This window comes from Juglans microcarpa x Juglans regia, chromosome 1D (genome assembly GCF_004785595.1).
Source record: "Juglans microcarpa x Juglans regia isolate MS1-56 chromosome 1D, Jm3101_v1.0, whole genome shotgun sequence".
Classification (NCBI taxonomy): Eukaryota; Viridiplantae; Streptophyta; class Magnoliopsida; order Fagales; family Juglandaceae; genus Juglans; species Juglans microcarpa x Juglans regia.
Genome location: NC_054594.1, coordinates 43,761,557 through 43,868,711, shown reverse-complemented (window position 1 = coordinate 43,868,711; position 107,155 = coordinate 43,761,557). Strand labels below are relative to the sequence as shown.

Sequence of the window (107,155 nt, the reverse complement as noted above, 5' to 3'; positions counted from 1 at the left end):
GGGGAGTTCAGTACGTACCATAATTTGCTTGAAAAATAATTTATATACAATATTTTTTTATAATTATATTTTAAATGAAGATTATTTTTATAAAATATTTTATAAAAGTGACATCATTTTATAAAAATATCTTCATTTTATAATATTATTATGCAATGTATTGTATAATATGTTGTGTGTAAATCATTACTCTTCCCACTTATCCCAACAGTGAAGACCAAACAAGGATAAGGTTCTGATTAGTGGGTCATGACTTACTACTTACTTCTTAATTTCTTCTTTAAGGTACCGTTTGGATTCAAAAAATGTTTAATTACATTTCATTTCATTTCATCTCATCATTATAATTTTTTCAAATTTTCACACAAAATATAATAAACAATTCAACTTAGTTTTTCAAATTCCAATTCAACTTTTTTCAAATCCCAAAATAATAATAATATTAAAAAATAATATTCTAACAATATTTGTTTTAACTTTTATTTAAAACCATATCATCTTATCTCTAAATCCAAACTAGTCTAAGTCAACCAATAGTACCATTCATGTATCAGAAATAGTTTAATGAAATATCAATACTGTTATGTAGGTAATGTGGGTCCTAATATTAAATGCAATAGGGTCTACATGTTGTATCTATTTCTCTTCAAATTATAGAAGGTATTTAGGTATTTATAAGATTTTAAAAAATCTTGATCCCAAAAAAATGAATGAACTTGAAGATCAGAAAATGACACGTCATTATACATCGATACAAGGTCATGAATATTGTCCATAGTTATTACAATAATGCTAGCTATAACACATTGATCAAATATCAGTTAGTATTTCATGTCCAAAAATGAACATTGTCTACCACTCTAATTTATCCCAATTGCATAGTATAACCTGGAGAAAAAATAACGATGAGTGAGGTCTATGTTATCTAAAACTCGTATAAAAATAATATTAAATGCAGTAGGGTTTCCATGATTTGTCCCTATATATCATACCTTCAATTATTTCCCAGACATGTAATGATGTATACTGGGAGAAGTTTAGATAGTGAGTGAGATGAAAATTAAAAGTTGAATATAATATTATTAAAAGATTATTTTTATTTTTAAATTTAAAAAAATTGTAATAATTAAATGATATGAAATTAATTAAGATCAGAACCCAAACAAGACCTAACTCTTTTACAATACTTTTCTTTCTTCTTTATTTTTTTCCTATATATTTTTTTTTTGGGCAAGTCCGTTAAAAAACTTAAAATGTCAAATTAAGATTCTTACCGGAAGATAGCTTTTAAACGAAAATATATATTTACAATTGTAAATTGTACAATCGTCACATAATCGCTTTGACAAAAGCGAATAAAATATGAAACTCACATAAAAAAAATTAATTTTTTAATAATAAATCTTACTCTCTTTTAAAACGATTACATAATGTTTACACATTTCATCACAATTATACGTAAAATTACTCGTTTTAAATACTCGCCATCCATATAGTCACTGCTTGATTAAGATCTTTAAGTGCCTAAAGATAAATTAAATAAGAGTGCACGCGCATGATTAATTTACGGTGTTCGTGAGCCAATTAATATTAAATTATTGCATGCCGAGTGAATTAAGGAAGTAAAAAACGACAATTGTTGAGTTAGATTGAAGTGACCCAAAATCGATCAGGTTGTTGAGGGGTTTGTGTCAGTTGGTACAATACAGGACCAAAATTATTGGCACTTTGCTAAATTGAACTCAAGCAAGAAAACTATTCCCAACGGAATATTTCGAGGTTGAGCTCTATAACAGCGTTAGTAGAGATCGGCAAATCAAGAGTACGTATATATCACTTGAGAAGAAATCATAATTAAAAAGAAAAAAAGGAACAAAAATTAGATGAATATATAATTAAAAAAATTATCGTCGAAAAGTGATGCACGTATGTCGGAAAAAGGACTGAGATTAGAGTATAAAATAGTGTATATGAAATATATTGTCATCCCATTCAAATTAAAATATAAAGAGCTGCTAGAACCATCAATGGTTTCTACTAATTGTGTAAAACTTTTTTTTAAGCATTCTTAAATGTATATTTTTTTAAAAACATAAAATATTAAAATATAAACAAAAACAATTAGAATCGGGACACTTTTTACCAAAAATGTCTAGATAGAATGCTTCGTTTGTTTTCGTAAATAAAATGAAATGAATTTAGATGAAAGTTAAAAGTTAAATAAAATATTATTAGAATATAATTTTTTAATATTATTTTTGTTTTGAGATTTGAAAAAGTTAAATTGTTTATTATATTTTATATAGAAATTTAAAAAAACTGTAATTATTAAATGAATTAAAACACTTATCTCACATTATTAATTCTGAAAATTTGGTAAGGTGATGCAACAGATCAATCTCGTAACTAGGTTGTGTGGTCATGAGCCCCACTATATACCTTCGGTACTTACGGCCTTTTTGTTGGTTGAACTTTGAAGCTGCTTTGGATTTGGGCCAATGGATGGTGGGTTGCACAAGACGACTGGCCTATCAAGTAACTGCAATATATCATCAGCCTTGGAATTAATATTATTGGATCCCCCGCAATATATTTTATATATATATATATATATATAATTGGAAACTCGCGTCCAGCTAGGGCATTTTCACAAGCGATCGATCCACGAGGATTTCCATTTTATTTGAATTATTTCTTTGTTTATTTTCCTGAGAATAAGAAAAAGTTACGTACGTACTTGGTCATAACAACTGTAGTAATTAATTATATGTACTGCACGTCGTTTGATTAAGAAAAGGATCCGACTACAGCTATGCGTGAATGATCATTTAGCGCTCATGAAAAGAATCTGATGATCCGCTTTTAGTGGAGTCATTCCATTTGTATTATAAGTCAGTATGGAGGAAATTAAATGAAGGTATATAAAAAAAAAACAGAGAGAATAATTAAATATAGGAAAATACTTTAGCTTCAAAGCTGTGATTATTAATATACAAAAGTAAAATCACAAATTGATATGGTTTGATGTGGTATTATGTCAGATTGTAAAATTACTTTTATTATAACATAAATTTAACGAATTTCATGAAACTACATCAGTTTGTGAATTTATTTTGTGTAATATCTTTATATATGTAGCAATTCTTATAAATATACTATCCCGGTCATGCAGATTCACTTGTAATTTGGTTTGTTTTAATTTCCGAAGAAATTATATCTATCCTAAATTGTGAAGCAATATATAATATCATGGCCACGGATGCTCGATGATCTATGACGTGATATATATGATCTCCATGCGCTCATGACCACAATATGTATAAGTTGATCATGGTTGAGGTTGGGGATCAATTATATTATATCCTTAATTACTTGGGTGATCAGTTTTTTTTTTTTTTACTTTATTTACATTATAAAGAAATATTATTATATATGTAGGTGTGTGGGGCATGCTTTTTTGGATATATAGAAGGGAAATACTTTTTGCCACAAAGGCAAATCATAACGTGGCTAGTTGATGTGATGGTAGGTTAGATTATAAAATTATTTTTATTATAAATTATATCTAATAAATCTTATAACATCACGTCAATCTATATATAAATTTATTTTTATATAATTATTTATGTCTATAGCCATTATCTGAACTTTATCACTTTTTAGTCGGCTTTTGGCCCAGCTGGCTATCATGCACTGGCCTCCAAAACATCAATATTAATGCATGAAACTACAGGATCAGGCTTTTTAGGGTACGTACTACGTACATCACTGCAATATTCTACACACGTAAACTAATTGATATGCAAAAATCAGAGTATATATTCGCGGGAAATAAAAAAGGCCATGCATGCATGCATGTAGGTTAACAAACGTGTCAGAAAAACATAATATTCATATATGCAACTGATGATCAACACGACTAGTACAAGTCAATAATTATATATATAGCTTGATCAGCCAGTGACGACAGTACTTCAGGGTTCCAGTACACGAACGGCCACTTTCCCTTGCGTATATATATATCAGCAAATATCCGGCCCCACGTACTTCAGATATGACTATAGCAATGAAGTAGTACTAGCATGTCCAGGGCTAGAGACAAAATTTTGAAATTTTGATGATGGCGTACCTCAACGAGAATAATATATCAATGATGCAGATGATAACGATGATAACGATGGTGTTATGATATATGGAATGGCTGGAACTTGTGAATAAACGAGGAAATTAAAGACCCAAGTGGAGAACATGTATGGAGGGTGATCATATATCTAGCTGCAGGCCAGCGGGTGTAATATTAATAATATTCCTGGCGAAGGATCGAGCTGGTGCGCATGCTAGCTACCAGCATTAATTAATTAATTAATACTACCGTTAACGATCTCAAAGAGTTCCGGCATTTCGTGGCATTCCAATCTTGCATTAGTCTCGTAATTTGGAGGTTCTGGGATACTTGGATTGTTGATAAAGCCACTACCCTGCGGAGTTGCTCCTTTGCAGAAATTTTCAAACCCCAGTGACCAAGTTTTAAAAGAAGAGTCTGATAATGCTGATACTGTAAGTGGGAAATGAACCGCAGTTGGACAACAATTTTTCTGTCCTAATCTATAATCACCATTATCTAAAGCTTGTGCCATTGTGATTTGAGGGGCGAGATGTAGGCGGTCATGTTGAGAGTTTAGGAACAAATTAGGGTTCGCATTTAAACCAGTATCCTCCGAACCGCTAGGATAATCAGTAGCAGGAAATCTTGCTAAATAAGGAACGGCATCAGGGGTAAGGAGATTCAGATGGTCTTGTTGATTGGGATCAAGTTGATAATTGGGTTGACCGTTATACCCTAGAGACCAAGTTTCACATGAAGAAGATGAATCTGATTGTGGAGGGATTGGAGGTTGAAAATGAAACCAAGCTGTGGGACTATAATTGCTTTGTCCTGACCTTTGATCGCCATGATCCAGGACTTGCAGCACTGTGATTGGAGGGGGAAGCTGAAGTAGCTGGTCTGGTTGAGATCTTTGGATCAAATTAGGGATTTCATTTTCCTCTAAACCACAAGGAATATAGTCAATAAGAGGAAAGGTTGGAAAAGCAGGAACAGCATCATGGTAAAGGAGCTTCTTACTTATTGTTGAATTCCAAAAATTCTTCACCTCATTATCTGTTCTTCCAGGTAGGTGCTTGGCTATCCGAGACCACCTGTACAAATATATATATATATATAACTTCCAGCTTATCAGAAGAACTGATCAAAATTACATTGGCGAGGGTGATGGTGATGCATGGGCGAAAAAATATTATCAGAAGAAGTTTAGGGGAAGAAGTTATATATAAGAATATGAAGGAGAAGAAAACCTACCTGTTACCAAGAATGCTATGGAGTTCAATGACTAGAGCTTCTTCTCGGGGAGAGAACCTCCCACGTTTCAAGTCTGGTCGGAGATAATTTAGCCATCTGAGTCTGCAGCTCTTTCCACATCTCTCTAGGCCTGCATCATGAAAAACAGAAAGAAAGGAAAAGTACAAATCTATTTATAATTTTTTTTATGCACTTAACACTGCAATGAAGTGAATTTCATAATAATAAATAAGTATTATAATGGTTTTTATAATTATATGAATTCCATTACAAGTGTTGCGGTAACATACTGCAAGTTTAAAGATTGCACAAGTCAAAAAAGAAAGATTCCGGTTTAATGACTGCACTTTACATCAATTAAGGACCCGTTTATGAAACTCATCTCATCTCATCTAATTTTAATTAATAATCTCACAACTATTCATAAATCATCTCATCTCACTGTTTATCTTCTTAAATGTAATACGGTGTTAGACTTACCCACACGCAAGAGATAGACTTAGAATATATATTTAAACACTAAATCTATAAGCTTTTGCCATTAACGAATATATAAGGGTTGCAGGCAAATGCAGCTCCAAAGGAAAAAAAAAAAAAAAAAATTCTAGAAATATATTTTCCCAAATTCTGTTACGTACTTACCAGTAAAAGAAGAAAAGGTCTAAACAAGGCAAAATACATGGAACCTGAGAAGTGGTGCAGGTTAGATTATCATCATCAAAGAAAAGTTACCGGCAAGTCTAGGAACTGAGCTCCAACTACCATGGCCATTGGTCGAAATGTACTTGATGAGTTTCTCATCCTCCTCTGGTGACCATAGCCCTTTCTTCACTTTTTGCTTGTTGCAACATGCAGGGCGATGTGCCATCCCCCCTTCTCTAAATGAGTAATGCAGACAGTGGCGGAACAATCTCAAAACTGGGTATTACATAGCCAGAACAGCGAGAGCAAAGAAATAGAAATGCAGATTAAAAGAAAGCCCTGGGGTACAAAGCGTGACAACTGTGAAAAGTACTAGATATATAGCAGAGAACCCGATTATTAATGTATTGTGTTGAGGAATAATTTTACATTGTTTGTAGATAATGTCTTAGACATATTTATAAAGAATGAACAATCATCTCTTATTAAACCGATTCTCTTATTAAATCGACTCCATGAGCTGAGTTAGAATGGATTCTGAGCTGAGGGATAGGGGTGCGGCAGCTAAGCGTCTCACACGTGCAGGGAGGTGGGCACATGTTCATGCAAGTGTGCCGTTGATAGGTCTCAATTTGAACAACTACCGTATTGTATATTTAAAATGCATCATTAACCTACGAAATTTATGACCAATCCAAATCATAGTTCAGTTCTCTTCACCAATAACTAATTACGTAAGGATGGAAAGGAAAAATAAAATAAAATAAAACGCAAGCAAACAAACTTAAAAATGGACAATCGATTACGGGGAAGCTACGTACACATGTCTTGTTCCTCACGTGACGGGGAAGGCATGCACCACTTTTATATATATACAAAGAAATAAAGAGATTATATAAAATAAACTTATAAATTAATAAAATTTTATATAATCTGTTAAATTTATTATATAATAAAAATAATTTTATAATCTGACATAATACTTCAAACGGCATCTGCAGGTTTACTTTTGTGTAAGCGGGTTAAAGTATTTTCCATATATATAGTGTACGGGCTGATCTTTAATATGAATCCATGCATGCATGCAATATAACATGGATAGCTTTATACCTGGATATATAGATTGTACGTTCGAATGGGAATCTTGATCATGACAAGTACTTGTGGGGTCAATGACTCAATACATTGCTAACTTAAATGAATAATGCGATGTAGTGCATGGATAACACCACTGACGTTGAAAACATGTTTCACAAAGATGTATCGACAGCAATAATCAACTAAAAGGTGAGCCCGCGGACAAGGAGAGCTAGAAGAATCTCGAAATAAACTTTTTGTATGCCCTCGGACTGCATGCATTTTGGATAGATGAATTAATGCAATTACCCAGGATAACTAATTAACCTCTTCTTTTTATTCAAATTATCACCACCAGTAAAAGGAGGCCTAGCTAGCTCTCTCGATCGAAGAGTAAATTCTTTGATTGCAGTCACTTTTAGTGAGTATCCAGAACTACGTACGGATTTTTTCTTTCTTTTTTGTTTTAGGTTCATAATAAAGAGATTGGCTAGCTCCCTCAAAGTAGTCATAGAGGTACCTCAAAGGTAGATCATAATTGAATTAGATGATATATTGAAAAGTTTAGAGCACATTCCAAAATCACATTATTGTGAAGGGAAGAGAAAAGTTTTGGAACATTTCGAGAAATATTCTAACTTTTTCATACTCTAAAGAGCCTTTTTCATGTCATACGACTGGAAGTGATGGAACCATTCATATATAACTAGCATGTGGAGAAGAGGATCGATCGGTGCCTCGATCGCAAAGGAAGATCAGAAGCGTGCCAATTATCAAAGTCGTCTACATTGAAGTGCGAGAGTTCTGCATCAAAAAGTGCTAGTACTGATATAGGAATAAGATTAGTAATTAATTAAGCCATTCCAATGTATAGATGATCAAAAGAAACAGTACTTCACAGACACTTCTGCGAATGCTCTGTAGTCTGCAATGGAGATCAAGAAAAGAAAAGAAGAAACATGTAATATAGATAGATGGATGTCAGCACTAAAGAAAAACCTAGTCAACAACTATACTATATTCCAAAAGGAAATAAGTAGTCAACATTACTATTAGAGTTTCGTGAAAAATGGACTCGTAACCACATATTAAGACTTTATTTATTCTAGTACGTACGTACAAAACCAATTTCAGACTTAGCATCATTGCAACATCTTCATAATCAAGTTAGGTTGCGTGTACGAGTATGAAGTATCAGATGGATTTTCTTTATTTTCTCAGTCCCGACATGGAAATAATGTTAACGAGGTAGAACTTAATTTTTCTTATATTAGCTATTACAGAAACTCCATTTTAAAGTTGCGTGTCCCAAAAGGGCCCAATCTGATTATTATATATCTTATCAGTGAAAGAGCCTTTCTCGTGATGGACAGGAAAACTGATATTTGACGCACGGCGCTGCAGCCACAACCAAACGCATGTATATATGCTCTTGTCATCAAATATGGAGTGTACTTATTCCGGCCACAACCAAACGCATGTATGCTCTTGTTATCAAATATGGACTGTACTTATTCCGGCCAATACTCAAATGGTCTGGTTCAATAGATAGCTAGCATAACCAGTTTAGTAAACTCTAGACCGAGTACTTGAGTTTATCTAATGGGAAAAGAATGGAAATAGTGGTTTATAGGCATGGGTGTAATCTAATTAATGCCACAATATTATCAAACACGAAAGTACTGCAATCAGGTTTAAATAAAGAAGCTCGATCTCTCTCTCTCTCTCTCTCTCTCTCTCTCTCTATATATATATATATATATATATATATATATATATATTTTCAAACTTGGGAAATCAAGACAGGGATAAAGATGAAAATGATTTGTGCTTGCTTAACTCAGATTAGACAAAGCGATAGCTATAATCATGAGAAGACAAGAAGAGCTCTTTTTTTCTCTTTATTTTCTTTTTCCGGGCTAAGCTATGATCAGTCTCCTCGATCGTGTTACTTCGACATGATTTGATATAGTTTAGAATCGTCCTTTAAAGCCACATACGACAGGTTAATTTAGTACGACAAGTGGAGTACATTGTTCAAAATAAGACACTATGGAGATCAGACTGGGAGTCATATGATTACCAGAACAGAAAGTAGTTATTGATCTCTGATCTGTTGTACCAAAAGAATTCGATACTTGTTCAAAAAAAAAAAAAAGAATTCGATACTTTTTGCTCAATGGTAAATTCGAGAACCCCATCAAAAAATAAGAGAGAGAGGGGGCAAATTAAACTTAAAGGAACAAACCAGATAACAGGACAAAGTAAGCTCAGCAGCAAGATATGTTTTTGAGTCGCCCATGCATGCAGCTTTCAATTCAATTTGCGGTCCTGATGCTATTATATATGGCCGGGCTCCATATATACGTGTTTGTGTGTGTTTTTTGTTTCTTTCAAAAAGATAGTACAGATCATTTTAAGCAATACAGCTTGCATGCTAGCTACAACCCGACGAAAACGTACTAAGAATCGTTTTTCTTTACCTTCCGTATATACGATGCATGCCTCCACCATGCATGCATGGAGGATTTTCTTTTATAGTAGATTACAACAACGAGACACTGCATGCATGGGAGCGTCATCATGACAATTTTATGTATCCATTGCTTGATTTGATCGGGGCAGCTGAAAGAAAACTTATTGCATGGAGATCTGTCAGTACCCATCAATTCAATGTTTTGTTTTAAAGACTCAAATAAAAATACTTTTATTGTGTGCTCTTACGTAATAAATATTGCCTGCCCTGTCAGAAATTTTTGGTGTTAAGCCTTGTACTAAATATTTTTATCGATTTGTCATATTTATTCTTAAAATAATTTAATTATGTGTGTTTAAATAAAAATATAAAAATAACAAATGAAATTGTTTAGTATAAAATTTTCTTGTAGCATTTCTCTTCCTTTAAAGCACACAATACATCAGATTTGGTACGGCAAGGCCAGTACATTGGTTCCATGATAGAAGCCAATAGGGGAAAGCTGGTCTGGGAGACATGATTGCCCGAACAGATCCAAGCTATTTTTGTCCCAAAATAATTCAGAACTATTTTCTAAAAGGAAAATGAGACAAGCTAGCACATTGAAAAACATAATGTTACAAAAATAAATACGAGACAAAACAAGGGACCAAAACAGAAAACCCGACAAAGTTGGGCTGAAATGCATGATAAGTTTGAGTAGCTAGTCCTTTCATCGATTGATCAATGGCGCGCGGTCCGGATGCTAGCAGCTGCATGCATGCATGGCCTGAACTCCATGCATTTTTTTTGTTTCCTTTTGTTTAAAATAGATAATAATTAAAGAATTACCAAGCTACAACTCGACGAAAATGTAGGAATCATGTTTTTTTCCTCTTTATCTTCCGTACGAAGATGCCTCCGACATCGAGAATTTTCTTTTCTAGGTAGATTACAACGAGAACGTTCAAAAATAAGATGGAGCTAGCCTCCTTATGACACTCCATCGATCAATTGCTCGATTTGATTGAAGCTGCCAAGACCAATCGAATCAATCCTTTTTTTTTTTTCTTTTTTTATTTAAGACCAATCGAATCAATGTTTATTTTTTTGTAAGAGCAAAAACATTGATTGATTTCTTGTGCCCTCGTATTAGTGCATTCATAATAAATTCTTTTTTTTATTCTTAAAAATATATTATTAAAATTCATTTTTTCTATTTTATATATTAAATTTTACAATAAACTATATATTAATTTTTCTATTTTTTATTTATATTATTTAAATATTATTATTTTTTAATTTCAAATATCTCCTCTAACTATCAATAATATCCTCATATATTTTGATATTCACAATATCTCTCAATATATCATGTCATATAATTATGTCCTAGCTTAGATTAATCTAAATTTATAAATCAAACTAAAATTGACGTTGATTCAAAATATAAAAAAATAATAATAGTGAGGAAAAATTATGCCCTATTTTAAATTACTTATAAAAAAAAGAAAAAAAAATTGAGAAACCCAGTTCCATTTTTCAATACACTTTGGTGGATCGATCTCTAGGAAAAAAAAGGCAAATAGATAAGCAAATATGACCGTGCCCAATGCCACTCAGGGGCTAAAATGAAATTAGGATAAAGGAAAAAAAAAAAAGAATTTAGAGGAAAAAGAAATAATTAAAAATGTTTTACATGTATGAACAATAGTCTCTAGATGTAGCAGGATTACTGTACCTACTTGAAAAATAAAGATGATATACAACATCCATTGGATCTTTATTTTGATCAATATTCTTCATATTTTAAAGAAAATTGCAGTTTACAGCATCCATTGGGAATGCTCTAATTAATATATCACTACAATAAATTAGATCTTTTGGAAAGAAAATTTTCTTTCCAAAAGACTGGTATTTCGTCCTAAAATAATTTTTGGGATAAAAAAAACCGTCCCAAGTTTGTTCGTATAAAACTGTCCCAAAAGGTATTTTGAGACGAAAATGAAAAAATCGTCCCAAAAAATATCTTTTGGAACAAAATTAAGCTGGATCTTTTGATCGCGTTCGAACGGAATTTATTTCCTGGAACGATTTAAATTCGTCTTGAAAATTTGTTCGAACGCCTTAAATAACATTCAAACCATGAGTAATTGTTCGAACGGGTATTTCATGGCCGGTCGATCGATACAAATCCGTTCGACCAAATACACATGAATAAACGTTCAAACAAAAAAATTATCGATCGAACGTAAATAGTGAATTTTCTGTTCGAACGGCTCAAAATTTTTTATCGTTCGAACTCTAACTTTTAATGTTCGAACGGTTGTGTCCATTTTTATATGTTCGAACGTTTGATGAGAGTTCGAACGGTTATTATTTTCTTGGACAATAATACGAATTTAAAACCAAATAGATATTTATATTTCAAAAATACATTATAAATTGTTCAATATAAATAAAACTAATCTAATAATTTAGAACTAAATAAATAAAATACTAATAATACTAATAAAATTATCAATACATTATACATAATTGTTCAATATGCAAAAACACTTATAATGAAATTCAATTGTTTGGAGGCATGAATTGTTGCATAAGCATCTGCATTTGAAGCTGCATCTGTCTTTGTTGTTCTTGCATTTGGAGTTGCATATTTCTTTGTTGATCTTCTTGCTGTTTTATGCACATCTCCATGTCTGCTTGTTTCGTTAATTGAGCCTCTAACTCCTGCTGTTTTGCCATCAATTTTTCGATCCTAGAATTTGCATTCTCTAACGCAATGGTAGTAGTGCTTGATGTTGATGAAGAGCCTGAAGGCTTTACACAGCGACCCAAACCCCTCGAGTAGCCAAAATGTTGACCCAGAACTTGTGTAAAAATTTCAACATCACTTGTTGATGAATTATGATCTGATGTAGCTTCAGCACGAATGGCAACCATTTTATCCTACACACAACATATAAAATTACTATTGACACAATAATTTAAATATGATTAATTAAAAGAAATTATAATACTTACATAATTCTCAGGAGCATCGGGATGAGTCCACTCTCTATTACTATTAGTATGTGATACAGCATATAATTTTGTCAAATCATAATTGGTGTCTGACTCTTGCTACAAGAGACATTGTTAAGATATAAAGTCTATATTAAAAACAAACTATATAGAATAAAAAATAATAATAAAAAAAAGTATATTACCAATTTCTGAGATAGTCGATGGAAAGATCTTGAGCCTGCATGATGATGAATCTTTAACTTTAATCTATTCATTTTGTTTATAGAACTTCGCTCCTGCATAGAAGTTGTAAAAGTTAGTAAGTGAAAATTACAAATATGATACAAAAAGAATTCATTTAATTTACCTTATATGATGGATACTCAAACATATCGTAAAGTTTTCCCCATTCTTCAGCTCGAACATCCTGAAAATGATGCTGGCGTGCATCTTCCTTGTTCTCGTACTTCGAATGTACCGAGATTAATATTATAGCTTCGAATGTATAAATATGGTGCTTGAATATGTTCTAACTAAATATATTCCGTTCGAACGGTTTAGAAACTTTCCCGCCAGTATTTGCCACCAAATATTTTCCGTTTGAACGCAACAAATAATCGTTCGAACGTTTGTAAACTTTCTCCGCCATAATAAATTAATTCTCCGCCAAATTTTACTGTTTGAACGTATTTTTTGATGTTCGAACGGAAAAAAGTTTTTGAGATGATTTAATTCATCACAGAAAATTCTGTTCGAACGGTTATTGTAACGTTCGAACGATTTTGTAAAGTCATCAATTTTTTGAGATGAAATTTAAATTTTATCCCAAAATCTCAAATTTGTTGTAGTGTATAGAAGTGATCATTTCATTTGGATCCATGAACAAATTAAAAATCACAAAATATATATATATATATAAAAAATCGAGAAGTTCATATATAATTGTGTGGTTATAATAATAAGAATGACGACGACACTTATAAATTATTAATTAGATACTAAATATAGTTTGAGTCCTAGGATTAGAGAGTTACTAGATTAATAATTATCAACACGACTTCAACTTATGAGCAGTGCAACATCTGAGAGGTATAGCCTGAAAGTCCACCCAACAGGTAAAAAGTATTTTTTTATTTTTTATTTTTTTTTATTTTATGTATTTTTTTAATCATCATAAATTTTTAAAAAAAATAAAAAATTTATAATATCATTTAAAAATACTTATTTAATCATTAAGTAAAAAAAAAAAATCAGACACATCTTCGAGACATTTACTCGTTTGTTTTCAAGAAACATTTCATCTCATCTCACTTCATCATTATAACTTTCTCAAATTTCCATACAAAATAAAATAAACAATTTAACTTTTTCAAATCTCAAAATAAAAATATTATTAAAAAATATATTTTAATAATATTTTTTTTAATTTTTTAACTTTAATTTCATTTCATCTCATCTAGAAAACAAACTAACCCTTCGCATTTCTGTCAACTTATTAATTTCATGGAATCATGCATGTATATCAATCAAACTTCCAGTCAAAGTCAAGTTAATTGGCGTAGGAATAATTATACACAAATATCTAAATCCTTTTTACGTACGTACGTACGTACGTACGTAGTGTGCGGTAATTAATGTGCAGTAGTAAATATTATTGACGCAGTACTCTCGATCTGGTGTTTGGTTCATGGATCCCTGCAGCTCTCTGATCATCATGCCAATGACACCTTTTCCAAAACACATACTGCATAAATTTTAGAAAACGCAGAGTTTTATAGTTGGTTTAAGAATTTACGTGGATATCTTTTTATCTTGATCAAATCTATCCGTAGCAATGATCTTTCATTGACTCTGGCATTGCCGTACGTAGTGTGCGTGTGGGATCGAGCGAGTTTACTACTTAAATTGGATTTGGAGTACCTAATCATCTTCTTCTTGTAATCTAAATTCTATGGTCGTGATTGAGAGAGAGGGAAAATAGTACTTTAAGTTGATTCCACCACACCAATTACTAAACATTTAAAGTGGAGAGAAAAATAATATTCGTAATTCGGACAGTTTATACAAATAATTAATGTTATGAGACCTACTATATTCATATATAGGTCTATATATAATTTCTAAGTTTTGTATAAGTTAGCTCTGAAAAGTCTAAATCCACCCAATTTGTACATGTATAATTTTCATTTCCTTCATTTCTTTACAAAAAAAAAAAAAAACAACATAAATAATACAAAAAAACATTAATGGTTTTGTTGCCTTCCCACATGGAAACCGGCAATTTTCATTATTATTTTTCTTTATTCGGAACAATTAATGAGATCAGGACCCTTCCCTAACATGAGATCAACTAGATCTAGATCTAGATCTAGAGGACCACACAGTGCCTGATACGGTACTCAGTTATTGATATGGCCGATCGTGACTACTCACTATATATAATTAATGTTGAAAAAGACCATATATATATATATATATATATATATGTGTGTGTGTGCATTCATATGGCTTTTACATATCATTAATTAGTCATGAACAACCACCTCATGTTCTCCAAAATTAGTAAAGTAGATTAACAAAGAGACCGACCATTAATTTGGGAAAATTAATTAGACACGGCCTCCTCGATGATCTTGAGGGATTCCTGAAGACCAACTCAATACATCATGAGTTGTCGTACTGCACGAGTCGGAGCACTGCCACAGTAAGTCGCAAGAGTAAAGGAATTAGTAGCTCCATGCGGCCTGGACCATGAAATATGCAGGGCCCAGCCATTTGGATAAGAAGTCCATGCCCATTTATTAGATTGAAGACAGGTGCATGAGAAACAATTCCGAACTTCAGGCCTCATTGGGAAATTAAGCAAGGCCGAAGCAAGCTATTGACATGATAAAAATAGGTCAAAAAAGCTTTTTTACTCTTTATATTGGAAAAAATGATAATACAACCAAAGTATGATGAAGGATACGAGCTATACTTTGTAAAATATTTATAATCAAGACCACGCAATTAATTAAACTGGCCCATATTCTGAACAGAGGACATTGTTGGCCGCACAGCCTCGAAGTGCTTTTGAATATTTCATTAAGCTAGTGAAGACATCTCTATCACTCCTAAAATTATTTTTATGAAAAATGATACTTGGCTCCCTCTAAATTTCAAATATTTTAATTCTTTTTTCTTTAATTGTTAATTATGTTAAAAAAATATTTAAAAAAAAAAAAACCAAATGCAATAGTAACACATCCGGCCGGACATGTTGGGCGACTCTAGTATATTATCCTATTTTTATCTAGTAAAAGAAAAGCCTCGGATTGCTTTGAAATTGAAGGTAAGCCCAACCAGAAGGATGATCTTGGAAATGGCCTTAATTTCTCTCTTCCCACCAAACAATCAGGGATAGTCTCTCTTCTATTTTAGAGTCACTATCATCTTCGTATAGAGAGAGAGAGAGAGAGAGGGGAAAATAGGAGAAACAAATAAAGAAAGGATTAATAGTTATTTTTTTATTATATAATAATAAAATAATATAAAATAAATTTAACTTTAGATATTCACATCAAATTTTTACATTTAATTATCTATTTATTCATTATATAGTAATGAGTAATTAATAATTAAAAAATATTTAATTTTTTTAATTATTAATTTATTTTATTTGATTATATTTTACTAATCTCTATCATTTCCATCCAACTATATTTTTTTTTTTATCAAATTGGACAGAATATCCATGAACCCGTGTACTTGAAGAGAGCATTCATTCAACAAACATTTCTAAAACTAGATATGTTAGTTTGCTAGAGAGAAAAATAATTCATAAAATAAGAATTTGACCTATAAAAGGAACATTCAAATTTGAAAATTATTTTGAATGTAATTGCAGCTAAATTTTAATTATTTAGAATTTAGCTAATCTATTGTGATCTTTTTGTTTTTTAATGGCTAAATACTCAATTGATTTAACTTTTAGCTAATTCATTAAATATGCTCTTAGGATGGTATGGGCATAACTTATCTTATATAATTATTATAATTTATTAATATTTTATAAAAATTATAATAAATAATTTAATTTTTTTTAATATTTTTAATTTTAAAATTTTTTTAAAAAATTATATTATAATAATATTTTATACAAATTTTAAAAAATATCTCATTTTTATCTCTTTCTAAGAGCATTAGCATTGAATTATGTAAATGCAAATATAAAATTTACATAATATGATATGATTTTGCATGTAGCTATTCTACTTAAAACTTATTCCCACATTGAATTATCCATATATTAGTTAAAATAATAATAAAATATTATAAATTTAATAATATTTTTTTTCAATTTATTTTTTGTTCTATTAATTTATTTTTTCATAGATTAAGAACTATATAGAAATATTAATATTATACAATGACACCGGAAAGCAATGATATTTTTTTGTTTAATTTCACCGTAACTATGCTGGAAATTATCTAAAAAGCATCATAACATAGCTGGAATAATGCTAAACCTGCAGAAAATGCTCTGAACCGGAAAGCACATGCATGTATCGGTCATATAATTACTTGAGCTGGAAAAAGAAAGAAAGAACTAACGGAGTTGAAAGAAAAAGAAAGAAGAGAGAAAATCGAGAAAGCGAGAATCGTATATTCAAGCAAAAGAAATAGTTTTTTAATACTTTTGATTGAAGTATAGTGATTGTCAAATATGACCATAGGAGATAGTTTACTGTAGCTGAAAGTTATCTTGTTTATATTTAGATAATTCAATACAGGTCAGTTTCATCATCTGTTAATCAAATCATTCATTTTATTTACATTTGCATGATTAATGCCAATGCTCTAAGTTGCGTAAACAAACGTAATATTAGGCCCCTCCAAGGAAAAGAGAATAAAAAATGAATCCACCAACTCCGGCGACTCTCACCCACTAACCCACCCACCCCCACTGGGCCCTACGCAACCTACAACATGGTTGGTGAACCCCATCTCTCTCTCTCTCTCTCTCTCCAAAACTGCGTCCATTAAAATAACAGAGCTTCCGATTACCTTCTTAAGTTCTTACAAACTTCACATACCGTTTCGCTGCAATTTTCCCAACTAAAAATATACCGAAATTTTCATTGCCATGCCGTCGGAACATGCGGCCTCCGAGACGCCCCCGAATTTCTGGGGCCACATGCCCGAGGAAGAGTATTACAGCTCCCAGGGCGTGCGCAACACCAAATCCCACTTCGACACCCCCAACGGAAAGATCTTCACCCAGAGCTTCCTTCCCTTGGATACCCAAGACGTTAAAGCCTCCGTCTTCATGAGCCACGGCTATGGCTCCGACACCGGCTGGCTCTTCCAGAAGATCTGTATCAGCTTCGCCAACTGGGGTTACGCTGTTTTCGCCGCCGATCTCCTCGGCCACGGAAGATCCGAAGGCCTTCGCTGCTACCTCGGTGACATGGAAAAGGTCGCCGCTACGTCCCTCTCCTTCTTCCTACATACCCGCCGCAGCGAACCCTACAAAAACCTCCCCGCCTTTCTCTTCGGCGAGTCCATGGGTGGAGCCGCGACCATGCTAATGTACTTCCAATCGGAACCCGACACGTGGACGGGCTTGATCTTCTCAGCCCCACTATTCGTCATGCCGGAGAACATGAAGCCCAGCAAGGTCCGGTTATTCGTGTACGGTATGCTTTTCGGGATTGCCGACACGTGGGCGGCGATGCCGGACAACAAAATGGTCGGAAAAGCGATCAAGGACCCGGAAAAATTAAAGATTATAGCGTCGAATCCTAGGAGGTACACGGGAAAGCCAAGAGTGGGAACTATGAGGGAGCTGGCTCGTGTGTGCCAGTACATACAGGATAACTTCGGGAAGGTAACGGCGCCATTTTTAACGGTGCACGGGACATCAGATGGGGTGACGTGCCCGACCTCGTCGAAGATGCTCTACGAGAAGGCAGCGAGCGAGGATAAAAGCTTAAAGCTTTACGACGGAATGTACCACTCGTTGGTACAGGGGGAGCCAGATGAGAATGCTAATCTTGTATTGAAGGAAATGAGGGAGTGGATCGACGAGAGAGTTGAGAGGTACGGATCCAAAAATCCCCTTCCTTAAAATGCCACGTGTGTGTTTTTCTTTCTTTTGAAAAAAAAAAAAAAAACAGAGAAGACAGAGAGTTGAGAAAAAACAAATGTAATAAAGTGATGAATTACTGCTACTAAACTTTAATGTTGTATTCCATGTATGAATTGAATTAGCTTGTCTTTTGTGTATGTTTTTTTTTTCGAATGCATTTAAATACTAATTATTATGTGTGTTTTTTCCTTTTTGTTAGAACAATCATACTTTTATAGCTATCGTATGATTCATTTTTTCATATATTTAACTTTGGTAACACATTTGACATGTAAACATTGTAGCAATTATGTTTGATTCCATCTTGTTACGCACTAAGCCGGCTTGAATGTATTTTTTTTTTTTTAATTTTGTAAAGATTTTAATAATCCTGATAGATTTTAGTTAAATATAAATCTAGATCCGACCCTGACTATTTTCTTCTGGCTACATGCTTGGTGCTAGATGAGAAAATGCCAACTAGCAAAGACTCTAATAAATGTCCATCATTGTCTTTGCATAGCATTACTTCAAGGCCTTCAAACATGAAGATAAATGCTTTAATTATAAGGAAATTTTATAAAAATAAATTTATAAATTGATACAACTTAATCTGATATTAATGTATCATATAAATTCATATCAAATTGTAAATTTATTTTTGTGAAATCTTTTTGTGAATATAGTATTTGTTTGATACGTGCACAGCTAAATGTCCCTACCCAAACAAAAAAATCGACAGTTTAGAAATTCAATTGACGCCTGATGTCAATTAAAGAACCTTGACGGAATAAAATCAAAATGCTTTTAAAGGATCTCACGTCCATGGTCCGGCAATCATATACACGAACAAAGCGAATGTCGGTGTCAGGCTATCCTATGTAACACGGGCATGGACGTCGAGGAGGGAAAATAAGGAGTGGTGAATCGTGATACGAACACCTAAAATTGGGTGAAGCTGGCTCCGAAGTGTTTTCTTCCGTGTTTTCCCGATCTGATCTGGTGGGCTAAGCTTAGCCGGCCGTTTGAAATTTCTTAAGTCCAACCAGCGAGGCAGTTGTTCTTGGGCTTTAGAATAATATATTCCGGTTTATTTCTCTCTTTTGGATGCATTCTTTTGTGTAGCTCTATTGAATCCCTCGTAAATTTCTTGGATTCTTTAGATTCTCGTAAATTTGACCTAATCCTATTAAGGACTGCCCATTATTGCCCGTGGTATGTGAAGAGTTTTAGACAACTCAAAAGGTAAATCGTTTTTTCGAGTAATACTAGATATAATCGTAAAATGTATATATACTATACAATCTGTTTAAAAAAGAGTGAGATTCGCTATTAAATTTTTTTTTATATATATTTCGTATTTATTCACTTTTTTTAAAGAGATTGTGATATTTGCACACTCAACTTCAAATATCATTTCTCTTTTTGAAAACTTGAACTATTATTCTGGATGTGAGAACATTAGCTCTCGAAGCAAATTCATTTTTCAACGATTATTTTTTACCCATTAATATGAAAATATTAAGATGAATACTGTGTATTAACTATTATTCACTCTCACAACTCACATGTATTATCTTTTTTTTTTTTATAAGGTGTGAGGATATTTTTTATAAAATGTGGGGTGTGTGGTAGTGAATAGTAATTGATGAGAATAATTTTTCAAATATTAATGTGTATGAAAATTGTTCCCTTAGGATAATGATATCCTACATTTGGGAGAGGAGATTTTCGAACTCTAGACCTCATTTACTCTTGGTTTACTACTTAATTTTTTTTTTTCATTTTACTATTTGAATCTGGATTAAAAATTTCAGAACATGATCTTCTTGTATAATTTAGAAGAAAATAAATTCAATCAATCAATGTAATCATGTAATTTAATTAAAAATAAATTTAATTTTATAAAAATTGAAGATAGATTTTTGCTCAAATAGTAAAATGAAAAAAAATAATTGAATAATAAAATAATAATAAATGAAGTGTAAGAGTATTATTAACCGTACTTTTATATGATATCCCAAAATGAATTTCGTCAAAACTTTTATAAACATAAAAAATGGGAAAATAATCCTCATAGCAGATAAAATAGTGGTTGTGACAAAAAAAAAAAAAAAGAGTAATGATACTCGAACATCATATTTCACAATATATTTTATAATATATATATTAAAATGAAAATATTTTTATAAAATAAGAGTATTTTATAAGAATATCATTTATTTTAAAATATAATTAGGTAATGTATTATGAAAAGTGACATGTATTTATAACTTAGGGAAAAGTTTCTTTATCCACTAGTCTGATTGCTCTAATTGACTGTTGATTTTTTTTTTTTTTATTTAGTGATAAAGAAAGTAATTTTAAGGTTGCGTTTGAATGTTGAGATGAGTTGAAGTGAGTTGAATTTTTTATGAATAGTAGTGAGTTGAGATTGTTGAATGAGTTTGATGGGGTCCACTTAAAATGAGTTTAAAATATGTTTGAATGTTAAGATAAATTTAGATATATTTATGGGAAGTTAAAAAAAATAAATAAATCCTATCATTATTTTATACTGTTCATATCACAGTAAAAACGGAAATCATTTCCGTAACTGGCGCCAAATGCAGCAGGAAAAATATCAAATAAATTGTCACTGTAGCTTATACGGCAACGAGAACATGCAAGCAGGAAATAACTTGGAATATGCCATCAGGTTTTTTGTTGTTTTGATAATAGTATTCACTATTTACAGACGGGAAGTACTCTTTGAAGTTATTATTTTTTATATTACTTTTTCATTAATATTTTTTTATCTATTTCCTTTTATATCATTTTTCATATTACCATTTCACTATTTTCATCACTTTTATTTCATTATTTTTATTATTTCTTATTTAAGATATGACACGAAATTAGTAATACCAAATACCATTATATATCTTCCCTAAAGTTTTTATTTGATTGTATAAAAAAGTTCTTAATTTTGTTATTTTTAATTTTTTAAAAACAACAAAATTAATAAAGAACATCACTTTATTATTTAAATGAGTCAAAGCATGCAAAAAATAGAATTTCCACTACATTTTGTATGTAAATTCCTTCTTGAAATGTAAAATATATATATTGAGTTAGTGGGGAAAAATTCTACCAGGAGCATAATACATTTTATTCAATAATTTATTTACATATTAAACATCGATTTATGTAAATAAAGGGTCTCAAATTGACAATCTATTGTTTCACACTGACATAACAAAAAGAAATTGCAACACCATACTAGCAATTAGGTGTTGCCTTGTTGACCATAACTATGCTCCCACATAGGTAATGCAATAGCATCTCTTCTTGCGGCCATCGCTTGTGCTGATGCAGTCGACATGTTAGGTACATGAGTCTCTTCACTGGTGTTCTGATTCGCATCCATTCCTGGATAATCATCTGGATTGCTATATATTAGAAAATCCCGATCATTAGGTGTAACCATGCGGATAAAGTTATGGATCGTACAACATGCAATAATAAGATATCGTTGCCGAGTTGGAAGGTATGGGGGCATTAAATTTAAAATTCGAAAACGCTTCTTCAACACGCCGAATGTTCGTTCAATGACATTCCGAAGGGATGAATGCCGATAATTAAACAGATATTTATATCCTTGGAAGGTACGAGAGCCTCTTCGTTCAAATCTATGATACCTTACCCTCGGATACGGTGGCATAAATCCTTCAGTACATGGAAATGCCGAATCTACTAGATAATAATAACCTAAAAATTTATAATACAAAATTAATCATTTATAATGTTTGAAGAATCCAAATTCTTGCAAACTTTCAACGTACAAATAAAATAATGTGTAAAAATTACCCTCTTCAGGCCATGGAAAATGGTTCCCCAGACGCCTCAACGCATCAATTAAAACACGAGCATCATGGGCTGTACCCTCCCACCCTGCGTATACGAATGTGAATTTCATTTCGAAATCACAGACACACATGACATTCTGAGTAATCCTGTGATACCGATTTAAGTATGCATTTGCTACGGAAGCCGGTGCAGCTGCCTTGATCATGACCCCATCCATTGCACCATGACATTTCTGCAGATTTCGTTTTAAATTCTCGTAAATTCCAAAATATCGTAGTGCAAACAGTTTTTGACATATGTAGAATTTTAAAAGAGAAAGTAGATCATGTAATGGCGAATATTTACCTCGAACCATGGATAATGTCTTGGATTTCCTTCAATATAAGGCATCACCCCAGTTGTCTGGCTCGGTTTAATCACACTGCGCGATAGACGACATAATGCACGCATTACGTGGTACACATGTCGATTTATTGTTTCAACCGAATGTTGAAACAAGTTAGCTGCATTCCGTTGAACGACACCATGCCCGACAGTGTAGCAAAACATTCCTAAGGCTTCCTCAACCGTGACTTCTCGTGACGAATCACGCAATCTTGCATCTGTACGTAAACGATCACATAAGGCCCAGAATACATCTACCTCCATTCGGAACATCTCATAACAGGTGTCAGGATGTCCATTTAGTACTGCGATGATGTACTGGTTACCACGCAAGCCAATGTTATGTTGTGGCCTGGGCATACGACGTGGGGCATGGGATTGCTGCTCCTCCATCAACATGCTCAAAAGAACTGCTTCTTCCGTACCATCGTTACGTCTAGACCATGCGTACCATTCCGCCCATGTATCAAAATCAAATGTACTTGACGCGTTACTACTAGAGCTCTCTTCACTCGTGTCATTCTCCTCGATATTGTCGTCATCATTCCACGCATCGCTATCATTGTCCATTTTTCCTCTGAAAAAAGGAGTTCACACAAACATTAAAAATTTCATATTGCATATGAATTTGTCATCCAAACAAAAAAAGAATTCATAAAGAGCAGAAACTTAGCAAAGCAAATTTTTTTAAAACCAAATACCAAGTTTGAACTTAAATTAGACAACACGAAATAAGATTGTTAGAAATCTTAAACAGATCTAATAAAGTTAAACATAAAAATAAAGTCTCATCTAGGAAGTACGAAAAACATAGCAAGGCTGGAGTGGGTATGGTCAGCCTAGTGACCAAACCCAACTATTCTCATCGATGGGGTCATGTTCTGGAAAACAGTTAGGACATTAGGATCCATAAACGCTTTTACTGCACGAAGATGGACGTCCGGCGGTAGGGGAGGGGTGATATCCTCCAAAAATTTCATACATTGTGCTACACTGCTAAAGCCTGCATCCGACCCAATATTCTAACCCTCGCCTCTACTGCGCTTGGAGCTGCAAAGTTCAAACATCTTTGCATCCAAATCTGCCCGTTGTTTAGAAGTGGCGGCAAGTGTCTGTATAGCAACACTAAGCTCTGGTGAGAATGATGGTCCGGCTGCATCCCGACGTCGCCTACGAGGAGGCATTCGCTGTGAAACCCCTCCTTGCGTCGATGGAGTCATGGAAATGTCATCCAAATCAATGGTGGAGTCTAATCCAACGCCACTACCCAACACGGGACCTCGGGCCCTCAATTCCTCCTCCAGTTGCTGCTCCTCCTCTCTAGTAGGGGGTTCCTGCGTCGAAGCATAATGCAAGACCCCTGTTGCGACGGCCTGACCAAAAATCGTCCAAAGGATGTCGTAGTTGGCACATCCATTGGTCTTGTATTTTTTCCACTGGTTTCGAACCTAATAAATGGTAAAAATAATTACACAAGTTGAAACTAATTGATAAAAGCATGTAATCATATAATTGGCCAAAAATTATTGAGAATAAAATGCAAGAAAATTTCAAATTACCCGGATCGGGTTTGCCCAATGTTCTTCCGTAGCAATAACAGTTTTTGTTATCGGGTTCCAACCCATACCCGTTTGGCCCATTAAATTTGTAAACTCGCGTTGTGTCTTCTTAAGACGGGCAATTTTCCCCTTCACTTGTAAGGGATCTACTGGCCTAATACCAAGTTGATTGAGGCGTGTGGCAAGTCGGACTGTGTCACGGTTTGTAATTCTGGACCCCACCAATTTACCCTCCAATGTTTCTTGGTACAAAATATCAACCAACATCTCCTCCAACCCACCAGACCAAATTTCACGATCACGTACAACCTCTACGTCATCCATGGTATACTGCGAATGGCGAATAATGACAATACAAAAAATAATGACAATGCAAACAATAGACAATGCACTTAAATCCATATTATTACGTATTGCTATGCATCATAAACATGGTACATGCATCAAATCCAAAACTAGTAAATTTCACTATATTAAATGCAATGCAATGTTATTTTTGTTTTATAAGTCAAATGCATGTAATATATCAATACAAGGAATCGAGGCCTATATACGAGTAAGATAAATATCAAAATAATATATACTGAAAAAGTTTTAATACCTTGTACGAGGAGCTGCGAGATGAGCGCAGAAAGTAGGGCTGCAAGTCATACATAGCAATTAGAATGAAGGTGTAAAACCCACAAATGAAACAAATACTACCCAGTTTAAAATAATATATATATATATATATATATATAAAATGAAGGTGTAAAACTATTTATTTTTAATAATTTGAGGGTATAATGTGTCGGTTTTAATATGTCATGGTGGCTATAGCATCACTGCAGAAGAGGCCACTAATCTTAGTTTCTAACACCAAAATTGGGAGGAGAATTGAAAGGGTGTATCTAAGATATTGAAAGCCAAGAAACTACGAAGACCATGAGCTTGTGATCTGTGTCTAATAACAAAGAAACTTCCTTTGGACGGACCACACACGACGAATGACAACAAATTCGGTACTTTCTAGACTAAAGAAGGGAGGGTAACAGGAAACTCAATCACCTTGAGGATTGATGCTTCAGAAATGGTAGGATGGGTACTTTTCTTTAGCATCATCAAATGCAGATCAATATGATGAAAGCTGAAAGGCTGTATGAGTCTCAAGGTGGTCCAATTATTCTATCCCAGGTTCGCATGGCTCCCCGGCTCCACATTCTATACTTTCCTATGACCCAATGAAATGCAACGTTTTTTTCTAATTGAATCCAAGTCAGACTTTCCAACTCTGCAAATGTTTGTTGAATATGGACCTATGGAGCCATTTGTTTCTAATCTCTCTCTCATTCAGTAGTGCCAATTACAATCCAATAGTTATTTAAAATTGCAGCCCAGACGTTTGAGTAAATACTTATGACATGCATATACTCCAAATGCTTAAAATAAAGTTCAGATAGTTGCTTACCCGGTAAGAGCGCGTCTTCGGAGCCGTGATTACTAATCTCTTGATGGCTCGCCTTCGATTGCGAAGCTTCACCGTGGAGGCGCTTTGCTTCCGTAGTGAAATTGTGGTGGGTTTAGTTGAGCTCGGTACAGGCATTATATAGGAATACAACACAGAGCAGGGCACGGGTTTACAGTAGCAGGTATCAGTTGATTGGATTGCTGCTTGAGAGTAGAGATCAGTTTGTAAGAAGGAATCAAGTCGTACTCAGATGCGTTATGTTTATTACCACGCCGAAAGGATGTTCGCTAGGGGGCTGCAGTGAGCTCAGACGGGAAGGACAAGCCCAAAGGTCCTTCGCCACTGTTGGAGCACGAGGGCTGGAAAGGATGGTGGATTTGACGAGGGGAACCTCTTCCGTTCAAACAGGGGCTGCACACATCTAACATCCAACCCCTCGACTATGGGGGACGATGGTGGGATTCGATTGCTGCTACTTCCGTGATCAGCCTTCTTGCAATTCCAACTAGGCTTCACAATGGCGCCCGATCAAGATGTTGGCTATGGAGGAATCCACTTGGTTTTGAATGAAATGGGAGTTTTGGAAATGTTGGGGATGAAGGACGGGAAAGAGAGAGAGAAAGACAGTCATTATAACAGATTGAGTTGAAAATAAAAGCATTCAGAAATCTCTGCTGAAAGTAGAGATGTGTCGCGTCTACAACAGTGTAAAAATGAGTTTATGGATTAAAGTAATTTCAAACTCGGCTTCACGTGTGTTTGGGTAACAGAGCTCAGTTTAAATTTGAACTGAGTTGAGATGCTTTCAGCATCCAAACGAAGCCTAAGTATATGGATGTATTTTTTTATTTTTTTAAAATATTTTAAAATATTTAAATAAAAATGAAAAAAAATAAAAATAACTTGATCGGGCTGCCCGCGACTCGTTTACGTAAGGGATAGAATGACGTGTTGAAAGTGGGCACGTAGAAAGACGGTTTTGTCCGGTGCGTGGGGCTGCGTGAGTTAAAATCTCGAGGTAACCTTATCCTTCACCTTGTTTCGAAACGTGTACAATCGTCCACCGGACCACCACGATGCCCAGCACCAGTCCCTCCACTGAGTCCACTCCATTCTGAGCGAGCGAGAGCATATGTGATGCATGTGCCGTCGCCAGAGATATTTATGTGGTTGATAACTTCGTACTTGTTTCTTTTTATCAATTTATTTTTTAAAAAACTTATTTGGCCCACATTTTTTATATTTTTAAATATATTTATTATTTGATGTACATAAGATTATAAAATATTTTTTTTTTATAAATAAATTTAATTTAATTCATTACTTCTTTAATTTTGTTTAGTTTGTTAATAATACATTTTTAGTAAATTCGTTAAACCTCGCCAATATTGTCTTCTTGGTATTTTATTATTTTTATAAGATTAATTATATAATAGCATATTTTGTCCTTGCTAACACTTTACTTGAACATTGCTAATTTAAAAATAAGTGTACTCTTTTATCATATTTTTATTATTTTTAATTATATCAATTAATATAATATATTTAAATTAATGGTATATGTTTACAATTTTAACAAAAGAGTCATCTAAAATATGTCTTCTATGGAGATTATAATAAAATAAAGAATGAAATATAAAACTTCTAAATTATGAAGGCAAAACCGTAGAAGGTTAGAAGATTCGAAAATTTCAAAATTGAGGTTTCTTTTTTTTTTTAAAAAAAAAAATTAAAGTGATTGGTATTTGAACATGAGTAATATTAAATACAATTTTAACATGTGCAAATCTTACGCACTCATTTTAAAATAAAGTGGGGTTTGTAAAATTTTCAAGTGATTTAGCTACATTTTTAAAATAAATACACGAGACTTACATATTTAAAAACTGTATATAATATTACTTATGCCTAAATACCAATTACCTCAACTTTAATTTTAAAAAAATTATACATATATAATTACTTTTTTTATACCGTTTAAAGTAGGACGAAATGCCGATTTGTTGTCCTCTAGAGCCCGACTACCACCACGCACCCCAACGCAAGGTTTTCAAAGTGCCGATCCTTCAAATGGGTGAAGATTCTCTTCCAACGGAGCGGCGGGTGAGCCACACGTGCCGTCCAAAATGTGCACGTGAAATCCACGTGCCACCGCAAGTGGAGCTCTATTGCCGCTACGCGCGACATTTCTGGAACTAGGACTATCGGTTTCTTTAAACTTGACTATCCGCTATACTTCTAGGGTGGCGCATGTCCCTCACGATCCACTACAGTCTCTGTATTTGCTTTTTTGATTTCCTCTAAGGTTGAAAATACAGATTTACAGCTTTCTAATATGTATTTTGCTATTTTTCTATATATCATTTACGTTTTATGATATTTTCTCTGTTTTAGATTAATAATAATAAAAAAAGTCTCTTTGACATTTTGTGAGTGAAAGTCTTCTCATCTTCTGGAGTATGGGGTTTGAATTCTTTACTTTAGGTAGAGTGTAGTCTCTCAGACAGTTTATATGTAGAGAATTCTATAAGTTAAGATTATACCAATCATAAAGAAATTTGTGTACTAGTAGAGCTTAAATGTAAATAGTTGTTTGTAATCTGTATTTTTTTCCAATATGTATCAGCCACAACTCTAACTTTACTTTTATGAATGAATGTAGTCTATCTTCCATAATATATATATATATATATATATATTATATCAATATATTTTTTTCCATTTGTTTTTAAAAATACGATTCTATAACCTAGAAAGGAAACTTGAATAGGTTACGACGAAAAAGGAATGTCGTGTAACAAGCGTGCCCTACACTCAAAAGGGCCTATAAACGACAAATCAATGATCAAAGAAAACAGTCATAGCACCCGTTTGTGAAATTTAAGCAACAACCCGAATAGGACAGGGTATAACAAAACAGAAACAAAATCATCTCCACTTGCATTGACACAACTAGAAAGCAACGAAATGTCGTATTTGAATTCCAACAGACAGGAGACTGTTGAGAGATACATATATTTCAAGCTACAATTTTCTTATTGGATTAATAGTTTTGAATTAATTTAAGAACTTAAACGAAGATAAAAGAACTACACTACTATAAATATTATGAGAAAATATATTTATAATCATTACTTGTACAACCACCGTGTAATTATTTTAAAAAAGTGAATAAAATATGTGATTTACATAAAAAAAATTAATTTTTTAATAATAAACTCTATTTTTTGTAAAGTAATTATATGACGTTTAAGCATTTTACAATTATATATAAAATTATTCTAATTAATGACAATTTTATTATGTCCAAAACAAAATAATAATAATAATAATAATAATGTATTTTTTTTTGTAGCGTATTTGTAACCTGGAAGAAGGGGAGCACAGAGCCGTGCAAGGCGCAATACGGTATTGTTTTGGAATTGGCCTCCACAAAAATGAGGAGTAAAGAATGCAAACGTTGGTAGATGCAAACGTGGAGAACTCGTACTTTGCCACCAACCAAGTCACTCCATATTTCATAGGGAAAAAGTCCATTCAGTAGTAAATTGAATTGTATTGGTATAAAAAAACAGGCGGGTCTCGTACAATGTCTTACATGAATATGATGTGGACACAACCTTATAGTGCATGTTCCTCGTGGCATAGCTAGAAGAGAAGACCAATGCAGACTGGCCCTCTATTTTAAAGCACATTCTTCTTGATTCCTAAACGTTCTTTCGCCATGTCAAGTCCTCTAATCTATGCTCTCTCTCTCTCTCTGCCATAAAATCTTTTACCGAGTTCTACAACAAGGATCCAAGTTAAGATTATTGAAATTAAAGTTAAAAATTAAATAAAATATTATTTTTTAATAATAATAATATTTTAGTATTCGAAAAAATTTAATTTTTTAATATATTTTATATAAAAATTTAAAAAATTATAATGATAAGATGAGATGAAATATTTCATCTTAATTAAATATTTGATCACATTTGTAGTTTTATGATTTATCTCAAACCATAATTCTTACCGCTTAAAAATAGCAACTCTTATTGTTATGAAATAGAAAATTTTTAATTATTATCTCTACAAATTATACAATATATGTTTTTTCTTATAAAATATATAATATATAAATGATGGTAAGAAGAATTTAATTAATATGAGAGAACAAAAATATTATATAATGTATGAGAGTAATGAATAATAGGGGTGCACCCTTCGGCGGAAAAAATAAAAATAAAATTCCTTCTTTATTTTTGCCTTAATTCTCGGGTTTTTGTTACTGTTGTCCTTTTCTTCCTTCCTCATTTCCTCGAGGGATTTGGTGGGTTTGGCTTCTTCACTGGTATAAAATGATATTTGTATCTACCCCAACGCCACGACTCTTGAGAAAAAAAAAAAAAAAAACCACATTTCTCCTAGCTTCCTTATTTCTCTTTCCCCATTCTCGCATCCGTGTTCCTCTTCATGTTCTGCTCTTGAAATACCAAGTTTTGGGTTTTTCTCGAGGGAATTAAGAGAGACATGGAGGCTGTTTTAAAGGCCAAAGGGCTCCTCTCTCTACCCCCAAGCCCCAGAGCCAGGGGTTTAACCCCATCACAGGGCTTAAGGCATAGATTTTTCACCCCAAAGGCTAAAACCACTGGTGGGTTTTCTCTATCCTCGAATGGGTTCGAAAAATTCAATGGGTTTGTCTCAAAAACTCATGGGTTTTGTCAAAAAGAGAGAAACTTGTTTATCTGCCGGGCTGAGGCTGCAGCAGCAGCTGATGGGCAGCCACCCTCTGGTGAATTAGAAATTGAGAAGCCAAATATTTTGGGTATTGAAATTACGACGTTGAAGAAGATTATACCTCTTGGGTTGATGTTCTTTTGTATCCTTTTCAACTATACAATACTCAGAGACACGAAGGATGTATTGGTCGTGACAGCCAAAGGGAGCAGTGCAGAAATTATTCCATTTCTGAAAACTTGGGTGAACTTGCCAATGGCTGTTGGGTTCATGTTATTGTACACCAAACTGGCTAATGTGTTGTCTAAGCAGGCTCTCTTCTATTCGGTTATTCTCCCATTCATAGGCTTTTTTGGGGCATTTGGATTTTTCCTGTATCCTCTCAGCAATTATATACACCCAGAGGCGTTTGCTGATAAGCTTCTCAACATACTTGGCCCCAGGTTCCTTGGTCCCCTTGCTATTATGAGGATCTGGAGCTTCTGTTTGTTCTATGTCATGGCTGAACTTTGGGGTAGTGTGGTGATTTCAGTATTGTTTTGGGGGTTTGCAAATCAGGTAATTAACTTATCTCGTGAAGTAGACTTGTACAGATAATCTGTATACTTGGTTGGTATACTATATACTTGCCTTACATACGATGAAGGTTTCTTGTGTTACAATTTCGTAATTATTTTTTTCCTATATGTTGCTCAAACACTAGAGCATATCTGCTTATATAGTTTGCTGTGTAATTTCATATCTGTTCCATGTTTGATTTTGTCTCATTTTCTTTTTCCGTATACCTGTTTTATGGGCCTGAGAATATCACTATCTTTACACGGGTCGTTACTGGTGGATAATTTTCGCTGTAGAATACTCTATATTTTCTTCATGAGTCGGCTGCCCATATTCAATAATACCCTGTTATTCATTTGGTTTTTAAATTATTTTTTTCCCTTTTTTCTTTTTTTTGGTAGTTTTATTTCTAGGCCCTCGATGTCTAATTTTTGCTACTTTAGAGATGTCTAGTTTCTTTGGATATATGGGATTCTTCGAGGCTAGGACGATATAATAGGTTGCATGAACTAGGATATCTTCTGTTGCATGAATCTGAAGCTTTTCCAAATGAGACTATAGTGTCTGGTTCTGCCTTTGAGTTAGACTTCGTATAAAAATGCCTTATTTGCTTATGTGGCGATTCTCTGATACATATTGTATAGTTTGTATCTGAACTGGACATGAAATAACTTTGGAGCTCAAGGTGTTGGCTTCCAAGTTATGCCTTGTAATCTGCATCAGCATCAAAGTGTGATTTTGCATTTTTTCAAGAAACAAGAATTATTTTGGTGCACAAGGGATGGAAATTCCCCTCCACAGTGTGATGTAATTAATGCTTGTGAACCATAGTTAATAGATATTTAGGTGAAGTTACTATCGCCTGATATTTTCTTTCAGGTATTATGAATTCTAGTTTTTATACTTGCATTATTTTAAGGTTTTGTTTTTGAAGATAATCATATCTAATGTTGATCCCTTGATGGATGTATCATGGCTATGCTCTCTTTTGCAATTCTCGTGTTTATTGATTTCCTTCTTATTTAAATGGATTAGGGTGACAATATCTATACATTCTGTACATCTTATATTGGCAAAATGTAGAGAGAAGGAAAGAATGGCTCCCTGATAGTGAACAGAATTGCGAGTCTATTTATGGGAGGACCTGCTACTTCATTCTGCAAATGACAAGCATTTCTTTCGTGCTGTAAATACCTCTTCCTGATTTTTTTTTTTCTTAGGTATACAAATCAGAAGCATTTGTGATGGAGTGATAAATGCCTTTTCCACCATGTATTCTTTTCCTTTCATTATTCAACAGTGGTTTGAAATATAAGATTCTAGCAGTTTTCAATACAAAAATAGCTGCATTCATTTTACATAACATAGGCATGACCTAAATATTACTCATGTAGCTTATTCTGTCTCATAAGTTGTGAAACAAAGACTGTGGCTGAGTTTGGAACTGGAAAGTCTCACTGAAGTTTGAGTTTGAATATAATTGCTAATCTCTCTCTCTCTCAGAAGCATGAAATCCTGCAAAAGGCTGAAACAGGAGGAAACTTTCAATCTTACAAATACATCCCAGTCCAATTAAATCTTCTTGTTTCATTCTATGTTGTAGCTATTATAGAGTGTGGTTTTGATTTCTTCTGGTATGTTTGGTCTTTGACTTCATGTGAATTGCAAAACATTGCATGTATTTTTCTATGATTATACCTAACATTCTGTCTTTAGCCATCCTCTAATCTGCTGTTGTTTTTTTTGTGCAGATAACTACTGTTGAGGAAGCAAAAAGATTTTATCCCCTATTTGGTCTTGGGGCAAATGTTGCTCTTATATTTTCAGGTCGAACAGTGAAGTATTTTTCAAATTTGAGGAAACATTTAGGTCCTGGTGTTGATGGTTGGGCCATTTCCCTTAAAGCAATGATGAGCATTGTGGTGTTGATGGGGTTTACAATCTGTCTTCTATACTGGTGGGTGAATAATTATGTTCCTCTTCCAACCCGTAGTAAGAAGAAGAAGGTAATCCTCAGCAATGAAACTCCTGCTGTTCATTAAGGTTCATTGGTTCGGTTGCATGTTGATATTAGACATTTATATTGGCAAGATTTGCCATTTATTTCTTTACTTTTGCTCAACATGGCACTCTTTCTTACGTGCGGAACTGGTCGGAAAGCTACCTTGATATGATGTATCACTATCTCGTTTGTTATTAGCTGGGTTGCTCTGCTAACTTCTAATTAGGTGTTCTCTTTATCATGTGTACCGGGGTCTACGCTACTTAAATCAATAAAATAAAATTTTTACCTATAAAAAATAATTGTAAGGGGTTTTTGTGTTTGCAATTTACACCATAGTTTGCTCATGTTGCTCATATTTTAATTAAGACGGATACATGATTTTTGTTTCATTTGTATCGATCATAAATCTTAGGTATGATTTGAAAGTCTTATAAGATCCACCAGCACAGTTTTTGTTCGGTTGCGTCAAAATAGATCCCCCATGGTTGAAGCAGCTATGAAAGATACGCTGATATGTATTTTTCCATTGTTGCAGGAGAAGCCGAAAATGGGGACAATGGAGAGTTTGAAATTCTTGGTTTCTTCAAGATACATTAGGGATCTTGCCACTTTGGTGGTTGCATATGGTATTAGCATCAACCTTGTTGAAGTTACATGGAAATCTAAGCTCAAAGCTCAGGTAAACTAATGATGGATTGTTCCAATTTTATATCTGAATTGGCTTGATACTTAAAGGGTCTCTGACTCAAAATTGTGCAGTTTCCAAGCCCAAATGAGTATTCTTCCTTTATGGGCGACTTCTCAACTGCCACTGGAATAGCGACTTTTACGATGATGCTGCTAAGCCAGTTCATATTTGAAAAATATGGATGGGGAGTTGCTGCCAAAATCACGCCCACAGTCCTGCTTCTGACAGGAGTCGGTTTCTTCTCTCTGATATTATTTGGGGATCCACTTGGACCTTCTCTTTTGAAGTTTGGGATCACACCTCTTCTTGCAGCTGTATATGTGGGTGCCATGCAAAACATATTCAGCAAGAGTGCCAAGTATAGCTTGTTCGACCCTTGCAAAGAGATGGCCTATATTCCGTTGGATGAGGAAACCAAGGTTAAAACACTTTTCCTGCTATTCAGGGTTCTTATTATTGACCTAAACTGGTTTCAGCGATGCTAAAAAAATTAATCTGGAAGTTAAATTTGTCCTAATAACTTACATCTGTGAATAAGAAAGGGGAAAAACTCCAGGAATCTTTATGGCCTAAAATTGAAGAGATTCAAACTTCAGAAATTTCCTTACAAAACTCTGATAATGCATACGTATATATCCTTTTATTTTCAATATTTGATTACTCACCATATCACTTTATTTCAACATCAATTTTTCTGAGGTTCATCTCTGAGCCCCCTGTCACTCTGTCTATTTATTTATTGCTTTAGGTTAAAGGAAAGGCAGCCATTGATGTCGTCTGCAATCCATTGGGGAAGTCTGGCGGTGCTCTAATTCAGCAGTTTATGATCTTAACCTTCGGGTCACTTGCCAATTCGACTCCTTACCTCGGGGGTATACTTTTGGTAATTGTTCTTGCATGGTTAGCAGCAGCCAAGTCACTGGATACGCAGTTTACTGCATTGCGGAGGGAGGAAGAGCTTGAGAAGGAGATGGAAAGAGCAGCTGTCAAGATTCCAGTTGTGGCAGAAAACGCAACTGGGAATGGTTCTCTTGCAAGTGGGTCAGCACTGAATCCAAAAGCCGGTGACCCCACGGGCAGCTCATCTGAAACCTCAACCCCTTAAAACACTTAATAATGGTTCTCCTGCCAAGTTGATTAACAGGAGGAATTAGTGGAGCAGATGAGAAGCAGTATTTGGTGAAATATTGATTGTAGAATTTGATCTACGTATGAAATAAGTATGCTACTGATTGTCCTTGGAGTCCAGTTTTCCATATGTAATGAGCTTAAAATCCAACCCCAAGGGTTGGCCCGAGTGTTGAAGGCTTTGGTCCTAGGGTATCACTCATTTTAAGGTTTAAGGTTCAATACTTTATAGGTGTAAACAATCCTTTGAGGCTACAGTAAAAAGTAAAAAATATAACCAGTTTCTTGTAAGAAAATTTTCGACGGTTTGATATACGGGACCGGGATTTCTTTTGCAAGTAAGGCCCTGCCTTGGCCTCGACATAATAATAAAAAGAATATCAAAAAATATCCGTTACGTTTAAAGTTTGTGTACTTCAAGAAATTCTTTGGAACTATATGGAGGGTTCCTTTCTTTTATTTTGGTCTTCGTGCAAAAATTTCTTGCTGCAAACGTTGGATGATACCTTGCACCGAGGTTACTTTCATTTCATGCCCACGATTCGATATGGACTACCGCTTGAGTTTATATGATAACTATCTTCACACCTTTGGACTCCGTATTCTCAACCCATTTATATTTCGTTTGGGGTTTAACATAAGATCCCCCCTATCCCATGACTTGAAAGGAGTGAAAACCCTGTAAACCCCCTACACCACTACGAAGTTCAGGAAACCCGATCCTTTGGAGAAACTCCAAAACCAGCGCAATTTGTGCAGCTTCAGAGCTAGTAATAGTTCCTGTCTCCTTCCGATGTACCACAAAATCCAATGAGTTGAGGGTAAAAATTCTTCCGAGAAGGCTAATTGCTTTTTTGTATTTTTATATTTTTTCATACATTTCTTTTTTATCTTTAAATATTAAAAAAAAATCACAATATTATTAAAAAATACTTAATCACTAAGTAAATGTATATGTATATATATATATATATATATATATATATAAATTGGTAGACACTCGACCCAATCTAAATAGCCCAAGCATTTCTCAAATCCAATCATGCAATCCAACAAAAAAATTGGAAATATGCTTCCGGCTGGCATCGATGGGCCAAGTTCCAGCTCACGATTTTAGACACTCATCCCCGTGTTTACCATATGCATAAAAGTCCCTATATGTACTATATATATGCACAAGTTTCTAGCTTCGTGAGATGCCTGTGTTATGTTCCTTGCGCTAGCTATGCTCAACATTCCCTGTCATTGAATCGGGAGGAGTAGGTTTCAGGACCGTTTAGGCTGCATGGAGAAAAGTGGCGGGGGGTCCATCTCCGCTCACAGACGCAATTGTTTGCTACAAAACCAACAAAAATCTGAAGTTCACGTGTTAGTCGAAGCATGCAGGACGCACAAACTTTTGTCATATTCAGGCGGCATCCCATCTCCTTCTCACCCATTCATACATTTTCTGCAAGAAATGATAATTAGTCTCGAGTGCCATTAAATATATAGTATCATAGCGATATGGCTATATATAATGACCTGTATATATATAACTGACTCGTGAATGAATTTCAATACATGCATTTTGAGCATCACAGATTCGCAGGGAAAGTGAATTTGCCATTTTCTGGGGAAAAAGAAAAAAGGAATCCGGATAATGGCTCTGCACACACTGCGGATCATCCATAACAGTATTTATCGAGCTTCCTCGTAATTCCTCAATGTTTGGGTTAGAGAGAGAGAGAGAGAGTGAGAGAGGACAAAGACTATTAAATGCAAATATTCCATCCCCTGACATGTACAAAACCAATTAATTATAGCACCACCCAAGACAGAAAGGGACTCAACAAGTTAGAAGCTCAAGAAGTGGAAGCTCCCTCTTATCCCTCTCGAGCTCCAACCATCCAACCGGTAAGAAAAATCTTTATATCCCTAAATAACCCATTCTGAATTTTGCCGTTCATCACTCAAATGTACAAGAATCTCAGGGGCGACTTAGTCAATTAAACAAAAGAGCCGGTATCCGTCCTTTAATTTTACTGATCTCGTATATATTCTTACCCTCTATATGTTCTGGTCCTGCAAGCCGTCTATATTCAACATGAACTCCCTCGGAAAGCCACCCACAAATATAGTACATTAGTTAAGGATATCCTTCTCAGTTTGCTCCTCCTCCAACTTATGCACCAAAAATGAAGAAGATATCGTTACCGGAATCTGTCACTTTCCTGGCGAAACCATCCCAATTCGCGGCCGAATGCTGGTTCGACGATGCGTGTATCCTCGACATGGACTACTTTATCAAAACCCTCTCCGGCATTAAGGCCAAGGGTGTCCGGCACGACCTGATCGGTTCGATAATCACTCACTACGCCTCCAAATGGCTGCCGGACCTATCCGGTGGGGACGTGATGGAAAAGAGCCCAGCAAATTACTTTGAAGAATCTCCGGAAAGCGTCACGGCTTCATGGATGAAGAAAAGGTTCTTTGTGGAAACCATAGTGGGAGTTCTCCCTCCCGAAAAGGATTCCATCCCATGTAACTTCCTTCTCCGCCTCCTCCGCACCGCCAACATGGTCGGGGTCGAGCCCACATATCGGGCCGAGCTTGAGAAACGTATATCATGGCAACTCGACCACGCTTCATTGAAAGAGCTAATGATACCATCCTTTAGTCACACTTGTGGGACTTTGCTAGATGTCGACCTCGTTATTCGGCTGGTGAAGAGGTTTGTGAATTTGGATGAGGCTGCTAAGACTGGCTCTGCATTGATTAAGGTGGCAAAACTTGTGGATTGTTATCTCGCCGAGGCAGCCATGGATTCAAATATGAGCATGTCGGAGCTTGTTGCGCTTGCCGGAGCTCTCCCTGGCCATTCTCGTGCCACGGATGATGGGTTATACCGAGCCATTGATACTTATCTCAAAGTAGGTTGCATTATATATATATATGATTTATTCTGATTTTAATTTAGCCTAGCTAGATTACTAATTATTAGGAGTCAGAAACTTGGGGGGTTTTAATTATATATGGTCCGCTTCATATTGTCATTAATTTATATTCGTGGTTAAACCCCTCTATAATATATCTTCTTCCTGCTAATTACAGTGTATATATATAAGTTATTTACAAATAATATTTTTGGATCGATCAAAAAGAAATTAACAATATAGCTAGCTAGGCTTGTCGGACCTTATTTATAAGATTGTTAATTCATCCGTTATGATTTCCTTTTGCCTATTACCCCAGACTGCTTCCATATATATTGGTAATCACTAGTGACAATCAATTTAACCCGGCCGTGCTGATTGATCATGATCATGATCTGGGTGGCCGTAGAGGGATGATCTGCCTGCAATATAAGATCTTCATCTGAATGGTTATGTGGCCGGTTTCTTGCGGGGCAGAAGTAAAGTGACATCAATGCATGCCCGGCCATTATATGTTGATTGCAATAGTACTCTAGATTAATTTACGAAATTTGGCTTTTGCGCTGTCCTCTATTATGATCATGTGAATATGTACTATTTACCACCTAAGGCTAACTGACTACCATGCAATTGTTTGGGATATTTTATATATATATATATATATATATATATATATATATATATATGCTTTACAACACATCACTATATATTCCCAGCATTCTGCATGATGATATCTTCATGTTATGAACATGTCCCTGATTAATTTCATGTCTACTGGCCGCAGGCACATCCTGACACAACAAAGGAAGAAAGAAAAAGTCTCTGCACACTGATTGACAGCCGAAAACTCTCATCGGAAGCATCCCTTCACGCTGCACAAAACGAACGCTTACCCGTCCGAGCTGTTATCCAGGTGCTCTTCTCCGAGCAAAATAAGCTTAGTCGCCATGTAGATTGGAGTGGCTCCTTCAACGGCAACCGGAGCCCGAACCCAGGAATTGACCACCCAGCTCGATGCTTCTCGAAGCGTGAAATGACAACTCAACAGATGGAGATAAGGAGGTTGAAGGAAGATGTTATTAGGCTTCAAAACCAGTGCAACACCATGCAAGCGCAAATAGAGAGGCTTGTGGAGAAGAAGAGAGGGTTTTTCAATTGGAAGAAGCTCGGAATGCCTTCATTCAAGAGTGTTAGTGTGGTTGATAAGCTGATCGAAGAGGTTGAAGAACCGGTGGAGTACGGACGAGAAACGCCTTTGGACATGAAAACTAAGTTGGTGAGAGGTCGGAACAATCCTCCCAAGTGGAGGAAATCCATGTCTTGAAAGTGAAGACGGGTTGGAGATCAGCTACGATGCTTTCATGTGGTTGTATTATATTTACTGTTTACTTGATTATTATGGTGAAGGAATAATGGTCAGGTTATTACTCTATTATTATCCATTTATTATCTTTGTTGTATTTGATTTTTTTTAATTTTTAATTTTATTTAATGATTAAGGAAGTGAGTATTAATAAAATTATATATTTTTTAAAATTTTTCTCAATGATCATTGAAAATATTAAAAAAATATTTTAAAAAAATGAAAAAAAAAACTTTGAAATATGATGGATAGTAATAGGTTAGGATCACTAATTGAAATGATATGTTGTGCAATGTCAGATCAACTGGGTACAGCTTGTTACTGGCTTATATATGTAATATGTATTCTACATATAAATAAAGGGAGATGCTTTTCCAGTGGGCCACCGAAATTATTTTTATTTTATTTTATTTAATGATTAAGTAAATATTTTTTAAATAAATATGTATTTTTTTATTTTTAAAAAATATCTAAATAGTTTAAAAAAATGGTGAAAATAAAAGTTAAAAAAAAAATTGAAGCGTTCGGTAGAGAATTTATATAAAAAATTCTCTGTAAACGTAGCAACGTCCATAAATAAATACATATAATTACCAATCCAAAAAAAGTATATATATATTGTTACGGCTATAAAACAAAATTAAAACTAAATTTATAAATTAAATCACGTATGATTAGTTAAATTTATTTTATAATAGAATTAATTTTATAATTTGATATACTATATCAAAATATTTTAATTTGAAATATATTTAAATTTACATTTGTTAAGTATTTTATGTATATGAATGACGAAGATTTTCAAAGTAATATCAGATATAAGCAGTGAAAAATTGAAACTTTGAAATTAAGATAGCTTAGCGAAACCTTTCTCTGAACTCCAAAGTCTTGTATTAAGTCCGGTTTAGGTAGTAAAAGTGTTTTATCTAAAATTTTGAATGAAAAATTCTATTTGCACCCTCCATTTAGGGATTGCATGTGCAAGGATTTAATTAAACAGAAATTCTAGAGACAACCGAGATGCGTCCCCGTTGCGGCACCTGCTGACTGCCACGTCAGTCCAATAATATTAAAAAAAAAGAATAAAAAAACAAAAATGATAGATACAACCGCTTGATGCAACCGGCGTGCAACCGGCGCGTCCACGTCACTTGTTTTATTTTTTCCTTCCTCTCCCTTTCCATTTCGTTCCCCCTCTCTCCCGCTCGAAATTTCATTTCTCCCTCCCTCCATCTCCATCTCCATCTCCATCTCCGTCGGATCACTCCCTCTCCCTTGAAGACACCTAGTGCCCCATGCATGTCTTTTTCCTTCAAGAAACCAAATAGGTATGGCCCCATTTCTGAGGAAAGAAACCACGAGTACCGCAAACCTTCAAGCTTTAGTAAGGTACCTCCAACTTGTAGCAGCCGTCACTACACGTGAATCCCTTCAAGCAAGGCAACTCCAACCATCTCGCAAGGCACTACTTCACGTCGGAGACTCCATGAAAACAGCCCAGCCAACCTCTCCGTTGCCATTACTCCTCTGTTTTAAAGCGCCAAAACAGAGCAATTTTGTGCTCTAAGCCCAGATACCTCCCACGCACAACCACCCACTTAAAATCGCCGCCAACTGCACCCAAGCCACCGTAAGCCTCTACTTCACGTTGGCTTCAAAATGTACATTTTTTTTTTCTTGATTTGGCCTTAAAGCAATGTTTTTTGTGGTCGTCTTCAAATGAAGTTACCATCTTTCTCAAAAGGACTAGATGGGATCCGCGTACCAAACTGTGGTTTTAGAATCAATCCGAGATGGGATTTGAGAGTGAGAGAGGGAGAGAGAGAAGCCAAACCCAAGATTGCGGAAGGAGTGTGGAGCGTTGGGCTTGTAAGATAAATATAAGAGATATGTTTTGGCTTGGCTAACATGCCTCAGCTGTGTAGTGTTTCATTATATTTATAATTGTACAATTGAACTGTCAAGAGTATAATAAGGAAACAAACATGAGAAAAATAGGGAAACAATCAAGTACAAGTCTGTTGAAGATTATTTTGAATTTGAACTAGTAACAGAATGGATGGAGTTGATTAGTGCACGTGCTCCTGGATTTTCTGCTGAAGATGCTGATAGTCTAACAGGGCTTAGAAGGTCGCTGCCAAATGACGATGACGACACTCTCTCTCTCTCAAACGCTATGCTACCTTTCGTTTGCTTTTATTTTCATGTTTTTTTATTTTTTTGAAATCTCAAAATCGGCACAACCCATGCATTTTCAAGTTTTAAACCTCAAGAGAAGTCTTGAACAAAATAAAGTCAGATTTTCAATATAAACTAGGGGTGTGCAAAATTCCGAGAATTCCGACTCCGTCCGACCTCCGCTCCGATACCGACTCCGACGGAGTCGGAGTTGTCGGAATTCGGAGTCGGAATTCGGAACTACTCCGACTCGTGATTCGGAAGCGGAGTCGGAGTCGGAGCTCCATGTAGCTCCGACTCCGACTCCGAAAATTATTTTTTAAACCCAGCTGTAAAACGACGTCGTTTTACAGCTGGGTTTAAAAAAAAAATTTGGAACGACACCGTTCCACTTAATATGGAACGGTGTCGTTTCATATGGCTTCCTAAGGAAGCCTTCTCCCCTTCTTCTTCCTTCTCCAGTTCTTCTTCTTCTTCCTTCTCCCTTCTCTCTCGCGTCTCCTGTCCCAAACTCCCAGTGACTGAACCATCCATTCTCTCTCGCGTCTTCCGTCCTAGTGCCAGCGTGCCGCCGTTCGTCGTTGCTCCTCCGTGCCGCTGTTTCTCGTTGCTCCTCTACTCAGCTTCCAAGTTCCACCTACGGTGAGCCCTAAATTTATGAGCACTAAATTTAATTCAACCACGTCTCTTATGAATTGGAGCCTGCAGTTGTGATTCTTGTGAATTGGTTGTATTGAATATTCAATATAGTCCCAACACGGCGCTCAAAACCCTGAATTTTACATTGTATTGCAGACTTGCGCTCGAGCGAGGTGTCGAGCGCAAGTCGAGCGCACGTTGTATTGAACATTGGCTCGAGCGCCATGTCGAGCGCGCGTCGAGCGAACCTCTCTGGATGGATTTTGCTCGAGCGTTACGTCGAGCGCACGTCGAGCGAACCTCTCTGTATGGGTTTTGCTCGAGCGCTATGTCGAGCGCACGTCAAGCGAACCTCTCTGGATGGGTTTTGCTCGAGCGTTACGTCGAGCGCCCGTCGAGCGAACCTCTCTGGATGGGTTTTGCTCGAGCGCTATGTCAAGCGCACGTCGAGCGAACTTCTCTGGATGGATTCTGCTCGAGCGCCACGTCGAGCGCATTTCGAGCGAACCTCTCTGTATGGGTTCCGCTCGAGCTCACGTCGAGCGCACGTCGAGCGAACCTCTCTGGATGGTTTTCGCTCGAGCGCACGTCGAGCGCACGTCGAGCGAATATCTCTGGATGGGTTCCGCTGAGTCGAGCGCAAGTCAACCGAACCTCGATATAATAATACATCGATACAATAATATATTATGATACAATAATACATGTCCTATTGTATAATACAATAGCCTAGTTTATTTGCACATCTAATTTTTTGCTTCTAATTTAATTTTTTCAGCTTCATTGATTGTGATATGGATCCTAGACATAGTGGAGATGATCGTCCACAAAGGAATGTGGCGGATGCCAATGCTACAACTCCTACACCGGTGGGTACTTCCACCCCTAGAGCCACATCTAGGGCAGCTACATCTAGAGCAGCTACATCTAGAGCAGCTACATCTTGTGCGAGTAGTCGACTCCCACTCCCAGTTGATATAGAGGATGAGGATATGTTCAACGAAGAGGAGGATATGCCCATTGAGCAAGATCAACCACCACGACCTTCTAAAAAGAGGTCGTGGACATGGGAGCATTTCACCAAAATTCCTGGTGAAATTGCGAACCCAGTAGCAAGATGCCATTACTGTGGATCACTTTGTGGATGCCATTCGAAGAAGCAAGGTACCAGTGTGTTAATAGCACATCTAAATGGTTGTCAACGATATAAGATAGCGAAGGGATTGCAAGCCACTGATCAGACCAACCTCAGTTACCAAACTTCTACAGCCACTGATGGTACACAGACTAAGAAATTGGTCATCCCTCAATACAGTGAGAAGATGTTGAGGGACATGCTTGCAGAGATGATAATTACTGATGAGATGCCATTTACCACAGTCGAGAAAAGAGGCTTTCGAAAGTTTCTAAATTTTGTTGAGCCACGATTTCCCATTCCATCACGGTATACAGTGATGCGAGATTGTATGAAGAGGCATGCGAAGGACAAGGAGGAGATGAGGAAGATGTTTATTACCACTGGCCAGAGAGTGTCTTTTACGACTGACACATGGACTTCCATACAGAACGTCTGCTACATGTGTATCACAGCACACTACATTGACAGTGAGTGGATTTTGCATAAAAAAATTATTGGTTTTAAAGAAATTGTGGATCATAAAGGTGCATCCATTGGGGCGAAGATGGATGATTGTTTAAAGGACTGGGGAATTCGAAAAGTGCTGTGTATTACAGTTGACAATGCCAGTGCGAATGAAACAGCAATTGATTGGTTTAAGCGGAACACGACGGTGAGAGATGATGTCATTCGGGCCCACGAGTTTATTCACGTTCGATGTTGTGCTCATATCATTAACCTCATAGTTGTTGAGGGATTAAAAGAGGTTCATGATTCCATAACCCGAGTCCGCAACATTGTACGATATGTGAGGGGTTCCCCTCAAAGGCTTGCCAAGTTTAAGGCAATAGCAGAAGATCTGAAGATTGAATGTTCTAGTATGTTGTGCTTGGACGTTCCGACTCGATGGAATTCTACATACATGATGTTGGATGTGGCACAGAAGTACCAAAAAGCATTCGAGCGGATGGAGGTCGAGGATGGGGGTCTGAGGTATGCTTTGTTGGAGCCAGCAGGACAGGGGCTCGGTGCGCCGGATGCACATGATTGGACCAGTGTGAGTTATTTTGTTGAATTTTTAAGAACTTTTTATGAGATAACCATGCGGCTATCTGGATCCAAATATACGACTGCGAACTCATTTTTCAACGAGCTCTCGGAGCTTCACTTCCAGTTGGAAAATAGTTGTACTGACTCTGCTGGATTGTTATTTGCTATGGCTACGAGGATGAAGATCAAATATGATAAATATTGGGGGAATATTGAGAAGATAAATAGATTGCTATTTGTGGCTGTGATCCTTGACCCCCGAGTTAAGTTGGCCGTTCTAGAATTTTGGGTAAATTCCGTCCTCGGGGCAGTGAAGGCTGCAGAGTTTATTAAATTGCTAAAAAGTGATGTTGATGACTTATATCATCACTACAGTACTAGTGCTCAGCCTTCATCCGCAGTTGGTAGCTCCTCACATTCGAGGCCGACAGGATTGACAGTTTCCTCAGGTGATACTGACCCATCTGTAGGGGTTAGAGGCAATCGTATTATACAGCAGTATCATCAACTCATGTCAACAAGGAATATTATGCATTGTATATCTGAGGTTGAACGATATTTTATGGAAGCTGTCGAGGCACCTAGTGATGTATTTCAGTTATTAACTTGGTGGAAAGTTAATTCCACCAAGTATCCAGTCCTTTCTCGTGTGGCCCGAGATGTGCTAGTCATTCCTGTCACTACAGTTGCCTCAGAGTCGGCATTTAGCACTGGAGGTCGCGTGTTGGATGCTTATCGGAGTTCATTGTCACCGTCAACCGTGGAGGCCCTCGTTTGCACACAGAATTGGATAAGTGAAACGCCTATTGGACTAGATACCGTTGGCGTTGATGCCGAGAGCTATAGGCTTGAATCGGGTAAGTTTATATGCTTTTAAATGATGATTTAATTATTTTTAATGTTTCTAACTTCTAATTTTTATGATTTTATAGATCTAATTGTGAACCCTAACATAATTACCGATGATTGAGAGTCTGGAACGGACGCTACTTGAGAGTTGGGATGGAGTTGGGAGAACCTCCTTTCTTGGTAAGAATAAAATTATTCTTTTACCGTATTCAATTTTTTATTATCAATTTTTTTTCATCTATTGATTGTTACTTTCTATCTTCATTTCAGGCATGACCAATGGAACAAAAAGTATTTGACTGAAATCCGTGTTTAATCGAATTGTAGTTATATTTCAAATTATAGTTATATTGTTATTACGTTATAAATGAGACTGTTATAACTTATGGCTACATCATACATGTTATTTACTTTTTAAACTATTTATATAGTTATATTTATGTAGTTATATCCCGAGCAAAGACGTGAGATAAGTACTCTTTATTCTATAATTTCTATTAATACTTATTCATCCTCTCTCAAACGTTTAGAATTTATTATCCAACTGAAATTAATCGAATTATAGAAATTCGTACCATCATTCTTTTTTATAAAATTTTAAATTTATATAATTTTCAACTCATGAGTCATGAGCACTTTTAATGCTAAATTTCAGGCGGACATAAAACAAATTAAAGATATAATCAAAATTCAGTAACAAAATCAGAACGAATATTTAAATTATTGAGAACTCTTGAATAAACCAAATATTTGTAGATCGTTTCACTTTTAAAAAAAATATATATGTTGCTCACTATCTGAAACGAAATTGAACAATAAAATTTAAATAATAATAAAAAAAAAAACAAAATTTTGTTCGGAGTTCGGAAATTTTATTCGGATGTCGGAGCTCCGAACTCCGATCGGAGTTCCGATCGGAGTTCGGGGCTCCGACTTCCGTTCGGAGTTCGGGGCTCCGACCTCCGTTCGGAGTTCCGATCGGAGTTCGGAGCTCCGACCTCCGATCGGAATCGGACTCCGACTACGTTCGGAGTCGGAGTCGGAGGGAAAATTCGACTCCGACTTTTGTCGGAGTCGGAGGTCGGAAGTGCCAACTCCGACTCCGTCGGAGTCGGAGCCCACCCCTAAATTATAAACTACTAAACTGAAATGTAGTTTAGCTACAAACAAAATATAAGAGTGCGAAACTGGTGCTTCATGATCAACCACTGCCTCCATAACCGAACTTCTCATACAACAAGCTGCTTACTTCTCTGAAGAATTGGGTCCACGCTTCTTCCCAAATCCAACTACATCGGTGACGAACAGCCATTGTACTGCATACGCTTGTGGGCGCAGCCTCACAACTTCTTCTTCTTGTCCTGCTTGGCCACCTTCGAAGTCTGACCCCTCACCTTTCCGGCACATGCTAGCAATCCGTGAACCTTATCCATGAATTAGTTTGCTTCTTGTTGTGATGGAACCGCCGACAAACACTTGACAAGCAAGAGGGATCAGACCCTGAGAGGCTGTAGCTTTGTTCTCGTGTTTTCTTTCTGGGTTTGCTTTATTTTTTTAAAAATAATATATATATATATATATATATATCGGTTGACGTCATGATTTCCCAACGGTTCCCCAACCCCGGTTGGCTGTAGCAGAATTGATAAAAAAAATGCAGAAATGAGGGAAAACCAAAAAGGAAATTTGCGGTTGGGTTTGATGCGAAACCAAACTTTTCTTCTTTGTCCAGACTTCTCTCTCTCTCTCTCTCTCTCTCTCATTGCATAACTTGCTGCTAGTCCAACAAAACTCTCTCTCTCAATTTATTTCTTCTCTGATTTATTGGCAGTTGAACGATGCTTTTTTTTTTTTAGAAAAACTTTAGTCCAACAAAACTCTCTCTCAATTTCTCTCTCTCTCTCATTTTTATTGCTTTCAATATCTTGGGAAAAACTTTAGTTTGGAAGAAGAATTAGACTTTTGAGGGTAGTTTGGTTCGATATGGGTTCGGATTCCATAATGTTGAAAGCTCGAGAAGTAAAATTAGAAGACGATGTTGAAATAGCCAAAAATGGGAAAAGAAAGTTCAAACCATAGATAATGCGCATGCCATACCAGAAAAACTCATCAAAAGGATTATATTATCTTTGACCAAGCCATCTTCTGTTCTAGGACTTGGCCCAACGACTGGCTCGAAGATTGTGAGATAGGAAAATCGCATCAGGTTATTCTATCTATTGCACAAGCTCAGCAAGAATTCGTGGGTGGATCTGTGACTTTCTCGAAGACGAAGGGTAATAGTGACAGAAGGGAGAAGAAGACGAAAATAGAAAGACAAAATGTGGGACGAAATGGGGGAGACGAGAGGCCCTTCTGTCTGTTACAAAACGATGTCGTTTTTATTTTGCCACGTGGGATGCGATGCTGCGATGGTTGTATATAGAGTTTTTCTTCATTAAATGAGAAATTAACTAGGCTTGCAATGCAGTCTCCATTTGTAGATTGTACATAGCATTGCTCATTTTGAATATTGTGTCGTACTGGCTGGTACGGTTGATATTTACCTTGCCAGACTAATAAATGGCATGGAGAGATAAGTGTTTTGTATCAGATAAAATACCGGCTATTTCGGTGCGTTTTAGTCAATACTGATTGGTTTTCGATGTACATATTTTTGTATTTTTAGTATATTTTCATAATTTTTACTCAAATTCTTACACCTGAAGACTATTTTCTTAATTTTTTCTAATCCATTTTTTCTCTAGAATTGAAAATCAAATCCCTACTCCCATTTCGTGATGGAGATGAGTGATTATTTTTTTAATAATTAGATTGAAAACATAGAAGTATTATTGAGTTTTATAAATATGTTTTTTGATTTTTTGAGACTTGTGTTGATGTTATTTTGAAATATAATTTATACATATATAATTAATTTTTCTATATATAGACTATCCTGAAACGGTATCAGTATCGAAATATTTCGTTTCAGTGCCTTAACCGAAATGATATTTAAAATTTTAATTTTATCTCATCTCATCATTATAATTTTTCTAAATTTTCATATAAAATATAATAAAAATTTTAACTTTTCAAATCTCAAAATAATAATAATATTAAAAAATAATATTTTATTTAATTTTTAATTTTTAATTTCAGCTGATTTCGATTCACTTACCCCAAGGCACCTAAATTTAAACAATTTTTAGAATTCCACTGGGCCTTTTCTCGGGAGTCCTCAGTCCCAACACGTTTCATTCCTAGATGCATGTGTTTTTTTCTACTGAAAATTCTTTTATTCCTTAGCAAGGCAACAGGGCATGATCGAAAGTACAGACTATCATCGTGTTTCCGCAAATATTTAAAAGAAAAAAAAAATCTATTCATTTCAATTACCAACTACATGAGTTCAGAGTAATGTTCTTATTTTGCGACATTTGTAAGTACTTCATGGATGAAGTTGTCTATAATATGAACAGTGATATCTAGGCAATATATTTTATATATAAAATTCTATACATCACATCGTCATTTTATTTTTATCTTATTATACAAGATCTCACATTTATTACTATTAAAAAAATAATTTAGTAGTAATAAATATGTCACATTTTACATAATAAGATAAAAATAAAATAATGATATAGCGCATAACATTACTCATTTCATAATATATGTTTTATAGTGAAGATATTTTTATAAAATGATTTTATTTTTATAAATTATTTATATAAATATTTTTAATTTTGAAATATAATTATATAAAAAATTATGAGAATTGAGGAGTGACGTATATTTATATTTTTTATATAATACTATTCAGCCATTTATTCCCTCAAAAAAGTTGTCTTTATAAACTTTAAGAATTTTTTAAAGGTTTTATAGGAATTCTAAAATTTAAAATAATAAAAAAAATACATATAAAATGAATCCAAGACCCTCGTGTGGATAAGATGGCAATTATTGGGGTTTGAACGCAAGGGATGGATGAAATGAGAGAATGCGCAACGATACCGTTTGACTCTATTTGTCGACTTCAAGATGCCCCGACTGTTAAACCTCAGCCAAAACCTCTGAGAAACCATGCTCTGCTTCTGCACCTGCAAAAATGGCTGCTTTTGCCAAAACCTCTCCAATCCCTCTCCACCCAGAACACCTCAACCATCAATCTGTCAAAAGCCACAATTCCAAAGTCCTCAGTTTCTCTCACAGTCCCCAAAACCACCACCTCTCCTTCAAACGAACCCAAGAAGTACCAGTCCTCAACACCTCCCCATCATCCTCCTCTATTACCACCAACAATCCTAACTCAGATATATATCAACTATGCCTTTCTGGGAACTTGGAACAAGCTCTTAAGCACTTAGACTCAATGCAAGAGCTTCAGCTTTTCGTAGAAGAAGATGCTTATATTGCTTTACTAAGGCTTAGTGAGTGGAAAAGGGCATATGAGGAGGGGGCTAGAGTGTACTCTTACGTGTCGAATTCGATAACTCGATTGAGTGTTAGACTTGGCAATGCTTTGTTGAGTATGTTTGTGAGGTTTGGTGATTTGGGTAATGCTTGGTATGTTTTTGGGAGGATGGAGGAGAGGAATGTGTTTTCTTGGAACGTGTTGGTGGGTGGGTATGCAAAGGCGGGGTTTTTCGATGAAGTATTGGATTTATATCATAGGATGTTGTGGGTCGGTGTGCATCCTGATGTCTATACTTTTCCTTGCGTTCTGAGGACTTGTGGGGGAATCCCGGACTTGGCAAGGGGGAGGGAGGTGCATGTTCACGTCTTAAGATATGGATTTGAGTCAGATGTCGATGTGATTAATGCTTTGATCACAATGTATGTGAAATGTGGCAATATTATAAATGCACGGTTGGTGTTTGATAGAATGCCGAGAAAGGATAGGATTTCCTGGAATGCAATGATTTCGGGCTATTTTGAGAATGGGGAGTGTTTGGAAGGATTAAGGCTGTTTTTTCTAATGCGTGAACTTTCTGTCGATCCAGACCTGATGACAATGACTAGTGTGATCTCTGCTTGTGGGAGTCTCGGTGATGAGAGATTAGGAAGGCAGGTCCATGGTTTTGTGATGAGAACAGATTTTGGAGCCTGTGTTTCAGTGTGTAATTCTTTAATTCAGATGTACTCAAGTGTTGGGCAATGGAAGGATGCTGAAAAAGTTTTTTCTAGAATGGAGTGTAAGGACGTGGTGTCATGGACAGCGATGATTTCAGGTTATGAGAACAACATGCTACCTGCTAAAGCTGTGAGAACATACCAATTGATGGACCTAGAGGGAATTGTGGCTGATGAGATCACTATAGCAAGTGTTTTATCTGCTTGCACTTGTTTAGGTGATTTGGATATGGGCATTAAACTTCATGAGCTTGCTAACAGGAAAGGGCTCATCTCATGTGTTTTAGTTGCTAACACGCTCATTGATATGTATTCCAAGTGTAAATGCATTGACAAAGCTTTAGATGTTTTCCATTCTATTCCTGACAAGAACGTGATATCTTGGACTTCAATCATCCTTGGCCTTCGTGTCAACAATCGGAGCTTTGAAGCTTTGATTTTCTTCCGGCAAATGAAACTCAGTTTAAAACCAAATTCTGTTACCTTAGTTTCTATTCTATCTGCATGTTCTAGGATAGGAGCTTTGATGTGTGGAAAAGAGATTCATGCCCATGCATTAAGGACTGGAGTTGGGTTTGAAGGTTTTATTCCAAATGCACTTTTGGACATGTATGTAAGGTGCGGAAGAATTGGACCCGCAATGAACCAATTTAACTCACTCAGAAAAGATGTAGCAGCGTGGAATATTCTGCTGACAGGGTATGCTGAGCGGGGGCAAGGAGCACAGGCGGTGGAGCTATTCCAGAGTATGTTGGAGGCGCTGGTAAATCCAGATGATATAACTTTTATTTTGCTATTGTGTGCTTGTAGTAGATCTGGTATGGTGACAGAAGGTTTGGAATATTTCCATAGAATGCAACATCAATACTGTATCACCCCTAATCTGAAGCATTATGCGTGCATTGTTGATTTGCTTGGTCGTGCTGGGAAATTGGAGGATGCACATGACTTCATACAGAAAATGCCTATAGAACCTGATCCAGCAATATGGGGAGCCTTGTTAAATGGATGTAGGATCCACAGCCAAGTTGAGCTTGGGGAGCTTGCAGCACATCATATCTTTGAAAAGGATACAACTAGTGTTGGGTATTATATTCTCCTATGTAATCTCTATGCTGACAGTGGTAAATGGGATGAAGTCGCAAAAGTAAGAAGGGCAATGAGACAGAATGGGCTAACTGTAGATCCTGGGTGCAGTTGGGTGGAAGTAAAGGGGACAGTTCATGCTTTCCTTAGTGGTGATGAATTCCATCCTCAAATAAATGAATTAAAAGCAGTTTTGGATGGATTTTATGAGAAAATGAAGGCAGTCGGTTTCAGTGAGCCTGAAAAGAGTTCTACGGATGAAGTTGAAGCTTCAAAGGCCGAGATTTTTTGTGGGCACAGTGAGAGACTGGCCATTGCATTTGGGCTCATTAATACTGCCCCTGGGATGCCTATTTTGGTGACCAAGAATCTGTACATGTGCCCGAGCTGTCACAAAACTTTCAAATTTATCTCCAAGGTTGTTCGCAGGGAGATATCTGTAAGGGATACTGAACAGTTCCACCATTTCAAGGATGGCATCTGTACTTGTGGGGATAATGGTTATTGCGGAAAGCCTGGTACGGTGGAAGAATTATCGATGTTGTATTAACTTGTGATAAAACGAAGCAGTCACAACTTCAGGGTGGTTGCACTCAACGGTGTTTAATGGGTCTATGGATCTTGGAGTGGCCCTTTATATCCAAAATGTTACCCTTGGGAGGAAAAATAGAATAGACCATAAGAAACAGCTTGAACGTCACACATGTATGTTTTCTAGTGTGATGGTAGAGTGAAGAGGGAAGAAACTGCTCTTCAGATCAGGAAATGACATTGAAATTTTGAGGGAAACTCCCAATCGAACGTTTTTTTAATCTTCCTCAAGAATTGCCATTTTGATGTCCATTTCTCTGGATTTGATATATGTACTTCCCTGTTAGGTGTTCCAACAAAAAAAAGGGGGGCTGGCCGTTGAATGTAGCGTAAGTTTTTGTAAGTCATTGATGCGGTATAACATCAAAATACTTCTTCCTCCCAAATTTGTCCTCTCGCAGTGTCTTTAACACTCAGCTACTACGCCTTGTGATCGGGGCTGGTGGCCATCATTTTGTATGCTTCCTTATCTTAGGACGCGGGAGAGAAGAATATCCACATTCTAGCATTACTGGATTCTCTTTTAGCTGATGAAACCGTCTTAACAACAGGTATTTTCTTGAATGTGAGTCGAGGGAGATACCTTCGATTATTGTCATATAATGCTCTCCGAGGTATTCATAAGGACAACAAAAATTCAAAAGCTTGGGGAGTGAAATGAACAAAAATACATTTTCACTAAACTGAAAATGGATCTTTGTAGGGGTGGAAACCGAATTTATTCACACATCTAACGAAAACCATTCTTATAGACAAATTAAAAAACAATAGAATACCTAAGTTTCACACAATTATTCAGCTTTAAGAGCAATTGCTAGCACTCCCAAAAAAATATAAAAGAAATAAAATGAAAGATAAAGCAAGATAGATACATGCATAAGCCACAAAGTTGAGTTTCATATTTTGACAGCCTTCTTGATCGACCTTATGGATGACTTGATGAAACTGTTGTTCCCTGCAGCACGATCTCCATCACTATCCTCATCGCCATTTACGATCGGCTTCTTGCCCATGCAGTCCACTCCCTTTCTCATACCACCCAAGATCAGAGCTGGAGAAGATGGGATTCGCCGAAAGCCCCTCGCACTCTCAGACCTCACTAGTTTTCTTTCCTTTCCATTATTACTATGGTCTCTTCTTTCCCTCCCCCCTTCAAAGCTACTACTTCCAACTCTCTCACCCATACGACCCACTTCACCCGCTCTTCTCTCTTCTGTCCGAATATTTCTGGCTTCCATCTCGGTGATTTCTTCTATCTCTTTCCCACCATTATTCTCTTCAATAATCTGCCGTTTCTCTTTTTGCGAGTACTTTGGATTCTGTTTTCTCATTATTCCGTCAATGCTGCGCTTTTCGCCTTCATTCGAATGTTCAGTCTCCAATTCTTCTTGAGTATTCTCTAACAGCATTTGAAGCCATTTCTCTACGTTTCCTTTTCCGCGCTGCTTTCTGCTCTCTTCATCTTCCTCTGTTTCTGGTTCTCGAGGAAGTAACTGAATGTTGTTGAGTTTCTTCCCTCCTATTTCAAGTTTCTGAAGCTGATCCTCAAGTGGGTTTTCATCCTCCAAGGTAACAATGGGTCTGTTATGTTCCTCGGGCTTTTCTATAGTAATTATCGTTGCAGGTACTTTCACTTCCTTCTCAATTTCTTCTTTCTGCTTTCGTTCTTCGTTAAACGATGAACCAGCTTCAGATGCCCTTTGTTCCTCCTCTAGGAATACTCTTAATTCTTTGTGTACAGGCGTCCTTGGCTTGATCCTCGGTAAATGTAGAACAGTTCTACTGTCCCTCTCTTCAAGTAAGGCATCATCCATTCTTGATCTCTTCCTAGCTTGCTCCCAGTCTGGCCTAATCTGCTTCTGAATCTCATCCCTTTGTTTATATTTCCTGTGAAGTTCATTCTCTGAGGCATCGCTAATGGCTTTCTGTGCTTCAAGTCTTGCCATGAGTGCGTTAGTTGCAGCCTGATTCAATCTCACCTGTTCTTTATATATGACACTCCTACAAGGAACAATTTAAAAATTATCTGTCATAATTAAATTCTAAGAGAATTTGATAGCAACATCCTCTTTTTCAAGAGGAGTTTTATCGATCTTACTGGTGCATTGCATCTCGGATCATCTTCTCTATCATGGTCCTATATGAATGTTGTGCCTCTGCCAGTCGCCTGCTCTTCTCTGCCCTTCTCCTGCGTTTTATCAGCACCAATTCTAGTTCTTGGATTGTGAGCCTTTCCTCCTCATTCTTTTGCTTCAATTCATTTACTTCGTCATTTAGTTTCTGTATTTCTGTCTGCATCTTTAAAGCTTCCTCTCTTTGTTTCAAGGAATCTCTAGCCATGACAATTGCTTGGTACGGGTTCGTAACAAGATCCGGGTTTTCATTTTCTTTCAGGACATTAGGATTTGCTTTTCTTGCAACTGTATACAATCGAAGGAAATGCATTTTTAGGTATGGAAATGCTCACCGCATTACAAATAAAAAAGGTCACCCTGTTGGATATTCTTCTACTTACCAATAGCAGGGGACTGTGGCCTTAGCTGCCTATTGTGATCCAGGGATTTCAAAGCTAACGTTGTGTCGTACGGTTCCCTTCGAGATACAACAATCGCGGCGGGAGCAAGGCCCATTTTCTCTTTGGATTCAATGAAATGTTGAGGAAAAGAATGCGAATCTACTCTCTGTGAAGCATTCAATTCTTCATTTTCACCTTCAGAAAACAAAAATGAAAATGCTCTGTGCCTGCCATGTATGAAACCAGAAAATAATTATCCACCCTTGTTGTTATATCTTAAAACGCATGCAAGTGAGGATAATGAAACATGCCCACCTGAAATCTGAGTTTTTGGAGGCAAAAAGGGACAAGAACCGGTTTACTGAGACTCCCAGCTGATATTCCCACCATGGAACTAAAAACTCCAGCTTATTATGTTTTTTCTTGCAGACTTCCCACTGTAATATTCTCAGATTGCTTGGAACCGTTAACCCTCCCCCTGCATTTTCAGCCAAAAAGACCAATAAATATGGGAGAAAGAGAAAAAACAGAGAGATATTATTAGTCAAGTTATATACTTGAGCAAGGAAACCAATGGTCAATATCCCAAGCGAGAGGAGAAGCCGAATCAGCGTGATAGTAGAGAACATTTCCATATGGGTCGACTCGAATCACTGCGGGGTCAAAGCCGGCATTCCTAAATTGGAGAAAAGAACCAAAATCAGAAACTCAGAATTGAGTCTTTGTCATGGTTTATGGTAGAAAATTTCAAGTAGTTACCCAAGGTGGTTGAGCTGCTTCCACAACAGACTGACAAAGATCTTGGGCTTTGTAGATGGTTTAGCTTTTGGGTCGATGATTGGGAACATCCGATCCAATTCCCTTGCTCTCAACGCCTGAAAAACCAGACGATACAACAAAGACCAACTTAAACTAGGATATTTTGGGAGGACGCCAGAATTTCATTAGAACCCAAAGTTCAGTCAATATACTAGACCCAAAATTCTGATCCAAAAACCCGCAATTCATGTGAAATCCATAATTCACTGAACATAACAGACGAAAAAAGTTTGAATTTCCAGCGAAACTTGGGAATTATAAAGATGTTATACGCAGATCTAAAAACTGAGTGTTTCTATTTGCTTGTTTCTGTTGAGAGTTACCATTTTCTAATAACCAAGCGACCGACATTATAAAATCTCAGCATTCTGTTTCACTTTTTATTTTCATGCGTTTTCTAGGCGACCAATCAAAGGATCAAAGAGGGTCATTTTCTTACCTCATCTTGCTCCAGACCGTAAGGTATGTAAGTGAAAGGAGGGCCATGGTTGTAGGGACAGACACGGCGGTCGCGGCAGAGCCTAGCGTAGGCTTTTGGGTACCCGAAGCTCTCGTTGACGGCTATTTCTTCTTCGGGGAACGCATACTCAAAAGCCATTGTTTCCTACTCGTTCCTTGGAGGTAGATGTGGATGCAGAGAGCTTTTTGTGACGATGAGGAAGAAAGCTAACGGTCTAATCTTGCATTTAAATGCTCGTACCTTTCAAATTGTGTGCCACGAGGGCGAACGGTGGGAGTGGGTGCAACGGCTAGATAGCGTAGAACATCTCTAATTTGTCTCATTCCTTGTGTCTTCTATTTTCCTCTCTTCTTTTACAAAATTATCTGTAGCCTTTTGATTTAAAAAGCAATAATATATTACTCTTTGTCACGATTTTTCAACTTTTTTTGAAAATCAACTCATATTCTTATGCTCATTTATTTCCTTTCCATGTTTGTTTATATATTGGAATTGTCCTTCAAATTATTGATAAATTATACAAATACTTATTATAGATCTCCGCAATATGTGAGACTCATTTAATATATTTATTAAAATCAATACACATAATTATTTAAATGATTTAAAGATACATAAAATATTTTACGTATTTTTATGAAACTAAAGTTGCATGATTATGAAATTGATATAAAAATATAGGTTATCTTACTGTTATCCCAACTTTTCCATAGCAAATTAGAGAATACATCTTGAATTGACATGGAGGCAATGAGACTATAATTGGGACATGGACAATGAGAATCTGTGGCATTGATAAAGGTATGAAGATGACCCACCTAGCTAGGGTTATTAACATCAATTTTGTACTTTGATATCTCTATGACCCCAATTAAAGAGTACATCAAGATTTGTACTGAGATGCTGCAGTAGACAAACAAAAATGCATAATTAGTTTTGAAACAATTATTAGAGATTGGGAAGGGAAGAACATAGCCACAATGAGAATGAACAGATCTCTATTTCCTAATCCACATCTTGCATAGGAGTATGCAACTCTGCAGTCTGTCTTACTTGATTCAGATATTCATATAAGCAAGATAATTCTTGAGGGAGATGTATTTAATGTTGTCAATGAGATCAATGAGAATGAAGAACATTCGAATCAAGCTAGTTTGATAATATCATATGTGAAGAAGAACCTTGGCAAATTCGAGTACTGGACAGTGAATCACACTAAGAGGGCTACCAATTAGGTGGCTCATTGTCAAGCTAAGAAGGCTCTTGATATAGATGATGTACTTATTAAGTTTGAGGAAATCCCAATTTGTATTACTACTCTAGTATAGTTTTTCATAGCAATAAAATTAAAGCTTCCTTTAAAAAAAATAAAATAAAATAAAGGGTACATAGCAATTGTAAATAGAACTCAAGAGTACAATAAAGAGAGATCAGGTCAAAGTTGTCTCTACTGTGGGTGCATGAGACCTTTTCCCAATTTGAAATCCGAATAAGCAATGATATCTATAATCATTATAGTTTGAACAAGGAATTAACCTACACATAAAAGCAACCAGAAAGTCCCTTTTACCGACCTCCGACAATTCTTTATTTTGGGTCCTCCAAGTGCTCTGTCACAAGTTTTGCCAAGGGTTTCAATTGGGTTTGGTGGCATATAATAGTTTCATGAGTTTATCTCTTAATTTGATATATTTTTTTTATTATATATTTTATCATATTTATACTTAGTTTGGGTACTGAGAATACCTCTTTATTATTTATTATTATTTTTCACTATTATTTAATATTCTATCATTTCTTTTTTATTATTTTTTTACTACTATTCACAGAATAATTGAGAATTACTCACTATCCAAATACAACCTTAGTCGCATATATTAATGAGGCACTTTTAAAAATCGATTTATAAACTTATCACTTAAATGAACGAGAATAACAAATATATTATATCAATAGTATAATTGAATATGACCAATTTTAAAATGGCAACTATTAAAAGAGGAAAAAAATAACAAAAATACCTAAATGTTCCGTTTGAAATGGAACCTAGGTCTTCAAAATTGGGTCCCAACATATGGACCCCAATGGCATCAATTTTTCCAGACTTACTCTTGTTTGGATCCAATGTGTCCCATAAATGTCAATTGGTTTAACTGGAAAAGATTCTTATCATGGAATAAGAGATTTTAGGATTGAATACTACATATACTACTAGGATAAGGAGGGATTTAAAGGGAAGAAGTTCACAATCTCTTGTTGTGTAATGTATAATCTCTTAAAACTCTTGCCCATCGAGTATTTCCATGTTAATTTTTACCGCATTCTTATTGATGTTTTTCTAGATTACTTTATGGAATTCAGGTATATACTCTAGATGATACGTGTTTAATGTCATGATTAGAATTTTGTAGAGTCGTCTGAATATATGAGTCATTTTACTTATCAAATAATATAGATGATACACTCTGTATATCATATGATAGAATAATTCTATTTGAATGTCTTCACATTTATACCACACACCATCCACGTGACATAATTTAAAAGCAATATTACACAACCTCCCTAACCTCCACACACTATATTATTTTAAAATTTTAAAATTTTTTAATATTTTTTTTAGTATATTCTTTTTAAATTAATTCAATTCTTCTATTTATTATTCATATATTAAATATTTGATAAAATAAAAAAATAATAAAAATTAAAAAAAATGTAGTGTGTGGAGGTTGTGTGAATAGTAAGAAGTTGTGTAGATTTTTTCATAACTTAGTTTAGGAGATAAATTTTAAAATTTAAATATTACAAATCAAATCATACCATGTAGATAGTGTGTGATGTAAAGACTTTAAAATAGCTTTACTCTCCATGATATGATTTGATCTACAAAATAAGTGTATCCTAATAATTTATTTAGCATTTGCTTATATTTTAAGAATTCAAATATGCATTAATAAAGGTTATAGTATTCATTTGCGTATTTATTTCTATTTTTTCATGGTTAAAAAGTTGATCCCACGTGGCATGCTACCTACCTTCGGCTGTCCATTCGTTTTATGGGATTAATTGATCATTTTGGCTTAAGATGGAAATTTTTTTTCATCGCGAGGTACTACTGGTCTCATTGAAGACCATGGCTCCATCCCAAATGAGTTTAATCAGTAATATAGTTTTAAGATAATTATAATTTGAGTTCGATCCAATGAGTATTTATTCATTAAAAAAAAAAAAAAAAATTCCTGCATAAAATTTTTGAAAAAAAAATTGGTACTTCTATGAGAAAATAATTTTTTAATAATAAAATTTATTTATTTTTAAATAAGTTGCTCTGAACTTATATATATATATATATATATATATATATAATATTAGTTCTATGTTTATTATCTTATTACTTGCAAATTTTATAAATGAGTTATAAGTTAGTAGCCTTTTGCAATAAAATCTTGCATGTACACATCAAATATTCTTGAACCACCTTTTGGTGTCTTTTTGTTTTTTTGATACTTGCTGAATTGGGGCCCGACCCTCCCAACTTTTTTGGCTACGTTCAAACTCTGGCAAGTGTGTCACTTTAACAAGATATAAAAAATTAATAAATCAAATCACAAATTAAAATGGCGTAAAAGAATGAAAGTTATGGTATCTTACGCAAAGGAATATTCATATATATTGGGACCATCATTATAAAAAGGAAAACTCTAGAATAAGTCGATTTTGCACACCCTTGCGCACGAAATTAACGTGGTAGGTAGATTTTTAATAAAACGGTGCGGATTGGCAAGAGAATGTTTGGGTATGGGCGGGAGACAAAAATAAGAAAAATGTGCAGGAAAATTGAAATTAGACATGAGACGGTATGTTTTGGAGTAAACCAAAAATGAAACGATGCGTTCATTATTCTCTCAAAACCCCTGCATGTCACCACCCCCCGCCCTCCCCCCACCCCTTGGTAGTGTTTGGATTCATAACCCTGACCCCTCACTTCTCATTCATGTCCTAACCTTAAGCCACTCTGCAAGTCCCAACTTAGAACAGTATCCAATCTCCTCTTCGGGATACATTCTCGTCAACACTGTATTGTTTCCTTGTTCTCACTATCGGTATATCTCTTCCCCTTTGTGATTTTTGTTTTGATTTTGATTGTTTATATTGTAGATATGTTTTGATTTTTATTGTTTGTATCTAGGATGCAATATGTTAGGTTGTAAAAATTAGTTTTTTAATTTGTATTTGTTAGATGCATTTTTTAATTTGGGTACAGAGGATGTTTTTGGATTAAAAACGACATAAACAAAGAAACGATATTATGGGTGTTTTTCTTCTATTTTTGTATTTTAATTTCTACGAGATTACGTGCAAATCAAAACATACTTTCGTCAATATAGCGTAAATATTTATATTTAATAATTTGCTTCAAATTAATAGAGTTAGATGACATTTTATTTTAATTAAAACATTGAAAAAGTTAACAAACTTTATTATTTATTACTCATTAGATGAAGTTGATTAAAACTTGACAGGACGTAAATCTAACACTAGATTATTGCAGTGATTATGATGGCTTAACTAAATCTAACACTATCTTATTGCAGTGATTTGGCTTTTTTTTTTTTTTTTTTTTTTAAGAGCCGGTAGCCCCTCACATATTGTAGTGTTAAACCAAATCACTGCAATAAGATAGTGTTAATCCATCATATGGGATTGAAAATCTCGACCTAAAAAGATGCTGAATAGGGATGAACTTGCAGAAAAATGATCACTTAACAATCAATCGTTTGTTTGTTGGTCATTAGGAATTACCATATTGCAAATATTTGTGAAGATAGAGAAACAAAAACATGTGAAGAGAGGAACTAAATTGTCAAGGAATGAGGAAGAGTTTTGGAAAAAAAGAGATTGTGAAGAGAGAATTGGGAGTTCACAACAAACAAGTCGATATTCAAAGGCAAGAAGTAGACATCCATTGTATTTTTGGGAACTTTGTACAACATATTTTGAAACTTTATTATGTATACTCTCGACCAACTAGTTGCTCACTTTATTATAAGGGAGTTAGGGACTTAGTCTTTGTGTTTAGTGCTAGATACAATGACTACTATGTTTTGGTAGTAAAAAATTAGTTATGACAATATGTTTTTAGTTTGGTTACTGAGAATACTAAGTATTTTCATAATACTTCACTACTATTCTTATTTTATTATTAATTTTCACTATTATTTATTACTATTTAATATTCTATCATTACTTTTTTTATTACTATTCACATAATACATGAGATTACCTCACTATCCAAACGCTCTTACATGACGTTGTGTTGTCTACTAATGGAAATTGTTAAAATTACTTTTTGTTTTGAGGCTAAACTCGTGGTTATTACATGCTTATGTTGAATATTGCTAGTGCAGAATAGATTTTCTAATCCTTGAACTAGTATAGAAATTTCCCATTTGATAATTGGATGGGTGTACATACCGCATTGCCAATGTAATTTGACAAATAATGCAATAATCTATATTGCTCCATTATTCGTTTCCTTGTTATTGGGTAAGGATTTATTTGTGAACGAGCTTTAAACTCTCCAGCAAGGCTGGATATATCATCCTTCCTGTAATATGGAATCAACTGGTTTCATAATATTCAATCAATATATAAAAATCTGAATAGAAAACAAACTCCATTGACTATGGGAAATAAGTTAGAAGATGTTCAACAAATTTACTACAGTATAAGTTATAAACATCAATACACAATAACAGTCTGTCAACATGTTACATGTTGTTTACAACACAATAAACCGAAACTGCATAGCCTTCTTTCGACACTAAGTTATTTGTGGCCTTAAACTACAGGATACAGAGAAATAACTCCTCATTGTGATCTACATCTCCATATCATCAGTATTTTGGAATCAAAGAAAAAAAATACTTGTAACTTCAGTATCACCTAAAATAAAAAAACAACTTCGAATATTTTGAATCCAAATAATCAACAGTCATGTCCTAAGAATACCTTTAGTCCAAATAACAACTCTTTCTGCTCAATATCATTGGAATTGAAAACCAAAATCTCCATCTACAGCTTCACATAGATCCGATTGTGTCCTATCCCCAGTATTTGGCTGTGTTTCATTCACCCCAAGTTGAATATGTGAACATAATCTAACAGTTAAAAACAAGTAAATATATTAGATTTATACTAGCAAACAACCATATGCTACTATAAGATGGGCTAACATGGTTTATTTTGGAAACATACTCTAGGTATGTGATTGGCAGATAAATTGAGAAATTAAAAAATAAAAAATAAATAAATAAAAAATTGTTAAAACTGGGTATTAACTCAATTAACTATCCAAAATAACTAGTCTTGAATTAACTCACCTAAAACAAGCATTTTTAGTGACAAATTGTTCATTCATTCAAGAATAGTATTTTTAGTGGCAAATTACAAATTGTTCATTCATTCAAGACAAGCATTGTTAGTGGCAAATTGTTTATTCATTCAAGAAAATTGTTGAGCTGCTGACAAAGCACATTCATTCAAGACAAGCACATTAATTCATTCACAGATCTGTCAGATATTCACAATGTCAACAAACGACACATGCAACCAGAACCAAACAACGTACAAAACTCAGAATCATCCTAATATTATGATACTTTTTTCATGTAGCATCAAAATCATGAAAGTTATTATATTAACTCTTCAAAACAATGACGACATAACAATAGGCATTTTAAACATATATATATATACCATTTTTGTCTAATTTAATAATGACAATAAATGAAAATTTTTAACGTGAGAAGAAGCGGAAGTTTAATGATATAAAATATCAAGATTACACATTCTACGATTATAAATATTATTTTTAATACTTCCTATATTGTTACACCTAAATCAGATTTATCAAATCGAGATTATATAACTGTATGCATACAAATAAATGCGTCAATCTTTGTCAGTCCGACTAGCATTTCCATTTATAACGCGTGCGTGTGGGATTCTATCTTGTGTGGTGGTGATGCAGTGGATTGGCTTCTTTCCCATTATAATGCAGCCATACCACTCATTTATAATTTTTCTACTATTTTTTAATAAAATAATATTTTTTAAAAATTTTAAACATACCAAATCAAAATCAAAACTAAAATAAATATTTAAAAAAATATTATTTTATTAGAAAGTTGTAGACAAATTGTACTGGAGTAGTAAGGATATTATTTCTCAATGCATATTATAATTGCTCCTTGTAACTCTACCCGATGGAATCGATGCAATAAGAATGTCGATTCAACAATGTTAACATTTATTTTTCATTACACCATGATATATTTTAATTGTTAAATGGTTTTATATGTGACATTAATCAGACTAACCAAAGAAGATAAAATATCAGATAGATAATGGCAGTTATTTATTTGATTTATTAATTAAAAGAAACCCCACCATATCATTAATTACGGGGAAGACCGTAGACTTTTGACACAACAGTCTCTTGTTTATTTCTAGATCCTATTGTTTTGAAAAATTATATTCATCATCTTCATATACTACATGTTATATTTTTTTTTTCTTTATAAAATATGTGATATATAGATGATGAGTAGAAAAATTTAATTAATTTAAGAAGAATAAAAAAAATATAATATATATAGATGATGAGTAACAAAACTCGTTTATTTAAAAGACTTAATAAGCGACTTTTAAGTATGCTCATTGAAGAACCAAATATAGGCAGGGGCATAAAAAAAATAAGAAATTGGTTGAATTAATCAAATCAGTAAGTTCGGTCTAGTCTGATACCGATTCAATATCAATGTTCATATTTTAAAATTCAGTTTGAACCGAATTGGATTGGTATATATATATTATATGATAAACTTTTAATTAATATAATATGTAATTTTATTTTATTATTCATATCTATTAATCTTATAACATAAAATAAATCTTATAAAATCTTAATATAATATAAAATTAATATAACTTGAAATCTTAATTTTAAACATAAACATTAATATTAAGTTATTAAGATAAAATTACTTTTTATATATTAAAGGATAAATATATATTTTTGCATAATAAATTATACTATAAATTCCTGATTCTACTAATGAGGAAGCAGTGAAGTTTAGAGTTTGTTTGGAAATAGATATTATTCAAGAATTTTTATATCATTTCATTTCATTATCAAATATAATTTAAATACAAATATTTTCAAATTAATCATTACAATTTTTTTAAACTAATAATTAGGAGTGCTAAACGGTCTGGTCGAACTGAATGGACAGACCGGACTGGACTGAGACTAAGACCGATCGGTCTCGGTCCACGTTTTAGAGGACCGAAAAGTTTCAGTCTTGTCCACGGTCTAGGGTTTTTCTAGGCCGGACCGGACCGAATGAAAAATAAAAAAAATATTTTTTATATATTATTTATATAATAATTGTGCAATTAACAATATAAAATTGTAAATATGTTATTAATACTTGTTAATATTCTATAAATTAACAATATTTTATATATATCTTTATCTAACCTAACACTATTAACAATATAAAATTTTAAATACGTTATTAACACTTGTTAATATTCTATGAATTAACTAATATATAATATCAATTAGTTAATTATATAGTAATTATATAAATTAATAATATAATTTTCATCTATTTTATTATCATTGACCATAAAAAATATTTTTTTATTGAGTTTGTTACATAATCCACATTAATAAGTTACTTAGTTTAATTTAGTACTTTAAATAATTTTTTTATTAATTGATTTATAAAAAGAAAAAAAATAGGCTGGACCGAATGAATCGACCGGATCGGACCAATAGCTGCAGGTCTGGTCCGGTCCCTATGGGTGTTCGGTCCGGTCCGATTCGGAAAAATAATGGACCAAAAATATCCGGTCCATCGCCGGACCGAACCGACCAATTTGCACCCTTGTTGAATAATAATTACAATTTTTCCAAAATGTCAAACAAAATAGTTTGTAGATAATATTATTGGAATGGTAGTGAGATAGTTTGAGTTTACTATTTTTTGAGCTTTAGGAAATGAGAGAAAAAAATTAAAAAAAATATTATAAAGTTTAAATATTATTAAAATATAGTTTTATAATATTATTTTGATTTGAAAAAGTTGAATTGTTTTTTATTTCTTGTTTGAAAGTTTAAAAAAATTGTAATAATTAGTTTGAAAAAATTGTAATGATTAGTTTGAAAATATTTGTATTTAAATTATATTTGAGAAAAAAATGAAATAAAATGAAATGAGATTATATGATATGAGAATTTTAGAATAAGATCTATTATCAAACAAGCCTAGAGAATAAGAAGAGAAGTTCCTTTGTGGAAAACAAGTACTAGAAGAACTGGATCTCAAATCTAATTTATGTAGCATGTGTAAGCGGTAAATTAAAAAAATTAGACGAACAGAACTGAAAATGAAAAAAATCAAAAGTTTCAATTTTAGTGATAATCAGTCAAGATCAAATCTAAATTCTTAAATTTCAAAAATCAATTTATATGTCAAAATTTATCCAAAACTGGACTAAACGACACCAATTACACCCCATATATCACTGTCGTACCGGAGAGGATACCCTCCCGTTGAAGGGGATGGGAAGACCATTATATGCCAGTATTTTCATTATTAATTATCCGAATCTTAAGATATTCTCCAACTTTTTTTTTCCCCCTTTATCTAACCCCAAAGAATAAAGGGTAAGAGTAAGAGGAATATACATCCACTAGAAAATTATATAAAAATAATAATTTTATATAATTTGTTAGATTTATTTTATAATAAAATAATTTTATAATTTGATAGTTATATCAAATCATATTAATTTATAAAATTATTTTTATTTAATTATTTTATAATTAGAATATTTATCTAAGAATGAGATACATATAGTTATAAAATGGGTAAACAACTGTAATGTTTTAAAAAAAGTGTAGAATTTATATGTGAACTTATTTTTTTAAAAAAAATTACGACACTTGCATTCTGTTGCAAATATCGTTATTATTATTTGCTTATCCGCAAATCCAATAATTGCAACATCCATGTCCTTTCCTTTCACTGCCTCAATGGACCAAAGCACCACCACCACTCCTCTCCTTTCAACCCCATGGCACCGCCGCTTCCGCCTGAAGACCACTCTCTCCTCAGAGCTCTCCGGCGCAGTGGGAGATCTGGGAACCTACATCCCCATCGTCCTCACCCTCACCCTCGTCTCCCACCTTGATCTCGGCACCACTCTTGTCTTCACTGCCCTCTACAACGTCGCCACAGGCCTCCTATTCGACATCCCCATGCCCGTCCAGCCCATGAAGTCCATCGCCGCCGTTGCCGTCTCCGAGTCCCCCCACCTCTCCGTCCCCCAGCTAGCTGCCGCCGGCCTCTCCACAGCTGCCGTTCTTCTCATCCTCGGCTCCACTGGCCTCATGTCCCTCCTCTACCGCTTCCTTCCCCTCCCCGTCGTACACGGCGTCCAGCTCTCTCAGGGCCTCTCTTTCGCCTTCTCCGCCATCAAATACATCCGCTATGACCAAGACTTAGCCACTTCCAAATCAGGAGCTCCTCGTTCCTGGCTCGGCCTCGACGGTGTCCTTGTTGCTCTCTTTGCTCTCCTATTTCTTGTGCTTACCACTGGCGCTGGTGACAATCCTACTGTAAATGAAGAATCTGAAAACGAAAGCTTTCGACGTCGTCGAGTGTCTGAAAGGTTATGGCTTCTCTCTTCTATTCCTTCTGCCCTCATTGTGTTCTTGATCGGGATGTTTCTTTGTTTTCTTCGCGACCCTTCGGCCTTCAAGCGTCTTGAATTTGGTCCGTCGAAGATAAGTTTGGTAAGGATTACGTGGGAGGACTGGAAAATCGGGTTTTTTCGCGCAGCGATACCACAGATTCCGTTATCTATATTGAATTCAGTGATCGCGGTGTGTAAGTTGTCCGGGGACTTGTTCCCTGACCGTGAGGCCTCGGTGATGAAGGTTTCGGTTAGTGTTGGGATTATGAACTTTGTAGGGTGCTGGTTTGGGGCAATGCCAGTGTGCCATGGCGCTGGTGGGCTTGCAGGGCAGTACAGGTTCGGGGGTAGGAGTGGCCTGTCTGTGGTGTTCTTGGGGATAGGGAAGCTGCTTCTTGGATTGGTGTTTGGGAATTCGTTTGGGAGGATTTTGGGTCATTTTCCGATTGGGATTCTTGGGGTGCTATTGCTTTTTGCTGGGATTGAGTTGGCTATGGCTTGTAGGGATATGAACACAAAGGAAGAGTCTTTTGTGATGTTGGTCTGTGCTGCGGTTTCTTTGACCGGCTCCAGTGCTGCTCTGGGGTTTGGGTGTGGGATTTTGCTCTTCCTGCTATTAAAACTGAGGCACATGGAGTGTTCTGGTAATTCTGGTTTTCCCAAATCTTCAGATGATGATGAGACTACGGGCATAATTCCTTAGGAACTTGTGTTTGTTTAGGCTGCGCAATCTTACGATTTCTCCTCCAAGGGACGACATTGATAGAGCCAGGTCGATTCCCACATAATGTAACTTAGTTTGTGGGACATTCTCATTTTCTGTAACTTTCCCATTTTGGTTTCCCAGGCGTTTTATGATTGGCATTTTTCACCTGAAATAGCTTGTAAGTAGGCATGCTATTAATCCAAGCCATGGTTTATGTTATGGGGTATTTCCTTGGACAGTGGTTTGGTGCAAACCAGTGGAGAAGAATCTGGAGCCGAACACTGGCCAGTACCTTCCTGTGGTGTATTCTGCAGCTAGAAATGTTGAATCAGTCTCCGGTTAGTTTGCTTGGATTGAATTGGCTTTTCCTGCAGAGACACCAGATGTGCCGAGAAAAAGACAGACACTAGGAGTCGAGTTTTCTACATAATAATGATAATAATGATAGGATTGCTACTGTTGAGGAATAATCTCATATTATTTGTGGACAAGGTCTTGGACATGCTTATAAGCAATGAGCAATCCTCTCTTGTAGAATCGATTTTATGAGATGAGTTAGGTTCATAAATTTCTTCATGGTATCAAAGCCAAGTTCAGAACGAATGGGAGCCCACACTACTTATCCGTGATAAGGACCAGAAAAAATACTGACCTACACTTGAGGGATGATGTTGAGGAATAATTCCACATTGTCTGTGGACAAGGTCTTGGGCATGCTTATAAGCAATGAACAATCTTCTCTTGTAGAACCGGTTTTATGAGATGAGTTAGGCCCATAAATTTCTTCATCAACCTATATGCTAGATTTGATTTTTTTTTTTAAATTTTTTTTTACTACCCTATCACTACCCTTTCTACATATGATGAAACTGGATTCATTGCTTAGAGCATTGGCAATTGACTAGTCAAATATCAATGCAAGTCTAAACTTTAGTTAGATATGAGAAAAAGCCTCCACATTAGACTAGCCAATAGTCCAAAGCTTAAGACTTGATGAATAGTAAATCTTAAGTTCTTTCTAAACATGGCTATCTACTATTCACAATAGAAATCAATATTTAATTATTTCATCACTTCCCTCTCTCTTTGAATGGTAAAACATGTATGGTATGTACATTATTTTTACTAATTGATAGAGTAGACATATTATTTCTATAAAGCATGAAGATCTAAGAAATATATAAATTGTATTTATAAAAAAAAAAAGAAAAGAATATATATATAATATTATATTATTATTTTAACTTTATAATGGCTAGTCCAATGTGGACTCTCCTAATCAAAAATTGATATTATAGCTAAAAATTAAAATTCTAATTAAATTTTAGACTTGACAATAATTAGACCATTGCCAATACACTTAGAAAAGGGTTTGATTAGGTTAACGTGCCACATGTCAGGAACCAATATAACTCGCCATAAATTGCAGTTGGTAAGAGAATCTGGAGCCCGTCAAAAACAACAAAAACTGCAGCACCAAGATTGCAAGACGTAAGTATGCTAGCACATTTATGTGTTGTACCCTTCACAAAAGGATATGGCTCACTCTTCAGAAAGCACTGGAATTTAAGCCAGAAATATAAACTTGCCTAGTTTGTTTTAACAAAATTTTTCAACTCTTTTTATCTCATCTCATCTCATTTAATCATTATAATTTTTTAAAATCTTCATACAAAATAAAATAAATAATTCAACTTTTTCAAATTCTAAAATAAAAATAATATTAAAAAAATATATTCTAATAATATTTTATTCAATTTTTAATCTCAACTCAACTCAACTCAACTCAACTCATTTTATCTATAAAAACAAAGGAGGCCTAAAAGGATGATGCTATATGCATGGAGGATCGGTACCAGGAAGGGTACAATTAGTGTTATGTTTTTTTTTTAAAAAGCATTCTTGTGTATGTTTTAAGGATAATGCTACAGGTCTCGCTTAATGGTCCTTTTTTACTTTCCCGCTTGACGTGGATACCCTACCTAGCACGCTAACTTGATTTCTTTTTTTCACTTTTTGAAAGCCTAAAATAAAGCCCTCCCTGTTTTACTGTTTTACCCATTCTCTCCCTCGACTTCGCAGGCAAACATCTCACCTCTAGTTCACATTGCCTCGCACTACCCATCCCGTCCATGTCTCCATCTCCCCTCCCCCGACAATGTCCCCTTCAATTCACGTTATCCTTGCCCCGCACTACCCCTCCCTTGCAGGTCCCTATCTTCGACCTGCTCGACCTTATCTCTGAAGTCGTCTCCCACACCTTCCATATCCGATCGACCTCATTCCTTGAGTTCTCAGACCTCATCTCCCCTGCATTGGCCCTCATTCAGGTAAATCAAAATTTTCTTTTACCTCCGTAAACCCCTGCATCGCGTTATAATGTTACGCATTTCTTTGTGGTTTTTTTAACAAGTTGTTGTTAACACAATTTAACTGTTTATTTGATAGGAGTGTGTTATGATCCTTGCTATGAGTCATTGTATTGTATTAAGGTAGGTAATATAATTGGAATGATGGATACAACTATCAAAACAAGGAATGAAACTAAAATGTTTGTGAAAATACTTACGAGAACCACAAGCATTTGTTGCTAAACTAGCCTGCAATTTCAAACATATTGAGGATGGCTCTAGTGTGTATGGAATAAAAACTAGCCTACAATTTCAAAGACTACAGGATAATGCTACAGCATCCACAACGAAATTGGTTTTTCTTCATTTGTAATTTTCTAAATTCTTGTTCTCTTTCTCCTCAACTAGGTGCTTTTCTATGTATACTCCTAATGTACTTTGGCAGCGCACTTGCACCTTTTCTTTTATTAAATTGATTGAGGTTTATTCAAAAAAAAAAATAATAATAAAAAAAAAAATTGAGTGAGGTACTAATAAAGAAACGTCTTTAACCAAAAACCTTATGTATGATTTTCTCAACATATCATCCTATTTTCTTTTATTCTAATCTCATTATTAAGTAGTTACCTTTATGTCACTTCTTTGCACCTTCATTATCCTGATTGTTTTTTATTTGCTTTATAGAACTTTCACTTTGACGGGCTGATTTTAGGGTTTTGCATCGCAATGAGGCCAGTGGCGTACTAAATAAATTCTTGGGCCTAACTCATCTTATAAAACTGGTTCTACAAGAGAGGATTGTTCATTCCTTATAAATATGTCTAAGACTTTGTCCACAAATAATGTGTAATTATTCCTCCACACTCTCTCTTATGTGCAGGCCGGTATTTTTTTCTAGTCCTTATCATATGTAGGCTAGTATTTTTTTTGGTCAACATGCACTTACTGGATTAACTTGTGTCAGGAGATTTCAGCAGGTACTCTTTTAGCTTGTGGTTGTTAATGAACTTTGTTTTTTTTGTGTGTGATAAAAAAATGCATCTGGCTGGTTGGATTTTTCTACCTTTCTTGTTCTATTTTTGTTAATTAGGTTTCCACATTAATGCATAACTTGATTATGCACATGATGAATAAAATACATTCTTCCTACATGAAGTTAGATATTTTCAGGGTTAACATCAATTTGTACACGAGGCTATAAATATTGACACAATGTCTGAAGCACGTAGTAGTATTAACAATGTCTCTTGCTCAAAGAACTATTGGCAAAATGAATACCTAATATGCTTTTGTGGTATTAAAGCATGTAGACGAACTGCGCATACGGAGGATAATGACGGGTGTCGATTTTTCAATTGCCAAAACTTTGGAGTATGTTATTTCACTCTTATTTGCTAAGAAGTGAATGGTAATCCTTATTTGCTAATGTGTTGGTTCGTTTTACAGGTTGGACATTCTTGCTAATATTTTTGTTGGTATGATCTGGAAATACCACCATATGGGGAGAAGAAAATCAACCGTTTAAAAACTTGATTTCAAAAGCTACAACTAGCAATGGATGTCCAAACAACTCGACATCGACTAGAATTAAAGATAGAGAGGCACAAGAGAAAGGTTGAGAGAGTCATTGTAGTTTTAGTAATTTCAATGTCATGTGTGCTTTGTATAGACATGTTTTTTGAAGAATTCTAAGGCAATATGTAATCTATGAAGTTAATTTCATGTAATCTTATTACTTCGTGTAGTACTAGATACCTTAATATCACTTCTATGCATTTCACAGTTCAGTATTGTTATTGTAATCCAAATTGCATGATTACGATTATGATAATGCATCAACAAAGAGTTACAAAAACCACGAGTGCTTACATCAAGGGAGAAAAACCATGAGTGCTGACATCAACAAAGAGTTACAAAAGCAGGTTCAATAAAATCTCAAAAATAGGTTCAATTGATGTTTAATTAATGATCTAAACAACTCAAAGACCATTAAAAATGTATAATTAATGATCGAAACAGGTCTATTAATCACAAAAGAAAGTGGTCTCTCCCAGAACTAGCATAGAGTCTACCAAGCACTGAAGTCCTGATGAAGATACGTCGTGTGTCCAATATCAGTTTTGCCTTATAGGGGCATAAAAAATTGTTAAAAATAGCAACGCAATTCACTAAAAAGGTTACCAAAATAATTTAGTTTTACATTACCTGTGAGTGATGAGCAGTCAAAAGAGTTGCAAAAAAATCTGGCGCATGTGTCCAAACTTAACTTTGTTGTATGCCGCTCACAATGCATTCATTTGGAGTGTGACCCGTTGTGCATTAGAATAACCATTATAATTTAGCTCTACACGTCTATAATAAGTTAATCGTAAATTTAGTACACAATATTTATAAAAATGAACCGCAGCTTCATTCTGGTGAAATCACCTTTTAGTACTAAATTTCTTAATACTCTAAATATAATTAATGGCACACTCTAAATATAATTATATAGTTTTAAATTCGGGGTGTTATCCCAAATTTATAGAGTATGCCTATTAAAATATTTTTGGTCATTTCTCTTGATTTGATGGGGTAAACCGCAACCTAATGTTTCAATCTCAGTATTAAAAAAAAAAAAAAGAGAGAGAGAGATTAAACATGGATGCATTTTTATTCACCTGTCTCTATACTAGATAAACCATGTCCAGTAGAAAGTTTAAACTACTCCTATAAAACATGGATGCATTTTGAGGACAACTTTCTGATTGACCCAAGTTGAGTTTGGATTTTTATTCACATAATTCAAGTAATTAATCTACTTCTATATATACATTAATAAATTATTGTGGCATTAATAATACAAATATACACAAGCAAATTCTGTTGTGGCATTCTGTCGAGCACTTAGTGCTTGACAGAGTCACTCCTTTAATCTCACCATGTATACGAGGTCTCAACCACAATAACGAGTCTCAGAACTTAGGGGAAACAACTAAAAAAATCTCAGACCTCAGAATAATACAACAATACAACAATGACCAAAACTCAAGCGAAACGGAAAAAAAATCGATCACGGGAAAAAAAAATCGATTTACCTGAATGAGAGCCAATGCAAGGGAGATGAGGTCGAAGAACTCAGGAAATGAGGCCAGTCGGAGATGGAGGATGTGAGAGACGACTTCAGAGATGAGGTCGAGTAGGTTTGCAATGGACGTTGTTGGAGATGCAGACTTGCGAGGGAGGGGTAGTGTGGGGCAGGGATAATGTCAACTGGAGGGGACTTTGTCGGGGTAGGGGAGATGGAGACCTGGGCGGGATGGATAGTGCGGGGCAATGTGAACTGAAGGGGAGATGTTTGCCTGTGAAGTCGAGGGAGGGAATGGGTAAAACAGTAAAACAGGGAGGGCTTTGTTTTAGGCTTTCAAAAAGTGAAAAAAAGAAATCAAGTTAGCGTGCCAAGTGGGGTATCCATGTCAAGCGGGAAATTAAAATGAGACTATTAAACGAGACTGGTAGCATTATCCTTTTTTAAAAAAGAAAATACTAACAAATACTTAAGAAAAAAAATACTATCTACATTTTGTGTGTACATTTTATTAGTTGGAGCATCATTTTCGTAAACTTAATCCTTGTTTAAATAATGCAATAAGATGATATGTAAATAGTAATTAAACAGTTTGTAAATAATAGTGAAATAGTTTGAGTTAAAATGTTTTATAAATTTTTAAGAAATGAAAAAGAAAAAGTTGAATAAAAATATTATAAAGTTAAAATATTATTATAATATAATTTTTTAATATAATTTTTGCTTTGGCATTTGAAAAAATTGAATTATTTTTTTTGTTTTATTTAAAAATTTAAAAAATTTATAATGATTAAATGAAAATATTAAAAGATCTAAAATTGAAAAGTATTTATAATATTTAGATACTAAAAAAAAAAAAAAAAAAACAATTGAGATAGAATGAGATTCGTGAGACTTTTTGCCATCCAAAATTAGGACTTAATAAGCTTCCAGACCGGACATGCTGCCCTATAAAATGGGTCATCTCTACGAGTCGAATTTTCTAGAGTTTTTGTAGACTCCAGCATAAATTCATAAAATAAAGGAAAACACTAGTTTTACATAGGATTTCTACTGAAATCTTCTACAGATTTTTTTTTCACTTTTTTTTACTTGATGATTAAGTGAATATTTTTAAATGAATATATGATTTTTTTTTTAAATATCTAAATAATTTTAAAAAAATGGTGAAGGAAAAAGTAAAAAAATAAAAAAAATATTTGTTGAATGCAAAATTAATATTATGTAATTTATTTTATATTCTTTCCACTTCCCGAGAGTATAGCGGTGTTGATTCTCGATTACTTGTGAACTACGTTGGGTTGTCTGTCAACAAATTATTCTACCCAAACTATCCTCACGTTTAAAAACAAAAAACGCAAGTGTCACGAGTCACGATTGGTCGAGTTTTAAAAAGGCAACTTGAAATGACTAAATTATCCTCGGAAATATTCAAAACATACTGCCCACGCGTTAGAAAGTCCGTGTCGACCACGACATCCCACCAAGCAGTCTGCCAAGTGCTTATTAAGTAACAACCGCCCAACATAATGTAAAATTGGATTTCATTCTTTTTATTTGGATCAGAGATATTAATCATATTATCTACAAAATTCAATAGACCTAAATGGAGTATTTGTACTATGTGATGATGAATGTCTCAAATCAATATTAATTTTTGAGAAACCAAATGGGAAATTTTTATTTTTTATTTTTTATTTTTTTATCAGTTCTATTGAAGCTTTTTGAATGGTTATTTTAAAAAAACCTCTAAATGGACAGTCATAATATTCTTATAGGACCATATTACTATTAGTGTAGAAAAGATATCTCAATGCTGAGTATATTATAACTAGGTCAAGTATAAAAGATTATATTAATTTCGAGCTAGCTTGATTAAGAATAAATATATCAGATAATATTAAATTTTGAATTAGATAGTTTCATTCCTACTGTTTATAGAAAAAAAGTTATTAAAGTAAAGGAATTTCATATCGATCAACTTCATAAATTAGGAATTAGTTGTTCAATCAACACAATTGAATTAGGGTTGGTTTAGATTTTGAAATGATTTTAGATAAAAGATAAAAGTTGAAAAAAATATTGTTAAAATATTATTTTTTAACATTATTATTGTTTTAAAATTTGAAAAAGTTAAATTAAAATTTGAAAAAATTAAATTATTTATCATATTTTATGTAAAAATTTAAAAAATTTATAATAATAAAATAATATAAAATGAAATAAAATATTTCCCAAATCTAAACGGAATGATATTCTACTGTCCAGATGAATTATTAAAAGAAATACTGAAATATTCATAGCTACACTCTTTAATTTCTCATTTGCTCGATCGATTCACACGCGCTTCGGGAAGTTGTGTGGACATGTAAAGACAATGGACGCTTGCACCAGAACCGCTTCAACTTCATTCTTCCACGGTCTCCCCAAGATCCAGACTCCGAGATAAAGTTCTAACGGGTACCGAACGGTTTTACAAGCCTAAGATCCAGAGTTCTGCAAAGTGGGGTTCCGATTCAGAGATATCTAAGCAACAAGACACAAAGGAACAATTCCAAGTTCAGGTTAGCCTTCCTCAAGCAAAATGTCAAATTAATTTGACTCCATACGCATCCAAACTATGAACTTGGATTTGACCTTTCTCTCATTTACTCTGATCTTCTTCATGGTCATCTGGAACGAATTACGTAGCTACGTTCATGTTTATGCTTGTGATTTCTGTTGCAAAAACTGAACTAGTTTTATAGAAATTTCTGGCAGAGCAATTGGAATCATGAAAGTTGCATCTTTTGCTTTTATTGTCTGGTCAGTGTGTGGATTGTTTTTCGGATTTGGTTATGCAAATCCAGAACTCCTAGAAGCAGATCCCATAAACTACAATTATGATAGAATAGACGAAGTGAAAAAAGAATGTGCTTCTGTTCTATCTTCTGCCTCTGAATTGAGACCTGAAGAAAGCAGGGTTTATAGTGTTAAAAAGGAGCTCTTTTTTATTAATGGGGATTGGAGTCAGGAGGTTGGTAAGGCTCCAATTATGCCATTTGATGATAGAGAAGTTCCAAAGAATTCATCTGATACTCCGGATCCATTAAATTTGGTTTCTTTTTGGGTAAAGGATGTTGATCATACTCGTCGATCTAGGAAGTCGGTGAGTGTCAGTGGGTTGTTAAGTATGGGCATAACACGAGATGGTTCATTTACGGATAGTGGGTTTGATGGAAATCCACACTTTCAGATATGGCCCGGTCATTCCCAGCTCTCTATTGCCTTTGAAGGGATTTACACCGAATCCAAGAAAAATGGTGGGGAAAGAGTGTTGTGCTTGTTGGGGAGTGCAATGTTGCCATCTAGGGAGCCCAATACTATCGATCCATGGGAATGGGTGAAGGTTTCTATTCCGCGTTATGACCAGCCTCCTCTTTTGCAAGATGATCGAATTCTGCTGGTTCTTCGCTTTCCCATGACATTCACATTGACAAGCCGGGTGATCCGAGGGGAAATGAGAAGTTTAAACCCAAAATCCAACCCCAAGTACTTTGACGAGGTTCAAATTTTGTCCCAGCTGGGCACGTCAACGGACTATGAGTTTGCTTCTGAAAAGATTGTGTCCAAAGCGTGTGATCAATACCCATTCCAGGATAGCTTGATGAATGGTGGCGTTAGTGTCTATAAAGGTTCTCATTTTTGTGAAATACTTGAAGAAGTTACTCGGGACCAAGCTTTCACAGTTGTGCCAAACTGGAGATGCAATGGTACAGATGAATTTTGCAGTAAGCTGGGTCCATATATATCGGATAAGGAGATTAAAGTAACAGATGGAGGTTTCAAAGATGTTAAAATCTATATCCAGAATCTAAAGTGTGAGCAAAAAGCTGCACGGGGAAATGTCAGTTCTGTAATGGTTTCAGCTGTGTTTAGAGCTGTTCCTCCATTGGAGAATCAGTATACTGCAGCAGTGAGGTCTGGGGTTAGCAACATGACTGTTGCTGCTGAGGGTATTTGGAAGTCTTCCAGTGGGCAGCTTTGCATGGTTGGCTGCCTTGGACTCATTGGCAGTGAAGGGATTGGCTGTACTTCCCGGATCTGTTTGTACGTACCTATCTCATTTTCCATAAAGCAACGAAGCATTGTTTTTGGGAGTTTTTCCAGCCTTGATAAGAACAATGCATCATACTTCCCATTGTCATTTGAAAAGATAGTGCAGCCTACGGAGTTGTGGAATTATTTTAAAGCCTCCCATCCATATTACAGCTACTCAAAACTTGATGCAGCTGGTACTATCCTAGAAGAGAATGAGCCCTTCACTTTTGGAACTGTCATCAAGAAATCTTTGCTTCATTTCCCCAAACTGGAAGACACAGAGGCATTCCTAGTGAGTCTTTCGCTTCTCTCAGAAGATCTCACCCTTCATGTCTCTGCAGTTCCTGATCCATTTCCTAGTCCTCGATTGCCAAAGACTGAAGTTCAACTGGAAATTCTTTCAGTTGGTCCCTTGTTTGGGCGCTACTGGTCCAATGGTTCCACCACAGAAGAGGAGACTCCTTACCACACAAAGGCTGAATACACCGAAAAGCAGCTCCTTCTCAATGTATCAGCACAACTCACACTTACTGGAAAAGCTTATAACAATTTTTCTGTGCTTTTCTTGGAGGGTCTTTATGATCCACATGTTGGGAAGATGTATCTAGTTGGTTGCAGGGATGTCCGAGCCTCTTGGAAGATCTTATTTGCAAGCATGGATCTTGAAGCTGGGATGGACTGTTTAATTGAGGTGGTGGTGTCGTACCCTCCCACTACAGCTCGTTGGTTAGTGGATCCAACGGCAAGGATTTCCATTAACAGCAAAAGGAATGAAGATGACCCCCTCCACTTTAGTACAATCAAGCTCCAAACATTTCCGGTTATGTACAGGAAGCAGCGGGAAGACATCCTGTCTCATAGGGCTGTTGAGGGAATTCTCCGGATTTTGACTCTTTCATTAGCAATAGCTTGCATTTCAAGCCAGCTGTTTTACATGAAGCATAATTTGGTTTCTGTTCCTTATATGTCTCTTGTCATGCTAGGTATCCAAGCTCTTGGTTATAGCCTTCCTCTGATCACAGGGGCAGAAGCTCTTTTCAAGAGAATGGCTTCCGATTCTTATGAGATGCAATCTTATGAACTCGAGAATAATCAGTGGTTCCATATGATTGATTACACGGTGAAGCTTCTTGTAATGGTCTCATTTATATTGACTTTAAGGCTTAGCCAGAAGGTGTGGAAATCTCGCATTAGATTATTAACACAAGCCCCCCCTCTAGAACTGCACCGTGTCCCCAGTGATAAGCGGATACTTATTACTACCTTCAGCATCCATGTGATCGGGTTCATGATTGTTCTAATCATTCATAGTAGGAAGACCAGCCAGAGATCTCTCCGGGCAAAAACACATATTCTAATCTTGGAAAGAAATTCCCACTTGCTGCAGGAATGGGAAACAGTACTAGAAGAATATGTGGGTCTCGTTCAAGATTTTTTCCTGCTCCCCCAACTTATTGGCAATTTTGTGTGGCAGATTGATTGTAAACCACTCAGGAAACTCTATTTCATTGGAATCACAGCTGTCAGACTGTTCCCCCACATTTATGATTATGTAAGAGCTCCCGTTCGTAATCCATACTTTGCTGAGGATTATGAGTTTGTCAACCCAAGTTTTGATTTTTACTCTAAGTTTGGCGATATTGCGATACCGGTGACAGCAATTATTCTTGCAATTGCTATCTATATTCAGCAAAGGTGGAATTATGAGAAGCTTAGGCAGACTCTTACTTTGGGTCGTTGTAAGCTTCTTCCATCAAGATTCAGAATGTACGAGCGCTTACCTTCTCAAACAGTTGAAGCTGAGCTTGTTTCCGGGATCAATGGTAAGACCGCTCTTGAGAAAGAGGGCAATGATGTAGAATGAGATGAAAATATCTCAAATGATGTGAAGAATATTTTATTGTAGACAAACATCAAAAGTAGATGTTATGTTGGTTGCTTACTGTTGTTATATAAGAAATGCTGCTTTTCTGAAAGAGTAATTACTGAAACATGTTTTCCCATCCAACTTATAAAAAAAAAAAAAAACATGTTTTCCCAGCCATATCGATTTATCTTTTTTCATGCTGGTTTCCACATTTATGTACCTCTTTATTGTCGTAAAAGCTCCACCACTTTACCAAACTTGACAAATACTGACTCGAGCTGGTTCTAAGTATGTACCATATTTGGACGTTGATGCTGCTGTCGAAAGTTAAAAGCTGGTTGACTCGAGCCTTTAATTTACATGTCCAGCCTCCAGTACTTTAATGTTCCCTATTGATGTAATCATTTTGACAAAATTAGAAAGAGAAATATTCTGGCCACAAAGAGATTGAACAAAAGTAATTTCATAAATTGACGTGACTTGATGTGGTTCGTTAGATTATAAAGTTATTTTTATTATCAAGTAACGGATCAAATGAAATCACGTCAATTTGTAAGATTATTTTTATATAATTCTTTTAAGAAATTGGAGAAGATCAAGGTTACAAATATAATGAATAAAAAAAAAAAATCGATTCAAGAAATTAGATCCAGGTTCATGTTTTTTCAACCAAACCGAGGAGGGGACTGATAAAATAGCGGTGTGAGGTCCGTCATTCTTATTATATATATATATATATATATATATATATATTCTAGAAACATACAAACAAAGAATAATTTAATAAGAAATAATAAAAAAATAAAATAAAATATTAAGATACGTGTACTAAATCATTAAAAATTAAAAATAATTGAAGAGTGATAGGGTCATTCATGAAGTTATTGATTCTGTAATAAATTACAATTAATTGGTTAATATTATAATTCAGCATTGAATAAATAAATTAAAATGCAGGCAGCCGTCCGTGATCCAATTAAACTATAGCACCGAATTATATATTAAGAAAAGGGGGATCTAAATTGTTTTATATTTCTTTGAACTATCTAACCCAACAAACTATCCTTTCCCCGCTGGCTGTCATGTTACCTATCCAAAATTATTTGTTGCTTATTGCCCAAGTTCCGTTTCATTACTTTCTTAAAAAAAAAAAAAAAAATCAAAAGTCTTTAGAGAAGATGATTATCTACTCTGTTTAAACTCTCTTCCTGGACTTTTGTGGTCGGTCTAGAAATTCAGATCGTACTGAACAAGAAGCTGACCGGATATTTTGGATTGTCTAGTAACAGAGGTAATGGTGGGTATAAGTTTTAAATATATAAGTTAATATATTATAAATGAGATACGCGAATTTAATCCAAACGGAGCCAATCAAATCAGTTCGCATCTGCTCCAAGTTCATACCTTCAGATTCACACCGAGATTCATACACGAATTGGTCTATTTAACACCTTTACAAATTCATTTCATATTTGAAACATTGGTCAACAAAAGGTGGCGCCTGCGCTCACAGTCTATAGACTGAGGAACCATCCACAAATGGCGATAACTTCTTCTATTTTTTTTTGTTTTTTATTTTTTATCTTTTTTGTTTGTGTGGGTCTTGTTTTCACGTAAGAACTAAGAAGCTGGCTCCTGGACCTGGAGTGTGGATGCACTTCAAAAGCCTCCCACGCGGTTCACTTGTACTCCCTGTATAGACCCCATTCACCATGCATATATATTCGTTGTGAAAATCTGAACCAACATACATAAATACATACATTCTGATCTGTCTTTCATCAGCTTTTTCCAGAGATACAGTGTTATTAGGATTGCTTTGAGTAGTTTTAATATTTTTATTGAGTAGTTAATTAAGCAGTTTTTTTTTTTTTGGCGTTCTCCTACCCTGCAGAGTGGATAATTCTTACGTATTGTTGCGTGGGTTCCTGTCCATAGACTCTGAAACCTTTGGCTGGTTTGCCTAGAGGAATACAATTCTGGGTTGGGTGGACTTTTGCAGTTAATTGTGGCAGCTATATATCTTCGGTATTTATACCCATATCATGTTCGAGTAAATCCTGAAGAAATATTTCTGGGTTTTGGTGGGTTTGAGGTGTTTTAGCCGCAGTGATCTTTATTCAGGGTTCTAAAAATGGATAACAGTGACCTTTACAGGGCCACTGGTAGTTTACGATTACGGAATTCGTCGGTCTGGAGGAATAATGCTGTGGACGTTTTCTCGATGTCTTCGCGAGAAGAAGATGATGAAGAAGCTCTTAAGTGGGCTGCCCTCGAGAAGCTTCCTACTTTTGATCGTCTAAGAAAAGGTATACTAACTACTTCAAGAGGTGAGGCCATTGAAGTCGATTTACAGAATCTCGGATTAGAAGAAAGGAAGAAACTGCTTGAGAGGTTGGTGAAATTAGCCGACGAGGATAATGAGAAGTTCTTGTTGAAGGTCAGGAATCGGATAGATAGGTAAGAGCTCTGCCAATTATTTACGCTTTTTTTTTTTCGGAAGTTTTCGTGATAACGAAATGGAGTTAACGCATTTCTTCAAGTGTACTTAGCTTTCGTGCGTAATTTCTTCAGTACCGTAACGGATTTTCTTGTTTCCGGGAATCTCTCAGAGTTGGGATTGATCTTCCAACAATCGAAGTCAGGTTTGAGCACGTGAATGTTGAGGCAGAGGCTCATGTAGGAGGCAGAGCTTTGCCTACCTTCTTTAACTTCTCTGTCAATATGCTGGAGGTAACCGTTTGCGAACTAATGACCATGACACATTCATATATTTTGAAGCGTTTTTGTTAATTAAGTTGTTCTTGAATTTACACTCGGCAGGGGTTCTTGAATTTCTTCCATATTCTTTCGAGTCAAAAGAAACATTTGTCTATCCTTAAAGATGTTACTGGAGTCATAAAGCCTAGGAGGTGAGAAAACATCCCCATCAGAAATCATGAATTGGATGCTGGATATTAAGATTTAAGACTGTATTTCTGAAACCCATGTTTCATTTTGTGCATATGTAATTGACAGAATGACTTTGCTATTGGGTCCTCCAAGTTCTGGGAAGACAACACTCTTACTAGCTCTAGCCGGAAAGCTTGACCCAACTTTAAAGGTGAAAATAATACCGTTTCAGCTTCAATCCTTTCTTGACTTCAATCTCATCTCTAACTAGAAAACCGCGACTTGTCATTTCAGTTTTCTGGGAGGGTGACTTATAATGGCCATGACATGAGAGAGTTTGTACCTCAGAGAACTGCGGCTTATATCAGTCAATATGATCTCCATATTGGAGAAATGACTGTAAGGGAAACCTTGGCCTTCTCAGCAAGGTGCCAAGGGGTCGGGTCACGCTATGGTTAGTAAACTATCTTATGGGATCACTATTTCCATTTTTTAGCTTTCCTTGAATATTAAATTTTTCCACAAGTAATCTGTAACATACAAATAATGACTACTATATATTTTTGAAATCTGCAGATATGCTAGCAGAGTTGTCTAGAAGAGAAAAAGAGGCAAATATCAAACCAGATCCAGATGTCGATATCTACATGAAGGTGAGTCAGAAGCTATTGGCCATTAATTATATCTAGGATTCCAGAACTAATACCACAAACACTGCTTGGAACTGTAATCTTTAGCATGACTGAGGCTTTTGGTCAATTTTTTATTGAGTAGTAATTAATTTGATTTTTAACATAATAAAGTTTCACAGTAAGTGATGATGGCTTTCTGTTCTCTATTTGCTTCTGATATATCAGGCTGCAACAACTGAAGGCCAGGAGGCTGATGTGGCGACAGATTATATATTGAAGGTAATAATATTGCTCATTTGCCGTTTGAGTTCTGCATTTAGAAAATGATCATTACTTATCAGGATTTAGGGAATCATATCCTTCAGTATCTTTAATGTGCTTTCTCGAACTTTCAGGTTTTGGGTTTAGAAGTGTGTGCTGATACCATGGTAGGAGATGAAATGGTGAGGGGTATCTCTGGTGGTCAAAGGAAGCGTGTAACGACAGGTACACAAAATTGCACGGGAAATGATATTCACTTTCTTTGATATGAGTTGCCTGTATGATAATCTGCGTAAGTCAAATTACAGGGGAAATGCTAGTCGGACCAGCGAAGGCATTGTTTATGGACGAAATATCTACCGGATTGGACAGCTCGACAACTTTCCAAATTGTTAATTCGCTCAGGCAGTATGTTCAGATTCTGGATGGGACAGCAGTCATCTCTCTACTGCAGCCAGCACCGGAGACTTACGATCTTTTTGATGACATTATTCTCCTCTCCGATGGCTATATTGTGTACCAGGGACCCCGTGAAAACGTTCTCGAATTTTTTGAATCCATGGGATTTAAATGTCCTGACAGGAAAGGTGTGGCTGACTTTCTGCAAGAGGTTAGTGTAAATCTAGATTTTGATGGTCTCATTCTTACTAATAATGGGCAAGTAATAGTTTGGACAAAGCAAAATGTATGGAGTTAGCAGAAGAACCTCAGCAACAAGTCTTGGATGGCGAGCCTTACATGTGGAATCTCATGGCTGTTATTTGTTTCTGATCATTTGGTCACAGATGACATCAAGGAAGGATCAGGAGCAGTATTGGGCACGCAGAGATGCGCCTTACAGTTTTGTCGCAGTAAGGGAATTTGCTGAGGCATTCCAATCATTCCATGTGGGAAGAAGAATAGGAGATGAACTTTCAGCTCCATATGACAAGACAAAAAGTCACCCAGCTGCCTTGACAACCAAAACGTATGGTGTTGGTAAGAAGGAACTGCTAAAAGCTTCCTTCTCAAGAGAATACTTACTGATGAAGAGGAATTCGTTTGTTTACGTCTTCAAGCTATCACAAGTAAGTTTAAATTTTACTTGGTATTGCTTTCATTTTTCTGCAAAACAGGATATTGACTCTGCTTTCGTCCCTGCTTTTTAGCTTTTCCTTATGGCACTGATTGCAATGACAATTTTCCTACGGACGAAGATGCCTCGTCGTGATTCAACCGATGGAAATATCTATTTGGGTGCTTTGTTTTTCACAGTGGTTATGATTATGTTTAATGGAATGTCAGAGTTGCCCATGACCATTGTAAAGCTTCCTGTTTTTTACAAGCAAAGGGACCTCCTATTCTATCCTTCATGGGTATATGCTCTTCCAACATGGATCCTTAAAATCCCAATAACCTTTTTGGAAGTTTCTGTCTGGGTCTTCATGACCTACTATGTCATTGGATTTGATCCGAATGTCGGGAGGTATGTACAACGAATTTGTTGCACATTTGGAAACTGTTTTACCCGAGTTTGTGTTTCCTAATATTTGGAAATGTATGTATTGCAGGTTGTTTAGGCAATACTTTTTGCTAGTACTTGTGAACCAGATGGCCTCTGCACTCTTCCGATTTATTGCAGCAATGGGTAGGGACATGATTGTTGCTAATACTTTTGGGTCATTTGCACTGCTCTTGCTCTTTGCCTTGGGTGGCTTTATCCTCTCCAGAGGTAACGATATTTTGAACTGAGAAATTAGTTTTTTTAACATTTTTTCCCCGGTATATGCAATATACATTAAAGAATGCTCCTTTTCTTCACTTTGCTTTGCTTCTACAGACGATGTAAAGAAATGGTGGATATGGGGTTACTGGATGTCGCCTTTGATGTACGGCCAAAATGCAATATTAGTTAACGAGTTCCTGGGAGACAATTGGAAAAAGGTAATTTCTTGAACTATTTCTTTTGAACAATTATGATCTGTACCGCTTGAAATAAAGCTAATGTTTGATTAAATTTGACCTTTAAAGGTTCTCCCAAACACAATCGAACCACTGGGAGTTACAGTGATGAAGTCGCGCGGGTTCTTCCCACAAGCATATTGGTATTGGATAGGCGTGGGAGCATCGTTTGGATTCATCATACTATTCAACATCGGTTTCACCTTCTCCCTCGCTTATCTTAACCGTGCGTATTTCCATCTTTTCCACTTTTAGGCCTTCTAAATGTAGTAGCTTTTGTATTGATAGTGTACTATATTTGACGGTGCAGCATTCGGGAAGTCACAGACTGTAAGATCAGACGAACCTGAAAGCGATGAACAGGGGAGTAGGACAGGAGAAGGCGTAGAGTTAACACGCAGAGAAAACAGCTCAAGTCATCATCGTAGAACTATAGGTAAGACGCTGCAAATATGCATGGTGACTTTTGAGCGTCAATAGTTTTATTACAGCTTAGACACACACACATATGTATATTTAAATAGCTCATACTACTCCTAGATTCCTATTGAACTTAATTGACATGCAGGGAGTGGACGAGACAGTAGGAGAGGAAGTACCTCCACCAGGTCCTCATTTGAAATTGAGGCTAGTCGTAACGGAAAAAGAGGAATGGTCCTTCCATTTGAACAACATTCAATCACCTTTGATGACATTATGTATTCTGTTGACATGCCACAGGTAACTTAATCATATATCTCTGGAACACTGGAACTGAAAAAGTTTCAGGACAATACTTAAGTCGAAAGGTCAATACAAGAGAACTTGAGACCTCATTTTCTTCAACTGAACATGCAGGAAATGAAGGAGCAGGGTGTTCTTGAGGATAAATTGGTGCTTCTGAAGGGTGTGAGTGGGGCTTTCAGGCCAGGTGTTCTCACAGCTCTGATGGGTGTAAGCGGTGCTGGTAAAACAACTCTGATGGATGTGCTGGCTGGTAGGAAAACTGGTGGATATATTGAGGGGAGCATCACAATTTCGGGGTACCCAAAGAAGCAAGAAACGTTTGCTCGAATTTCTGGGTACTGTGAGCAAAATGACATTCATTCTCCTCATGTTACTGTGTATGAGTCCTTGGTCTATTCAGCATGGCTCCGCTTGTCCTCTGATGTTGATTCGGAAACAAGAAAGGTTGGTATCTAAAAGACAACTCTGTTTTGCTTTTTTGTTCCTATTTCTAATTTCTTTAAGGGCAGTTGACAATATGGCTTGTGCTCATGCTGGAGTACGGAGATTCTTGCCCAAGTACACACGCGCACACACACGTCAAATTTGAGCTTGCTTCTCTTGACATGGCAGAGAATAAGGCAATGAGCACTATTAAAGTTGCACCCTCTCGTGCGTGCATAGTCAGATTATGAACGGCATGATATGATGATAAAAGATGATTGAACTTGCCATAAAGAGTTTGAATACCATTACCCGAAATCTGGATTCATGATTCTGATCACACATGGTTGCAGATGTTCATTGAGGAAGTCATGGAGCTTGTGGAGCTGAACCCATTGAGGAATGCACTAGTTGGGTTGCCCGGTGTGAATGGTCTTTCTACCGAGCAGCGCAAGAGGCTCACTATTGCAGTCGAGCTTGTGGCTAACCCCTCCATAATATTTATGGATGAGCCAACTTCAGGTCTAGATGCAAGAGCTGCTGCAATTGTCATGAGAACAGTTAGGAACACGGTAGACACAGGAAGAACTGTTGTGTGCACAATCCATCAGCCAAGCATTGATATATTTGAAGCTTTTGATGAGGTGAGAACTATAAATAATCTGCAGAGAGCTAGGTGAACATTTGTTGATTCTCTTGTAGACTTGAGAATGATGTATATATAAAAACATGAATTGCAGCTTTTCCTAATGAAGCGTGGAGGACAAGAGATATACGTTGGGCCGTTGGGTCACCACTCTAGCCATCTTATCAAGTATTTTGAGGTAGGATGCTACAGAAATGAAAAAATAAAGACTTCCAAACGTCCATAAATCTGGATATATGTTGTAAATTCCTAACACACATACCTTTCTTTGGCTTCTAGAACATGGAAGGAGTCAGAAAAATTAAAGATGGTTATAATCCAGCAACTTGGATGTTGGAAGTTACGACTCCAGCGGAAGAACTTGCTTTGGGAGTAGACTTTACCACTTTGTACAAAAACTCAGACCTATACAGGTATGTTCAATGTTTAATTGGTTCACCACATAATATGACTGAAAAGAAGAAAAAAGAAAAGCCTACCATCTTGAGGATCTATGTATAAGATCATTGTCATTATTGAGAACTTAGATGTTTTGGCTGAAACTTTTTCTGCTGTGTGGCATATGTCTCAGGAGGAACAAAGCATTGATTGCAGAGTTGAGCAAGCCTGCTCCAGCTTCAAAGGATCTCTATTTCCCGACTCAGTTTTCGCAGTCATTTTGGACTCAATGCATGGCTTGCCTGTGGAAACAACGCTTGTCTTATTGGCGTAACCCACCATATACAGCCGTGAGATTTCTCTTCACAGTATTCATAGCCTTGACATTTGGGACAATGTTCTGGGACCTTGGCTCCAAGACGTAAGTTTTTTTACCGGAAAACTCGGGAAAAAAAAACATTTTATTCTCTCTATTAACGATTCATTCACATCACTGCAACATTTTAATTTTCCTTTACATTTTAAATTGCAGCAAGACGACAATAGATTTATTCAATGCGATGGGTTCCATGTATGCTGCTGTTCTCTTCCTTGGTGTCCAAAACTCTTCATCTGTGCAACCTGTTGTGGCTGTTGAACGAACTGTCTTCTACAGAGAAAGAGCTGCTGGAATGTATTCAGCCTTGCCTTATGCATTTGGACAGGTAAACTAGGTTCATATATTCCACACATATTCATATATAAAACTCAATAACTTCTTAGAAGGTAATAATAAAATTCTCATCTGATGTACCTCCAGGTTGCAATTGAGCTCCCATATGTTTTCATGCAATCTGCAGTATATGGCATTATAGTTTACGCAATGATTGGATTCGAATGGACGGTAGCCAAATTCTTTTGGTATATGTTTTTCATGTACTTCACATTGCTCTACTTCACCTTCTATGGCATGATGAGTGTGGCTTTTACACCAAACCACCATATTGCTTCCATAGTATCCTCAGCATTCTATACCATATGGAACCTGTTTTCAGGATTCATCGTCCCACGAACTGTAAGTATTTGCAACTTTTGATCTGCGGTTTATAATAACAGCACAGATTTACATAACAATACATAACTCCTTTTTTTCTGCCAAAAACAGAGGATTCCAATATGGTGGAGATGGTACTACTGGGCATGCCCAGTTGCTTGGACTTTGTATGGACTAGTTGTTTCACAATTTGGAGACGTACAGGACCGACTGGAGGACAATGGTCAGACCGTGGAAGAATATTTGAGAAGTTATTTGGGATTCAGGCATGATTTTCTGGGAGTTGTGGCAGTTGTGGTTGCTGGGTTTGCAGTGCTCTTTGGATTCATCTTTGCCTTCTCCATCAAGGCGTTTAATTTCCAGAGGCGATAGAAAATCGTAATGATTAATATTTGAGGAAAAATATTTGTAATTGTGAATTATATAACTGTTGTGTAATCGCTTTAAAAAAAGTGAATAAAATATGAGATCTATATAAAAAAATTAATTTTTTAATAGTAGACCATACTTTTTTTCAAAGTGATTATGTGACGTTTACGCACTTTCTGATTGTACGTAGAGTTACTTTTAATATTTGTATAGGATGATATATGTTTCAAGATTCATGCTAGCAACAGGCTAGCATTTGTCCAAATTTATAAATTATATATATGTATATATATATATATATATTTCACCACCTACATACATGTATTAATAAGGCACTTTATTATTGTTGTCGCTATTATTTATTTAATTGTGAGCTTAAGGCACTTAACTTTATTTTTGATATAAATAGAGTTATAGAATTCTGAACTTTTATTTCAAATATAGTTTTCCAAGACACCGACTTCTAGTCCTAGAGCACGAACTCTTTTGGAGAAAGAATGGAGAGAGAGTTTGTGTTTCTCTTCCAATATACTTCTCAAAGAAAAATCATGCTGCAATTTCAAGTCTATCATGAAAACAAAAAAAATTAATGTTGTCTGTTCTTGTCGGTTACCTCCCACCTAAATATGATTTTCCTGCATTAATTAAATTCTACAGTCAATGTTCACACCCTGTAAACTGTAAATGCTTTTTGTTTGAAGGGGGTGGACCAAAAAAACATCCCCTAGCAGACCATTGACAGTGATGCAATCCATCCATCATTCTTAGACCCTTGGATCATTTTGCTTGCAAACCATAACGACTAACTAAGGTGCCTTAGCCCTGTGTTAAACGCTCTCTATGAGCTGAAGAACATGGCTTAGATTGAACGGTTTGGGTTTGTTTGATAGGTGAGCTGAGCTGAGCTTTGTTAAAAGCAATGGACATGAGGGGCAAGCGAGAGAGAGTGGCTACAAGATATGATATAGATTCAAGGGTCATTGTCGTTGATAGCTGCCTAACTATTGCGTTTGAATGTTGAACTGAGTTGAGTTGAGTTAAGATGATAAAATATTATTTTTTAATATTATTATTATTTTAGAATTTGAAAAAGTTGAATTGTTTATTATTTTTTGTGTTAAAATTTAAAAAAATTATAATGATGAGTTAAGATGAGTTGAATTTGGTTTGATTTTCAAACGTACCCGGATCGAAAACTAAGACCGGTCTCACTTTTAAAGTAACTGTGGGGTAGGAAAAGAAAGGGATAAAAGGAGAGATTTTTTGAGGGGGAACTAACTTATCACAATTAATAAATCCTGAATGCTTAAAAGAGTAATGATATCCACATAACATATTTTACAATATATTTTACAATACATGTGATAAAATAAGGATATTTTGATAAAATGATATTACTTACTTTACAAAATTAACCTTTATTTTAAAACATTATTGTGTAAAATATTGTGAAAAGATGTGTATTTATAAAAATACTTGTTGCAACCGCCTGGTGCAACCGGCTTGCAACCCGCGCCCCCATTTAAACTGTTAATAAAATTTGTCATTTCTTTCTCCCTCCCTCTCTCCATTTCGTTTATTTTCTCTCTATCAATTTTATATGTTGTAATCATTCCCTCTCTTTTTCTAATCAAGTCCGAGTGTTTATGTACGAGCATGGATTGAACGACTAATTTAAAACATCCTAAAAAAATGTCACCAACGGCTAGATATCAATCTTTAATTAAAGATGGAGATGTACATAGGCTTTTTTCTTCAATACAATTTTCTTGACATTGCATTCGTTCTCATGTTTTGGGTTCTCACTTGCGAAAATTTTTCTTCTCTTGATTGAAAAATAGATACTATTAAGCTTGGGTTTGACGAAGGACCTCTTGAGTTCCATTTTTCTTCTCTTGTTCAATGCTCCTTATGGAAAGAAGTGAACCAACATTATTTCCAGAATGGTTGAGAAATACTAGAAGTGTTACTGGGGGTGGCATTTCAGCCCACCATTCTGCATCAACTGCTGATCATTCAAGTACTTTTCAACTTACTAACTTGTTATTAATGATGCTTAACAAAACAAAAACAATTAAAGAATAAAATTACATGAGAAAAACAAAAATCAATGCCTAGATGAGAGAAGATCTGCTGCAACTGAGTGAAGTTGGGGTTTTGATGGAGACATTGAGAGCCAGGTTGCAAGAGAGAGTTGAGAAAAGAAAGTTGAGAGAAAGAAAAGAAAGGTTGCAAGAGAGAGGTGAGAGAGAGAGAAAAAAAAAGTTGCTTGCGATAAATGCATAGGCTAGTGTACGAAAAAGGAAGAAAAAGAACTTAGAGCATTCCCATCTGGATGCCTAAACTACTATCATCTCTAAAATTTAGGGAAAAAAATTGGGGGAAGCTGAAAAGCTCATTTCCATCTCATTTCCTAAATTAGGAATTTCATTTAGGGGAGCTACAGTCGTTCTCCATATTTGGAGAACCACTGTACATCCCCAATCAACCATCCCATTCATTTCTTATTGTTGGTCCCGCTTGTTCCTCTCTTCCACTCTCGATTGCCCTCTTTCGTGGAGGCCCACTCTCGCACTGTTTACCACCCTTGACGGTAGCTTCTCTTCTCTTCTCACACCCTTCACACTGTTTATATGTAAGTTATCTCTTCTCTCTCGCATATTCCCTCTTCTTCTCTCCATGGATGGACTCTGTCTTCTCTTGCACAAATCGAACACACTGAGCCTCTCTCCCATGACTGAATCTGATACATTTTCAAGTTTAAATGGAATTGTATTTGTCACTTTGGCCACTGAAATTTGAGAACCCTAGATTTAAATTAGTGCTCTAGGGTTTGAATATTCATGGATCTATGACCCATATTGATGGGCACCAAGATGCCACGAGTTCATATCACATATTCAAAGCAACTTTCATGCATGTATCTACCATGATTTTCATATGTGTTACCTTTTTCGACTTCTTGGTTGTATGTATCAATCAATCTGCTTGGCCACTGAAATTCAAGAACCCTGTATTTTATTTGGTGCTCTATGGTTTGAATGGATAATGGATCTATGTATCATTCACGGCACACTCAATGCATGTATCTGCCATGGGTGAATCTGAGACATTGCTCTTATATGTTTGAGAAAATTGTTTGTTCTTTGAGCAAATTTGAGCAATTTCGAGTATTTTTTGCATGTTGGCTTTTTCTATGATTTAGGTCACATTGAAATCTAAATCTGCCATGGTTGAATGTTGGACTTGTACTCACTTTGGACTTGTTGTATTTGGGCACTCAATACTGTTATTGTGAACATAAATTTGAGCATCTATGTTTGGATTTAGACAATTGGTTTTTGTTCTTCTTCTTACACCTCACTTTGATTGGCTTTGTTTGGGTTGCCTAACTTCATTTTGACTGTTCTTTCTTTCACCCAATGAGAAGATTATTCAGAATATTCTTTCATGATTTGAATCATTAGTCTCTTTGTGTATCTTTGGACTTGTGCTCTAATGTATATGCCATGGCTAAATCTGAGACATTGCACCAATTGGATTGTGGAAATTGTTTATTTTTTCGACAAATTATATATTTGTTATTGTGGTATTTCGTTGGTTGTATGCATGTTTGATCTTTATATGATTCAATGCACACTGAAATCTGAATCTGCCATTGTAGAATGTTGTAGAATTGTACAGTTTGAACTTATTTGTTCATGTGTTTGTTGTTTTGAGCAAATTTCAATTACCTTGCCATTAATTGATTTGATGGTATCTTTGCTTATTGTTCCCATGGACTGAGCCACTGTTGGTTTGAATTACCTAGTTTGGACTAAATGAGCTACTTTCTAATTTCTATTTTTATGTTCTTATTCATTTTGCATGTTGCTTATTGGGACTTTTGTAGTGTTTAGTACTGATAAATAATTATTTATTGTTGGGGCTCCATGTTTACTGTTAGGCTATGACGATGGTGTTAGTGGAGGTTAATTCATAAGTGTTAGTGGGTCCCCATTGAGATGGCGGGATAATCCTCACCCAAATGACTATATTGCAATTTGTGATAGTTTTCACAAAAGGCAACTGGGGTTTGGGTAAAGTTTTGTAGCCATTTGATATTGGGCTCCTGTCTCACACATTATGTAAATTCTGTTAACCATTCTGAGTCACATTTAAAACATACAAGTGTTTAGGGAAGCGGATGAGAATGCTCTTATTTTCTATTTTGCAAACTGATTTTGTTATTGAATTTGAGTTGTCTTAACCCCTTGGTTGTGATGATAAGAAAATCTAAAAAATGTGAAGTAACACTTTGGCACACACCTCCATGGCATGGTAACCTAGATGGCCAATAAATAGTGGCAACCGGTTGTTGCAGTCATGCTAGAGAGGGTGCCAAGTGTGGTCATATGTTACCATATGATTTCTGAGTCGGCTACCAAAATCACTTGCAAATATTGTTCTTAATTGTCTAACATGTGTACACATGTGTACCACATTTCTATATTTACAACTTTTTAGAGATGGATTCACAAGAGCATGAAAATATATTTTTCACCAGCCTCTTGACTTAGGAGCTTGACATTGACCACATTTATCGTGGTCAAGGTGGACAATCTCCCGTGACTTTGAATGACTCTCCACTCCCACCCTAAGTAGAGCTTCCCTCTCAAAGAAAATCAACCAAGGGTGCAAACTTCACCCCCGAAGAAGACAAGTTACTTATCTCTTCATGGCTGAATGGTAGCATTGATGCAATCCAAGGAACAGACTAAAAACACGTCCAACTTTAAGAAAAAGTTAGTTAATGGTTCAATGAGTATAAATAAAGTACAAATGAGCAGAGTGTTGGGTCTTTAATACATCGGCGGTTTGCCATTCAAAGGCAACGAACAAATTTTGTGCTAAACTTGTCCAAGTTGAAGTGTTGAATCAAAGTGGTATGACTGAGCAAGACAAGGTATAATCATTCACTTTTTAATTATTTCCAACAACTTAATTGTGATATTTATGCGTTATGTTCCTTCTATCTTTAATGTGTGGTTAATTCTTTGATTTTATGCTTGAATTGGAAGTTTGACAAAGCTAAGATCATGTATCAATCGCTTGAGAAAACGTCATTTCAGTTCGAGCATTTTTTGTAGCTATTGAAGGACCAACCGAAATGGAATCAACATTGCACAAAGGACGGGATGAAGCGAAGGTCGATGATGTCCCCAACATATTCTTGTAGCTCAACAGTTGCACCTAATTCACCTATGTATTCAGTTGGTGGTAGAGAGGTAGAGAATCTGGTAAATAATGATGTCATTGAATTGGATAAGCCAATGGGAAGAAAAACTGAGAAAGGAAAACGTAAGGCTCAAGGCAAGGTATCAGATGAGCTTGTGGAGCTGAGCAAGCGTAAGTATACTCTCCTGGACGAGTCACGTGCTCAGGAGAAATAATTTTTTCGACTCAAGGCCGAGAAGATGGCATATGATCGAGAAAGGGAGGGATATAAAAGTAGACAAGAGGACGAGAGACTAAGGTTGGAGGCGGAGAAACTGGAAATCGCCTGATGGGAGAGAGAGAGAGAGAGAGAGGAGCACATAATGTTGCTCGATGTGAATACGTTGCTTGGAGTTCAGTGGGTATATTTCCAGAAACTTCAAATGAAAATATTGGCGAGACGCAATGCATCAGAAAATTGAGGCTACATTTTTTTCGTAACTTATTTTTTTATTCAGTATTAGGACATTTGTATTTTATGTTTGGCACATTAGTATAACTTGCTTGATCGTTGAGACTAATGTTGATAGTTTTTTTAAAAGACTTTAGCACTTTTGTTGTATTTTATAATGTGTACATTAGCAAGTATTTATTGAGAATATAGAAAAACGTGGTCGTTGAATTTGAGTCAAACATGGATAGATGTTGCTTGATTACAGCTCGACATTACAAATCTTTAAACTATTACAGATAATGAAAATATTACAATAACAATCAACATATTCTTGAAGAAAACATATTTTTTAAAATGGAAATTGTGGAAATAGGAATACATGGTCGCTACTAATGAGAAGATAGAGAATCCAACATAGCATTTTCTTTATTGTTGGGAATAAATCTATCATTGATGTTCAATTAAATCTGTAGTTGATGATATGCCAAGCTGTCTCTAATTTCATGATGGCGCTGAATGAAGTTGATAAATTCGTTTGTTGGATTGCACGACAGTTCTGGAATATCATCATCAACTTGATCATACTCCATGTTCAGACCTTGACTATCATCACGCTCGTCCTCAATGATCATGTTATGTAGAATAACACATGCTTTCATTATATTTGTTAGCTCATCAACTTTGAAAAATTGGGAAAGTCCACGAACAATTGCAAATCGTTGTTGAAGTATCCCAAAGGCACGTTCGACATCTTTTTTTGCGGATTCTTGTGCTGCAGCAAAGTTTTTCTTCTTATTCCCTTGGGGTGATGTAATCGTCTTCACAAACGTTGACCACTTGGGATAAATGCTATCGGCAAAGTAGTACCCCATAGTGTAGTCGTTGTCATTGATTGTGTAATTGATTGGAGAATCACGCCCTTGAGCAAGTTTTGTGAAAATAAAATATCTCTCTAGCACATTAATATTATTATGTGAACCGGGTATACCAAAAAATGCATGTCATATCCAAAGATCATATGAAATAACTACTTCTAAAATAATAGTTGGTTCACAAATGTGACCAGTATACATACCTCTCCAGGCAGCGAGACAATTTTTCAACTTCCAATGCATGCATCAATGCTTCTTGGCATTCCTGAGAAGCTCCGTTGTTCACCAACCGCAAGCAATCGAGCAATATTATTAGCATTTGGAGACCGCAAATATTCATCTGAAAAAACAGATACAATTGTCTTATAGAATTTTTTTAGGCTTTCCATTGTGGTGCTTTCTCCAATACGTATGTATTAATTCATAAAATCTCTAATAACCCCATACGCCAGCATTTTAAGTGCTGCAGTTATCTTTTACATAGAAGATAAACCAAGTCTTTCAGCATTATCTCTTCTCTAGACGAAGTAGAGCTCGTAAGCCTCTACCTCATTTAGAATACAGAGAAATAGGGGATGACTCATCCGAAATCTCTTTCGAAATAGATTGGAGGGATATACTGGATTTTTTGCGATATAGTCGTGAAAAAGGTGCTCGTGCCCTTGGATATGATCATGCCGAATAAACTTACGACGTTGGTAATTGCCACGATGTCTCGATGACTCTCCATCAGCCTTGACATTAAAAACAACATCCAATTCATCATCATATGACAAGTATATGAGCAATTTACGAAAGAAAGAATGAGCCATTTGATGAAGGAAGTTGGAGATGAGACTTGGGTTTTTAACAATGTGAATGCAAACAAAAAATGTTACCATTAGAGAAAAGACAAAAAAAAGTTACTGTTAGAGAAATAAAGTATGTTATTGTTGGAGGCTGGAATTGAAAATATTACCGTTGTACTATTTTGTAAAAAAATTTATCATTAATACGCGGATAGGTATTACCGTTAGAGAAACTGAAAATGAAAAAAAATGTTATCGTTAGACAAATGCAAATCAAATATTACTCAAGTATATACGGACAAACTCATATTAAAAAATACCATCACATTGGAAAATGCATATATTAAAAAAGTTATTATTTTTAATACTGATATTGACTTGAAAAATAATACTACATCTGGGAAAAAAAATCGTATAAATATTTATAAAATGTGATATTTGAAAAGAAACAAAATAAGATAAAAGAATTAGTGGTTAAGAATGGAAATGAAAGTAAGAGAAAAAAGTAATAATAGAAGAATATTATTTTAATAAAAGAGATAAATGATAGAGAATGAAATGTAGAAGTTTTTTGAAGATGGGTAAAATTTATGATAAAATTATAGGAAGTGTTATTTTTATGTTATTTTTAACTAAATTTTAAAGAAAAATTTAGGGAACAATGTTTTTATCCATAAAAAGTTCTGTATGCAATGAGCTTTTTTTGTTTTTTTTTTAAACTTTTGTCCTTTTTATTATATTTTATTATACATAAACGGTCAAATATAGCCCGATTATCCCCAATTGCATATCCCGTTGTTCCTAGCAAAACTCTTGTATTTATTATTTTTCTTTCATTTTTGTTGAGTGAAGGACCTGTAAAATGTTTTCTTTTCATTTTTGTTGAGTGAAGGACCTATAAACTCAGTAAGGCTCGAAGTAGGATCCAAACAGAACTGAATGGAATGACTCGAGAGTACGGGCTATGCATCTGGTTGACCTTTTCTTTCTGGATCCAGAGAGCATAACCGTTGCTGTTGTGGTCTGGATATGGTAGTAAATCTTAGAACAGTACCACTAATAAAATGAATCATGAAGGCATCACATTTCAGCACTTCCGCTCCTTTATCAGGAAGTCAGCCTTTCAACTCTAATTAAAAGCAGAGGATATGTGAAGTTAATGTGACAGCACCAATAGGGTTGTGTGCTGATCTATTTTATTATTATTTATGAATTATTTTATTATTATTTACAAATAATTTAAAATATTTTTAACATCCAAAGTAACCGATAAATGCACGACTGGAAAACTACATGCGTCCAACGTGTTTGAAATTTGGGAAAATACTATTAACTAAACAGCTAGCTTTTTATACTAAACAACGTGTTTTAAATGTAAATAACTTGTAGAGATATTGTTATTTTATCGAAATATGTTCATTTTGGAATGATTTTATTCATGCTGAGGTTCCATATTATTTCGTGAAAAATTTAAATAAATAGCGCGGTTAGTGTTACAAGTACTCATTTAGGAGCTGCCTTTCGAGTTTGATAGTTGAGAAAATTAACCTTCGAGAATTGGTCCCACGCGGTCCCAGTTATATGTACCTTATTTTGTCTCCTGAGTCCTGTGGTACTTGTGCAACGTGATTTATTTAAAAAATATAAGAAATATATTTAAAATGAAATGAAATCTAGAATTATAAAAAGAGAAAAATTAAAACTGTTGGTTCCATCTAATCTTTTTATATTTGTGTTTTTAATTTTTTTTAATAAATCACTTGACATCATGATAAATAATACTTTTATATTTATATTTATTTTTTTTTTAATAAACTACGTGACACTACATGAGAATAAAATAAACAGTATAACTGAGACAATATAGTAGTGTTTCTCATTAGGGTGATGCTACATCCATTGAGGGATAATTCCTCACCGAATATCTAATTTTATTTTTTTAAAAATATTTTTTAAATCTTTTAACAATTTTAAAAAATACATTTATTAAAAAATATTCTCTTAACGTTTAAGTAAATAAAAAAGTCAAATCGGTTAAAAATATCTATGGAGATTATAGGTGGGAGAAGAGTTTTGCTTCTCATTAACCATATCCAACTTTTCTTTGGGGATGTAAGAGTTGGCAATGGCCTAAAGTCTAAAATTTAGCTAAAATGTCAACTTTTAATTAGGTGAATTTACATTAGACTAACTATCTTAAACTCAAAATAATAATATAATATTATATATTTTAATAATATTTGACATTTTTTTTTAATATTTTGCAAACACACTTTATATATTAATTAATAATTTCATTTTAATTAGAGAATTCTTCCTCGTTCCAAAACCAGTTACGAACTACATGTACAAGAAATCCTAGGCAAAACCCAACAGCTCTCATGTAATAAATCATCTGTGTCGAAGATCGGTCAAAACTTAAAGCTGACCAACCATACTTTTTTTTTTTAGTAGATCATATCGATATCTCAAGGACCAGAAAACAACGTGCAATATTCGAAAGAACAATACTAAGTTAATCTGTAAAATTTCTGCATAACTTCTCCGTCTTAAAAGATAACCAAACATTAAAAAATAAATAAATAGCTTACAGAAACATAAACTTGTGATTTCTACCAAGCCCTGAATTGGATAATCTTGAAACATAACATGATATCCTAATTTCTCAATCAAACAGACTGAAGCCCATATCATCGTCTAATTCCTTTCCCTTCCACTATTTCCTCTTTCTTTGGCTCTGCTGCAGCAGGAGCAATAGCAGCACCGCCGCCGCCACCTGTTGCTGCTGCAACTGCAATAGCACCACCACCACCAGTAGGGACATATGCCAATTTCTCTCTTCCAAATGCAATAAGCTCAGTAATGTCTTTACCCTTCACCTCAGATAGGAGCAGCTCAATCTTATAATATTTAGATACTAAAAAAAAAAAAAAAAAAAAAACAATTGAGATAGAATGAGATTCGTGAGACTTTTTGCCATCCAAAATTAGGACTTAATAAGCTTCCAGACCGGACATGCTGCCCTATAAAATGGGTCATCTCTACGAGTCGAATTTTCTAGAGTTTTTGTAGACTCCAGCATAAATTCATAAAATAAAGGAAAACACTAGTTTTACATAGGATTTCTACTGAAATCTTCTACAGATTTTTTTTTCACTTTTTTTTACTTGATGATTAAGTGAATATTTTTAAATGAATATATGATTTTTTTTTTAAATATCTAAATAATTTTAAAAAAATGGTGAAGGAAAAAGTAAAAAAATAAAAAAAAATATTTGTTGAATGCAAAATTAATATTATGTAATTTATTTTATATTCTTTCCACTTCCCGAGAGTATAGCGGTGTTGATTCTCGATTACTTGTGAACTACGTTGGGTTGTCTGTCAACAAATTATTCTACCCAAACTATCCTCACGTTTAAAAACAAAAAACGCAAGTGTCACGAGTCACGATTGGTCGAGTTTTAAAAAGGCAACTTGAAATGACTAAATTATCCTCGGAAATATTCAAAACATACTGCCCACGCGTTAGAAAGTCCGTGTCGACCACGACATCCCACCAAGCAGTCTGCCAAGTGCTTATTAAGTAACAACCGCCCAACATAATGTAAAATTGGATTTCATTCTTTTTATTTGGATCAGAGATATTAATCATATTATCTACAAAATTCAATAGACCTAAATGGAGTATTTGTACTATGTGATGATGAATGTCTCAAATCAATATTAATTTTTGAGAAACCAAATGGGAAATTTTTATTTTTTATTTTTTATTTTTTTATCAGTTCTATTGAAGCTTTTTGAATGGTTATTTTAAAAAAAACCTCTAAATGGACAGTCATAATATTCTTATAGGACCATATTACTATTAGTGTAGAAAAGATATCTCAATGTCTGAGTATATTATAACTAGGTCAAGTATAAAAGATTATATTAATTTCGAGCTAGCTTGATTAAAAATAAATATATCAGATAATATTAAATTTTGAATTAGATAGTTTCATTCCTACTACTTATAGAAAAAAGTTATTAAAGTAAAGGAATTTCATATCGATCAACTTCATAAATTAGGAATTAGTTGTTCAATCAACACAATTGAATTAGGGTTGGTTTAGATTTTGAAATGATTTTAGATGAAAGATAAAAGTTGAAAAAAATATTGTTAAAATATTATTTTTTAATATTATTATTGTTTTAAAATTTGAAAAAGTTAAATTAAAATTTGAAAAAATTAAATTATTTATCATATTTTATGTAAAAATTTAAAAAATTTATAATAATAAAATAATATAAAATAAAATAAAATATTTTCCAAATCTAAACGGAATGATATTCTACTGTCCAGATGAATTATTAAAAGAAATACTGAAATATTCATAGCTACACTCTTTAATTTCTCATTTGCTCGATCGATTCACACGCGCTTCGGGAAGTTGTGTGGACATGTAAAGACAATGGACGCTTGCACCAGAACCGCTTCAACTTCATTCTTCCACGGTCTCCCCAAGATCCAGACTCCGAGATAAAGTTCTAACGGGTACCGAACGGTTTTACAAGCCTAAGATCCAGAGTTCTGCAAAGTGGGGTTCCGATTCAGAGATATCTAAGCAACAAGACACAAAGGAACAATTCCAAGTTCAGGTTAGCCTTCCTCAAGCAAAATGTCAAATTAATTTGACTCCATACGCATCCAAACTATGAACTTGGATTTGACCTTTCTCTCATTTACTCTGATCTTCTTCATGGTCATCTGGAACGAATTACGTAGCTACGTTCATGTTTATGCTTGTGATTTCTGTTGCAAAAACTGAACTAGTTTTATAGAAATTTCTGGCAGAGCAATTGGAATCATGAAAGTTGCATCTTTTGCTTTTATTGTCTGGTCAGTGTGTGGATTGTTTTTCGGATTTGGTTATGCAAATCCAGAACTCCTAGAAGCAGATCCCATAAACTACAATTATGATAGAATAGACGAAGTGAAAAAAGAATGTGCTTCTGTTCTATCTTCTGCCTCTGAATTGAGACCTGAAGAAAGCAGGGTTTATAGTGTTAAAAAGGAGCTCTTTTTTATTAATGGGGATTGGAGTCAGGAGGTTGGTAAGGCTCCAATTATGCCATTTGATGATAGAGAAGTTCCAAAGAATTCATCTGATACTCCGGATCCATTAAATTTGGTTTCTTTTTGGGTAAAGGATGTTGATCATACTCGTCGATCTAGGAAGTCGGTGAGTGTCAGTGGGTTGTTAAGTATGGGCATAACACGAGATGGTTCATTTACGGATAGTGGGTTTGATGGAAATCCACACTTTCAGATATGGCCCGGTCATTCCCAGCTCTCTATTGCCTTTGAAGGGATTTACACCGAATCCAAGAAAAATGGTGGGGAAAGAGTGTTGTGCTTGTTGGGGAGTGCAATGTTGCCATCTAGGGAGCCCAATACTATCGATCCATGGAATGGGTGAAGGTTTCTATTCCGCGTTATGACCAGCCTCCTCTTTTGCAAGATGATCGAATTCTGCTGGTTCTTCGCTTTCCCATGACATTCACATTGACAAGCCGGGTGATCCGAGGGGAAATGAGAAGTTTAAACCCAAAATCCAACCCCAAGTACTTTGACGAGGTTCAAATTTTGTCCCAGCTGGGCACGTCAACGGACTATGAGTTTGCTTCTGAAAAGATTGTGTCCAAAGCGTGTGATCAATACCCATTCCAGGATAGCTTGATGAATGGTGGCGTTAGTGTCTATAAAGGTTCTCATTTTTGTGAAATACTTGAAGAAGTTACTCGGGACCAAGCTTTCACAGTTGTGCCAAACTGGAGATGCAATGGTACAGATGAATTTTGCAGTAAGCTGGGTCCTTATATATCGGATAAGGAGATTAAAGTAACAGATGGAGGTTTCAAAGATGTTAAAATCTATATCCAGAATCTAAAGTGTGAGCAAAAAGCTGCACGGGGAAATGTCAGTTCTGTAATGGTTTCAGCTGTGTTTAGAGCTGTTCCTCCATTGGAGAATCAGTATACTGCAGCAGTGAGGTCTGGGTTAGCAACATGACTGTTGCTGCTGAGGGTATTTGGAAGTCTTCCAGTGGGCAGCTTTGCATGGTTGGCTGCCTTGGACTCATTGGCAGTGAAGGGATTGGCTGTACTTCCCGGATCTGTTTGTACGTACCTATCTCATTTTCCATAAAGCAACGAAGCATTGTTTTTGGGAGTTTTTCCAGCCTTGATAAGAACAATGCATCATACTTCCCATTGTCATTTGAAAAGATAGTGCAGCCTACGGAGTTGTGGAATTATTTTAAAGCCTCCCATCCATATTACAGCTACTCAAAACCTGATGCAGCTGGTACTATCCTAGAAGAGAATGAGCCCTTCACTTTTGGAACTGTCATCAAGAAATCTTTGCTTCATTTCCCCAAACTGGAAGACACAGAGGCATTCCTAGTGAGTCTTTCGCTTCTCTCAGAAGATCTCACCCTTCATGTCTCTGCAGTTCCTGATCCATTTCCTAGTCCTTGATTGCCAAAAACTGAAGTTCAACTGGAAATTCTTTCAGTTGGTCCCTTGTTTGGGCGCTACTGGTCCAATGGTTCCACCACAGAAGAGGAGACTCCTTACCACACAAAGGCTGAATACACCGAAAAGCAGCTCCTTCTCAATGTATCAGCACAACTCACACTTACTGGAAAAGCTTATAACAATTTTTCTGTGCTTTTCTTGGAGGGTCTTTATGATCCACATGTTGGGAAGATGTATCTAGTTGGTTGCAGGGATGTCCGAGCCTCTTGGAAGATTTTATTTGCAAGCATGGATCTTGAAGCTGGGATGGACTGTTTAATTGAGGTGGTGGTGTCGTACCCTCCCACTACAGCTCGTTGGTTAGTGGATCCAACGGCAAGGATTTCCATTAACAGCAAAAGGAATGAAGATGACCCCCTCCACTTTAGTACAATCATGCTCCAAACATTTCCGGTTATGTACAGGAAGCAGCAGGAAGACATCCTGTCTCATAGGGCTGTTGAGGGAATTCTCCGGATTTTGACTCTTTCATTAGCAATAGCTTGCATTTCAAGCCAGCTGTTTTACATGAAGCATAATTTGGTTTCTGTTCCTTATATGTCTCTTGTCATGCTAGGTATCCAAGCTCTTGGTTATAGCCTTCCTCTGATCACAGGGGCAGAAGCTCTTTTCAAGAGAATGGCTTCCGATTCTTATGAGATGCAATCTTATGAACTCGAGAATAATCAGTGGTTCCATATGATTGATTACACGGTGAAGCTTCTTGTAATGGTCTCATTTATATTGACTTTAAGGCTTAGCCAGAAGGTGTGGAAATCTCGCATTAGATTATTAACACAAGCCCCCCCCTCTAGAACTGCACCGTGTCCCCAGTGATAAGCGGATACTTATTACTACCTTCAGCATCCATGTGATCGGGTTCATGATTGTTCTAATCATTCATAGTACGAAGACCAGCCAGAGATCTCTCCGGGCAAAAACACATACTCTAATCTTGGAAAGAAATTCCCACTTGCTGCAGGAATGGGAAACAGTACTAGAAGAATATGTGGGTCTCGTTCAAGATTTTTTCCTGCTCCCCCAACTTATTGGCAATTTTGTGTGGCAGATTGATTGTAAACCACTCAGGAAACTCTATTTCATTGGAATCACAGCTGTCAGACTGTTCCCCCACATTTATGATTATGTAAGAGCTCCCGTTCGTAATCCATACTTTGCTGAGGATTATGAGTTTGTCAACCCAAGTTTTGATTTTTACTCTAAGTTTGGCGATATTGCGATACCGGTGACAGCAATTATTCTTGCAATTGCTATCTATATTCAGCAAAGGTGGAATTATGAGAAGCTTAGGCAGACTCTTACTTTGGGTCGTTTTAAGCTTCTTCCATCAAGATTCAGAATGTACGAGCGCTTACCTTCTCAAACAGTTGAAGCTGAGCTTGTTTCCGGGATCAATGGTAAGACCGCTCTTGAGAAAGAGGGCAATGATGTAGAATGAGATGAAAATATCTCAAATGATGTGAAGAATATTTTATTGTAGACAAACATCAAAAGTAGATGTTATGTTGGTTGCTTACTGTTGTTATATAAGAAATGCTGCTTTTCTGAAAGAGTAATTACTGAAACATGTTTTCCCATCCAACTTATAAAAAAAAAAAAAAACATGTTTTCCCAGCCATATCGATTTATCTTTTTTCATGCTGGTTTCCACATTTATGTACCTCTTTACTGTCGTAAAAGCTCCACCACTTTACCAAACTTGACGAATACTGACTCGAGCTGGTTCTAAGTATGTACCATATTTGGACGTTGATGCTGCTGTCGAAAGTTAAAAGCTGGTTGACTCGAGCCTTTAATTTACATGTCCAGCCTCCAGTACTTTAATGTTCCCTATTGATGTAATCATTTTGACAAAATTAGAAAGAGAAATATTCTGGCCACAAAGGGATTGGACAAAAGTAATCTCACAAATTGACGTGACTTGATGTGGTTCGTTAGATTATAAAGTTATTTTTATTATCAAGTAACGGATTAAATGAAATCACGTCAATTTGTAAGATTATTTTTATATAATTCTTTTATAGATGTAACGGTATTTAACTAGAAATGCCTGTTAAGTTAATGGCTTAATGTTCTTTTTGCGCAAACGCTGGATAGGAGTAAATGATTGATGTACTATTTTTTTTTCTTTAGTCAAGTATTTGCTTCGGCTGTTTCTAAAGAAAGTGATACGTACAGAAAAAGAAAGTACGTCTAGAGATGTGGAATTAGTCCATCTCCTGCAACACTTCCCATATGACTTTAGGGTCCTATAAAAACGAGATCAACCAGAACTGAATAAGTTATAAAATGGGTTGTTTTATGATTTATGCAGAATACAAGGTTTTTCAACAAAAACGTGCCCCAGACCAGTCTCAACCCTACCATACTAGTTTCTTGATCGAAACACTCTCTGTCAAGTCCAATTAAAGATGAAGTCTCCAACAAGAATGCTTCTGAAATCATTTATGTGAAACCTTTGATGTTCAAGAAAAAGCTTGAAATTTGAGTCCCGATTCCCGATTGAACCTCCAAAATCAATTTGAAGGCGACTTTGGTTTCACTTTCCACATCAACGTGAACCGCAAGGTCGGCCGGAAACCTTTATTGCTTAATTAATTAAAGGCATAGCTTTTGAAGTGAGTGTGTGTGTGTATATATTCATGCCACTTCCCCAACTAACCTCACCTAATATACATATGTTAAAGCAATGGGAAGAAAGATTCTTAGAACTAATTACGTTAAAAAATATAGAATTAACTTTTACAGAATTAAAAAAAAAAAAAAATCCTCACAAAATAAAAACTTCTCTAAAAACTTTCTCAAGTTCAACATATTTTTAATAGATTTCATCACTTTTATAAAAATATTATGAAACTATGTTTAAGAATTTTAGAAAATGTTGTAAACTTTTACGAAATGTTACATGCCACCAAGTCTACCTATACTTAACCCTGAAATAAAAGTTAAATTGAAATGATAAAAAAAAAAAAAAAAACTATCATTTGCATAGAGTTATTATAAGAGTAATACTACTCTTACCAATAATTTTTATCGCTATGATTTTTTTATTATTATTTTTACTTAATAATTAAGTAATTACTTTTTAATAATATTATGAATTTTTTTATTTTTTAAAAAATATTTAAATGTGTAAAAAAAATGCATGTAAAAAAAAATAAAAATAAAAATCCCAAAACCACTAACGGGGAGCGGTGGCTGTAGTCTCTTATTACAATAGGTTGTGATAAGTACGGATTTCACCTTTAATTTCTACTGACATGATATTTTACAATAGGTTGTGAATATCACGCGTTGAACATATTATATAAAAGTAAATTTATTGAGTAATTGTTGGAATAAAGGAGCTGTAAAATAAAAAATATTTAGAGAAAAATTTGCTTCAAGGTATGCTATGAATGTCACTTTCTTTAAGATAATATTTATCTTTATCAATAACGATATGCATATAGATTATAAGCGAATTTACCTCTAAGATACAATGAAGCCCAGAACAAGTCTGTTTGTCTAACTGTGTTATGCACACACGAAATTAGATCTCGAATATTCTCAAATTTTACTATTCAACCAAGAGATCAGAAATCTATTTTCTACAGAATGAACAGATCCTAATGATAAGTTTTGAAAAAATGAAAACTTTTGAAAGAGAGAGAATTTTGAAACTGCCTTCTATATTCTCTCAATTCTATGTTGAATTCGTAGGCCAATGAGTATATTTATAGAAGGTCAAAGGATGTAAATAAAAAGTTGTAACTTTTCATTTTTTTATAATCTAATACGAACAAATATATTTATTATGTCTGTTACTAAGTGACACAAGGATTGGACCTAGTCCAATGGTCGCGTTGGTTCCCTCTCCAAACAATTTGCCCAAGTTGAAATATCAACTGGTGCAATCTGGAAATTATATTTTTTTCCATGCATTGTGCCCCTTGATGCGTTACAACACATGTGCCATGAGCCATGGGGCCTACGTAGAGCACACTCTACATAAATTAATAAAACAATATGACTTAATGTGATTTATCAAATTATAAAATTATTTTTATTATAAAATAAATCTAATAAACGTACGTCAATTTATAAATTTAATTTTGAATAATATTTTATATATATATATATATATACTTAGCAATTCTCGTTCTAGAATTACCTACTAATTACTTGTTGCTAGTACCACTGTAATATTAAGATATAAAATAAATAATAAAATTTATCTCTTCTTATCAGCTTAAATTTTTAGACAAGTAGTATATTCATATGATATCAAAGTAGAGGTCTTGAGTTTGAATATGATTCTACACTCTATTCTATTTAATTAAATATTTTACGTATTAGACCACTTATTGAGAAGAAGTAACTGATACGTAAAAAATAATATTAAGATATAAAATAAATAATAAAATTTAATTTTTTTATTAATTTAAAATTTTAAAATAAATTGTGATATTACATTCAAATTTCAATAAATACCAAAGCAGCGACTAGTGAGAAAGTGCCCACTGTTTTCTTGGAAGCGCAACGTAGTCAAAAAGTCAGGGCACGCCCTGCACGACGGGAGCAACTTAGTAGACTTCCGAGTTCGAAATACCCCACTCTGCCTCTCTCTTTATTGTAGTCCACACCTCGTGTTTTGATGACGAAACCAAGCATGATCATTTTGACCACAATAATTCAACGACTTCCCCTTTTTTTCCCAAAAAAAATTAATCTTTTACATATATTTTTCTTTTTCTTTTTTTAATTGTAAGTAAAATATAGATTTCACAGTACCGTCATTTAGCAAATGTTGACACTTTCACTATTATGTCAGTGCTGATTTCATTCATGAGACATTCATGCAACTATGGATAGAAAAAAATAAAATTAAAAAAAAAAAATGCACCGTTTCTGAGTCAGGAAAAAGAAATTATAACAATAAAGTCAAGAGTCAAACGTGGCGTATGTAAAAAACAAAAAGGAAAAAGACAGATAGGTAACCCATACACAAACAGCGTGGAGCCTGTCCCTATATATTAGCCCCACCACCAACTACCTTGAGAATTTTCAATTTCGCATTAAATTTAAAAATGTCCCTAGGTATGGACCCTTGTCCGTGACATAAAATAGGAGAATTCAAGAAATTGGAGAAGATCAAGGTTACAAATATAATGAATAAAAAAAAAAAAAATCGATTCAAGAAATTAGATCCAGGTTCATGTTTTTTCAACCAAACCGAGGAGGGGACTGATAAAATAGCGGTGTGAGGTCCGTCATTCTTATTATATATATATATATATATATATATATATATATATATTCTAGAAACATACAAACAAAGAATAATTTAATAAGAAATAATAAAAAAATAAAATAAAATATTAAGATACGTGTACGAAAACATTAAAAATTAAAAATAATTGAAGAGTGATAGGGTCATTCATGAAGTTATTGATT

At 35.2% G+C, this 107,155-nt stretch overlaps 12 protein-coding genes, 1 long non-coding RNA gene and 2 pseudogenes across 18 annotated transcripts; 8 read left to right on the top strand and 7 right to left on the bottom strand.

Moving 5' to 3' along the window:
• Positions 1 to 4,044: 4,044 nt before the first annotated feature.
• LOC121260156 (transcription factor MYB26-like) lies at positions 4,045 to 6,338 on the bottom strand. 2 transcript variants are annotated; one of them, XM_041162008.1, is made up of 4 exons: positions 6,092 to 6,338; positions 5,360 to 5,489; positions 5,126 to 5,199; positions 4,045 to 4,555 (listed from the first exon to the last, which is right to left on the bottom strand). In XM_041162008.1, the coding sequence occupies exons 1-4, from the start codon at positions 6,225 to 6,227 to the stop codon at positions 4,359 to 4,361; spliced, it is 537 nt and encodes a 178-aa protein (XP_041017942.1). In that variant the 5' UTR covers positions 6,228 to 6,338; the 3' UTR covers positions 4,045 to 4,358. The 2 variants fall into 2 exon arrangements, with proteins under 2 accessions (XP_041017942.1, XP_041017936.1); XM_041162002.1 differs by having other exon boundaries at positions 4,045 to 5,199.
• An 11,093-nt stretch (positions 6,339 to 17,431) lies between these two features.
• LOC121260371 (caffeoylshikimate esterase) lies at positions 17,432 to 18,809 on the top strand. The gene has a single exon (XM_041162218.1). It carries the CDS (start codon positions 17,668 to 17,670, stop codon positions 18,649 to 18,651), a length of 984 nt encoding a protein of 327 aa, XP_041018152.1. The 5' UTR covers positions 17,432 to 17,667; the 3' UTR covers positions 18,652 to 18,809.
• A 3,110-nt stretch (positions 18,810 to 21,919) lies between these two features.
• On the bottom strand, positions 21,920 to 23,454 carry LOC121247921 (putative nuclease HARBI1). The gene is made up of 3 exons (XM_041146367.1): positions 22,846 to 23,454; positions 22,501 to 22,732; positions 21,920 to 22,401 (listed from the first exon to the last, which is right to left on the bottom strand). The coding sequence occupies exons 1-3, from the start codon at positions 23,452 to 23,454 to the stop codon at positions 21,920 to 21,922; spliced, it is 1,323 nt and encodes a 440-aa protein (XP_041002301.1).
• Positions 23,455 to 23,753: 299 nt separating this feature from the next.
• Positions 23,754 to 26,511, bottom strand: LOC121261420. Of its 3 annotated transcripts, XM_041163783.1 has the most exons (4): positions 26,159 to 26,511; positions 25,891 to 26,050; positions 24,243 to 24,332; positions 23,754 to 24,197 (listed from the first exon to the last, which is right to left on the bottom strand). In XM_041163783.1, the coding sequence occupies exons 2-4, from the start codon at positions 26,023 to 26,025 to the stop codon at positions 23,907 to 23,909; spliced, it is 516 nt and encodes a 171-aa protein (XP_041019717.1). In that variant the 5' UTR covers positions 26,026 to 26,050; positions 26,159 to 26,511; the 3' UTR covers positions 23,754 to 23,906. The 3 variants fall into 3 exon arrangements, with proteins under 3 accessions (XP_041019717.1, XP_041019723.1, XP_041019710.1); XM_041163789.1 differs by lacking the exon at positions 24,243 to 24,332 and adding an exon at positions 25,045 to 25,083 and having other exon boundaries at positions 23,754 to 24,218; positions 25,891 to 26,511; XM_041163776.1 differs by having other exon boundaries at positions 25,891 to 26,511.
• Positions 26,512 to 30,174: 3,663 nt separating this feature from the next.
• On the top strand, positions 30,175 to 35,154 carry LOC121258756 (plastidic ATP/ADP-transporter-like). Its single transcript, XM_041160298.1, has 5 exons — positions 30,175 to 31,167; positions 32,919 to 33,173; positions 33,708 to 33,851; positions 33,932 to 34,279; positions 34,609 to 35,154. The coding sequence occupies exons 1-5, from the start codon at positions 30,403 to 30,405 to the stop codon at positions 34,963 to 34,965; spliced, it is 1,869 nt and encodes a 622-aa protein (XP_041016232.1). The 5' UTR covers positions 30,175 to 30,402; the 3' UTR covers positions 34,966 to 35,154.
• Positions 35,155 to 36,851: 1,697 nt separating this feature from the next.
• On the top strand, positions 36,852 to 39,593 carry LOC121259812 (coleoptile phototropism protein 1-like). 2 transcript variants are annotated; one of them, XR_005939637.1, is made up of 3 exons: positions 36,853 to 37,900; positions 38,688 to 39,304; positions 39,539 to 39,593. XR_005939637.1 is itself a non-coding variant. In XM_041161585.1 (2 exons), the coding sequence occupies exons 1-2, from the start codon at positions 37,166 to 37,168 to the stop codon at positions 39,225 to 39,227; spliced, it is 1,275 nt and encodes a 424-aa protein (XP_041017519.1). In that variant the 5' UTR covers positions 36,852 to 37,165; the 3' UTR covers positions 39,228 to 39,309. The 2 variants fall into 2 exon arrangements, 1 of the variants encoding a protein (XP_041017519.1); XM_041161585.1 differs by lacking the exon at positions 39,539 to 39,593 and having other exon boundaries at positions 36,852 to 37,900; positions 38,688 to 39,309.
• A 1,945-nt stretch (positions 39,594 to 41,538) lies between these two features.
• Positions 41,539 to 46,665, bottom strand: LOC121261982 (annotated as a pseudogene).
• A 2,381-nt stretch (positions 46,666 to 49,046) lies between these two features.
• LOC121258014 (pentatricopeptide repeat-containing protein At1g15510, chloroplastic) lies at positions 49,047 to 52,277 on the top strand. Its single transcript, XM_041159336.1, has one exon. The coding sequence runs from the start codon at positions 49,190 to 49,192 to the stop codon at positions 51,848 to 51,850; it is 2,661 nt and encodes an 886-aa protein (XP_041015270.1). The 5' UTR covers positions 49,047 to 49,189; the 3' UTR covers positions 51,851 to 52,277.
• A 345-nt stretch (positions 52,278 to 52,622) lies between these two features.
• Positions 52,623 to 55,892, bottom strand: LOC121258318 (protein MLP1). Its single transcript, XM_041159797.1, has 7 exons — positions 55,665 to 55,892; positions 55,166 to 55,281; positions 54,964 to 55,082; positions 54,722 to 54,884; positions 54,407 to 54,633; positions 53,990 to 54,311; positions 52,623 to 53,892 (listed from the first exon to the last, which is right to left on the bottom strand). Exons 1-7 carry the CDS (start codon positions 55,821 to 55,823, stop codon positions 52,788 to 52,790), a joined length of 2,211 nt encoding a protein of 736 aa, XP_041015731.1. The 5' UTR covers positions 55,824 to 55,892; the 3' UTR covers positions 52,623 to 52,787.
• A 9,839-nt stretch (positions 55,893 to 65,731) lies between these two features.
• Positions 65,732 to 67,514, top strand: LOC121259559 (molybdate transporter 2). Its single transcript, XM_041161191.1, has one exon. The coding sequence runs from the start codon at positions 65,770 to 65,772 to the stop codon at positions 67,156 to 67,158; it is 1,389 nt and encodes a 462-aa protein (XP_041017125.1). The 5' UTR covers positions 65,732 to 65,769; the 3' UTR covers positions 67,159 to 67,514.
• Positions 67,515 to 67,624: 110 nt separating this feature from the next.
• On the bottom strand, positions 67,625 to 90,588 carry LOC121262231. The gene is made up of 3 exons (XR_005940062.1): positions 90,578 to 90,588; positions 86,884 to 86,893; positions 67,625 to 67,961 (listed from the first exon to the last, which is right to left on the bottom strand). It is a non-coding gene; the product is annotated as an uncharacterized LOC121262231 (long non-coding RNA).
• LOC121257883 lies at positions 74,899 to 78,635 on the top strand. 2 transcript variants are annotated; one of them, XM_041159151.1, is made up of 2 exons: positions 74,899 to 75,143; positions 75,340 to 78,635. In XM_041159151.1, exon 2 carries the CDS (start codon positions 75,353 to 75,355, stop codon positions 78,521 to 78,523), a length of 3,171 nt encoding a protein of 1,056 aa, XP_041015085.1. In that variant the 5' UTR covers positions 74,899 to 75,143; positions 75,340 to 75,352; the 3' UTR covers positions 78,524 to 78,635. The 2 variants fall into 2 exon arrangements, with proteins under 2 accessions (XP_041015085.1, XP_041015077.1); XM_041159143.1 differs by having other exon boundaries at positions 75,327 to 78,635.
• Positions 80,644 to 88,141, top strand: LOC121261997 (pleiotropic drug resistance protein 1-like). The gene is made up of 24 exons (XM_041164448.1): positions 80,644 to 80,986; positions 81,139 to 81,259; positions 81,350 to 81,438; positions 81,545 to 81,629; positions 81,713 to 81,872; positions 81,995 to 82,071; positions 82,276 to 82,329; positions 82,446 to 82,536; positions 82,620 to 82,921; positions 83,097 to 83,378; positions 83,460 to 83,776; positions 83,862 to 84,022; positions 84,131 to 84,234; positions 84,322 to 84,478; positions 84,563 to 84,688; positions 84,821 to 84,972; positions 85,090 to 85,422; positions 85,755 to 86,045; positions 86,142 to 86,225; positions 86,327 to 86,460; positions 86,619 to 86,846; positions 86,958 to 87,129; positions 87,225 to 87,479; positions 87,570 to 88,141. The coding sequence occupies exons 1-24, from the start codon at positions 80,661 to 80,663 to the stop codon at positions 87,828 to 87,830; spliced, it is 4,362 nt and encodes a 1,453-aa protein (XP_041020382.1). The 5' UTR covers positions 80,644 to 80,660; the 3' UTR covers positions 87,831 to 88,141.
• Positions 90,589 to 93,938: 3,350 nt separating the features above from the next.
• Positions 93,939 to 94,349, bottom strand: LOC121247905. Its single transcript, XM_041146366.1, has one exon. It carries the CDS (start codon positions 94,347 to 94,349, stop codon positions 93,939 to 93,941), a length of 411 nt encoding a protein of 136 aa, XP_041002300.1.
• A 5,176-nt stretch (positions 94,350 to 99,525) lies between these two features.
• LOC121257894 lies at positions 99,526 to 103,269 on the top strand (annotated as a pseudogene).
• The last annotated feature ends 3,886 nt before the right edge of the window (positions 103,270 to 107,155 follow it).

What these genes read in the sequence shown, in the direction of transcription:
- LOC121259812 (XM_041161585.1), top strand. Translation starts at nt 37,166, where the DNA reads ATGAAGAAGATATCGTTACCGGAATCTGTCACTTTCCTGGCGAAACCA. An exon ending in CCATTGATACTTATCTCAAA is followed by an intron (nt 37,901 to 38,687) that starts GTAGGTTGCATT and finishes TACTGGCCGCAG; the next exon opens with GCACATCCTGACACAACAAA.
- LOC121257883 (XM_041159151.1), top strand. Translation starts at nt 75,353, where the DNA reads ATGAAAGTTGCATCTTTTGCTTTTATTGTCTGGTCAGTGTGTGGATTG.
- LOC121261997 (XM_041164448.1), top strand. Translation starts at nt 80,661, where the DNA reads ATGGATAACAGTGACCTTTACAGGGCCACTGGTAGTTTACGATTACGG. An exon ending in GTCAGGAATCGGATAGATAG is followed by an intron (nt 80,987 to 81,138) that starts GTAAGAGCTCTG and finishes GGAATCTCTCAG; the next exon opens with AGTTGGGATTGATCTTCCAA. An exon ending in TATTTGAAGCTTTTGATGAG is followed by an intron (nt 86,046 to 86,141) that starts GTGAGAACTATA and finishes CATGAATTGCAG; the next exon opens with CTTTTCCTAATGAAGCGTGG.
- LOC121247921 (XM_041146367.1), bottom strand. Translation starts at nt 23,454, where the DNA reads ATGGACAATGATAGCGATGCGTGGAATGATGACGACAATATCGAGGAG. An exon ending in GACATTATCCATGGTTCGAG is followed by an intron (nt 22,733 to 22,845) that starts GTAAATATTCGC and finishes CGAAATCTGCAG; the next exon opens with AAATGTCATGGTGCAATGGA. An exon ending in TTTTCCATGGCCTGAAGAGG is followed by an intron (nt 22,402 to 22,500) that starts GTAATTTTTACA and finishes ATAAATTTTTAG; the next exon opens with GTTATTATTATCTAGTAGAT.
- LOC121247905 (XM_041146366.1), bottom strand. Translation starts at nt 94,349, where the DNA reads ATGGGGTACTACTTTGCCGATAGCATTTATCCCAAGTGGTCAACGTTT.
- LOC121260156 (XM_041162002.1), bottom strand. Translation starts at nt 6,227, where the DNA reads ATGGCACATCGCCCTGCATGTTGCAACAAGCAAAAAGTGAAGAAAGGG. An exon ending in CTCAGTTCCTAGACTTGCCG is followed by an intron (nt 5,490 to 6,091) that starts GTAACTTTTCTT and finishes TTCATGATGCAG; the next exon opens with GCCTAGAGAGATGTGGAAAG. An exon ending in CATAGCATTCTTGGTAACAG is followed by an intron (nt 5,200 to 5,359) that starts GTAGGTTTTCTT and finishes ATATTTGTACAG; the next exon opens with GTGGTCTCGGATAGCCAAGC.
- LOC121258318 (XM_041159797.1), bottom strand. Translation starts at nt 55,823, where the DNA reads ATGGCTTTTGAGTATGCGTTCCCCGAAGAAGAAATAGCCGTCAACGAG. An exon ending in ACGGTCTGGAGCAAGATGAG is followed by an intron (nt 55,282 to 55,664) that starts GTAAGAAAATGA and finishes CTGGTTTTTCAG; the next exon opens with GCGTTGAGAGCAAGGGAATT. An exon ending in GCCACAGTCCCCTGCTATTG is followed by an intron (nt 54,312 to 54,406) that starts GTAAGTAGAAGA and finishes GATTGTATACAG; the next exon opens with TTGCAAGAAAAGCAAATCCT.
- LOC121259559 (XM_041161191.1), top strand. Translation starts at nt 65,770, where the DNA reads ATGTCCTTTCCTTTCACTGCCTCAATGGACCAAAGCACCACCACCACT.
- LOC121260371 (XM_041162218.1), top strand. Translation starts at nt 17,668, where the DNA reads ATGCCGTCGGAACATGCGGCCTCCGAGACGCCCCCGAATTTCTGGGGC.
- LOC121258756 (XM_041160298.1), top strand. Translation starts at nt 30,403, where the DNA reads ATGGAGGCTGTTTTAAAGGCCAAAGGGCTCCTCTCTCTACCCCCAAGC. An exon ending in AATCTAAGCTCAAAGCTCAG is followed by an intron (nt 33,852 to 33,931) that starts GTAAACTAATGA and finishes AAAATTGTGCAG; the next exon opens with TTTCCAAGCCCAAATGAGTA. An exon ending in CGTTGGATGAGGAAACCAAG is followed by an intron (nt 34,280 to 34,608) that starts GTTAAAACACTT and finishes TTATTGCTTTAG; the next exon opens with GTTAAAGGAAAGGCAGCCAT.
- LOC121261420 (XM_041163776.1), bottom strand. Translation starts at nt 26,025, where the DNA reads ATGCCTGTACCGAGCTCAACTAAACCCACCACAATTTCACTACGGAAG. An exon ending in CGAAGACGCGCTCTTACCGG is followed by an intron (nt 24,333 to 25,890) that starts GTAAGCAACTAT and finishes ACCATTTATTAG; the next exon opens with GTTCGAAACCAGTGGAAAAA. An exon ending in GTCAGGCCGTCGCAACAGGG is followed by an intron (nt 24,198 to 24,242) that starts GTCTTGCATTAT and finishes ACTAGAGAGGAG; the next exon opens with GAGCAGCAACTGGAGGAGGA.
- LOC121258014 (XM_041159336.1), top strand. Translation starts at nt 49,190, where the DNA reads ATGGCTGCTTTTGCCAAAACCTCTCCAATCCCTCTCCACCCAGAACAC.